Below are 144,179 nucleotides of genomic sequence, written 5' to 3'. Positions count from 1 at the left end.
CCAAACTATGAAACTTTTAGGGGGAAAAAAAGAAGAATATTTTCAAGACCTAGAGCGGGCAGAGTTCAGGCACAGAACTGACACCAAAAACAAGATCCATAAAAGGAGAAACTGGTACATTTGACCTCATCAAAATTTAAATTTTACTCTGAAAACATTTCTTTTATGACAACAAAAATATTTCATTGCAAGTAATTCTTTGGTTCAGTACAAATAAGAAATATCTGTAAAATGGAATTTTGGAGCAAAGAGTCATTAGAATTTTCTTTCACATCTATGCAAAGATGTGGTGGTCATGGAGTTCTAACCCCTGTATACATGAAGACCTTCCACCCATCAGGGGTCCAGGGTGTTGTGTTTATTTTTGCACTTACAAATCACTTCAAAGTCCTTGTGATAACGTTTGGAAGAGAAAGTCCTTGGGATGACAATTGGTCCCTGATGAGGGAAAACGGGTTGTCAAGAGACATGGTAATTTATTCTCAGGGCCAAGAAGATCAATTCTCAGCCTGCTAGATTCCCCCATTGATGTTTTCCACATTACTAGGCTAATAACTAATAAAATGTAAATAGAAATATAGAGAATGTGATTCACAGTTCTCAGTGTGTAGTTCTGCTATATGAAATCCAAAGATCATATTAAATATTTAATATAATTTCCTTAAAAACTACAAAAAAGGAACCCAATTTAAAGTTCTTGATCAGTCAATTAAAATTAATTTTCTATGTATCATTGTCATAAATGTAAAAGCTTGAATAATAAAACTTCTATCAGGGGATGCCTGGATGGCTCAGAAGTTGAGCACCTGCTTTCAGCCCAGGGCTTGTTCCTGGAGTCCCAGGATCGAGTCCCGCACCAGGCTCCCTGCGAGGAGCCTGCTTCTCCCTCTGCCTATGTCTCTGCCTCCCTCTCTGTGTGTGTCTCTCATGAATAAATAAATCAATATTTTTAAAAAATAAAATAAAGCTTCTATCAGGAAGCATAGAAAAAGATCTTTGCACACCTACTTTAGGCAAGGATTTCTTATAAAATAAGAAGCCCTAGTCATAAAAAACGTTATAAATTGGATTATACAAAATTAAAAAGATATAATTAAGACAATAAAAAGGCAAAACACAAACTCTGAAAATATTCCTAATGCGTATACCTAATAAAACACTTTTATTCAAAACATACTTTTTAAATCGCTCTAAACCAGTAATTAAAGGAACAAAGAGCTCAATTCTTAAAATAGCAGACAAAATCTCTAAAAGACCCTACAGAAAAGAAGCTATATCAATGGCCAATAAATACAAGAAAAAAAGTGCTTAAAAACTATTGGAGGGGAATTTAAATTAAATTATAATGAACTACCATTTGCATACACCAGGATGGCTAAAATAGAAACAGACTGGTAATACTAAATGTTGGCAAAGTTGTGGAACACGTGAACTCTTATACAATGTTGGAGGGGTGTAAATATTATTGCCCAGCCACCCCAGAGAACTGTTTAGCATAGATAAAGTTAAATATACATCTACTCTATGACAGAGAAATTCCATGCTTAGGTGTTTGCCTCAAATAAGTGAAAACATATACCCACAAAACAGCTTTATACAGAACAGCTCCAAACTGGAAATAACCCAGTGTCTGTCAATAAGAAAACAGCTAAAGATATTGTAATATATTCATACTCAGAAATAAAAAATCTCCTACTAATATATGCAACAATATATTTCAAAAATATCATATTGAATGAGAGCAGGCAAATGAAAAGGAGAGGAAGAGGATGTCATAATACTTGATGGATATGACATTCAAGGCAGGTGAGAGTAAGTGATGCTAACATAGTTCTGAAGGTGGGGAAACTTAGCAGAGAGAGGCATAGGAAACATTCCGGGGGGGATCCCTGGGTGGCGCAGCGGTTTAGCGCCTGCCTTTGGCCCAGGGCGTGATCCTGGAGACCGGGGATCGAATCCCATGTCGGGCTCCTGGTGCATGGAGCCTGCTTCTCCCTCTGCCTATGTCTCTGCCTCTCTCTCTCTGTGTGATTATCATAAATAAAAAAATTTAAAAAAATTTTTTTAAAAAATAAAAAAGAGAAACATTCCGGGGTTGATAGACTCATTATCTGGTTTACACAGTGGTTACAAGGTTATACACAAGTGACAGACCTCACCAATCTGCATATCTGTGTGTTTTACTCTATGTAAACTATCCCATGAGTCATAAACTGAGGAAATTAACAAATATGTTGTGAAGAGCAAAGTGCACACAGGTAGTCATGGCCTCTATCTATATGCCAAGCATTGTTGCGTGACTTGAAAGCTAAGGGTTCCTCCAGGAAATCCTCATAGCAGTCCTCGGATTTAAATATGGTTACCAGATTACAAATGGCAAAATGCAAATTTATTATGTTGATACCAGTTAACATTTTTAAAAAATAGGAGTCCTAAGACTCAAAACATTTCTCAACTTATCCAAGGTAGTACAAATGACAAATAGTGACATTGGTATTTAAATCTGAGACTTAAGACATCGAAATGGCCAACAGACACACGAAAAAATGCTCAATATCACTCATCACCAGGGAAAACAAATCAAAACCACAATGAGATACCACCTCACACCAGTCATAATGGCTAAAATTAATAAGTCAGGAAATGTTAGATGTTGGTGAGGGTTTAGAGAAAGGGGAAACCTCTTACACTGTTGGTGGGAATGCAAGCTGCAGCAGCCATTCTGGGAAAGAGTATGGAGGTTCCCCAAAAAGTTGAAAATAGGCTACCCTCTGACCCAGCAATGCACTACTGTGTATTTACCCTAAAGATACAAATGTAGTGATCCAGCGGGGCAGCTGCACCCCAATGTTTAGAGCAGCAAAGTCCACGATAGCCAAACTATGGAAAGAGCTCATCTGTCCATTGACAGATGAATGGATAAAGAAGATATGGTATATATAGACAATGGACTAGTACTCTACCATCAAAAAGAATGAAATCTTGCCATTTGCAATGACATGCATAGAATTAGAGTGTATTATGCTAAGTGAAATAAATCAGAGAAAGACAATTATCATATGATCTCACTCATATGTGGAATTTAAGACACAAAACAGAGGATCATAGGGGAAAAGAGGAAAAAATAAAACAAGATAAAATCAGAGAGGGAGACAAACCATAAGAGACTCTTAATTATAGGAAACAAACTGAGGGTTGCTGGGGGAAGGGGTAACTGGGTGATGAATATTAAGGAGGGCATGCAATGTAATGAACACTGGATGTTACATAAGACTGATGAATCACTGGCCTCTACCTCTGAAACCAATAATACATTATATGTTAATTAATTGAATTTAAATAAAATCTTTAAATGTTAAATTGTATAAAATAAAAAGATTAAATTAAAAAAATAAAGTTTTCTGTTCCTCTAAGGGTGTAACTGAAAAAAAAAATCAATCAATCTGAGATTTATGTCTATAAAACAGAGTAGTTCTTTCTCTTCCACTCCCATGTCTAGCCATCTCTCAACTTCATTACCACAGTTTGGCCCAGCCAAAATGTTTTCTACACTGCAAATATTTCTACCAGCTCTCAGTTGTCTCTGTCTTCTGTGATATTTTATTTCCTTTTGAATTTGTATTATTAATACTTTGAGAGAGTGGGGGATGGGGGAGGGCAGGGGAAGAGGGAGGAGAATCCTAAAACAGACTCCCGGTTGAGCGCTGAGTCCAACAGGAGCTCCATCTCTTAACCCTGAGATCATGACCTGAGCCAAAATTATGAGTCAGACAGTGAACTGAGTCACCCAGGTGCCCCAAATTTTTATTATTAAAAGATAGTTGGCATACAATGTTGTATTAGTTTCAGGTGTATAGTGTATTGATTCAACAATTCTATACATTACTCAGTGTTTACCACATTAAGTGTAGTCGCCATCTATCACCATAAAACTTATTACAATATTACTGGCTATAAACCCTAATGCTATACACTTCACCTCTGTGACTTATTTTATGACTGAAAGTTCGTACCCTTTTTAATCCCCCTCACCTATTTTGCCCATCCTCCCATCCACCTCCCCTCTGGTGACCAACAGTTTGTTCTCTGTGCTACAATATCATTAACTGTATTCCCTATGTTGTACCCTCCATCCCCATGACTTATTCACTCCATAACTGGAAACCTGTGCGTCCCACTCTTCTTCATCCATTTTGTCCATATCCCCACCCCTTTCCCCCTCTGGCAACTAGTTTGTTCTCTGTATTTATGAGTCCATTTGAGCTTTTGGGGTTTTTGTTTGTTTCTTTGCTTTGTTTTGTTTTTTAAGATTTTATTTATTTATTCATGAGAGACACAGAAAGAGAGAGAGAGGCAGAGACACAGGCAGAGGGAGAAGCAGGCTCCATGCAGGGAGCCTGATGTGGGACTTGATCCCAGGTCTCCAGGATCAGGCCCTGGGCTGAAGGCAGCGCTAAACCGCTGAGCCACCTGGGCTGCCCCTATTTGTTTGGTTTTTTAGATTCCACATATAAGTGAAATTATGTGGTATTTGTCTTTCTCTGTCTGACTTATTTCACTTAGTATAATACCCTCCAGGTCCATCTATGTTGTTGCAAATGGCATTCTGTGTGTGGTGTGTGTGTGTGTGTGTGTGTGTGTGTGTATCATATCTTCTTTATCCATTCATTCATCGGTGGGCACTTAGATTTTTTTCTGTGATATTTTACAAGATATACTTTGCACCCTCCATTCTTAAAATTCGATAATCAGTTCTCTTATAAGCTCAGCCTCTTGCCCTGGGTTAGGAGCATCATTCCATATGCTGGGTTCTTCTACAGATGAACAGGGCAGGTTCTTTGTTGAAATCCACATTTTTTTAAAAATTTATTTTTAAGTAACCTATACACCCAAGATGGGCTTGAATGTACTACCCTGGGATCAAGAGTTTGCATGCTCTCCTGACTGAGCCAGCCAGGATTCCCCGAAATCTGCATCTTAAACACCAAAAGGATTGCTACTGTTTCATCTCATTCTCTTTGGTGTTTCACCTTTGATGACAAGGCCAGGTTGGATGTTAAAGCTTTTTGGAAGAAGGAAATGTTGCCTTACTGAATATAAAGCAAAGTGAATGCCATAAAGAGGACCCCCTGATGGGAATGGCCAGCTGGACTCCAACTATTCACCCAAGACTCATTCTCTAAGTCATATTGCTGACACTGCATTCAAGCAATGACAGCACCTTTAACATTGCCCCCATCACTATGCTGAAACCATGATGCCAGGAGAGACCTTTTGTTCCTGTATAATTCCACTCACTGACCTGAGTGTCTGTTCTTGTTCCAGAACCACGTCTTTATTACTGTCACTTTCTAATGCTTTCATACCTGATGAGAAAGCTGCTGACGCTTGAGTGGATTATATTCTGCATGACTGCCTGATCTTTCTACCCGTTGTTAATGAAAAAACATGACCCTTTTCAATTCTTTAATTCAATTAATGCCCTCTATTTTCATGTCACAAAATCAGGTCAGTTAATCAGTTGCCAGCTTGCTGTGCTTAAAAGTTCAGGAATACAGAAAATAGACAATATAGTTCAAAGAGATGAATGATCTATTGTTTTATATGGCACCCAGATGGGTATGACAGAGGCAAATGCACAGAAAAAAACATCACATTAGTACAAAATCTGACCAGCACTTTTATAATACTAAGCACAAGGTATGAAGTGAGGGGTGGAGATGGCTAGAGAACTGGAAAAGTGGTTTTTTGAAAGACAGCCACTGCCCTGGCCCTCAAACTTCAGAATATCCTGTGCTGGTCCCCCTTGGGTCACCTTTTATCCCATGTGGAGGAAATCTGCAGGACCAAGGACACATGCCCACCTGAAACCCATTGTCTTTCCTTCTGTACCAAGATCTGTATACCTAGAACCACCGAATTCCTTGCCCAATGGCCCTGAGTCTACTTCCATGGCTTGGATGGCTTCTTCCCTGGATCCATGTCCAAGGTCAGACCATCCCAGCAGCATGTATTTGTGGGCATGATAGGTAACCTAGGGATGGCTATTGGCAGAGGATTTCGGTGGAGTTAGAAGTTGGGATTAACATGGTCCCTCATGGTATAAGAGACAAGCAAAACTAAAGGGAGAAGAGGATAAGAAACAGGACAGGGACTTGGGCCTGGGTACCAGCTCTCTGCATACAGACATGTTCTGGCCCAAACATCCAAGCATTCTCAGTTGAAATCTGGATTTCTAAAGCAGAAGAATATAACATATTCTGTTTACCTGTTTGATAAGTTGATTTATGACATCTACACATGGTTTATGTGAGCCTTTGGTATCATTCTTGGCTCTGCTATTTAGAGACAAGCCTACAGAAGAGGGCTCTGTATGGAGCATGGCCCCTGCCATCCATAGACCCCATAGATGCCTATGGACAGTGGGCATCTCTGGAGGCATTTATCTAGGACATAAGTATAGAAAGACGCCCTTCTAACACATGGAGCTTGGTTGTAAGTGAGCAAGCTGAAAGCAGGCTGAACTGAATAGCCCAATTCAAGGGCTATTGAAAGAGTTTAAGGAAAAGATGACACAAGCTTAAAGTAAGATGGTGACAGGGAATAGAGAAGAAGAAACACAGTAAAGCAGTATTTCTGAGCTTGCAGGAGACAGTCTTGGGGAGCTGATGTGTGGTCCTTCACAGAACAGCATTTCAGGCACAGTGGTTCCTGTGTAGAACCATTTGCTCCAACATCCCACCTGGAGTCATCTGCTGTTGCTGCTGTAACAAATTACCACAAATTTAAAGCCTCAAAACAATACAAATGTATTATCCTACAGTTCTGAAGGTTAGAGGTCTGACATGGGTCTCACTAGGCAAAAATCAAGCTGTTGGCAAAACTACATTCCTTTTTGGATGCCATTTAGGAAGATCCATTTATTTGCCTTTTCCAGCTGCTGGAAGTTACCCACATCTGGTGGCCAAAAATCCCTTCCTCCATTGTCAAAGCCAATGATGTGATGGCAGGCTGTGTCAGTTTCATGGCACATCACTTGGATCTCTCTGCCTCCTTCTTCCAGTTTTAAGGACCCTTGTGATTATGTAGGCCCCACCTGGGTAACCTAAGATCCATAGGCCTAATTTAAAGCCAGCTGTTTAGCAAACTTAACTCTCCCTTGTCCTGTAAGATAACAAACTCCAAGATTCTGGGGACTGGGACGTGGACATCCGTGGCTTTGGTTTTCTACCTGCCATATCATCTTAGCGCTTGCTTCTCACCATTGTGGGTCCTGTGGCTGGGATCACTCATCAGGAGCGAATTGGTGAAACTTGCCTAACACAAGACATTTTACCACTTCCTAAAATTGAAAACAAAACACATTTAATTGTGTTTTAGAACTCAGTATGGTATTACCTATGACCCTCAAGTGTTCCAAGTAATCTGGAGCTGTGGAACCCCCAGGCCTCGTCTGCCTATGGCTGGGTAGATGACACTCTTTGTAGGTTTCAAAGGTGCCTCTTTTCTCTAAATCCTTTTTCCTAACAGACCATAGTTACAAGGTCCTTTCTGTGGGCTAGAATCCTGCTACTCCAGAGATAACCTGTTAAAATCTAGTCCTCTGTACTTGGTTAACAGATTATCTTACATGCAGTGCAAAGAATGTGGCCCTTACAGACACTGTCTTTTGACATAAGGGGGACAAGTAAAGAGGAATGTCTACGGTGTGTGGTGGGGTGCTCTGAGGGTTGTGGTGGATGATTCTAGGGTGCACATGGATATATGAACATAGGAAGAGAGGACAAAGAATGGGAAGCCCTACAGGCAAAACTGGGTGACAGAGTTCTGGAACTGGCCTTACTGGGAACCAAAGTCTCCTGCTCCCATGTCATTTTTCCTACAGGCTCTTTTTGCCTATCCCCTAGGCATAGGAATGAGGTGCATTGTTTTCATAGTTTTTCTGCTTTCCCTACTTGGGAATTTAGCTCTGGAACTAAGGTAGAATCCTGTGGAGCTGCGGACTGCATGCTCAGAGAAGCAGACATGCACAATGGGAGTGCCCAAAACACAGCCAGCCTTCACACTGTTCTCAGATGCAGCCCCCCAGCCTGACGGCAGAGCTGGGAGTGCTTCACAGGATCCTATGTAATAGTTCACATGGAAGCTTTTCAGACAGACCAGTAACGGGGTACGATGGAGAGAGAGTCTTGGATTTTTCCAATGCTTTCTGTGCATGAATATTTTCAGAGATTGCTTTGTTTCTGGCTCTGTAATGAGGAGGCTGTAGAACATCTGAGATTTACTGAGGAGTTATTAGTATTTATGATACAGTTTATATCAATTCCCTCTTCCACATCTTTCTCCCAAAACTGAGAAATACAATTTTGAAAAATATATTGAATGTGTTAAGGGGATTGCAAATTGAAACTTGCTAGGAACACAGAGAATAAAGGAAACCTCACATGGCTTCTTTTTATGATGAAAATCACTCACCCAAATTGTGCATGCAAAGTACAATACTTCAGATTACAAGGTAAATAGCTAAATATCAAATTTATTATCTCATATAACAGTGGCGAGAACTATAACAAAAGAAACTTTACTTTTTCATTATATGCTAATTTCACTTAACATTTTAAAATTCCAAATGGATCAGCTGGACTTTTTGGCTAAATAACCTATTTTTGTTGAATTACAGTAATTTCGAGGACTATTCTTTCACCTAATATCTCAATTAGTTTTCCATATTAACCTCCAAAGACACAGCTCACAATGGTTGTGATGTCATAGTTGCCATTGGCCTAGTTACCAGAGTGGAGCTGGGGCTGTGGGAAGGGCATCGCTATGATCAATGCTGCTACAGAAGTGAGGCAAATCTTTGCCTTGATTGCAGAAAGGAACACCAAAGAGCTCAGTGTCTATTTCATGTCCTCCAGATTTTATCTTATTCCTTTCACCCTTTTTTCCCCTTTGCTTTATTTCATTGCTATTACAAATACACACTATTTGACTTTATTCATATAAAGTTCTAGAACAAGTGAAACTAAACTATGTTGAAACTAATCATGATAGTAGTTGCCTCTGTGTGTGTGTGCTGATGACTGTGAAGGGTGATGGGAAGATCTTATACCTTGTTTCCATGGTGGTTGCATTTGTCAAAGTTATCAAAATGGACACTTACATATGTATTTAGTTGTGCATAAATCTGTCTAAACACTGGGTTAATGTAGTGCTTTCTGATAAACGAAATGTAGTGATGGAGCCTACTAACCACATTCTTCCCTTTTCTCCTCCTCTTACCTTCTTCATCTGAACTGAATAGTCTACCATCTCTTGACAACTTTGGCATACCAAATAGAGGGCAATTTCCAGCAGATACCATAAGTTGCCTAATAAGAATAATGAAGAGGAGTTTGGGATTTGTAGTTGGTCATTGGCTTAAGATTTCTGAAGCAAGAGGAAGGACCCAGGCAATTGTGGCTCTTTGCTGCATTGTCTTGGGTGAGAATCTCACCCTAATGCATGCTCACCCTAATGGTCGGAAGAGTTCGATTCTGTCAAGATTAACTGACTAAGGGACACTCCTTTTGGAGTGTGAGACTATGTATTCCCAGGGCCTATCTCACATGTTCTTAAAGAGAAGACACAACAATCACACCTTAGCAGAAGTCGAACCACAGCCAAGATTCTATGAGTCGCTCATTTTATTTTGCCAGGTGGAAGTACTATTTGGGGTCCCAGGCATTTAACTGAATGGTAATCAGGATCAAAGGCTGTTTCCCTAGTGTGGCAATTATTACCCTTCTAAGTTCCTGGGGAGGACACAGTAATAATCATATATCTTATCCTCGCCAGAACCAACAAAGAGATCTGACCCAATATCAGGTCATGTTTGCCAAGCGTGTCGGCATTGGTGAATGTGGCTTAGATCTGCAGGGAAGTTGACTTCCTAATACTTAGCTGCAGAACTGAATATTAACTTTCCATCCAGTGCTGGCCACCACTGCCCTCCACCACAGAGGCAAGGCTTCTGTAGCCTAGCTTCCCTCAGGATTGACAGAAAGTAGGAGAGTTCTCTAAAGTCAGGTTCTCATCCAAGGGGGAAAGAAGAGGAGGATGAAAATAATGCTCAGTTTTCTCAAAGTCCCAGTGGATAAGCCCCTTCTTTTCCCTGGGTGAGGATAGGAGTGTTATGTTAATGGAGATATATGTATATTGATTGGGCCTTTGATTTTCTGTAGTTCTGATGCTTTGACACCTGGGCCTTGCTAACACTGGACAGACCAGTCCTCCCAGAGTTAGACAATTCTCACAGGTAGCAAACTAGCCCCCCGCCCCAGCTCACCTTTAAAATCCAACCAACCAACTCCTCGAGCCCATCCCTCCACTTCCTCTATGGGACTCTCATTCTGGACTATGTCTCCCTGCCCTAATCACCCGGGGCCAGGTATCTGACAACTGGGGACAGCCTCTCTGCCTCAGAGCCTTGAAATTATTCAAACTAGCCAATCCTGAGCCTGCTTTTATCCTGCCTCTTCTGTTCCTTCCCAAAGAGACCATATTCAAGGCTCTTGCTCACAGTGTCCCTCTCCCTCTGCTTTGTGACTAACCCTGAGGCTTCCCCCTGGCCCCCATGGTCTGGTGTGCCCCCAACTCTTGGGAACTGTAACAAAGTATCATTTTAATGGCAATGTCTCCCAAACTGCTGGAATGACCTCCCAAACTGCTGGACTGACTTACCTCAATAATAATAAGACCTGTATTTGAAAATAAGTTCTGTCCACATGAAGGTAGGGAGGAAGCACCCCTCAGAGTAACATCACTATGGGCCCCTGATTGTCCATGCTAGGATTCGTTTCACTGCTGGAAGCTGTTCCTGTCTTCCTGCTCCAAATTCTGTTCCAGTTAATAAACCTGGTTCCATCGCCTTGGTGGAAGTGGGAAGCAGAGTCATGGGACGTTTGAGGCTCTGGCATCAGAGTAGACCTGGGTCTCATCCCAGCACACCCTATCACTGTGCACTGGGGTGACTAACTCACCTCCACTCTTCCTGCTCTCTGGGTGATGGGAGTACTTCCTCCATGGGGTTGTTCTGGGACAGAAACGCTCAGTGAGTTTGGTCCTCCCAAAATAAGTTCGTCCCATGTAAGGAAAACAGTATCCGACAGAATTAGTTGGACCCTTCTAGCAACTGCTTCCTTGTTTCTGCTTCTTTCTGTCCCCATCCCCTCATAACTCCTTGGTCACTTTGGCTTCCCTGTGTGTTTGTCTTTCTGGGGACGGTGGCTTTGAGCACCTCACCTCTGGTCTTGGCATCACCCAGCAGCAGTCTGTGCCTGGCTGTTGGACCACAGACTCAGACCTGGCTGCTGCTTGTTTATTTTCAGGACAGACCTTGTATGCCTGTGGGTCTTATTTCTGTTCTTGTCTGCTCAGCAAACTATTAGTCCATTTCTAAGGAAGAGGTGCTGCTGACATCAGAGGCTCTGTGTCGTGAGGGCATGGGGGATTAGTGAGTCTTCAGGGCCTTGTTGGGTCCCCATAGTCAAAGATCCATGAACATGGTAAGAATTTGTGGCTGTCATTAAGCTCATATATATAGCATTTGTTGTATCTAAGTCATCCACTTAGATTAAACTTTTAAAATAAGGAGTAATTTTGGAGAGAATTGTTTAAGAAGGGATAAAAAGGGGAGTTAGTCATTTCTTGTAATGGAGCATGATATTATCATGTGGCTGTGATGTTAATAGGTGCCTAATGCTGTGTAATCCAGTGCATTCTTGTGCCTGGGAGGCTGAAATCTGTACTCGCTTTGTAATTTTAGGCAAATGAGGTAATGGCATTTATTGATCTATTGATCTGTTCCCTCCAAATATGAAGCAATAAGAAGAAAGCGAAAATGGAATATATTGTCCTAGAGAACAAATAAGAGAAAGATGGGCTGTCTTATTTTTCTCACTTAAGTTGAAAATGATGCCATATTTTTCTAATCCAGCTCATATGTGAATCAATATTGCTGACAATGAATCACCAGAAAATCACCCATGGTTCTTAGTGATAATCACACATCACACTTGGGTTTAGGAACTGCAGGCTGTACATATTTCCTACATGACATAGAGCAGTAAGGATTTCGGTTTTATACAACTGTTTATTTTCTCTTTATCCCCACTCCTTACCCAGGGACACCCAGGGACCTGGGGGCTGATGTAAGCACAGTGGACATTTCCTGTAGATTTTCTGCTTCACAGCCAGTCCTCCTGAGAAATCTTCCCTGTAAAAGACTTCAGAAATGCTGAATTGTATATACCGTGTTCACTGCATTTTGTTGTTTGATTGATATAGGCAATCATCCACATGAGTGAAGTTTTGTTCTTTTTTTGTGGATTGTTGATTTAAGCTTTTAAAAACAAGATTAAAACTGAATGCGATCACATTGTTTAACAAAGAAGTCAAGTAACCATAGAGAGCATGGCAAGTGGAAAGGTCCGTCTGTATTTGACTTGGCCAGCTCCCACTCCTGTCCAGTTTGAGGTGCTGCAGAGTGTGATTTGAGAACGTAGTGAATGGTCCCCCCACCCACTCCCAAATATCTTCCCCTGGCCTTGCCATACTGAACAGAACTATTTGCTGAGCTAGAAAGGTAGCACACAAAGAGGCGATAATTTATTAACAACATGGCATAAAACGTTTCATCCATGTACCTTTTGCTTCAGTCTGTTTCTCCAGTCTAGAATGACTTCCCCATCTTATTTATCTATCCTTCAAATTTTAATTCAAACCTTTCCAGACACTCCCTCTTCCCACCATGAAGATTAATCCTGTCTGCTTCCTTGAATGATGTCTGATATCTTAGTGAGCATGAACTGTGTCTCTGTTGCCCCTACTGTGCCCATTATGGCACAGTCTTTCAAACACACTACAAGCTCAGCCACGTTCTTGAACTGGATTTATTTTATTTTATTTTATTTTATTTTATTTATTTTGTTTTATTTATTTTTTTAATTTATTTTTTATTGGTGTTCAATTTACTAACATACAGAATAACCCCCAGTGCCCGTCACCCATTCACTCCCACCCCCCGCCCTTCTCCCCTTCTACCACCCCTAGTTCGTTTCCCAGAGTTAGCAGTCTTTACGTTCTGTCTCCCTTTCTGATATTTCCCACACATTTCTTCTCCCTTCCCTTATATTCCCTTTCACTATTATTTATATTCCCCAAATGAACTGGATTTAATTAAGATAAAGACAAAGACAGCACCCTCTAGGGTGCTGGCTACCAGGACAGAGTACTCCTGCAATGCAGCAATTAGCAAAGTCAACAATAAATTGCCTATAGAGAAATCATTGAGAAATAAAGGTTATATTATGCAGAATAAACTCAGAAGGAAACAAAGATAAAATACAATGTGTTGGGGGCTAGTGCATTGTTTGCTACGTGAAGTGCTCATGTTGGGTTATTTAGAGATGCATTTTCTATACCAGCTGCCACCCAAATGGCTCCCACCTCCTTCAGGTTAGCTTGGCCTCTAAGGAGAAAACAATGACAAAATCTTAATTTCCAGCCTCTCCACTTTCTGCATCCACACAGAAGCTGATCATCTCCTACACTCCCAATTCTCTTTTCCAGGCAACTGTGGAACCAACAAAACAAGATCTTTCTTCAAAGAAATCACAGTGTGATTGGTGATTAGCTTATAGCTTTTTTCTCTGTTGACAACAACCAAAGAGCTAATTAACTGTCCATTACTTCAGAATTTTTAAAAGATTTTCATTCTATTTCTCTCATGGGCAAGAGCAGGGGGAGGGGCAGAGGGAAATACTAACTTCACATGACATAACTGTGCCATTTTGAGTGCTGATCATTTATAATGGAGAAAGATAAGCCCACAGTCCCCTCTGCTACTCAGATCTATAACTGTATCCCATTGCAGCCTATAGCTACTTTTCCCTCCTCCATCCTGTGAACTTCCCATTTGCTTCCCTTTCTTATGCTGTAAGTAGAATTAGCTCTGGGAGGATAGGCAGGTGGAAGAGAAAGTAGGAAAAGAAGGAGGACTGTGAGTAGTCCCACCAAAGCCCCCCTTCTCACGAGTAGAAAACATGTCCTGCAGATTGCTTGCCTTCCTACACTTTTTCTTTTTCTATCCATACTCATGACTAATTCTCCACACAAGCTCCCCATTAATTCATGTGTTAAGTCACGGAGCAGACACCAAAGTGCATTTTTGATTGATGGCATTTTGTTGAGTCAGATTGTCACATGCTATAATTACTATGAAGATCTTTGTGTGATTTACAGCTGCCTGTGGAAGAAAAAAATCTCAATAGCATTGTTTTCCCATTCATCATTGCTCTGATGCTGGCAAATCAATTCAAGTACAATCTGCTATCAAAATGAGAAAAAATTTAAAAAATAAGAAAAATCTCTTCGGACATGTAAGTTTCATATTAATCATGTTAGAACTGGACATTTTTCCTTGCTACATAAGGGTTTACTAAGGGCTTTAACTCAAAAGATTTCTAATTTCCTCTAAATTTATTTAGAGTCTACATGTGTGGGATTTTATTCTTCGTTAATGGATACAGAAAGACAAAGTGAAGAAGAAAACAATCTAAGTGATTGTTTTTCCAGTAAAAGCCATCCCCTCAAGTCAGAAGGAAACCTCTTTAAAATTGAGTGGGAATACTTCTGAGGCTTCTGCTTGCAGATGCTTTCTCCCTCACTACTGTCTACTGTAGGAATGTCTTATAGGCAGGCTTCCCCTAGGTGCTGCTGCTGTTGTCATAGACAACTTTACCATGTATTATGTGTTGAATTGTGCCCCCGCCCCAGTTCATATGTTGAAGTCCTAACTGCCAACACCAGAATATGACATTATTGGACTTAGGGTTTTTCTCTTATTTGGAGATCAGTAATCACTTTCAAGTGTGGTCATTAGCGTGGGCTCTCATTCAAGGCTGCTTTGGGGAAATATGGACACAGAGCCTCATGGGAGAAACCCCTTGTGAATGTGAAGATTTACAAGCCAAGAAGAGAAGCCTGGAACAGATCCTATCCTCACAACCCTCAGAAGAAAACAGCCTTGCCAATACCTTGATTTTTGACTTCTGGCCTTCAGATGCAACACAATAAATGTCTATTGTTGAAGCCCCCATTTTGTGGGACTTTGTTATGGCACCTGAGCAACAAATACACTGTGTACTTTAATACCATATCGCTGTGAGTAATTAACAATGACCGAACTGAAGCTCAGATAATGGGATGAACAGATTCACAGAGTAAGTACCATTCCTCCATTCATAATGTTAATGTCAAAAAGAGTCCTTACTGGTCTAACAGCACCTTCTGCAGAAGAAAAGAAATAGCCTCATATTAAGCATATTTATCACCAATGAGATCATTATAATTGTATTAACTAGCATTTCTTCAAGTATGTATGGGTATCAGGCATAGTTCTAAACTCTATGCGTATTACCTAATTTAATCCTTACCATAATCCTATGAGGGAATTATATGATCACCTCCATTTTATAGCTGAGAAAATTGAAGCACAAAAAGGCAGAGAATTTGCCCAATTTCACACAAATATGACAGAGCCAAGTTTGTCCATGTGCTTATAAAGAAGTTAGAGGAGGCAAAGAAATGACACACATTGGGGAGTTGTTGTCTGAGCTGAGCTGAAAGCCTATGTCTTCTGCTTGGATGTCACTTTATTTCCGCATCATCACATCAGATAACCATAATCCTCACAGATACAATCTTCACAATGAAGAAGTTAAATATGTGTCTGATAATTGGTAATAGATTTGGGGTTTGGGGAGTGTGATATTACATATACTTTACACCATATACCAAAGTGAATTCTTAATGACTTAGAGTGTTTAACCTAAAAACTTAAAACCATAAAGGACAAAGGAAAAATGAAGGACATGTATTTGTTCTCAGGATAGGAAGGATTTTATGAGAGTAAAAGCATAGAAAGGAACCATAAGAAAAAAAAAGATTGGTAGATCCAAATATAGCACATCTGCCCATCAATAAACACATAAAACACAAAGAAATAAACACAATGCAAAATCCGTTTGGAATATATATCATGACTGTTGGGGGGCGGAATTAAAATAAAATTTCTGGTCCATCCTGAGAAATACTCTCCACACACGTACAAAATAAAGATAACAGTTTTATTACTGAATTCACATCAGAACAGACTGCCACACACATCCCAGAGAATATGCTAATGGGATTATGAAGACAGAAAGAACACCATCTTGTCTATAAGCTAGCAGGAAACCCTTTATTCACAGGTTCTCAGGATTTATGGTCATGGGTTCTCTTTGAAGGAAGACCTTACGACACCATTTGTTAAATATTCACCTGGTAATTGGAGTAGACAGCTGTTCCTTTATCTGAAGGAAAAGGAAACTTCTCCTTGTATTCCTCTGACAAGCAGGTTTAGAGGCCAGTAGCCAGGTTAACTTCCCCAAGTGATGAAGTTAGAGGCACACTCTTCCTTGATGTTTACATTTCAAAAAGAGGGCTCTAAGCCCTTAAGAGAAACATTCCTGAGTGGTGAGGCTGGCAAGAGGTTTATTTAGCCTCTAAAAAGATTTGCATACATAGCAAAAGAACAGGGGGAGGAAGTTGTTTCAGTTTTTGTTTTTTACCTTTACATAAACCAATGATAGCATCCATATATAGAGAGCTCTTAAAATCAACCAGAAAAAGATAAGCATACCAATAGAAAAATAGGCAGATGATTCATGAAAGAATAAATTTATTTTTTAAAAGATTTCTTTATTTATTTATGAGAGACACAGGCAGAGGGAGAAGCAGGCTCCTCGCGGGGACCTGCTGATGTAGGACTCCATTCCAGGATCTTGACCAGAGCCAAAGGCAGATGTTCAACCGCTGAGCCACCCAGGTGTCCCGAAAGAGGAAATTTTTTTTTAAGATTTTATTTATTTATTCATGAGAGACACAGAGAGAGGGAGGCAGAGACACAGGCAGAAGGAGAAGCAGGCTCCATGCAGGGAGCCTGACGTGGGACTGGATCCAGGGTCTCCAGGGGGTCTCCAGGATCGCGCCCTGGACTGAAGGTGGCACTAAACCGCTGAGCCACCAGGGCTGCCCCTGAAAGAAGAAATTTAAATGGCCTTTAAGTATCTGAAGATGGATTCCTGTTATTAATTACCAAAGAAATGCAAATTATAATGAGATTTCATATTTGACAAAAATCTGGCAATTTGACAAAAATTAGGGGAAAATAGATAATACTTGTGACCTAAGTGTAAGGAAATAAGGTGCCTTTATAGTCCTCCTGGAAGGGGCATACATCAGCACAACTGTTCTGGGATACAGTTTAGCGGTGGGTGTCAAATGCCTTACAAATGTCCAGAATCTGTTTTCAGGCTCATCCAATAAAAAAGAAAAAAAAAAAGAATTAGAGATGGACATAAAGATTTATATATGAATGTATTGAAAAATAAGAGAAATTTTAATAACAGAATTAGTACACTTTCAGTATAGCACATAATACTGTGTATCTATGAAAATCTAATTTTCATAAAACATTTAATGACAGGAAAACATTCATGATGCAAGGTTGGTTGAAAAGAGCGTGAAGAGGAGAAAAATACTTGAATCTATTAATAAGGGCTATCTCAAAGTAATGGGAGTGATTGTCCTATTATTTTCTTCCTCTTATGTTTTCTTCTGATAAATATGTATTTCTAATTGGAAAATAACCCACATTTTTAGAAAGGATTGTTTATACAGTTACAGTAATACAAAAGGATTGCGCTAGCGAACATCCACTGTTCACTCTGAGCTTCTGTAAAATGCAGGATCAGATAGATGTCTTGGCAACACTTTTATGCCATGACCTCCCCACCGAGCTGGGAAGGACAATGCCAGACTGCGGTGACCTCTCTTCTTTTATATTCTTGGAGTATTGCTGTGCAAACTATCCACCTTGTCCCAATACTACCTAGTGGTAAAATAAAAATCATGGCTGAAGAGAATTTAAAGATGATTTGGCTCAGTCCCAGAATGCCGCAGCTGGGAAAAGTGAGCCCGGAGAGATTGATGAAGTCAGCATTCATTCCTCTATTCGGCTTTTTTTAGGATGCTAGGGAACAGTGAGGCACTTAGGTTATTTCAAGGTAGCAATCCATGGGGCAGCTCAAGGGAAGGATGATGGCAAGTAAGAAACACAGTGGACACAGGATATACTTAGGTCACTTACAAGGCAATTTGGTGACCAGCTTATCTTGAAGTGTCTTCAATGGCCAACAGCCTCCACTCAGAACTTTACTACTTAATATCCCAGTGACTCAGCCAATCTACCATTTCTAGTCCTTTTTCTCTACTGTTCCTCATGATTTCTACTTATCTTTTCTGTTGCTCTTTGCTTTCCCTTATCTTTCTAGGTATCATTCAGAATCTGTCCACATTATTAATGGTATGTTCTTTATTTTTTATTTTATTTTTTAAAATTTATTTATTTATTTATTTATTTATTTATTTATTTATTTTTTACAGAAGGTGCAAGAGTGGGGTTGGGGCAGAGAGAAACAGTGAGACCGAATCCTCAATCAGACTCTGCATTGAGCACCGAGCCCACTGTAGGGCTGGATCTCACGACACAGATCATGACCTGACCTGAAACCAAGAGTCAGATGCTAACTGACTGACTCACCCAGGAGGCCCCAGGTTATGTTCTTTCTACAGAACATTCGACTCTTCACCCACTTTAAAAAAGATCTGATTGATTCAGGAAGTTACCAGACCTGGCAAAACCACTTTTTCAGGACAGTCAGGCATTTGGTATACTGAATGTTAACCAACGCACCGGAAATTCCTCAGAAAGGAGCTGAGGCCCACAAGCACTGAAGTTCTCCAAAGAGGGCAATACAAGGTGTAGATCCCTTGTTTGACTTTTCCAATACTAGATCCAACCTTTTTCCAGTGTACATTCCCAGGGGTGCTCCAAACAAGCCATTGTCCCATTCAATCGTATTCCTTTTCTCTCCCATTACGTTGTTTCAGGAATGCAAAGCTGAGAGGGGTGAACACATCTTCTCATTTACCTATAAGAGCAACATATTTGCAAAGTTTGATGACTCAAGTATTACTGGAGTGGTGGTGAATTGGCTTGGCTGGGCTAAGGTACACAGATAATTTGGTTTATATGTTGCCTTGAAGATATTTTTTTTTTCAGATAAGATTAACATTTAAATCAGTAGACTCTTTACCATAGTATGGGTAAAGCCTCAGCCAATCAGTTGGACGACTTCAGAGAGACAGACTGAGGTCCTTCAAAGGATTCTGATGGCAGATTCCTTGGGACTCTAGTTGCAGCAGCTACTCTTCCCTGAGTAGATGCCATCCCTCCTTCCAGGATGTGACCTGCCAGTCCGCATAATCATGTAAGCCAATTCCTATGAGCCAATTCCCTACAATGAGTCTCTCTCTCTCTCTCTAAATATATATATTTATACATATAATTAATGTATAATATATAATATACAATTATATATTTGCATAATATGCATTTATATATAATTCATATATATACATATAACATGTATATCTGCATTAATTATATATATTCTATGTTTCTGGAGAACCTTCACTACAATTGATAACAAATTAGGTGGGACTCAGTCAAAAATAACTTTTTGACCCCATGATTATGAATCAAAGAATAGCTTTCCCCGAAGTTATCTAACTTGTTATGGTAGTATCAGAACCAGATCTCCTGGGGATCCCTGGGTGGCGCAGCGGTTTAGCGCCTGCCTTTGGCCCAGGGCGCGATCCTGGAGACCCAGGATCGAATCCCACGTCGGGCTCCTGGTGCATGGAGCCTGCTTCTCCCTCTGCCTCTCTCTCTCTCTCTCTCTCTGTGATATGACTATCATAAATAAATAAAAATTTTTAAAAAAACAGATCTCCTGATCCCCAGCTCAGAGTTCTTTCTCATGCATCATAATCAACTCAATCAGTAATTCCATTTATAGACCAGCTCTGTGCCATCCATTATTGAACTGTGAGCTAAGATTATCATCTGAGCAGGTCACTATCTTTAGGGTCTTAAAAATCTGGAGTAAAAAAAAAATCTGGAGTGACAAGGCAGACACAAGTGAAATAATTAGAGAAGGATAAAATCAAATTCTGGAAGCAAGAGCTATGCTTTCCAACTCAGGATATATTAATCATACGTGGCTATTAAATTCATTAAAATTACATAAAATTAAAAGTTCTGTTCCTTAGTTTCATTAATCACATTTTAAGTGCTCAATAGTCACATGTGGCTAGGGACGACCATATTGGGCAGCACAGATAAAGAATATTTTCATTACCTCAGGTAGCTCTGTTGGACTGCCTTTGGCTGGAAGCTGGGAATCCAATGTGAATTCAGAGACAAAGGAAACCAAACCATATATTAAAAGTGTCTGAGGCAGGGATGTCTGGGTGGCTCACCTGCCTTCAGCTGAAGTCATGATCCCAGGGTCCTGGGATTGAGCCCTGCTTTGAGTTCCCTGCTCATCAGGGAGTCTGCTTCTCCCTCTCCCTTTGCCTACTGTTCCCCCGCTTGTGTGTACTCTCTCTGTCAAGTAAATAAAATGTTTTTAAAAATAAAATAAAATAGAAGTGTCTGAGGCATAAGCCTCCATGCTCCTTAAATTTCTACGGAAGCTCTACATCACTTTCTGAATTTAGTGTAAAACCCTCATCAAGGTAAAAGAATCCCTTAAAAATCTCATCCCCTGCCAAGGAGACTCCACAGCCATACCACCTTCTCCTGGATAGACCACTCTCAGGGCTAAAGTATACTTTCTTCATAAAGGCACAGAGAGATAGTTAAATGTGATGGGTTGAAAATAAATATTTGTCTCCTATCTTTCCCCAACTCCTGCTAAGTTGACAGCAAAGGAGTTTTTAAAACATAAATGACTGAATGAATAAATTAAAGGCATACATAGATAATAGGAAAAGGTTAGTTAGCTGAAACCTCAACCTATAGAGGTAGCATATGGAAGTCAACAGGAAGCAAGCTGGTGGCAGATCTAGAACCTTGGAAAAGTCCAGCACAGGAGCACTAGGTAGGCACAGAGGCATGAGTGCCTGCTGGCTGTGAGAACTGGGAGATATGACTTATGCCTTTGGAAGGAACATTCCCCAGATGCCTATCTCCCATCTGAAGAATAATATCTCCCTCATATCATATAGTTTACGAACAAACCAAGACATTTTTAGAAGAGGTGTGACTGTTCATCATTAATGCAGAAACAACAGCACGGTCCCCTGACAATGTCCTGAACATTGTGTTGGCACCAGAGTCATAAAAGAAATATAAAATGCAGTTCTCCCTCTCAAAGAACTTTCAACCAAGAACAACTAACATGTAATGACACAGCATTCAACCAATTATACCAATCATTTATGAACTCCATCCATTGGGGATGCAAACCCTGTGAATTTTGGAGGCATTCAGAAACAAACACAAAACCCTGGAACTGAAGTACCTGGGAAAGTTTGGGGAAAAAAGTGTGATCAAACTTTGAAGATGGTAAGATTTGGACAAAACAGTCACTTCTATTAATTATTTCTAAGAAATCAGAATTCTTTCTTTTTTTAAAAGATTTTATTTATTTATTTATTTATTCATTCATTCATTCATTCATTCATTCATTCGAGACACACAGAGAGAGGCAGAGACACAGGCAGAGGGAGAAGCAGGCTCCATGCAGGGAGCCTGATATTGGACTCTATCCTGGGACTCTGGGATCACGCTCTGAGCCAAAGGCAGATGCTTAACCGCTGAACCACCCAGGTGTCCCCAAATCAGAATTCTTTAGCAAAGCTCAACAGGTGTTTACTTGCTTGTTCAAGTGGTCAAAATGAGCAGCCTATGTTCTGTGACACTCCACGAGGACTGAATTTTTTAAAGATTAAAAGCCTGCTTCAAATCTGGCACTCCATTTGGAGAATTTTACAAATCAATACAATCTTAACATTTTGTGACGTTTTCTTTATTGCTAATAATTATTTTGCTTTGAATGTAGTCATTTCCTCTTTTCTAAGCAATCCACATAGTTAGCTATCTGGTAGCTCAGCCAGGGCAAGATGAGGAACAGAAATGGAACTATTTGCACTCAAAGGGGCACCAAGAGGTGCGTCAGCACAGAAAACGAAAACAACTTCTAACCGCTTAAGACCAATTACCTTACCTGTGAATTCAATTTCAGGAAAAATACTCTAATACCAAATAATCTTATGTCATGGCAAAATACATCTGAAAATTTTTCTTTATAATTTTTTGTCTGTTTGGGGCTGTTTTTTTATTGTTACTTTTAATTGTAGTAAAAAAATTACTGTATTTACCAATTTAGCATCTTAACCATTTCTAGGTGTCAGTAGTGCTAAGTATATTCACAGTGTAATACAACAGATTGCCGATACCTTTTCATTTTGCAAAACTGAAACTCTATACCCAATAAAACAATAGCTTCCCATTCCTCCTTTCCCCAACTCCTCCAGCAACCCACCACTGTACTTTCAGTTTCTATGAATTTGATTACTCTAGATGCCTCATAGAAATGGAATCATCAAGTATTTGTAGGAGTGTAAGGTGATAATCTCATGGTGGTTTCCATTTGCATCTTTAAAGAATAATGGTGTTGAGCATCTTTTCATATGTTTATTGGCCATCTGCTTATCAACTTTGGAGAAAGGACTAAGGTCCTTTGTCCATTTTAAAAATTGGGACATTGTTTTTTGTTGTTATTGAATTATAGCTCTTTATATATTGTGGATGTTAATTCCCTTATTAGGTACATGATTTGCAAATATTTTCTCCAATTCCAAGGATTGCCTTTTCACTTTGTTAACTGTATCCTTTAAGGTATAGAAGCTTTTCAATTTGATATACTCACATTTACGTATCTTTGCTTCTTTTGCTTGTGTTTTGGGTGTCAAGTCCCAGAAATTCAGGTCAAATCTAATGTCATGAAAATTTCCCCTATGTTTTCTTTTAGGACTTCTAGATTTTATGTCTTATGGTTAAGTTTCTAATCTAGTTTGAGTTAATTTATATCTGGTGTAAGGATCCAGCTTTATTCTTTTGCCTGTGGATTTCCAATTTTCCCAGCACCATTTGTAGAAGAAACTATCTTTTCCTTATGGAGTGGTCTTGGCACCTTTGTTTAAGTTCATTTGACCCTGAACATGAGAATTTGTTTTTTTTCATGTGCCTAACCTGCTGAAAATTATTTTTTGAGATTGCCTAATGCCTAGGTACTTAGAATTTTTTTTTAATTATTCAAAGTGGTTCAATGGATGCCATTTTCTTTGGCAGTTTTCTTTCTTTTCTTTAAGCTTGTAGAAATATAAAAGATATATCAGGATGATTTACGCCATTTAAAAGTTCATTGAGATAGAAATGTAATTCTCTTTAATCAGACTCAATACAAATTTAAATTTCCATAGATGGCAAATCATGAGTGATCATTTGTCTTACTGAATGAATTACATAAATTCCTTTTATTTTATTTTAAAGATTTTATTTATTTATTTATAGAGATGCAGAGAGAGAGAGAGAGAGAGAGAGGCAGAGACACAGGCAGAGGGAGAAGCAGGCTCCATGCAGGGAGCCTGATGTGGGACTCGATCCAGGGTCTCCAGGATCACGCCCTGGGCTGCAGGCGGCGCTAAACCGCTGCACCACCGGGGCTGCCCATAAATTCCTTTTAAATACCAAAGGTATAGCCATGAAGAAAACATTGTTGAAGTTACACTACATTCTAAGGACATTTAATCTTACTTCAATGTAAAGCAGTGACAACATGTCTTTTTTCTTCAAATAGTGAGGGCATATTTGGCTTATGTTTCTGCAAACAAAGAACCTGTCATTTAAAAATGTTTCAAACTAATAAGCATTTGAAACAAAGAAAATGGCAGAACCTCAAATGATCAGTGATCCTACATTGGTTAGGATTATATTTGACTACACAAGATAGTACAAAGTAATTGTGGCTTAAACAAGATGAAGTTTACTTTTCCTTTACATAAAAGAGGTCCAGAAATAGGTATTCTAGAGGAGGGCCTGGGTGGCTTAGTCAGTTAAGCATCCGACTTTGGCTCTGGGGAGTCTGCTTGTGCCTCTCCCTCTGCCCTTCTGCTACTAGTGCTCTCTCTGCCTCTCTCAAAAAAAAAAAAAAAATCTTAAAAAAAAAGAAAAAGAAGTAGATATCCTAGACATGACATTGTACCTGCACAGGGGTGGGAATGCAGACTTCTTTTGGTGTTTGCTATATACCTTCCAGCAAGCAGCAAAGAAAGGGAAAGACAACCCCTTCCCCCCACACTGTTGTTCCTTACATCCTTTTGTCCAGAGTTTAGTCACCTGACCCTGTGTAGTTAAACAGTGGTGCATGTCAGTAGTTAGAAAAGGTTTCAACAAAATGATAAATACTTCATATTTTACTACACAAATGCTGACTAGTCTAGGTAAATTATTAAAATCTCTTCCAAACAGTCTTTTTTGAAGTTGGGTCACTTTTCCCTTCACTGCTAGTACAAGGAATTCTATCCTCTTATACCTGCTGAGTACAGGAACTTCTTTTCCTGCTGATCACAAGGCAATTCTTAGACTAATTCTTAAATTGAACTTGTATACTTAATGGACTTTGAAAAGTTTATTTTATTTGTTTATCTTTTAAAGATTTTATTTATTTATTCATGACAGACACAGAGAGAGAGGCAGAGACGCAGGCAGAGGGAGAAGCAGGCTCCACACAAGGAGCCGGATGCAGGACTCAGTCCCAGGACTGGGATCATGACCGAAGGCAAACGAAGGCAGACACTCAACTGCTGAGCCACCCAAGCGTCCCAAAAAATTTATTTTAAAATCTATGGAAGGAAATTAAGGAAGAAAGGGAAGACAAACATTAGAGGATAATCAATCATCTCTTTTAAACCCCTCAACTAGCCTGTCTCTTGCTAAAGTTAAAACAAGGACACTAATAATAAAGTCCCTTCTTGTGATGCATCTAATGCACATCCTCAATGATACAACAAAGGATTTTCAAAATGACACAAATCTCAGCATGTTCTCCTACTTAAAACTTGTCAATGACTCCCCAACACTCTCTGGGATAAAGGATTGTGTTATATGACAGCCAAGGCCACCTTCTCTACATCGCCCACCCTTTCTACTGCCCTGACCTCATGTCCACTGTTGATCCTGCCCTGTGCTCACATTCATCCTTAGTCTACTCCTGGCCTTCCATCTGTCCTTTGTCCAGACCTGTCCGTACACCCATCCTTTCCTCCAGTGCCGTAGAACTATTTGCAGTGACTCTGTGGATCAAAAATACTCTGTGGGTTTTTTGGTTTTGGTTTCTTAGATTTTATTACTTTTTTGGGGGGGGGAGAGGGAGAGAATAAGCAAGTGGCAGCACAATTGCAGAGAGAGGGAGAAGCAGGCTCTTCACTGAGCATGGAGCCTGATGTGGGACTCTATCTCAGGATCATGGGACTATGACCTAGGATCATGAAGTGAGCCACCCAGCTGCCCCAAAACACCATGCTTTTACCCCTGGACCTTGACATATGTTGGCGCCTCTGCCCTATCCATTAGCCAATGAGTAACCACTACCTCATTTTGTTATTGAGCTCACTGGGATGCTTGAGGAAATCACACCTCTTACTTGTATGGGAGGGAAATGGTACCTCCCCCCAAATGCTGACCCAGAAGAACTAAATCTCAAATAGGATTTCCTGGATCTGGCAAAAGATACTGTGGCCTCTTTGCCATTCTGGTAAATTCCCCAGGTCAAGCAGGCATAAGACCAAAGACTGTGCTTTAGAATATTATGAACCATTACCTGAGCAGGGGCAGGATGGAGTGAGGGAGGTGGGAAATGAGGATCATATGAAAGGTGAGGAGTGGCTGAGTGCTTTATAATACTTCACTTGCAATTCCAAAGTCAAAAAATGATCTGAAAACAAAGTTTTTCACAATTCACTTGGCAACAAAATCTAACTCAAAATAGCATGAGGCTACTTTAAACTTCATTCCATTTAATGCAAATATTCATGCATGGTATGGAAGAAATGTTAATGTATTTGATTTCTGGGTTCTGCCTCAGGCCTTGTTGGGATATTATACAATATAAAACCCAAAAAATAGTAAGCTAATTTATAGCCTCAAGGACTTTAGCTAAGGGATTGTGGGACTCTGTTACATTTCTCCACAGTTAATACCATCCTAGCCCCCAGTATCGTGTCTATATTTGAGACAAGTACATGTATGCCTTTCAAAGGAAGCAGAAGGAAGGGAACTGACCCAGAGGGAATATAAAATAAGAAACTTGACAGGAGAATTCATATCCAACCCTATGTGATCTGATGTCAGTGTCCCCCTGGGTATACCTTTGTCCTTCTCCCTCAGAGTGGGTTTACTACCCAGAGCAACTTGTTGAGAGGTGAATCTTATTTCCTGGGTGTTTCAGTCCCTAGGGATCAGTCATCAGCTCCAACTCAATCATCAGCTCCAGCTCATTAAGCCTTTGGCTTACAGCAGAATGTGCTCAGGAATAAGCAGGTCGACATGTGGGTTTGCAACTCCTATAAAGCTTTGCTTGTCTTCTGAGACATGGTCCATATCTTCAAGAAGAAAAAATCCAACAACGCACACTTCTAGATATTTACTTGGCTAGAGACTTAATTCAGGTAATGCATGTTCCATTAATAGTGCTCCATTAGGGGATCCCTGGGTGGCTCAGGGATCCCTGGGTGGCCCAGCGGTTTGGCGCCTGCCTTTGGCCGGGGGCATGATCTGGAGACCCAGGATCGAGTCCCACGTTGGGCTCCCTGCATGGAGCCTGCTTCTCTGCCGGTGTCTGCCTCTGTGTGTGTGTGTGTGTGTGTGTGTGTGTGTGTGTGTCTTATGAATAAATAAATAAAATTAAAAAAATAGTGCTCCATTAAATTCATGGAATAAATTGATTGATAACTGTATCACAGGTAACATTTGTGCATTTAAAAAATCAATATGATTTCTGTACAGGAGCTAAAGGCAAAAAAATAATTTTTTATAGGTTTAACCATGTTCGCAGAAGCGTAGTGTATATTTTCTTGAACCTGGCAACACCTGACCACGGCAAAGCTGATTAACACATTATTAAGCTATCATAGAAGAACAATTATGAGATTAAATTGGAGTTGTAATTCTATTTCTTCTGGTTTCTATGACTTCCAGATTTAATAATAACTGTTCCAAAGAAAATGAGATATTTCAGATAATAAATAAATGATGATCACAGTCAAAAATTTGCTGATATTTGACAATACTTACTCCAATTTATTAAGAGTGTTACTTAAAAAGCCAGAGAACACTTTCAATTTTGTATAGTACTAGCATAGTGACTGAAAAATGAGATGTTTGCTCCGAGGTAGCCTTGATCTTTTGGAGAAATGAGTTCGTTCCTTCAATACACTTTGCTGAATCTTTAGTATGTGTCAGGCACAGTGTTAGGCATTGGAAATATAAAGATAAATGAGGCAATGGCACCTCCAAGGTGGTGAGGCTGGATGGATTTGAGAATGCTGAAAACAAGACTAGAACAAGAAACGTCTCAAACTGTTTTTGTTTCCTGTCACAGGTAAAGATTGTCTTACTTCTGTTCTCTTAGTATCCAGCAGAATAGAGTTGGGCTCATTAACTGAAATGGAAAACTGCAAAGAAATTAATAAATCCATCATTAAGTGAACTAGAAGGTAAGTCCCTAAGGACAGGGAGCCTTTCTCTTTTTATCCTTTCTAACTCATTACCTCACTTCTGATCTTTACCCTCACCCCAGGGAGCTCTCAAAAAAGTACTGAGTGAGTGAATGGAATGAGTTTGAGTTGTTCTGTTATTCTTCCTGGAGCTAGGTCACTGAAGCCTGTTTAGCATGACTTTTTGCAGGTTGCTGGGTTCCCATGGTGACTACAACCAATCACTCCCTTCCAGTTATGTATTTTTCTTCTAGTTGCACTATAACTGCTTCGGTGTTCCATTTGTGGGAGAAGAGCTGGGAATATGACAGTTGACAGGTCACCCCTCAAACCCAGTACCATTTCAAAACCAAAAAATAACATCCTAAATGGAATCTTCATGTCTTTATAATGAGTCTTACACAGTAATTTTCATTGCCAATGCTGCATCTATAGCTGCAAGTATACAGCAATATACTGAAGTCCAAGGGTGCCTGGGTGGCTCAGTCAGTTGAGAGCCCAACTCTGGATTTTGGCTCAGGTCATGATCTCAGGGTTGTGACATCAAGCCCCATGACAGGCTCCATGCTGGGCATGGAGTCGGCTTGGGAATCTCTCTCCCTCCCTCTCCGTCTGTTCCCCACCCTGCTCATGCTCCCTCTCTCAAAAAGGAAAGAAAGAAAGAAAAAGAAAAAAAAGAAAGAAAGAAGGAAACTGAAGTCTAGAAAGTAATACAAAGTATACTATTGACATACGAAGAAAATCTCCCCTATGGCACCTCTGATCATTAGATTGATTTCAAAAACCCAGAAGGAGAGCAACTTGGGATGATAGTATGAGAGGAACAGAATTTGATCATAAAAGAGAGCCAGCACAGTATGCGTTCTGTTTGAATTGCAGCCTGTAGAAAATCTGGATGGGATGATGAACTTTAATATAAGTGCATCCAAATCTGCAAATCTCAGAATGAAAAGCAATTTCCTCTGTAGTCAAATGTGGCCATGTTTAAAGCAGATTGCTCATTTTCCACAGTTAAGAATCAGGAAAAATAATTTCAAGGCAGAATAACAATTTCAAAGTTTAATTTCCTGGTTATAACATCAGGCTAAATGTGCTTTTAATATTACCTTTTTGAGGGGCTCCCAATTTCCCAGCTTCACTATAGAAAGCAATTTCTCACAGATTTCAGAGATAATAATCAAAGAAATGTAAAAGGATGGAAGAAAACAGTAAGGGGAAGGGGGGCAAGGGGACATGGAGGTAAGGTCAGGAGAAGGAATAAAAGAATGAGGGATGAAAACATGTGTAGGTTACATCTCTCAGTTTAATGCTTTCCATGAATAGTGTACTTGGATTATATTTGCTGTTCTGCTCTTTCAACCCAACCAGGAATCAACTTAAGTTATAAGATGTAAATAGCCTGCCAGACCTTCCCGTGGCCCCTCTGCCTTGCCCAGGAGCATAAAGCTACATGGTAAATAGTTCAGTTCCTTGGGGCACAGATTTCCAAATTGTTCCATTACGTGTTAACAGATTCCAGAAATGATCATAAATAATAGCTAAAAACTTATATAACTCCTATTGTGTGCAGATGCTTCCCTAAGTGCTTTACCTTGTGTCAGTTAATCTCCAAAACAACCCTAAGAGATAGTTATACCATTATTGCCCCCATAAGAAAAAGAAGGCACAGAGCAAGTAAGCTGAAAAGTTGGTAAGTAGACCTGGAGTCTTGCTCTGGTATCCTGGCTGTGAACCACTATGCTGTGCTGCCCCTCAAGAAGGCTTGTCCCTGGACATCCCCTAGGTTCCAGAATGTAAATATAATGAAGAAACATAAAAGAAATCATTAAGTTCTAAAAATTACAATAGGTAGTGGGAAATGTGGTTTATAATCATTTAAAATTTCCCATAGTGAGTTGCCTTTGTGCAGTTTTTTTGCTCTGACCCCAGGTCTCTCCTTGACTGTGAAGGAAGTGTGGGGGCTGTGCCAGAACATAAATATTTGGGGAGCAAGGCGGTAGAAAACATTCTGAGATCTAATCAAAATTATGTTCTCTGAAGGATCCTATTTTCTTCAGGATCCCCAGAGTATTTATATCTTGACTATTCTAAGTAAATACAGCTAAATATAACTTGTAGTATTCACAGAACATAACAGTTTTCAAAGCAGAGAAACACAATCTTCAGCAATTTGGTGAAGGAGCTCATTGGGATGCTAAACATCTAGAGTTGATAATGAGTAAAGCTTAGGCCTGGGTTTTATTATTCATGACCAAATAACCAGAGTATCAGGGACTTACTACATGTAAAGCACTACTAGAAACTAGAGAGCACAAAGATCAGACCTCAAGGACTTCATATCCAAATATACAGGGAGAGTAAAATATTTTCTCAAATTTTGTACACGTTGTGAACATATATTCCTTTTTTGAAAAATTAAACTCAGACTTTGGTTTTATGTTAATATTTGGCAAGTTGATTGGAATTTAGTAGGGATTGGTGAGTCAGCCACTACTACAACTGAGATTTCTGCATGTCCCTTGGATTCCCACAAATATACAAAACTCATTATAGTAGGTGAACTGATTCCAACCATCCTCTTTGATCTTTCTCTCCAAGGTTCTACAGATTTATTGTTTAAATCCTGCATGGTAGCACTCAACTAGGTGTCATATTGTATAACTTGTTTGTTCATTTTTCTCCCACAAAATAAATGTTACATATCTTGATTTGATTGCAGAGACTATTTATTCTACTTCTGCAATGTTCATAAAAACATGGCTGCTGGGTTTCAGTCTCAGAAGGTGGAAAGGTCCACACATCAAAGAGTATTTTCTTTTTTTTTTTAAGCTTTTATTTACTTATCATGAGAGACACAGAGACAGAGGCAGAGACAGAGGCAGAGGGAGAAGCAGGTTCCCTGCGGGGAGCCTGATGGCAACTCGATCCCAGGACCCCAGGATCATACCCTGAACCAAATGCAGATGCTCAACCACTGAGACACCCAGGTGCTCTCCAAAAAAGTATTTTCAAACTGCTTGAGTCTTTTACCTCTTTTGATTAAATGTGATGAAAGAAACAGTTTCTTAACACTTTCTCTTCTCTTTCCCTGCTCACATCCACAGCCATCCCGCATTGCTGTTGCTTCAGTCTCTTATGTAAAAACAAAAACACCCCAAAAATGCTCATTGCTAACAATTCTCTTACATCTATCAAAAAACTCTCCTTGTCTTCCTTTTTTCCCCTTTCTCTTTGAATTGAAGTATAATACACATCCCATGAAATTCACGCTTTAAAAAAAGAGCACAATTCAGGTACTAAAAAGTACATTCACAGAATTGTACAGCTACCACCATTTCCTCTTTCCAGAATGTTTTCATCACTCCAAAAAGCAATCTGTACCTATTAGCAGCCACTCCCATTCCCCCTCCTCCAGCCCCTGGCAACCACTAGTCTACTTTCTGCTTCCATGACTTTGCCTGTTCAGGACATTTCATGTAAATGGAACTGTACAGTAGGGAGTGTTTTACATCTCGTTTCTTTCATTCAGCGCATTTTCAACATTGGGCTATAGTGCAGCATACACACTGTCTCATTCCTTTGTATGACAGAATAATATTCCCTCATACAGGTATACCACATCTGTTTACTCATTCATAACTGATGGGCATTTGGTTTGTTCCTGCATTTTTTAAAATAAATTTATTTTAAAAATAAAATTATTAAATGATGATATCAGTTATCTGTTGCTGCATGGTAAATTGCCCTCAAATTTAAGCATCCTAAAATAACAAATATTCATTATTTCACAGAGTTTCTGAGGTTCAGACATTTGGGAGCAGCTTGGTGATGCGGTTCTGGTTCAGGGTCTCTCATGAGGGTTTAGTCAGGTCTTGGCCAGAGTGATGTCATCTGAGGAGTTCATCATTAATAGCCACTGCCAAGCCCACTCATGCGGTTGGCAAGACTCAGTTCCTTGCTGGCAGTTGGACAGAAACTTCAGTTCCATACCACAGAGGCCTACCACAGTCCACATCTGATCCTTAAAGATGCACACCTGTCCCATATGCCAAATATGTTCACCCCATACCATCATCCCCCAACATAGCCCATTCAAGCAGTAACCTAAAGCCCAAAGTCTTATCTACATTATCTAAATTAGACACAGGTGAGACTCTGGTTATGATCCATTCTGGGCAAACTTCCTCTCCATTTTTTAGATCTGTGAAACTAGAAAGTGTTCTGTTTTCCCCAAAGGTAAGATGGCATAGGCATGGATACCATGGATAATAGTTATTGACATTCCTGTTAAACTAGGGCGAAGGTAAGGGGAGGAAGGAAAAATGGGATCCTCAGTCCCAAGCAATTTCAAAATCCAGCTGGGAAAACATTAGGTTTCAGTCCTGGCAATAATACTTTGTGGTTCACAGCTCTGCCCTCTGGGCTCAGGTTTTACTCTCTGGGCTTTCAGCCCTGCCCTCTGAGTTTTGTTTTTGTTTTTAAATAAAGGTAGCATGTGTTAGAATCTGGGTAGTTTTACCAGCCTGTTTCCTGTCTGTAGAATTTTAAGAGTCCAATAGCCTTCTTTCATTTCACTTCGTATCCCTTTCGGTCCAAGGCAGCAGTGTTTCTGGTGGTATAAAAATTTCAAAAACCTGTGGGTCTCCCGCATAGGTCACAGAGAGCCACTCCATTAGACAAGAGACTCATCCATCCATCTTTTCTAGATGATACCACTTCTATATTTGGCTTCTGCTGAGAAGGCTGAGGAGATCCTTGAGTCACATACCCAATCCCTTCAAAGAATTCTCTGTGTGACTGATTACTGAGACCTTTTGTTCCTTCCAGGCACTAGCAAAATGTTGTCCTCCGACTCCCTTGGCTTCCATTCCAGAGCATGATTTCCTCCAAGTCTCCAAATTCTAGCATTTTTTGCAATCTGGAACAACTTTGAATTTCCCAAATCATCAGGTGTTAGAAGGTGGAGGAAGAACAGTAAAGTATCCTCCAGACTGGGAAGATGGCAAAACCGTGCAAGCCACTCTGTATCATTTAGAGTGCTTTATTCAGGGTCACTTACTGATGGGGGTGCGCAGGTAAGATCAGGTGAACAGTGATCCAGGCAATAGGCAGCTCTTCTCTGCTCCCATCTGGACCTTCATCCACAGGTTTTATGGAGCGAGGGGCACTGTGGTGAGGTCAAAATGGAGCTACCCATGTTTCAGTCATTTCTACTAGTTATCTAAAGTGGCACCACCTGTATGTCAGGTTAGGGAGGCTCAGAACAAGCCTTTCTGAATTCCATTCAGGGCATACATTAACCTCCAAAAGGCCTGGAACATGAAGCCCCAAGGAAGGTCATTGTGTGTGAACAAGATAGCGGTTCGAAGATGGAGTCAGTGTAGTCAGCACGCCTGTAGTCAGGCACTGATTTAGTTTTTCTTAATAGTTCGTCCCTCTCTTTTCCTGTGAGAAGCAAGCAGAGACCAGGCTGCGCCTTCCATACTTTCCTTGGAAAGTTGCTCCGTTAATATCCAAGCTCATCACTTACAAGTTCTCCTTCCACATAACTTTAGGTCACACTTCAGCTTAGCATTCTACCACTGTCTGGCAAGGTTCCCTCTTCTTCCCATTTCTAAAAATATGTTCTTCATTTATTTCTGCCCTCAGCAGCAGCACCATTAACATCCATATGTCTACCAGCAGTCTATTTATGATGATTTACATACTCTATAAGATATTCTAGGATTTCTCTGTGATGCTCCTTCCTTCTTTCTGCGTGCCCACCAGCAGAGTCATTTACATCCATATTTCTACTAACAATCTATTCAGGGCAGTCTAGGCGTTTTCTGCCACAGTCCTCAATTCTTCCAGGCTCCACCCACTGCCCCATGCCCCAGCCCCTTCCATATTCTTAGGTGTTTTTTACAGCAGCACTCCAATAATGGTAACATTATATTGCATTTGTTTCCTATTGCTGCTCTAACAAATTATCATAAATATAATAGCTTATTTGCTTATAACAACAGAGTATCTTACAGTTCCCAGCGTCAGAAGTCCAAAATGGGTCTTACAGAGTTAAAATCAAGGTGTCAGCAGAGACACGTGCTTTCTGGAGGTTCAAGGAGGCAATTCATTCAGGTGCCTTCTCTGGAATCCAGAATGTGTTGGCTCATGGCCTCCTCCTCCTCCATCTTCAAAGCCAGCAACGTAGCTTCTCTCTGATCCTGCTTCCATCCTCATATCTCTTTCTCTAACCACAGCCAGGAAACCTTCTCTAATTTTAAGGACCCATGTGATTATATTGAACTCACCTGGATAATCCAGCATACCCTCTCCACCTCAAAGTCCTTCATCACCTCTACAAAGTCCCGTCAGCCATATAAGGTACTATAGTCATAGGTTCCAGGGATTAGGACATAGACATCATTACAGGGGTATTATTCTGCCTATCGTAACATGTTTCATTAAATTTATTGCTAGGCATTTAGTGGCTTTTGATACTACTGGAAATGTTTTTATAATTTCAGTCTTCAAATGTTTCTAGTAAGTAGAAATTCAGTTGATGTTTGCATATTAACCTTGTATATAATGACCTTCCTGAGTTCATTTACTACTTAATGTGAACCATGGGTTCTTTTGTATAATCTGTATACATAATGACATTATCTATGAATAATAATACTTTTAAAGTTCATGTTGTTTACAGTTTAGTATACATTTTTTTTCTCTTAATGCACTAACTAGGAACTTTAGCATGATGTTAAATAGCAGTGATTAATGGTGGATACCCATGTTTCTCAACTCATGGGAAAAGCATTCAATGCTTGCTATTACTTATGTTGTTAGTGATGGGTATTTTTTTTAAAGATTTTATTTATTTATTCATGAGACACACACACACACAGAGAGAGAGAGAGAGAGAGGCACAGACACAGGCAGAGGGAGAAGCAGGCTCCGTGCAGGGAGCCCAACATGGGACTCAATCCCAAGTCTCCAGGATCACACCCTGGGCTGAAGGTGGCGCTAAACCGCTGAGCCACCAGGGCTGCCCAGTGATGGGTATTTTTTTTAAAAAAAGATTTTATCTATTTGACAGAGAGAGAGAGAGTGAGAGAGCACAAGCAGGGGAAAAGGCAGAAGGAGAGGGAGAAGCAGGCTCCTCACTGAGCACGGAGCCCCACATAGGGCTCAATCTCAGGACTCTAAGATCATGACCTGAGTCAAAGGCAGACACTTAACCAACAGAGCCACCCAGGTACCCCAGTGATGGGTGTTTTGTGGATAAGCTCCCCTGGAACACCTTTCTGGCTATTTCCTGCTATTCCTAATTGCTCTGAGATTTCATCATAAGATGGTATTGGATTTTATGAAATAGCTTTCTGCATTTATTGAAATGAGCATATGAATTTTTCCTTTATCTTATTAATATGCTCAACACACCGATTGATTTCCTATATTATAAATTCATAGAATAAACCTATCTCAGTCATGAGAAATTATTCTTTTTATGCAATGCTGGATTTGATTTGTTGTCATTTTGCATCTGTGTTCCTGAGGAACACTGGCATAATAATTTTTCTTTATTGTAATATCCTTATCTGGTTTTGTGTCAGAGTTATATTGACCATATAACGGGAGTTGGAAAGTGTTCCTTTGTTCTCAATTCCCACCTAGGGAGGCTGAGAATACCACGTCATTATAATCACAGCCTGGCAGGCTCAGGGCTGGCCTCCAGGCTTGATGAAGCTTAGCCCATATCAGGTTCACTCCATCCACTTGCGATAAAATGCAAAAAGAGAGAGATAAATTGAGGAAAGAACTATTTAACAAAAAAGGAAGAAGGACCAGGAGACTTTTCAAAATTCTTGGCCTCTCCAGATGGCACCAGATGCTATGGCGGCTGCCAAAAGCGTGTCACAGTGAAAAGGTTGAGTGTGTGACTAACAGAACAACTTCTGCTAAACCATGGGAAGGTCAAGAAAGGCCCTTTCAAGGCACAAAAGGCCTTTTCAAGAGATCAAGGGTGTGCCTCACAGATCCTCTCAAAGCAGAGGTCCTCTAGGAAGCTTGCGGGGCTCTCAGCCATCTGAGCAGAAGCTAAAGACAGAGAGGAGCTTATCTTAACAACATCTGTGGGCGTGGATTTTGTCAATTGGAGTAAATCTCCATGAAATCAATGCAAAGTCTACAAAGTTTTTGACAGAAATTGTTTCAGCAAAAATAGTGTCAAAAATTTTGTTTTTTGGTGCAAAAAGGGACAGAGAGAATATAATGAAAGAAAGGATGTTGGACCCCCAAAAATCCTACTGGTAGGAAATAGGCTGATAATATTATTCAACAATACATAGCAACTTACTACATTTCATGAGTAAGGATGACTCAGAGGGAGGGGCCATGAACCCAGAAGGAAGAGCCAAAAGCCCAGAGGGTGGAGCCATGAGGCCAGGGGGTGGGGCCAAGAGCCTAGCCGGTCAAGCCAAAGTGCTGCAAAGGATCATTCCTGGGCCTGGAGACCTAATCAAGAAAAACTCGGGATCCCTGGGTGGCGCAGCGGTTTGGCGCCTGCCTTTGGCCCAGGGCGCGATCCTGGAGACCCGGGATCGAATCCCACATCGGGCTCCCGGTGCATGGAGCCTGCTTCTCCCTCTGCCTGCGTCTCTTTCTCTCCCTCTCTCTGTGACTATCATAAATAAATAAAAAATTCAAAAAATAAAAAAAAAAAAAAAAAAAAAAACTCAACTTTTGCCCTTCTCTATTTCAGAGCTCAATGGTGTAGGGCCTCCATATTACCTTCCATTCTCTTACCACTTGGGCTGAAATGTCTATACCCATTATCCTATGCTGGTCCCACATATGCTTCTTAGCTTTTCAGTGTATTGGGGTCACTTGCCTCTAGTTCCCACAGGCCCACAGATGGATTGCACCAGGGATCTCATCCACCCTGAATTAGATGATTTGAATGAATTTTTGGGGTTTGAGCAAGTGCTTTAGCAGGATAAGACCCTAGGGAATCTTGGGAGACCATGGATGTATTTTGCATGTGGGAGGGACTTGAATCACAGTGTGAGCAGGGATTTGAGAAGGGACATCCAAGAAAGTGGTAATGGTTCTAATTGTTAAGTTTGGGTGCTGAATGTATCAGTTTCCATTCTACTGTTTTGCCTTATACCTTACACATAATATAAACATTTTCTCATGCAAAGTTTAATAAAACAACTTACTTTTAAAATTGGAAAAATTTAAGACTTTCAGCTTAGCAACAGTCTCTAGACAGTGGAGGCTTCCAGGTAGCTACAAAAATACAGTCTTTTCTTTCTCCATAGTAGACTGATAGCTGGGCCTGTGGAAATCTCCATCCCCTGTGCCTCTGGGAGTGCATTTATTACTATGAGTTCTCCAATGACAAAAGAGTAGAAGTGAAGAGTGCCACTTTCAGGTCTGGACCTGAAAACATTGCATATGCACTTTTCTCACTCCCTCCACTTTTTCTTGTGCTGGGATACAGGAAAGAGAGTTTTATTTCAAAGAATTGGGGAGGCTGGCAACTCCAAAATCTATAAGGCAGGTGACAGGCTGGAGACCCTGGAAAGAGTTTATGTAGCACTTTGAGTCTGAAGTCTCTCTGCTGGTAGATTTCCAATTTCTCCAGGGTTCTCCAGGGTTCTCCAGTCTTTTATCTTGTAAGACTTCAGCTGATAGGATGAGGCCCACCATATTATGAAGGTGAAGAATAATCTACTTTACACAGTCTACTGATTTATTTTTTTTAAGATTTATTTGAGAGAGAGAGAGAGAGAGTGAGCACACAAGTGGGAAGGAGGTAGAGGGGGAGAGAATCTTCAAGGAGACTTCAAACTGAGTGTGGAACCCAATGTGGGGCTCAGTTCCACAACCCATGAGACCATGATCTAAGCTAAAACCAGGAATTGGATGTTTAACCATCTAACCAGGCGAAACCCCTCAAGTCTACTGATTTAAATGTTAATATTATCTTAAAAATATATTCACAAAAAATAAAATAAAATAAAATAAATAAAAATATATTCACAGAAGCATTTAGACTACTGCTTAACCAAATAATCTGGGTAAAATGGCCTACTCAAGTAAAATTAAACATTTCTCCAAAGTAATTAAGAGATTCTCCTGTTTTCCTTTATAAGCTTTATGATTATGGTTTTTATATTTAGACATAAGGTTTATCTCAATTCAATGTTTGTGTATGGTGAGAGATCAGTTGAGGTTCATTTTTTAAAAAATGGACATCTAGATATTTCAGTGTCATTTATTAAAGATATTTATCCTTTTCCATTGTATTATTTTGGCTCCTTTGTTATAAAGCTATTGACTATACAAGTCAGTCTTTATCAGTTCTCTGGCAATTCTTTATCAGTTCTTTGAACTAGTTGAAATATCATGTGTTTTGTTTTTAATATTTTATTTATTTATTTGAGAGAGAAAGGGAGTGTGTACATGAGCAGGGGAGAGTAGCAGAGGGAGAGGGAGAAGCAGACTCCCCACTGAGCATGGAGCCTGATGTAGGACCCGAACCTGTGTCCTGGGACCCGAGATCATGACCTGAGCTGAAGGCAGATGCTTCACTGACTGAGCTACCCAGGCACCTTGAAATATTTTTATACTTAATGTGTTCTGTGCCTTTGTGTGTGTGTATGTGTGTGTGTGTGTGCATGTGTATCTTGAAGTATAGCTGACACATAATATTACATTAGTTTCAGGTATACAGAGTAGTGATTCACAACTCTATACTTTATGCCATGTTCACCACAAGTGCGGCTACCATGTCTCACTACTATGACAATATCATTGATTATATTCCCTATGTTATACCTTTCATCCAGTGACTTATTCACTCCATAACTGAAAACCTGTATCTCCTACTCCCTTCACCCATTTTACCTGTCCCCCACTCTCCCTCCCCTCCGGCAACCATCAGTTTGTTGTCTGTATCGATGGGTCTATTTGTGCTTTTTGTTTATTTAGTCATTGGTTTGTTTTTTTAGATTCCATGTATAAGTGAAGTCATATGATATTTGTCTTTGTCTGATTTATTTTGCTTAGCATAATACCCTCTAGATCCATCCATGTTGCCACACGTGGCAAGATCTCATCCTTTTATGGCTAAGTAATATTCCATTCTTTATCCATTTATCTATAAATGGACACTTAGGTTGCTTCCATATCTTGGCTGTGCAGGAGCTTTTTATTTCAGTGTTGTCTGAATTTTTTATTTCTGCTTTTTTAATTTTCCTTCCCTGAGGAATCAAATCTGGAAAAATTTCACTTAGTGCTGATGTCTGAGCGATTACTGCCTGTTTTCTTTTAGAACTTTTATGGTTTCAGATTTCACATTTAGGTCTTTAGTCCATTTTGAGTTTATTTTTGTGTATGCTGTAAATATGCTTTATGGTTCAGATGCTCGTTCTACAAGGAACTGCAGGGAAGGGGGACAGAATCTAGGCTGAAAGTGGAAATTGAACAGATATTAACATGCTTCTTAGCTATGACTATCTTTTTAATGTAAATGTATATAGTATTCAAAAAACATTTAATTGAATTGAAAAGGACAGCAAGAGGACAGTAAGAAAAAATGGACTAAGTTCAATAAAGTGCCTGGTTGAAATCCAATCAGTTTGGTAATGATCTAATGATCATTTCATGCTTATTCACAGTTTATATATTGGATTTCCATAGCAGAACTTTTTAATACAATGCTCACGGGTTGTCTAAACCCAATTCCTAAATGACATTCGTTTCAAAATCTCTGTCCACTTGACAAATTCAGACAGGAATTTATAGATAATAGTGGTATAATTATTATTGCAGAATTAATTAAAATTTTATTTAGGCCAGATGCACTTTAGTGAAGTAGGTTTCAGTTGGTTGGAACAGAATATTTAGGAAAAGCAATAATCTCTCTGTCAGTATAATTGAAGGACACACACACATATACATATATATGTAAGTGTACACGTAATATCCTATACAATTTATATAGAAAGACTTCTTACCCCTCTATAGATAATAACTAACTTACTAAACAAATAAATAAAATGTATAACCTTGCATAAAAGGACTATAAGTTCTTTTAGCCATATTTCTGTTCTTTGTAAATATTTCTAATGCATGTGGGAAAAATGATGTCACTCTTACAATGCATTCTATTTCAATTTCTCATGACAGATGTAATCTCTGCCAATTGGTTGGTTTGAAAGCATGTCTCAGTTGAATGTCTGTATTAGATCAGATTTTGCTTCAGATCTCCCATCCTTATTTCCCTACCTTACCAGTGAACCTCTTCTAGAGAAAATCCCTAATCCATTGTTAATGCCAAAATCTGCTAGAAATCTTGAATGTTAATTATTCAGAGATGAAGGAGAATGGATAAATATAACAAACACTATATAAACTACAGACATGCACTGAGGTGATGATGATTGGCCAAATATTCATATTTTTGTATAAATTATCTCTGTAAACTTTGTAGAGAAATGTAGATGTGAGGATGATTGCCATTATCTATTTAGCAATTAAAAATAATATGCTGAACTTGTTATACTGAACTAAAAGCAAAATGTTTTCCAGGATTCACTGCTTTTAACTTATTTTCCTGGAAAATCTCTTGTAAGTAAAGCCAATACACTCAACAACATGAATTTTAAGTATTTTCAATGGTGCTTTGATTAGAAAATGCCCAGTTTGGTAGAGCTGGCATAAAAAAAAGAGGCAAAAAAAAAAAAAAAAGAGGCAAATCTCACTCACAGTTTAGAATAAAATTCAATGCAGTTGATTAGTAAAATGGGAAAGTAATTCCTTGCTTCTGATGAAGGGTACCAACTTCCTACACAAAATGTTTTGCAACTGTAATTTCACAAATGAGAAATTTACACTTAAAAACTAAGTATCAAGGTCCCTGGATGCCTCAGTAGGTTAAGTGTGTGCCTTTGGCTCAGGTCATGATCCTGGGGTCCTGGGATGAAGCCCTGCGTCAGGCTCCCTGCTCAGCTGGGAGCCTACTTCTCCTCTGCCCCTCCCCCCTGCTCATGCTGGCTCTCTCTCAAATAAATAAATAAAATCTTTAAAACAAACAAGCAAAACCCCAAATCAAAGTTTCCATGGCAATATTTCCTTAGTCTCCTGGGGCATACACATGTGAAATCACTTTTAATGACATAGTCTAGCTGACCATGGGTCATATTTTTTTTTAAATTTTTATTTATTTATGATAGTCACAGAGAGAGAGAGAGGCAGAGACATAGGCAGAGGGAGAAGCAGGCTCCATGCACCTGGAGCCCGACGTGGGATTCGATCCAGGGTCTCCAGGATCGCGCCCTGGGCCAAAGGCAGGCGCTAAACCGCTGCGCCACCCAGGGATCCCCATATTTTTATATATTTTGAAATGCTATGACCTATTTCCCAAACTGAGTATAATATACACCTGGGGGGGAAAAGATTACTTTATTCTTATTCACTTTTGACTCTAAAAAAAGCAATGAAAGGAGAGGACATAACTTAATGTTTATTTACCACTTAAATCAATGGGTGCTTAATTCATAAAGAGTAATAATGTATTAATTAATTATAGCTGGATTAAGAATTTCTTGGGGAGGGACTTTAGGGGCCTTAGGTCTTTTGTGGCAGGTTCCAGTCTCTTCCCTCTTGGAAATGACTCGAAGAACAAGATTTGGGCCTGAAGGATCAAGAGTGGAAGTGCAGATTTGGTTCGAGTTACCTGTTTCAAGGAAAGAAGAAAAGACTGACCAAGAAGATAAATAGAAGCTTTTGTTTTTTAAGCTCCCACAGAGAAGTGTGTGTGTCAAGCACAGGGTCGATTCTAATTATCTTGTATTTTAGGTAAATATTTTTTTGAGCCATATGAAATTTCTTGTATTTGACCATCATTTTACTGACAAACAGCAATGTCATATGATTCAACTGAATTTTTTAAAAGATTTATTTATTTGGGCAGCCCCAGTGGCTCAGTGGTTTAGAACCTACCTTGGCCCAGGGTGTGATCCTGGAGACCCGTGATCGAGTCCCACATCGGGCTCCCTGCATGGAGCCTGCTTCTCCTTCTGCCTGCATCTCTACCTCTCTCTCTTTCTGTGTGTGTGTCTCTCATGAATAAATAAATATAATCTTTAAAACAAAAAATTTATTTATTTATCTATCTATTTATTTGAGAGAGAGAGAGAGAGAGAGAGAGAGGGAGACAGAGAGAGGGAGATGAGGGGAAGGGGTTCAAAGGGAGAGAATCTCAAACAGACCTCCCACTGAGTGTGGAGCCTGACACAGGGCTCGATCTCATGAGCCTGAGACCATGACTGGACCCAAAAGCAAGAGTCAGAAGCTCAAGCAACTGAAAGCCATCCAGGTGCCCCTCTACTGAATCTTTTAAAGTATATAAAAAAATACTTACTAGAAAGCCCAAGTAAAAATGTGGGGTCATTACAAGTCTATAATAATTTATAGGCCAAATCCCTAACCTTTATCTGTTTCACTTAAAGGGATGGACACTTTGGACATTTTTTACTTCTTATTCTGACCAAATCTATTTTGATAAGATTGAAAACCACTACAAACACCTCCCATTCCCTAATCTCCAAACACACAAGTGCACATTCAGGGAGGTTTCTGCCATTTTAAAATCTGGATTGAAAAGGCAGTCTTTTAAAACTATGAAAATCTTAAGGCCACAGACTTAGGTCTATCAACTTATTTTTGAGTGCCTACTCTACTGTTGTCTTAAATAAACACCAAACATGCTCCTTGTTTCAGATGCAGCCACCTCTATGAATCATTCTCATTAGTGATTATCTGTCACTTGCATCTGCATTTATGTGGTTTTCAGCAAAGAATAAATATATTTCTCAGCGATTTAAAAGTCCTTGAAAGATGACAAAGTAATAGTGACAGGAAGCTATTATTACCAAGCTCTTAGGTTTCATTTTTAAATAGATCACCAAGTACATCATAATTATTTTGTAGGCATGTTTCAGAGCCGCCTTATAAGTATGCTCTGTGACTTTGCATTCAAAGGACAGACCCCTTAAAAACACTGAAGAAGCATTGAACTTTAAAGATGCCCTTTAAAAAGGAGTTTACAAATTCTTAATTTACTCATCTGGAGAAAGTGGATAGTAATGGCTTGCCTGCTTCCATAGTTACTGTAAGGAAGTTACTCCAATGAATGATTTCTGTGGAAATGATCTACAAAATTTAAAACACCAGTAAAAGTTGGGGGGGGGGAGCAATTTGGAAAAAAAAGTAAAGAGTATTTAAAAGAAAAAACAGTGCTCTGAAATAGGTTAATAGCCATTCTAGAATGAAAACCTCTAGCACGCAACCTACATTCAGGGATCAGTAACAAAGGTGGGGGAAGGCTGGTGTTTGATTTACCGTGACAATATTTCTTAGGTTGAAGGTGACCACGCTCTTGCATCCAGGGAGCAGTGGGGAGGTGAGCAGAAGCAGAAGGCATTGCCCAGTGGCCAGGTTGACTGCAAGCCAGGGTGATACAGTTTTGAGCTTCAGCTGCACCTGCACCTGCACCTGCTCTGGACTATAGTGTGCTTTGAAACCTTGAGACCAGTTAATTCTGCTCCACTGCATTTCTCCATCTTTTTTGGCCACCTTGCAAAATGTAGGCTCTTTTGTATAGTCCATCCTCTTGTGCTCTCATCTGCACTTTGTTCTGCACTTCTCCTCTACCTGTCATTTCCACAGTTCTTTTCTGTGCAAAGTTTCTCATTTACCATTTATGACCTTTACCAAAGCCATGTCACCTACTTCTTTATTCCAATCACAGAATACCTTCTGCCTTCTTAAAGTCTGGTCATCCGTATATACCCGGCAGCCGTATATACCCGGCAGCCCTTGGTGGATGCCATTCATTTTACCACATGTCGGGGCTGGAGAAGCAGTCAGCATGCTTCTCAAGTTCCTAAATCAATTTCCAATCCATCTCTCTCCTCAGTAAAAGGATCCTCAATTGGGAGTCAGCACTAAAAGCAGTACTTCTTCCTTTGACCACCATCTTTGTTAGCCACCAACTTTTTTTAAAAAAAGATTTTAATTATTTATTAAGGAGAGACAGAGAGAGAGAGAGAGAGAGAGAGGCAGAGACATAGGCAGAGGGAGAAGAAGGCTCCGTGCAGGGAGGCTGATGCAGGACTCGATCTCCAGACCCAGGGATCACACCCCGAGCCGAAGGCAAACACTCAACTGCTGAGCCACCCAGGTGTCCCAGCCACTAACTTTCCATGCATTCTTAAAACCCTGGAGATTTCTGCTCTTGGCATGTAGTTTCTTTCTCTACCCTGGTCCTGGCACTGTCTTGCATGTCTTCAATGTCAAAATACATAATCCTCAACTCATAGCTCATCCAGTGACTTTCTTCCCTCCACTTTGGCAATGGCTAAATCCTAGAAATTGTCATCACCCAGAACTCACTCCATACTTCTGAAATAAATCTCTATTGTGTCTACAACTTGCTCTGTTTTTATTCCTTCACTGCCATATTCTAACCATTCCTGGTCTCCCACCTCATGGAGACCACTAGTTGCTTAATACTTTGTTTTCCTTCTGAGTTCTTAGCTTCTAACTCCTTTCCTTCTCTATGCTATTGTGTAGATACCACCACCCATCATTGTAACTCATCTCCTTGTAAGGAAACCCTGTCCTCTTGTTCCCTCACCCTTCCAGACCCCTAGCAAACTCTAGTCTATTTTATGCCAAAAACCTGAAGACTGCTCCAGAAAATCCAAACTGAACAGATTACAGCCATTACAAGCCTACAGTCTCCAGCCTCAATGGTATTCTCAGTATGTCTCAATGTGCTCCTCTGCTCCTTCTATCCATTTGCTCTCCTATTTTTCTTTCCTCAGATCCCATGCACATCATTCTTTTAATCACACTTAGCAGATTATCTCACCCCTACTTCCCAGATAAAATAGAAGTCACATAAACTCATTCCACTTCTCACCTGCTTTCTGTAGAAGACAGCACGTGTTTTGTTGCCTGAAATTCCTTCTTATCCTTCTCATGAAAGTGTCTTGTCAGAGATCTTCAGCTAAGGGGAAGGGACCAAGAGGTGAAATGGTACCTTACAAGGCAACAATCACAATACCAAATGAATGATTTCCCATGGTGCTAGAGGAGTTCAGGTCAGAAATTTCAGTCCCTTCAGGAAGCCTTTTTGTAGGGGATAGGCCTTAAACTGGGGGATTACAGAGACAACAATCATTTCAGGCAGAGAGATGGATCTGCACCAAAAGAGAAGGAGTAGAAATGTACATGATGTTTCTGAAGATAAAGAAATTATCTCTAAGAAGAGCTGGGCCAGGGGAAGAAAGATGCCCCAAAGGGGAAGACAAAGCAAGCCAACAGACCCCCTGAGAAATCCTTCCACACCCTGAGCCCCATTTCTCCCTTCCCTATCCTTGGCTCCCTCCTGGTTCCTCCATTTATTCATCTCACAAATATTTCTTTCACATCTACTCCATGACAGGCACCATAAAAGATTCTACAGCCTCCACATGAGCAAAACAGATGCAATGCCTGCCCCGTGGAATTTTACAATAAGTGGAAAGATTTATAGAGCACTTATTCTGTGTCCCACGCTGTGGGTGAAAGCATTTTACATGCAATGTCTTGCTTATCTTCCCAGCCCTGAGTGGTTGGTACATTTATTAATCTAATTTTTACATTAAAATAAGAAACCAAAGCTTAGATAGGTTCTATTACTCTACAAAGTTTGCATTAGCAGTAAGGGGTAGAAATGATATTTGAATCTAGGTCACCTGACAGAAGTCCAAACTCTTGTTCCTCACACCAGTGTGTTGTGATCTCTGATCACCCTACAATCTATGCGTTTGTTGAGGACAACATTTTTAAGGACCCAGAATATTGCCTTATTTCTGAAACAGAGTATATATTTAATACATCTTTTTCCTTTCACTTTTAAAAACATTACCATGGTATAATTTATATATAATAACATCCATACATTTAAGCACACAGGTGATAACTTTTGCAAGCATATACACCCGTCTAATCACCATTCCAGGCAACATTACAAATATTTTCCTCTCCCCAGAAAGTTCCTCTTGCCCCTTTGCAGTCAATATCTCCCCCACTGCAGGCAACCACCAATCTGATCGCTTTCCACCCTAGATTGCTTTCATATTTACAAAACCATATAGTACATATTATTTCATGCCTGACTTCTTCACACAACATACTGTCTTTAGATTCATGCATGTTGTCATTTTATCAGGAGTTCATTCCTTCATTACTGGGGACAACTCCATTGTATAAATTCATATAATTTAGACAAATTGTATTATAAATAAAGCTACTACAAATGTTTGAAAACAAGCCTTTTGGTGACTTTTTCTTTCTTTGTTTTTAAGAGCTCTTCCTCATTTATTTATTTAGTTAGTTTTGTTGAGGTATAATTGACAAATAAAATTGTAAGATTTAAAGTGCACAGAGTGATGATTTGATAAATGTATACATTGTAAAAGTTAATGAAAACATCCCCCATCTGACAGATTTAGTTTTGTTGTTTCTGTTTTTTTGTTGTTGTTGTTGTTGTTGTTGTTGTTGTTGGGAATACCAAGGTCTCCTCTGTTAGCCAATTTCAATTATACAATACAGTGTTTTCAACTATGGACAATGACTGTGTTCATCTTTCTGGAATAGAACTGCTGGGTCACAGGATAATTTGCATGATTTACTTTATGAGAAAGTACTAAAATGTTTCCCAAACTAATTGCAGCATTTCCTACTCCCACCAAAAATGCTATGGGACTCCTAGTTATTCTACATATTTGATAACACTTGATATTGCTAGTCTTTTTCTCTTTTCACTTTGCATTTTGAAGTAATTTTAGGCTTACATAAAAAGTGCAAAATAGTACAAAGAGTCCCTCTATGTTCCTCACTCTACTTACCCTAATGTTACTAGCTTGTATAGCCACATTATTAAAAATAGAGAAGTAAACATTGGTACAATACCATTAGCTAAATTATAGACTCTGTGAGAGGAGCTTGGGAAGATGGTGAAATAGGAAAACCCTGAGCTCAGCCCATCCTACATTTCAACTGGATAACATCCACATCCAAGTCAATAAACCCGAGAGTGATCCAAGGACTGGAAGAACAAATGCTACAACTCAATATAGAGGTGGAGAGAGGCCGGTGCAAATTTGGCTAAAATTGCCACCTTGCTCCCAAGTTCCCCAACAGGCACACTCTCCTCTCCCAAAGCTGTCTTGCCTGGCTCACACTAATGCCAGAGAGCAAGCACAGCCCACAGCAGGTAAAAAGTCTGTGCAGATGGCATCACTGAAAGGAAAAGTGACTCAGACACAACAGCAGGGTATGAGAAACACACACAGGATACTCTCCTGAAGTGCCAGGTTCTGGGAGCAAGGGACATGGCACTGCAGGGCACTTCAGGACTGCTTCTTCATAAAATCACTACTTTAAAGAGAAGACACAGGTGGCTTTCTTAATGCAGACAAACAGACAGAGAGGCAGAAAACATGATGAGACAGAGAAATTTATCCCAAATGAAAGAACAAGCCAAGGTCATAGCCAGAGGTCTACATGAAACAGATAGAAGGAATAAGCCTGATAGAGAATCTAAAAGCAGTGATCATAAAGATATTCACTGGACTTGAGAAAAAAGGTGAGAGATATGAATGAGACCCTTAACACAAAAATAAGGAATAACAGCAGAGATAAAGGGCTCAATAAATGAAATGAGAAGCACATTGATAGAATGAACAATAAACACACTTGATGGAATGAAGGAAGAAGCAAAGGGATGAATTAGTGACCTAGAAGAAAGAGTAATGGAAAGTAATGAAGCTGAACAAAAGACAGAGGGAAAAAATTATGCAAAACAAAAATAGATTTAGGGAACTCAGTGACTCCATCAAACATAATAATATTCATATTATAGGGATCCCGGAAGAAGAAGAAAGAGGGGCAGAAAATTTATTTCAAGAAATAATAACTGAAAACTTCTGTAATCTGGGGAAGGAAATGAAGACCAGGTCCAAGAGGCACAGAAAAACCCCCAAAAGAATCAACAAAAGCAGACCAACACCAAGACACATTGTAATTAAGTTTGCAAAATATTGTGATAAAGAAAAACTTTTAAAGTCAGCGAGATAAAAGATGTCATTAACTTATAAGAAAAAAACATAAGGCTAGCAGGAGATTTTTCAATAAAACTTTATAAGCCAGAAGGGAGTAGCAGGATATATTCAAAATACTAAATGGGAAAAATCTCCAGCCAAGGATACTCTATCCTGCAAGGCTATCGTTCAGAATAGAAAGAGAGATAGTTTCCCAGACAAACAAAAACTAAAAGAGTTCATGACCACTAAACCAGTCCTGCAAGAAATATTGAAAGTGAGTCTTTGAGTGGAAAGGAGAGACCAAAAGTGACAGTATAGAGGTAGGAAACACAAAAGTAGTAAAAATGAATTTTTCTGTAAAAAAAATCAGTAAAGGAGGGGTGCCAAAGTGGCTTAGTCAGTTAAGCATCTGCCTTCAGCTCAGGTCATGATCTTGGGGTCTTGGAATCCAGCCCTGCATAGACTCCCTGTTCAGCAGGAAGTCTACTTCTCCCTCTCCTCCTGCCCCTCCCCCCACTCATTCTCCTCTCTCTCTCTCTCTCAAATGAATAAATAAAATCTTTAAAAGCAAATAACTAAAGATTGAAAGTAAAAGGATAGAGAAACATCTATCATGAACCTGGATGTCAAAAGAAAGCTGGAGTAGCAATACTTATATTGGACAAAATAGACTAAAACAAAGACTGTAGGGTGCCTGGATGGCACAGTTGGTTAAACATCCAGCTCTTGATTCCAGCACAGGTCATGATCTCAGAGTCATGGATTGAGCCCCACATTAGCCTCCACACTTAGCACAGAGTTTGCTTAAAAATTCTCTCTCTCTCTCCCTCTGCCTCTTTCTGCTTCTCTCTCTCAAATAAAGACATATAATAATCTTTATTATAAAGATTATAATAAAAGACAAAAAAGGACACTATGTAATAATAAAGGAGACAATCCAACAGGGAGGTCTAACAATTATTTTTATGCACCCAGCACAGGTACACCCAAATACATTAAACAGTTAATAACATGGGCAGCCCAGGTGGTTCAGCAGTTTAGCACCGCCTCAGTCCAGGGCGTGATCCTGGAGACCTGGGATCGAGGCCCATGTCGGGCTCCCTGCATGGAGCCTGCTTCTCCCTCGGCCTGTGTCTCTGTCTCTGTCTCTGTCTCTCTCTCTCTCTCTGTGTCTCTCATGGGTAAATAAATAAAATCTTTAAAAAAAACACAGTTAATAACAAACATAAAATCAATAATAATAATACGATAATCATAGGGGACCATAACACCCTATTTACATCAATAAACAGATCACCTAAACAGAAAACAAGGAAGCAATGGCTTTCAATGACACACTGAATCAGATGGATTTAACAAAGATGATCAGAATATTCCATCCTAAAACAGCAGAATGCACATTCTTTTCAAGTGCACATGGAATATCCTCCAGAATAGATTACATATTAGCACAGAAAACAAACCTCCACAAATTCAAGAAGATTGAAGTCATAACATGCATCTTTTCTGACCACAACGCTATACAACTAGAAGTCAGTCATAAGAAAAAAATCTGGAAAGAGCACAAACATCGGTGTTTTAAAAACTTGCTACTAACTAAACAATAAATGGGTCAACCAAGAAATCAAAAAAGAAATAAAAAATTATGTAGAAACAAATGAAAATGAAAACACAGTGCTCCAAAGCCTCTGGGATGCTGCAAAAGCAGTTCTGAAAGGGAAGTTTGTCACATACAGGCTGACCTCAAGAAGCAAGAAAAATCTCAAATTAATGACCTAACTTTATACCTAAAGGAGCTAGAAAAAAGAACAAATTAAACCTAAAACCACAGAAGGAAGGAAACAATAAAGATTAGAGCAGGAATAAATTATATAGAAACTAAAAAAACAATAGTATAGATCAATGAAACCAGGAGCTGGTTCTTTAAAAAGATCAACGTGATTGATTAACCTCTAGCCAGACTTATCAAGAAAAAAAGAGAAAGGACTCAAACAAAATCACAAATGAGAGAAATAATAACACCACAGAAATACAAAAAGTCATAAAAGAATATTATGAAAAAATACATGCCAACAAGTTGGATGACCTAGAAGAGATGGATAAATTCCTAGAAACATTTAAACTACCAAAACGGAAACAGGAAGAAATAGAAAATTTGAACAGACTGATAACCAGCAAAGAATTTGAGTCAGAAATCAAAATATTCCCAACAAACAAAAATTGAGAATCACATGGCTTCAAAGGTGAATTCTACCAAACATTTAAAGAAGCATTAATGCCTAATCTTCTCAAACTATCCCAAAATATAGAAAGGGAAGGAAAACTTGCAAATTAATTCTATAAGGCCAGCCTTACCCTGATACCAAAACCAGATAAAGACACCACTAAAAAAGAGACCTATAGGCCAATATTCCTGCTGAACATAGATACAAAAATTCTTAACAAGATACTAGCAAACCAAATTCAACAACACATTAAAAATATCATTCACCATGATCAAATGGGATTCATTCATGGGTTGCAAATGTGGCTCAGTATTCACATATCAATCAATGTGACAGCATCACCTCAAGACGTGAAAGAATAAGAACCATATGATCATTTCAATAGGTGCATAAAAAGCATTTGACAAAGGACAAAATTCATTCATGATAAAAACCCTCAATGAAATAGCTTTAGAGGGAACACAACTCAATATAATAAAGGTCATCTATGAAAAACCTATAGCTAACATCATGCTTAATGGAGAAAAACTAAGAGCTTTTCCTGTAACATCAGGAACAAGACAAGGATGTCCACTCTCACCACTTTTATTCAACACAGTACTGGAAATCCTAGCCATAGCAGTCAGACAACAACAACAACAACAAAAAGGAATCCAAATCCATAAGGAAGAATTAAAACATTCACTATTTGCAGATGACATGTTATAGGTAGAAAACCCAAAAAACCTCACCCCAAACCTGTTAGAATTGATAAAATAATTCAGTAATGCTGCAGGATACAAAATCAATGTACAGAAATCCATTGTATTTGTATACACCAATAATGAAGAAGCAGAAAGGGAAATTAAGAAAGTAATTCCATTTATAATTGCACCTAAAATAACAAGATATCACTAGCCAAAGAGGTAAAAGAGGTATATTCCGAAAACCTATAAAACACTGATGAAGGCAGCCCGGGTGGCTCAGTGGTTTAGAGCCGCCTTCGGCCCAGGTCGTGATCCTAGAGACCCAGGATTGAGTCCCACATCGGGCTCCCTGCATGGAGCCTGCTTCTCCTTCTGCCTATGCCTCTTTCTCTCTCTCTCTCTCTCTCTCTCTCTCTCATTAATAAATAAATAAAAATCTTTTTAAAAAAATAAAACACTGGGGATCCCTGGGTGGCGCAGTGGTTTGGCGCCTGCCTTTGGCCCAGGGTGCGATCCTGGAGACCCGGGATCGAGTCCCATATCGGGCTCCCAGTGCATGGAACCTGCTTCTCCCTCTGCCTGTGTCTCTGCCTCTTTCTCTCTCTCTCTGTGACTATCATAAATAAATAAAACTTAAAAAAATTAAAAAAAATAAAACACTGATGAAAGAAATTGAAGATGACACAAAGAAATGGAAGGACACTCCATGCTCATGGATTGGAAGAATAAATACTGTTAAAATGTCTATACTACCCAAAGCAATCTACACATTGAATGCAATCGCTATCAAAATGCCAGCAGCATTGTTCACAGAAAGAGAACAAATAATCCTAAAATTTGTATGGAACTGCTAATAGCCACAGCAACCTTGAAAAAGAAAAACAAAGCTGTTGGTACCACAATTCTGGACTGCAAGTTACATTACAGAGCTGTAGTAATCAAAACTGTATGGTTACTGGCACAAAAATAGACACACAGTCAACAGAACAGAATAGAAAATCCAGAAGTAAACCCACAATTATATGGTCAATTAACCTTCGACAAAGCAGGAACGAATATCCAATGGGAAAAAGACAGTTTCTTCAACAAATGGTGCTTCAACAAATGGTGCTTCAACTGGACTGCAATATGCAGAAGAATGAAATTGGACCACTTTCTTGCACCATGCACAAAAATAAATTCAAAATGGAAGATCTAATGTGAGACCTGAAACCATACAAACTGTAGAAGAGAACATGGGTAACTTTTTTGACATCAGCCTTAGCAGCTTCTTTCTAGACGTCTCCTGAGGCAAGAGAAACAAAAGCAAAAATAAACTATTGGGACTATAGCAAAATAAGAAGCTTCTGCACAGCAAAGGAAACAAGCAACAAAACTAAAAGGCAACCTAAAGAATGGAAGAAGATAATATGACAAACTAATGACAAACTAATGACATAACTAATAAAAGGCTGGCATCCAAAATATATAAAGAACTTATAAAACTCAACACTCAAAAACCAAATAATCCAATTTAAAATTGGGTAGAAAAAAGAAAAAATAAATAAAATTGGGTAGAATCCATGAACTGGTGTGTCTCCAAAGAAGACATCCAGATGGCCAACAGACATGTGAAAAGATGCTCAACATCACTGATCATCCGGGAAATGCAGATCACAACCACAATGAGATATCCCATAATACCTGTCAGAATGTATAAAATCAACAACTCAAGAAGCAACAAGTGTGGTGAAGATGTGCAGCAAAGGAACACTCATGAATTATTGGTGGGAGTGCAAACTGTTGCAGCCACTCTGGAAAATAGTATGAAGGTTCCTCAAAATATTAAAAATAGTATTACCTTATGATCCAGCAACTACACTACTAGGTATTTGCCCAAATAACAGAAGAACACTAGCTGAAAGATTTTATTTATTTTAGAGAGAGGAGAGAGAGAGAGATCATAAGTGGGGAAAGCAGTGGAGGGGGAGGGGAAGGGAAAGGAAGAGAATCTCAAGCAGACTCCACGCTGAGTGTAGAGCACGATGTGGGGCTCAATCTTATGATGCTGAGATCATGACCTGAGCCAGAATCAAGAGTCAGATAGGAACACTAAGGGATGCATGCACCCTTATGCTTATAGCGTCATTATTTACGATGGAAGAAGTCCAAGTGTCCACTGATGAATGGATAAAGAAGAGGTGGTGTATATACACAATGGAATATTAGCCATAAAAAGGATAAGATCTTGCCATTTGTGACATCATGGATGGCCCTAGAACATATTATGCTGACAGAAAAAGACAAATACCATAACATTTTACTTATGTGTGGAGTTTCGAAAACAAAACAAATGAATAAACAAATCCATAAATACAGGGAACAAGCTGAGGGGAGGGCAGAGAGAGAGGGAGGAGGGCGGAGAGAGAGGAGAGACGATGGATAAAATGGGTGAAGGAGAGTGGGAGACACAGGCTTCCAGTAAGGAGTGAATAAGTCACCAGGATGAAAGATACGACAAGGAATATAGTGAATGATATTGTAATAGCATTGTATGTTGATAAATATATATATACACAGACACACACGTATAATATAGAGTTGTTGCATCACTATGTTGCACACTTGAAACTAATGTAACATGGTGTGTAGGGATGCCTGGGTGGCTCAGTGGCTGAGCATCCACCTTTGGCTCAGGTCATGATCCCAGGGTCCTGGGATCCCTGTGGGGAGCCTGCTTCTTCCTCTGCTTCTCTCTGTCTCTCACGAATAAATAAATATATATATTTTTAAAGCATGGTGTGTCAACTATACTTCAGTTTAAAAAAAGGGATAATAGGGCAGCCCGGGTGGTTCAGCGGTTTAGTGCCGCCTTCAGCCCAGGGCCTGATCCTGGAGTCCCAGGATTGAGTCCCACATAGGGCTCCAAGCGTGGAACCTGCTTCTCCCTCTGCCTGTGTCTCTGACTCTCTTTCTCTCTGACTCTCGTGAATAAATAAATAAAATATTTTTTTTAAAAAAAAGGGATAATAGAATAATAAAGAATAAAAGAGAGGGGCACCTGGGTGGCTCAGTCAGTTGAGCATCTGACTCTGGATCTCAGCTTGGGCCTTGGTCTTGGGGTTGTGGTTCAGGACCTGTGTTGGTTAAAAAAGAAAAAGAATAAAAGAGAAAGATCAGGTAGGAAAAAGAGAAGAAAGAAAAAATATTGAAAAAGAATTAAATAGGATATGTGAATGAAAGAAACAATAAGAAAAAAATCCATGTATACAGCCACACAGGCTGTACACATAATTTTAAAATGAGGTTTTGTGAATGTACACCTTATGTATATGTATGCATAACATATTGTGTATATATAATAGGCTGTATACATATATATAAAATTATGTTGTGTTATACATATGAATTAGAAGTAACAAGAAATAAAAACCTACAAAGTCACCAACTTACAGAAATATAAATATTTTATATCATAACATTTCTGGTAAAGACTTGAATCTGTTACATTTTACAAGTAGAGGCATTTTTACAGATTTCTGCAATTATAGATACAAGGATGGGATAAAATGACAGAAAAGGGAAAGCCACTGTGTTCAGCAAACTTGTCTTATTCACAGTTGTTTCAGGTAGGAGTTGTTTGACCTCAGCAAGTTACTTAATTTCCCTAAACCTCAGTTTCGTCAACCTTATGGGGATGACTGCTCCTTCTTACGGACTTGTTGGAGCGCAAACGAAATAAAATAAAAATCATTTAGATTCCACATAAGCTTTCAAGTCTTGGTTTCTGCTCAGGTCGTGATCTCAGGGTGGTGAGATAGAGCCTGCACTGGGCTTCACACTCAGCGAGGAGTCGGCCTGAGGCTTTCCCCTCCTTTCTCTCTGCCCCTATTCTCCATGATCTCTCTTTCTTTCTTGCGCTCTCAAATAAATAAATAAATCTTAAAAAAAAAGAAATCATTTAGTCCAATGCCTATCTCTATATACATAATAGGTATCATTATCATTACAATTTGTTTATCTTAATCCTGCTATTTTCTTGCTGGGCAGTGAAGCAGGGATAGGGTCTCAGCCAGGAGGCCCTAGATTCCCTTCCGACTTGATAGAATGTACCATATATTAAAGTTTATGAGTTCTGGGTAAGTCTAAAAGAAATTACACTTCTTATTTCCTGGGGATTTATGTCTGCGGTGAGCTGAATACATCTGGGTACCATTCAGATCTACATGCCCTGAAAAGTCTCTGTGTTAAAAAGGTTTGCAGAGGCAGGGAAGATAAGATATAAAGGACTTCTCGGCTCCTCAACAGTGAAATAATGACAGAGGAGTGAGGTAGCAAACTTGTCCTTAGTAATAACCAGCACCTCAAACCACTTCTTGGTTTACAAAATACTTTCAAGTTACCTTAGGTAAGCCTTGCAGACCAATACCATCCCCTTCACACGTAAGATTCCCAACCCCAGGAGCTCACATTAACACTGTCTGTTTTCATCTGAGGGAACAGACTCACAGGGTCACACACTTCTTCTTCTTCTTCTTTTTTTTTTTATTCATGAGAGACATAAGGAGAGATAGAGGCAGAGACACAGGCAGAGGGAGAAGCAGGCTCCATGCAGGGAGCCCAACGCGGGACTGGATCCCTGGTCTCCAGCATCACGTCCCGGGCTGAAGGCGGCGCTAGACCGCTGAGCCACCAGGGCTGCCGGGTCACACAACTTAAGTACGTGTGGAGCTGCTTGGGACCTGGGTCAGCCTTCTCTGCCTGGTCTCACGGGGCCCCATCGAGGTGTCAGCAGGACTGTATCCCTTGCTGGAGGCTCTTGGGAAGAATGTGGGCAGAACCCAGTTCCTGGTTGACTGACATACCCTTTTCCTGACTGGCTGTCAGGTGGGAGTTGCTCTCAGCTTCTAGAAGCATCCACAGTTCCTAACTGGTGAATCTCTCCCATGCTTCAAATCCCCCTCACCTCTCCTTTGCCTCGTCATCCTCTCTCTAACAAAGTCTCTGACCTTCCTCTTCTGATTTTCAGGGCTCCAGTGATTCCACTGGGCCCTGCTCAATATTCCAGGTTAATTTCCTTGTTTTAAGGTCACCTGATTAGTAACCTTAATTCCATCTGCCTTTGCAGCAGTACCTAGATTAGTGTTTGATTGAATAGCCTGGGGAACCAAAACTCACAGGGGCTGTCCTTAGAGTCCCGATGCAGCACTGTAGGTGGCAACAGGTCAGTAAGAGGGTAGCCTCCAAGACAGCAGGTTTGCTTGAAAAGCAAGGACAGGGCAAGCATACAACATACTAGAGCAAAACTCCAAAGTCTTATAAGGACAAGAATGTACCACAGCAGTCCTACTAATTTCACATTCTGTGAAAACAGCCCAGTCACCACACGGAAGAAACACAAAGCCCTTTTATTTGGGGTGTCTTAGTGGATTCGAGTCTCAAGAGAGAGTCAACTATGGGCTATGGTTTCACCAAATACCAATGAGGCCGACCAGGAGGTGAGCTTTGGCCAAGGGGCTGGTCTGGGCACTGCATAGCTCTGATGTTAGCTCTTGATATGATCTATCTGCTGAGCCTTCAACACACACACCTGTGCTAGAAACTCTCTTCCTATTACTTTGACATCCGATGATTCCATTTATGTCCTCTCTTCCCAAATAAAATAGATGCTGATGGCACTTTATATTGAAAAGAGTAGACAAAAATTTTGTATTCTATGGAGAACAAAACCACGTTTGATCATTCCAAAAAAAAAAAAAAAAGCAGTGGCAGATCCATATACCTTTTATTTCTACTCTGTTTATTTGCCTTCAAGTAAATGCTTATTGTAGGGTCAATCTGTGGCTTGCTAATTCTTGTCTCAAATATTTTCTTTTTTTCTTTTTTAAATATACGTGTTTATCTAACACGTGGTATTTGAAGTCCTAGTTCAAGAATGACTTTTCTCAGGAAGACACTTTCGGTAGCTCAACACAGTTCACAATGTGTCTTTCATCTTCTGAATACGTGGGGCTCTTAGCACACAGCTCAGCTGTGAAAAGTCATTGCGACCATGCCTTACTTTTCCATAGTGCCCAATCATATATTTATAGGATAATTATTTTCCTTGATTCTCATTGTAGGTATAGATAGGTGATGAGTTATTATCAGTCCTCTTTGTTCTTTTTTTGTTTGTTTGTTAAGCCCATGAAGAAAAAGAAGCCAAGGGACGATAAATGACTTATTCAAGATGCATAGCTAGTTGGAGGTAGAAGCAGAGTCTCCTAAAACCTAGGCTAACACCCTTCTCTACCTGTACATCTTTGTAGCACTTGGGGACAATTTCTCAGCCTGTTCCTCTTGTTTTATCTCTCCCTCCACAGGTCTCTAAGGACTGTGGCTTTTGGCTTATGCTATGTCTTACATCTATTCCTGCCATCTTCCTGGGAAATATTTGACATCTGTGTGGGTGTCCCATCCAGCAACCAATATCTGTATGTTTTTGACTTTCTTTATGCCAATAATCTACCTCTACTAAACTTCAGTCACTCTCTTCCATTGTAAAGCCAAAACTGTCACTCTCTAGAATGTTCCATAGATGAATGTTAATTTGGATAACCCACGATTCTGACTTCCATCTCCCCCAGAATTTGCCAAGATCTAAACTTGTATAGACAACTGCCTAGCGGGACATGTTCCCTTGCATACCTGAGGAGTAACTTGGACTCAACTTGTCCTAAACTGAAATCATGAACTTCTCTTGCAAACCTTATCCTTCTCTCAACTTCAGTTAATGGTGCCACCACCATTTCTTCCCACAAGCCAGAAACCTGATGCCCTTGTTCCACCTACACCCATGTATCCACTCAGTCCAACCCCAAATCCTGGAGACTTCTCAAGTCTTTATGCCCATCTGCTCACATTCATTCATTCATTCATTCATTCATTTTCATTTCCATGAACTTCCACTATGTGCCAGATTCTGTTCTAGATGCTGAGGCTACAGAACAGGCAGTGATCCCTGCCCTTACTGCATTTACCCATGGAGGTAAATTGCCATCATTCATTTTCTGGAACATTCCTTCCCAATCCAGTGGTTCCATGGAATCTACTCCTGCTATACTCTGGACCATTCTTTACATTGCAAAGTGGATATTTTGAAATGCAAATTCTTATGCTGAAAACCCTTCCTTGGAGTCCATGAAAAAGACCTATATTCCTAATCTGCCCTGCAAGGTCCTGTGTAATCTGGGCCCACCACCTTTATAGTCTCTTTTCCCCCTAGTTCCAAACTCTCCCTCAGTCCCACTTCTTTCTTTTAGTTAATCCCAATCATCTTTCAGTTCAGCCTAAATAGCAGGGTTCAGGGAAGCCTTTCTGATTCCCATATTCAGACAGACTTCCCTGTTACTTGCCTCATATTCCCTGCATGTATATCTGCCATATAGTTCCTCTCTCTTCATATTTAGTTAATGTTTGGCTCTCTCATTTGAATATTTCTTTAAGACAAGAAACATTTTGTTCACTATTACATTCTCTGAGCCTAGCACAAGTCTTGTTTTTCAATCTCTATTTGTTAAATGAAGCAATAAATAAGTGAATGAACCATCCAACACTTGCTTTTCTCTCTTTCTTTGTCAACTTCTATGCTATGGATCACAGTCATACCTACTTCCTCTGGGACCATTCTTTTTTTTTATAATAAATTTATATTTATTGGTGTTCAATTTGCCAACATACAGAATAACACCCAGTGCTCATCCCATCAAGTGCCCCCCTCAGTGCCCGTCACCCATTCACCCCCACCCCCTGCCCTCCTACTCTTCCACCACTCCTAGTTCATTTCCCAGAGTTAGGAGTCTTCATGTTCTGTCTCCCTTTCTGATATTTCCCTCACATTTCTTCTCCCTTCCCTTATATTCCCTTTCACTATTATTTATATTCCCCAAATGAATGAGAACATACACTTTTTGTCCTTCTCCGATTGACTTACTTCACTCAGCATAATACCCTCCAGTTCCAACCACATTGAAGCAAATGGTGGGTATTTGTCGTTTCTAATGGCTGAGGAATATTCCATTGTATACATAAACCACATCTTCTTTATCCATTCATCTTTCGATGGACACTGAGGCTCCTTCCACAGTTTGGCTATTGTGGACATTGCTGCTATAAACATCGGGGTGCAGGTGTCCTGGCGTTTCATTGCATCTGTATCTTTGGGGTAAATCCCCAGCAGTGCAATTGCTGGGTCATAGGGCAGGTCTATTTTTAACTCTTTGAGGAACCTCCACACAGTTTTCCAGAGTGGCTGCACCGGTTCACATTTCTGGGACCATTCTTTATCAAGTGTCTTCTTTCTTCTCCTGCTTTATACCCCACTTTTCTACTGGCTCCTTCCCGGCAGTACACAATCATGCTCAAGTCTCTGTTGTCTTAAGCACACAACATGTCCACACAACAACCGTCCCCAGCCCCATCCCATATCCCCATTAATCACTCCCTTTCCATCCCTCAGTCTAGCTGGAGCTAATGTTCTGGGCTTATGGTCTTCACTTCTCACCTCACTCTTCTTAACAGCAGCTAGTATCTGCCAGGCCCTCTAGAACTTCACTGGATGGGGTTTCCCACAGCTCCTTGATGGTCACATTTCACCCTTCACCTGTGTATCCCCTTGCAGCCTCCAACCTCTAGAGTATTTTCCTGGTTAATTTCTCTCCTCCTTGGCTTACAGATTACCACTCCCCCCTGGTTTTCTTCCTGCTCTACTCCCCACATCCTTTCTTGATTGTTTCCAATGTCTTTTGGTCAAAGTTTCTCTCGTCTTAAAATAATAGATAACATTCTATATGTTTCTCTAACTCTGTTCTTTCTCGTCCCTTTACATCGTCAAACATTTTGGGGGCACTGTCTTATCTGGCTACTTTTGCTTGCACATTCTCTACTTACTGCTCAATTTACACAATCTCCCTCTGCCTCTCTCTTTTCACTGAAGTCTTGCTCTTCTGTCTTCTCCTTTCTTATTTTTCACACAGGCAGTTTTCTTCTCTTGTACCTGATCCCTTTAGCCCCAGCACCCACTGCTGCCTGAGAAACCCTACCGGGTTCTCAGATAATTGCAATGAATCTGGTTGGTAGACAGACAATCATTGGTTTGACCAGCTTTGGTTCAAGCTCTATGCTTAGTCCAATCAGTCATGTTAGGGGTAGGGTCATGGCCATAGTCCTGCTCCTAGGATCTGTAAGTGTGTTGTGTTGTGTCGTATTTCAAAGGTGATATGCAGGGCAAATATTCAAAGATGAACTAGTGGGACATGTTTTTTATTCAGTGAATTGAATTGAAGTTGGAAAACCCTAGAATGGAAAACCCTAGAATCCAATAGGACAAAATTATCCCCCAAATAAATCACTTCCCTGTCTGGGGCCCCTCAAGCAGTTCCTTGTGCTAAGAATAGCTTCCTCGCATTGAAAGCAATGACAAATACTTAGTACATAAGCACAGGGTGGTTGACCATGGTTCTAAAAACATTTTTCACTAAACAAATTTTTCATGCCTGGGAAAAATGTAATCATTGTGATTATTTATTAATCAAACAATCAAAAGTATTTATGGTACATTCATCATATGAAAAAATTGTACCAAGTACTATCAAGGTTACAAAGAACTAAGAGATGCAGGGATTTTTCCTGAGAGTCTACACTGTCATAGGGAGACAAAGCATCTATGGTTGATACTTGAACAATGCTGGGGTTGGGGGCACCAATCTCCCATGCAGCTGCAAATCTGCAAATAACTTCTGACTCTCCCAAAATTTAACCACCAATAGCTGACTACTGACCAGAAGTCTTACTGATAACATAGTCAGTTAACATACATTTTATATGTCCTATGTGTCATACACTGTATTCTTATAATAAAGCTACAGAAAATATTAAGAAAATCATAAGGAAAATATATTTACAGTACTGCATTGTATAGAAAAAAAACATACATAAGTTGACCTAGGAAGTTCAAACCCATGTTGTTCAAGGGTCAACTGCACTCATAAAAATAATGACACTGGAAGGGGTATGTTAGGGACCTGGACACGCAAACAGATAATGTATGTAGATGAATTCAGAGGGAAGAGAGATAGGGTTTTGTGCATTTAGTTTTTTTTTAAAGATTTATTTATCTGAGAGAGAGAAAGAGAGAGGGAGAGGGAGAGAGAGAGAGAGAGAGAGAGAGAGAGAATGAGCAGGGGGGAGGAGCAGACAGAGAGGGAAAGAAAATCCCAAGCCAACTCTGCACTGAGCTGATGATGCTCTGCTCCACCTCATGACCTGAGCTGCAACCATGAGTCAGACACTTAAGGAACTACACTACCGGGCACCCCTAGTTTGGTAGTTTAAAAAGGTGGCCTAAATGGTAGCTCTGGATGAGGTCTTGCAATACAGGAAGGTTTAAGTGGAAGTGGCATGTGATACAGGAGGAATTAAACTATACTAGGATGGAGAGGAGGTACTTCTAAAGCAAACTCAGAAGTTTACAGACTTCATTTGGAGTCCTGGACCTAAAGTTTGGGGGGGTTTGGTGGGGGAATCTCAGTCTTTTTCTGTCTGAGTAGGTAGGTTCTTGAAAAGGTAAACCACTGACCTCAAGGATAAAGCCACTCTGCTGGAAAGCTTCCTGGAAGACACTTGGTGCCCCAGGTGCAAACACAATAGCTTATGAAGTGCATTGTGCCAAGCCATCAAAGAGCTTGCTGGCCAGGGGCTGTCACTTAGGGGGAGCACTGATGAGAGCCAACATCCAGGCTGGACCACTCCAGGAGGGAAAAAAAAATTGCCCAACACTTCTTTCTCTCTCTTTTCCAGTATTAGGGCCATAATCTCCCACACCATAACCATCTGAAATCATGGAATAACAAAGACTGGGGGAGCCCATTTCAGATTGCTGAGACACATGACGTGGTTTTGGAGAGCGTAATCGCTGAGTTAACTGTCAGGTGACCACAGCTCAGATCAGCAGGAGCTCAGAGGCAGGGGACAGTGGGGGAGGTAAGTGTGCTGCTGGGGGTCCTTTCCAACATGCATGGCAGGGTAGAGCAGTGGATGTCATCAGAATACTCTCTACAGTGGCTCTTCTTTTAACTAAAAAAAAAATTTTTTTTTTAAGTTTCAGCGTCTCCCCCTTCTATTCAATCTCTTGCTTCCATCTTTCTCCCCTTTCCTTCCTTATTTCTGGCACCCATAAATAAGAAGTGAGCAGGGATCGATTATGCTTTAGCACTCACAGGTAACGTGTGATCGGAGGCCTGCTTAAGAGACAGAGCTGAGAGCAGGGAAATTAGGAACATTGTTCAGGCCAGGGTGGACAGTGTGTCACAGGCGTGCGTAGGCAGGAGGACCTGAAGGGGAGTCATCTGCTGCTTGCTACTCCACCACCAGACCCACCCACGGGCTGAACCTGATCTGCGTTTCTCACATGGTGGACACCTCCCACCACAGTAAGTGGACGTGGCAACACACTTTGTCAAAGACAACAGAGAAGCCAGGGGGCTGGGCACCGCCAGGAGTTAGCGGTTCAAGGCTGGAGCAGGTTGGGATTCCTGGCTAGGAATCCACAATTTTCGGAGGCACCTCAGGGTAATTTTGTGTTTTACTTGTTCCACACCTGTCCTCCCCATACACCTGACCTTGTAGACGCTACAACTGCAAGATCTCAGATTTGTTAAGAACCTTAATAGGCTAAGTGCCCTCCATTGTATCTTTCTAATTTGCGATTGTTTGCCTTCTGCTTGAACCTCATGGCTGGAGCTCATTGTTTCTAGAGGCAGCTCATTCCGTTGGCAGTCCAGTCATAATTAGAACGTTCTCTCTTACAGGAATTTCTAAATCCTATACCTTGTATCTTTTACCCGTTAGTCCTAGCTTTGCCCTTGGAAGACACACAAAATAAATTTGCTTATTTTTTCTCTGCATGTAGCCATCACATCATCCTAAATTTTCTTCTTCAAGGCAAATGCCTGGAATACCCCTGCCATTTCTCTAAGCTGAGTTTCCAGACCCATCATCAGCCAGGTATATCTCATGGGGGTATGGGCCATGTCACTGAGATTCCTTGTACTGAGCACCCTCACCCCACAGACTGTCCAACACCCTCCAGAAGTTAAAGATGTCAACTTCAAAAACCCACATTAGGGATACAGTTTGTTGGCTGGTGGGATAGCTTCAGCTCACTCTTAAGGACTGCATTCCTACTGCCAACCCAAATGCCAACATTTTAAAAAATTATGATAAAATATACATAACACAAAATTTACTATCATGGCTATTTTTAAGTTTGCGTTCAGTTGCACCAAAAGCACATTCATATTATTTTGTACAACCACCACCATCCATCTCCAGTATTTTTTATCTTGCAAAATTGAAACTCTGTCCATCCCTATTAGACACTAACTCCCCACTTCCCTTTCTTCTCAGCCCCTGGCAACCACAATTCATTCAAACTTGAGTTTGACTACTCTAAATATCTTATGTAAGTGGAATCATACAGGTTTTACCCTTTGCAATTGGCTTATTTTGCTTAAGACAATATCCTCAAGTTCATAGTATAACATGCGTCAGAATTGCATTATTTTTTAAGGCTGAAAAATACTCCATTGTATTTTTGTAAGGTGTAAGATTTTTGTAAGATGCAAACTTCCATCATTGTAAGTTTATACTACATTTTGCTTACCCATTCAGCTATTGGTGGACACTTGGGTGCTTCCTCCCCTTGACTATTGTCAATAATGCTGTGAACATGGGTGCACAAATGCCTCTTAGAGTTCCTGCTTTCAACTCTTTGGGGGTATAAAGCCAGAAAAGGAATTACAAACGCTAATATTTTGTCCTTGCTGCTGATTGGCTGGGTTTCCCTAACACTGTGTTTGTGAATTTCACTTTTAGAAAGTGAACGACTTTCCTATAGAGCTACAATCTCTACAAATTGTTCTCATCATCTCAACCTGTTGAGAGAATTAAGCCTAGTCACATAAACTGTGTGTCATTGATGTCTTATTATCATACAGCACAATAGTGATCATTTACATCATTATCTCTCTGTCTGATTAACTTGCAAGGCTCTGTGCCAGTGCAAGATTTGTTTTTCACAAAGCTTGATCACTTGTCTCCAAATTATGTCAATTAACGTGAACACCAATGCAGAAAACAGCCCCACTGCCTCTCACACCCACTGCATCCCCTCCCATCCCACCCTTGCTCCCTTCTTGTGAATCTCCACCCTTTCCTCTGAGTTTTCTTCCATATTCCTTTTTTTTTTTTTTCTGAGAAATACATGGGATGATCTCTGTCATGCTGAGGCAGGTATAGGGTGGCAGAGATGTCAGTTCCAGTTTGCATGGTCACAAGAGGGAAGTAGCCAGCCCACAGAAGTCCTAGACCTGACATTGCTGAGATTGCTAACTTCCCTGAAGACAGGTGAGCGACATGTCCAGAGCAGTGGGCTGAGAAGAGGAAGGGAGGCAGCCAACCTCTATTCTCAAGATTCAGGTCAACTATGAGAGCCAAAACCACAGAAATACTTGTGCTCTTTAGCCCACCCACCTCCAGGCTCCACTCAACAGATCTCACCTTGCTGGGCAACACCTACGTCTGGTCCCTACCAGACCACTCCTATCATATTTCCAATTTCTACCATAGTCTGATGGTAACATATGATTTAAAAGTATTTGGGAGAAGAAACCATACCTATTCTCCTAAAGCTGTTTGGAAAGATAGAAAGAGATGGAGTACTTCCAAATTCGTTCTATGAGGCCAGCATCACCTTAATTCCAAAACCAGACAAAGACCCCACCAAAAAGGAGAATTACAGACCAATATCCCTGATGAACATGGATGCAAAAATTCTCAACAAGATACTGGCCAATAGGATCCAACAGTACATTAAAAAAATTATTCACCATGACCAAGTAGGATTTATCCCTGGGACACAAGGCTGGTTCAACACCTGTAAAACAATCAATGTGATTCATCATATCAGCAAGAGAAAAACCAAGAACCATATGATCCTCTCATTGGATGCAGAGAAAGCATTTGACAAAATACAGCATCCATTCCTGATCAAAACTCTTCAGAGTGTAGGGATAGAGGGAACATTCCTCGACATCTTAAAAGCCATCTATGAAAAGCCCACAGCAAATATCATTCTCAATGGGGAAGCACTGGGAGCCTTTCCCCTAAGATCAGGAACAAGACAGGGATGTCCACTCTCACCACTGCTGTTCAACATAGTACTAGAAGTCCTAGCCTCAGCAATCAGACAACAAAAAGACATTAAAGGCATTCAAATTGGCAAAGAAGTCAAACTCTCCCTCTTCGCCGATGACATGATACTCTACATAGAAAACCCAAAAGTCTCCACCCCAAGATTGCTAGAACTCATACAGCAATTCGGTAGTGTGGCAGGATACAAAATCAATGCCCAGAAGTCAGTGGCATTTCTACACACTAACAATGAGACTGAAGAAAGAGAAATTAAGGAGTCAATCCCATTTACAATTGCACCCAAAAGCATAAGATACCTAGGAATAAACCTAACCAAAGATGTAAAGGATCTATACCCTCAAAACTATAGAACACTTCTGAAAGAAATTGAGGAAGACACAAAGAGATGGAAAAATATTCCATGCTCATGGATTGGCAGAATTAATATTGTGAAAATGTCAATGTTACCCAGGGAAATATACACGTTTAATGCAATCCCTATCAAAATACCATGGACTTTCTTCAGAGAGTTAGAACAAATTATTTTAAGATTTGTGTGGAATCAGAAAAGACCCCGAATAGCCAGGGGAATTTTAAAAAAGAAAACCATATCTGGGGGCATCTCAATGCCAGATTTCAGGTTGTACTACAAAGCTGTGGTCATCAAGACAGTGTGGTACTGGCACAAAAACAGACACATAGATCAGTGGAACAGAATAGAGAATCCAGAAGTGGACCCTGAACTTTATGGGCAACTAATATTCGATAAAGGAGGAAAGACTATCCACTGGAAGAAAGACAGTCTCTTCAATAAATGGTGCTGGGAAAATTGGACATCCACATGCAGAAGAATGAAACTAGACCACTCTCTTTCACCATACACAAAGATAAACTCAAAATGGATGAAAGATCTAAATGTGAGACAAGATTCCATCAAAATCCTAGAGAAGAACACAGGCAACACCCTTTTTGAACTCGGCCATAGTAACTTCTTGCAAGATACATCCACGAAGGCAAAAGAAACAAAAGCAAAAATGAACTATTGGGACTTAATCAAGATAAGAAGCTTTTGCACAGCAAAGGATACAGTCAACAAAACTCAAAGACAACCTACAGAATGGGAGAAGGTATTTGCAAATGACATATCAGATAAAGGGCTAGTTTCCAAGATCTATAAAGAACTTATTAAACTCAACACCAAAGAAACAAACAATCCAATCATGAAATGGGCAAAAGACATGAAGAGAAATCTCACAGAGGAAGACATAGACATGGCCAACATGCACATGAGAAAATGCTCCGCATCACTTGCCATCAGGGAAATACAAATCCAAACCACAATGAGATACCACCTCACACCAGTGAGAATGGGGAAAATTAACAAGGCAGGAAACAACAAATGTTGGAGAGGATGTGGAGAAAAGGGAACCCTCTTACACTGTTGGTGGGAATGTGAACTGGTGCAGCCACTCTGGAAAACTGTGTGGAGGTTCCTCAAACAGTTAAAAATATACCTGCCCTACGACCCAGCAATTGCACTGTTGGGGATTTACCCCAAAGATACAGATGCAGTGAAACGCCGGGACACCTGCACCCCGATGTTTATAGCAGCAATGGCCACGATAGCCAAACTGTGGAAGGAGCCTCGGTGTCCAACGAAAGATGAATGGATAAAGAAGATGTGGTTTATGTATACAATGGAATATTACTCAGCTATTAGAAATGACAAATACCCACCATTTGCTTCAACGTGGATGGAACTGGAGGGTATTATGCTGAGTGAAGTAAGCCAGTCGGAGAAGGACAAACATTGTATGTTCTCATTCATTTGGGGAATATAAATAATAGTGAAAGGGAATATAAGGGAAGGGGGAAGAAATGTGTGGGAAATATCAGAAAGGGAGACAGAACGTAAAGACTGCTAACTCTGGGAAACGAACTAGGGGTGTTGGAAGGGGAGGAGGGCGGGGGGTGGGAGTGAATGGGTGACAGGCACTGGGGGTTATTCTGTATGTTAGTAAATTGAACACCAATAAAAAATAAAAAAATAAAAAAAAAGTATTTGGGATCCCTGGCCTAGTTGTAATATGGACCTAGGGCAGAGGTCTAAGTCAGAGAAGTGAAATTCGGGAGACAATGACAAATTCATCTGAAGAAACCTTGTAATGATGATTTGTAAAGTTCAGCATAATCTAGATGCATGCTGCTCTGGGTATCTGTCAGTGTACAAACAGCTATCTGAAAACCTGATGGTTGAAAATAGCAACTGTGTTATATCTCATGAGTCAGGTCAGGCTCAGCTGGGAGAAAATATTTGTATTTTGTATTGTAAAATAGAACTGTATCTGCCTAATCTACTGCATAGGAAAAAAACATTTCTGCAGAAAATTATAAAATTATAAAAATGTACTAGAAATAAAAGTCACCTATGTACTCCACTATCACTCAAAGACAACTGTTGGGAGCCAGTTTATGTATTTGAGATTCTAGACGTAAGACTGTGTATCTTCAATAAGTAAGATCAAGTATGCTTCAGCAGGCTTCAAATACATCTTTAATAGCTACATGATATCCACGCTGTAGAGATAACATAATTTATCAAACCATTCCCCTACTTGGAGCATTTTGATTGTTCCTGACTCTTATCTTCATAATACGTGCACACATATGTGTCGCCTGTATATAATATACGTGTACTATTTATGAATAGCCTTGTCTATAAATCTTTGCCTGATGATTTTTTCTTAGGACACATCATGGAGTCAGAGTACAGAAACACCTCAAGGTTCTGGAAATGTATTGCCAAATTGCCTTTCCAAAAGGGTGCACTGGTTTTTACTCTCACCCACAGTCAAGTGGTGACACTGACGCTGTCACCTTAAAAAGAACACTCGGGAAAGCTCAGTTTCTCCTGTTAACTTTGCTTCCCTCTTCATTTTAAAAAGCGAGAGTTCAGAAATGTGACTTTTCTCAAACTCTCCTTTGCTCTCAGATTCTTGAGTGGGAGGAGGCTTCTATGCCCCAACCCCGAGGTTTTGATATTTTCACCATCATCATTGGCACCAGATGGCTCGAGCCTTGGCCAACAAGGCAGACGAAGGAAAGCATCCTAGCGCTCGCTATTTTGCCATACAGGCTGTGGAGGTTAAGAAGAAATAGGTGGGACCTAGGTGGGCAGCAGGTGTAGCGGGCACCGGGCGGAGGCTTGGACAGGCAGCGCACCGCCCCCCGGGCCGGGCCGTCACACCCCGCCCGCGGCCCGCCGGGCCGGGCTGCAGCTCCCGGGAGGGCAGCGCGTGTCTGCGGCGGCGGGCGGGGGTCCGGGCACCCGCGCGCCGCGCCCACCCCGCGGGCCCCGCGCCCAGCCCCGGCGCTCGGGCCAAGTTTGCCACGCGGTCTCGGCCGACTCCCGGGTTACCTGAGCCGCCGACCACGTCAGCGCCACATCACCGGGGCCGTTTCTATTGCGGGGAAACAGGAAAAGAAGGAAGGAAAACCTCCTCCGGGCGAGCCAATCGCAGGCAGACGGCGCCGCCGGGGAGCGTCGAGGGCGCGCGTGGGGGCGGGGGCGGGGCCGGGGCGGGACCGAGGGCCGGAGGGGCGGGGCCGGGGCGGGGCCGAGGGCCGGGCGGGGCGGGGCGGGGCCGGGCCGTGGGCGGGGCCGGGGCGGGGCCGAGGGCCGGCGGGGCGGCGGGCCGCGCTCGGGCCGGTCTGCGGCGTGGGCCTGGGCTGTGGCGGCGGCGGCGGCGGCGGCGGCGGCGGGGGAAGATGCTGCAGTCCCTGGCCGGCAGCTCGTGCGTGCGCCTGGTGGAGCGGCACCGCTCGGCCTGGTGCTTCGGCTTCCTGGTGCTCGGCTACCTGCTCTACCTGGTGTTCGGCGCCGTAGTCTTCTCGTCGGTGGAGCTGCCCTACGAGGACCTGCTGCGCCAGGAGCTGCGCAAGCTGAAGCGGCGCTTCCTGGAGGAGCACGAGTGCCTGTCGGAGCAGCAGCTCGAGCAGTTCTTGGGCCGCGTGCTGGAGGCCAGCAACTACGGCGTGTCGGTGCTCAGCAACGCCTCGGGCAACTGGAACTGGGACTTCACCTCCGCGCTCTTCTTCGCCAGCACCGTGCTGTCCACCACAGGTAGAGGCCCGCCGCCGAGGGCCACCCCGGCCGCTCTGCCCCGGCCCCGCCCCCGGCCCCCCCCCGCTCCGGCCGCCCGGGCCCCTCGGCCCCCCCAGCCTCCCCAGCCCCCCCCCCCGCGGCGCGCACAGCCCGCGGAGCCGGAAGCCGGCGGGGTGGCCACGGAGCGCGCCTTGGGTGTTGCGGCCGGTAACTCCCGGGAAGTGGTCCCTAAAGGCTCCGGCCTGGGTGGCCGCTCGGGCTCCACGGGCTGCGTCCCCGTTTCGCGGTACCCAGCGCCGACTGTCCGGTCGGCATCTGGGGCATCCCGGCCGCCCCGCGGTTGCTTCGGGTGCGCCCACCTTCCTCCCTGACCCCGTCCCGCAGGGCCGAGGCTGCGCCGAAGGGTCACCTTCCCGAGGGTGCCCTCCCTTTTGGTGATGCATAGATTTCTCGGCTCTTTGCTGTTTTGGGGGCGGTGGTAGGGGCAGCCGAGTGACATCACTCTGCTCTTGGCAGGTGACCTCTGTCCGAGCAGACCGGCGGATCTGGTTTCTTTTCAGAATTGGAGGAAGGCTGAGGGAAGGGAGCATCCGATTGCCTCTGATCTGGCAAAATGGGGGCACCCTGATTCAGCAGTTTTTTCAACTTCAGGTGTGCAAGGCCACCCTTAAACTTCGCAGGGACACTTCACCGCACTACTTAGCCCGCAGGAAGCTCACGAATAGGAGGAGCGTCCTCGGGTGAAAGCGCAGGCCGGCGAGTGCCCCAGGGCGCCCTTCCTTTGCCGGATTAGATGAATGAAGGCTGAATTTCCCCAGCGGCTAAGTGGGGCACTCACACTTGGTTGGAGATAGTTATAAGTTGATACTTGAACCCTGGAAAGTATCTCAAAGAACCTTCAGCGAAGTCCCCTTTTTATCCAGAAGATCAAATCTTTGAACAATCCATCTTGGCTTGAACAAGGTCACACACTTACTAGTTACCAGGGTAGTCCTGGAATTTGGGCCGCTGTGATCCCTGCCAGGAAGACTGTACCCGCCCCACCCCCACCTCCGTAGCAGGTGAATCAACTTTGTGTGACAACAGTTCTTTCTTCACTCCACCCCCTCTGCACCTCCCAGGGTTGTTTGCACTCCCTTTGGGCTAAACCCAGTGGATTGTTTTGGTTATAAGTGGTACTGAGTAATAGTCCACTTTCAGTATAGATCCTGTGAAAACAATGATTTAGAAGTCTGGGGTGCGGTACTAAATTGGAGTAAACAGAATATGAGCTTGCGTTATGATATTGTAGAAACTATGTTAAACTTGGCGCTAAACAAACAGGACTTGCTGGCTTTTCAATTCTGCCGACATCAGTCTTTAAGTTTTATTTTGACAAGTGCTACTTCCATGGTCTTTAGGGAGCTGGGATCCGGGGATCATTTAGAAGTCACCATGCTTTTCCTTTGAAGTACATTTGTCCTAAATTGAGAATCATTCATCCTCTGCGGAACTGAGTGTTTTCACCCAGCTACAGAAGCTCCACAATTGGGTCACAATGTTGAGGAAACCTTGTGAAGAGTAATTATCACTTTAGTGTTTTCATAGTGGTATTTTAAAGGCAACAGGATAAGAATATTGTGAGGAAAAGAATGTGTTTGCTTTTGCTGGGTGGGATTTTCCATGACTGACACTGCTCTGCCGAATCTTGTGATATGCAGCCAATTAAACCTCAAAAATATGAGTTTATATCATGACTAAAGAGTTACTTCCCAGGTTCTCTCTCCTACCTTTTTTTTAAGGTAGGAAAACTGCAGTTCCGGTTAAAAAAGAAAGAAGTGGGATTAGATGTCTTATTATTGGTATTCAGATTACATTTAGTTCCTAAGAAAGTCTGTATTCATGTAAAACAAGAGTTCATTTAGGAAATCGGTACAAGGGGCACTTAAGGATAAACTAGATAAAAAAAAATGTGCCGCTTGGTTTGTACAGTTAGCAAATCAATGAATTCTTGTCATGGATAGAATTGACTTTATCAGTTCAATTAGAGTTCCAGTAAGCTTCAGAATTCTCTAGATCAAAGATGCTCTTCTACTGGTTTTGTGTGGACCCACGATCTAATACATTGGGATGTTCCCTGTGGTATCAACGCACTGGTGTTGTGGCAGGGGGTCAGACAATTTGTCAATGAAGCTAGTCTGCTTCAGTACTAGAAACATAGTTTCTGGGAAAATATCAGACAACTTGAAGTGGAATTGTGGTTCATGCTTCTCTTTCAGGGAGATGTAAGACATGCTGTGGTTTGGTTGAATTCTTCTAGCACTGTGGATGGCAAATCACTGATCTAGTTGTTACCCTGGCTTGGTAACGGTGGGTGTTAAAGAGTTGCTGTTCTTGGTAGAAATCATGGTAATACAGTGAATGTGCTCATGGACGAATCTTCTCATCTCGGAAAGGACAAGTTCCCATTTCTGTGAGGAGCCAGGCAAAGTCTTCATGATCTCTTTGGAAGGAGACTTAGGTCAGTGATTCAGGGATGTTGTCTTCAATCTCTGCTCTGCCAAGGACTCTGAATTATTTCGAACAACCGACCATCTCTTTACTTCTCTTGGATTAAAAAAAAAAAAAAAGGTACAGGAACACCTACCTGGGGACTGTATGGGAGTGGAAGGGAAGAGTGTAGTACACTTTTACCTTTTCAGAGGGAAGGGCTGTATAAAGATAAAAGGCATTATAGACTGAGGTATTTCCCACATAACTTTTATACTGTGATTTTTTTTCAAAGATTAAGGAATGTCTAGGTGAGACTAAGGAAGTAAGAAATAATTAAAAACAATTTGTCATGTCTGTTTACTGTAAGTTTGCTTCTTTATTCAACCCCCTAACACACTAATGTTTGGTAAAAATACAGTTTCGTGGGCGGTTGACTATAAGGCTGCCATTTCCTTTTGCTGCATTGTAAATGCGGGTCCGAAAAATGGCTTGAGTCCGGTTGCTGTCAGCTGCAAGCCTGTTGCCTTGCATCAGGACACCGCCTGATCCCTTTTTACGCAGAGAGATTTTAAACCTTATTTGAAATGCTCAGAGGGGCACTTGGGTGGCTTCATTGGTTCAGTGTCCAACTGTTGATCTCAGCTCAGGTCTGGATCTCAAGGTCGTGAGTTCAAGCCCCACATTGGACTCTACTCTGGGTGTAGAACCAAATCAGTGAATGAATGAATGAATGAATGCTCAGAAAAGGAACTTGATTTGGTTTGTTTTACAGTGGCCTTTGATCTAGTCAGGCAGGGAGCTGCTACAGCATTGGCTGTTTACAGGAAGACAAGGTGGGAGAAGGCAATGGGGGTGCCAGGTTGAACTTTAGTTTTCAAACTGTAGGAGAAATGGGTTATTGTTAACAACAAATCCATATTGAGCTTTTGCAAGCTAAGAACGGTGGGCAAATGATGGCTTCTGGGCCAAATCTAACTCACCACCTGTTTTTGTGCAGCCCAAGCTAAGAACAGTATTCCTATTTTCAGATGGCTGAAAAGAAATCAAAAGAAAAGTAATATTTGTGGACACATGAGAGTTTCACAAAAACCAAATTTTAGTGTCCATAGAAAGTTTGTGTTGGTGGACACAGCCATTTGATCTTGTGTCACGTATGGCTACTTCCCCACTACCATGGCAAAGTTGAGTATTTGTGATAGAACCCATGCATGTCCACAAAACCTAAACGTTTAATGCTTGGCCTTTTGCAGAAAATAATTTGCCAAACCCTGCTCTAGAATGAGACTTAGAAGGAACTCTAAGTTTCTCTGAGGAGGGCTAAGGGCTGTGCTTCCTTTTGGAAAACTTTCTAGAAGTCCCATCAGCATCTGAGACTATCTGGTGCTGTTTTTTCAGTGGTATGCAGTATTTAAATTAGTTGCTACCACCCCAGCCACTTCCAAAGCAAATGATTGTTTATCAAAGAATGTCACTAGTTTCTGGTCAAATTTGTGACACTGCCTCTTTTTTTTTTTTTTTTTTTTTTTAATGCTGACAAAGCCACACCTCACATTAGAATTACCCCATCTCACATGTGTGGTAAATGCTGTATTATACCTGAAACAGAAATGCCAACGAGGAAAGAAATTCCTCCAGAAACAGACAAGCAGACTATCAGCTGGAAGAGATCTGAAATCCCACTGCGTGCTGAAGGTTACACTCTTTATTCACAGGAGAGCCTTTGGTCTTGACTTTGAGCCTTTATGTTTGGTTCTAACAAATTCAATAATCTGGGTTAGAAGCCTCTAGCAAATTGAAGAAGGAAAGGCACAGCTATGGGCAAGCCTAAGTGAAAGGTCATGAAAAGAGAAATAGTTTAAAAATCAGAAAAATAAAGTGGTATTTTTACAGGGAAACTTTTATTGAACTCGCTATGTATACCATCTCAAGTGTCATTATCCTCACTCTAGAGGCTAAAACTAAAATTTTGGTTGAGTGACCTTACCTAGGTCACAAAACTAGAAGTGTGGCCTTGATTTGAATCCAGACATGTCTGGGTTAAGAGCTTAAAATCTGCATAGGGTTGAGGCAGGGGAAGTGGTTATGGGCTGAATGTGGCTCCAGAGTTCATGTGATGAAGTCCTAACCCCTATACTTTTAAATGGGACTATTTATTTGGAGACAGGACCTTTAAAGAAGTGATAAAGTTTTAAATGAGGACACAATGAGAAGGTACCATGTGCAAGTCAAGGAAAGAGGCCTCAGAAGACAGCAGCCCTGCCAACACCTTGATCCTGAACTTCCAGCCTCCAGCTGTTATTCGAGTCACCCAGTCTGTGCTACTTTTTTTATGCAGCCCTAGCGAACTAACACAGAAGTACTGTTTTGTGTGGTTTGTGTGTGTGTGTGTTTTAGTTGCACTGACAGAACAAACAAAAAACAAACATAGGAGCACAAGAAACAGGACTTTTACATGTTGGCCATTGCAACCTACAACTTCATATGCATGAATAAGACGTCATTATTTTAGAGCACAGTAGAGTAATAGATATCCTAAAGAATCAAGAATAATACTTTCAATATGCCTCCATTTAAGAAGATGGAGAAATGTGTAATGGATCCTAGAAACATTTCCACCCAGTAATGGAAAAGGAGTATGTACTTGTGCTCACTGTGCAAACCCATCCCTGTCTATAAAACATCCGTTCTTTAGCATTTTGAAGGGTTTTTTTTTCAGATCTATAAATTTGCTGTTATCTATGCCTATTTTATGACCCTTGGAACATACTGTTGAGATTATAAATGACAATAACGTGAAAGAAATTACGTGTTTGCTTTTATGACTTAACTGTAAATCTTGTCAAGAATATCATTTTCTGTTGTACCAGTAACCTAGTGGAAAGTCTGGTGCCTTTCAGGACAAGTTGTTTTATGGCACCACTCCTTGGACTGCTGTTGGCGGGGAGAGCATCTGCCGTCTGTAGCACAGAAGAGGACTCTAAGCTTAGAGCGTGTGAAATTGCTGGTGCTTGATTGTTTTGACCCATACAGCGATTTCATGTGGTTCAACTTACTATGAGTCCATTTCAGGGACAGAGAGACTGTCTATATCATACCCCCCCTTTGGCATGGAATTGCACTGTGCTAGATTTCATTCTCAAGAGACATCATTTGATCCCAACTGTAGCCAAATCCATGGACTACTGAAGTGTTTAACTTCTCTGCTGACTCTGCCATGATCACCGGATCTGTTACCAGTGGGAGATAAGGGTTGTCTCTATCAAAAAGCAGGCAACTGTGGGGGTGTCCTCTAGACTTCCATGATGCTTCTGTCTCCCACACCCAGTTTGTGCTCTGACTTCTTTATTCATTCATTCTAGGTGGACTCCTTGTCCTCAGAGGTGGTGGCAGTTCTCTGTGGGTACAGGACTATGCCCCTGACCCAAGATCAAAGTGAAGGACAAGATGAAGGGGGATTTAGAGCCAGAGGAGGTACAGCTGAAAGGACTGTGATCCTGTCCCTGGGCATGAATCAGACCAGCAGTCTTGCATTTTGTGGTTGTATCCATGTTTCTATTCCTTAATCTGTAAAACAGAATCAGTTCTTATATCAGAGAGATTAATTGGGCTGTGTTTGACATCAGCAGTGTTTCCTCACTGGCTATCCATTGGGTCCCCTGGCTAAGGTTGACTTACTTTGTGAAGTGAAAGCCAGCATTCTGAATCCTGCTTAGATTCACATATCGGTACCTGGTGATGAGCTTTAGGCAGAAAGCTCCTCAGTAACTCAGTGACCCAGGTAATGCGAAGTCAACATGAGCATGGTTGGTGGGTGCAGAGCAGAGCCAGCAAAAACATGCAATAAAAACTAGTTCTTATTTCTCTGCTGGTGGTCAGTGGATTGCATGTCAGAAATAAGAAGTGAAGCTTAGACTTGTCAAATTGGTGTGTTTTACACCTGAAAGTCATGTAATGTATTTCAACTAGAAGGAAGGAAGGAAGGAAGGAAGGTAGGTTGGTTGAAGCCTATTATGATGTTTGTCCCTTGTTACTGCTGCAGTGGTACAGGGACCCAAGTTAAGCTGTTTACTCAAAGTGACACCTTAGCCCCCTCTCCACTCAGCATTATGGAAGCCTCTTGTTGTTTATTCAGGCTCTGGTCAGAGTCTGCAACACAGTCTGAAGGAGACCTTCCATCCACGGTGCAGGGAGGATGTGAGGAGGGGAGGTTGGAGAGGTGCCCATATCCTGGGGAAAGAGCGCTGCCTTGGCCAGATGACCTGGGTACCTATGGGCCTGGGCCTCTGCTCCTGTCTTCCCACACCCATGTGCCCTTTGTTCCTGCCCTTTCTCCTCTGCCTGCTGGTTCCCAGGACATGTTGTGTACCACTTTCTATTGGAATATTCCATTCTTCTGTTGCAGCACTTACCACCTTGGGCGGAAATGATGTGTTTTCATGTGTGTTTCCCCAAAAACGTGGTCTGGAGAATGAGCACTGTCTCAGCCTCATGTTGCATTCCTGGCGCTCAGTAGGTCCTCCCTGAGTGCAAAGGAAGGCACGTTTCTTCCCATGTCTGAGTCTATCTCCTCCTCTGTAAAAGGAGGAGATTTCTAAAGATGTTACCCATTTTCAAGAGGCCTAAGATATCATTTCATTGTCTTAAGGAAATAGACCCATGTTACTTAAATGAGTTCTGTAGTCATTTACTTACAGACAATTCTGAGCGTCTCACATACACTCAGTATACTGTGGAAGGCCCTAAGTGACCCAAAGAGAGGAGAGAGGCTTGCATTCTCGAGCAAGTATTTATTGAGCACTTAGGCTCACCAGGTACTGTTCCAGGCACTTAGGGATCTTGCCTTCCTGGATGTCTACCTGATAGGAGGAAGGAGATACTGTGAAATAAGATGATTAAGTGGGAGATAACCCAAAATACACATGGGTCTCTGTCTGGTGGTTCCTGGCACAGAGCTCCTAAAACCTTTCTAAGTTCCTGAGTCTTGTTCTACCAGCAACTCTGCCTGTGGTCCGGGATGGTGGCTAGTCACCAGATGAGAAGCCTGGAACTTTGACCCCTACCCTCATCATCCAGAGAGGGGACAGGGGCTGGAAAGGCAGTTAACTGTCTGTTACATCATCATGAGGAAGCCTCCGTAGATATCCCAATAGCACAGGATCCCAATGGCACGGGGTTCAGGGAGCTTCTAGGTTGGTGAACACATCCATACCCCAACTCCACAGGGACAGAAGCTTGTGCTCTGAGGACCCTCCCAGCCTCACCATCTATTACATCCTTTCCTGATGAACAGTGAGCTAGCAGACAGACTGTTTTCCTGAGCTCTGTGAGCTGCTGTAGCAAATTAGTTGATCCTGAGGCAGGGATCTTGGGAACTCGGATTTATGGCTGCGAAGTTAGAAGTACAGCTGATGGCCTGGCCTGGTGTCTGCAGCAGGGGAGTCTTGTGGGATTGAGCCCTTCCCCTGCGGGATCTAACGCCATCTCCAAGTAGGTAGTGTCAGAACGGGGTTGCATTGCAGGACACCAGCTGCTGTTGCAGAAAAGTGCTCGTTTGAGGAGAAAAACCTCTGCATGTTTGGGGACTGGAAGTGTCAGAAGTGTTGTGTTTTGTGTGAGGAGTGAAAGAGACCCAGGAAGAGCACAGGAGGTACACAGAGCTGAGGAAAAGGCACAGCACTTGGGGCAGGATGGATGGCTAAGGAGACCTGCCATCTGCAGCAGGGGGAGCCATGGAAGTGAGAGTGTGTGTCAGTGTGGACTTGGGCATGGGGTGGGGGCTAGGACTGTGGTCTTTGCTAAGCAAGTCACAAAAGGCCTTACTGACAAAATGGCATTGGCGTCCGGCTCCCGAGGAGGTGGGAGTGCATCATCCAGCTATCGGGGAGGGCGGGGGGAGCTGTTCTAGAATCAAGTCCCCACATTGGAGATGCTGCTAGAAGGCCACTGGCTGGTGCTGAGTAAGACAGCACATGATGAGGGCAAGGAGGAGGGAAGGGGGCAGGTGGGGTGGGATGTCTGAGGCCACTGCAAAGCTTTGGGCTTTTCTCTGCATGAAGTAGAGAGCCCTGGGAGAGTTTGAGCAGAAAGGTAGTGTGATCCGGCTGACTGGTCTACCAGGTTCACTCAGGCTGCTGTTGCAGGGCAAGGGTGGAAGCCCACGGCCCAAATTGGGACGTTTTCGAGAACCGGATGAGGCCGTGGGTAGCTTCTAGAGCAGGTGGTGGAAGTAGGTGGTGAGAGGTGGTTAGATTTCTGATACAAATGGATGGTGGACCCAACAGAAGTTGCTGATGGATTGGATATGAGGTGTTGGAAAAACATAATCAAGAATGACTCCAGCTTTTTTGATCTGAGCCCCACCTGGAGGCAGAGAAGGCAGGGGAAGTGTCGGGTTTTGGGTGGAGCGTCTGGAGCTTAGTGATGGGCCTGTCAGACTTGAGGTTCTACTGAGTGTTTGAGGTCCACAGGAGGCTGCACTGCATTCACCCCGTGTGGCATTACCAGGGCCCGTCTTGCCCTGTAACAGCGTGCTGTGATTTCAAGTTACATCCCATGCATCATTATACGACTGCAGAGATGAAGAAAGCTTTTGAGGGGTGATATCTGAACTTGGCCTTGAAAGAGAAATAGTGTGGCCATAGGTAGAGAAGGAAAAGGTGTTCCAGGGGGAGCGTATGAATCCTCTGGGCTAAGTTACCATTTGATAAATACATTTAACAGTAGTATTTTACTTCAACTTCTAGGCTAAGAAAGAGTATCTAAACTGTAATATTGTTTTCTAAATTAATACTATGTGAGTCTGTATAGAAAACTGGGGGGTGAGGAAGAAGGATTTGCTTTTTTTTTTTTTAATTTAACAGTAGGGGGGCACCTGGGTGGCTCAGTCGGCTAAACACCTGCCTTCAGCTCAGGTCATGATCTCGGGGTCCTGGGACCGAGCCCCAAGTCGGGCTCCCTGCTTGGCTAAGAGTCTGCTTCTCCCTCTGCCCCTAACCCTGCTCCTGCTCTCTCTCCCTCTGTCTCTCAAATAAAAATAAATAAAATCTTTGAAAAAAATTTGACAACAAGATATTTAGTATTTGACATAAATGGTCAATTTAGAAGTTATGTTGCATGTATAGTCCAAAGAACAATAATAGATAAACATCTTCAGTGCATTTTTTAGAAGCAGCTAACATTAAATAATTTGCCAAGGAATCAACGTGGGTCTTTTCTGTTTTTAGGAAGTAAATAAGAAAAATAAATTCTTTCTCTCCCATGAGGGATCCATCTAACCACTTTAAAAGGTTGATAGATCAGCTTCAAATAAATGCATTTACAGGTTGTAACATATGGTGAAATTATCATGTGACTCTCCAAACCACCGGAGTAATTTTCATTTCTCCTGCTTGTTTTTAAGTTACTGTTTGAAATGGTAATAAGAATTACTATTTGAAATGATCCCATTTGAATAACATGGCTCCCAGCTAATCATTGATGATCTGAGGTGTGCCTTTTTGTTTCCAAATACCGTATTTTTGATGTCTCCCGAGCTTGTGATCAACAGGAGGGAAAGCCGAATGTTTGAAACCAGAACTGAAAGGTTAAAACACTCTTGTAGCTAAAATTCTTTAAATGTTTGAACACTGGTTACCAAGGCATTCAATTATTTAAACACTGTGGTTAGGGGGATTAAGTTAATTCAAGGCTCTGGGGAGGCTGCCCTGCCTCTGCCTCCCTGTCACAGGGCCTCACCTAGTTCTCAGCTGGGCAAGGAGAGACCCATGTCAGGACCTACCTGCCACCCAGGCCCTGGGACATGAGCCCCGCCCACGGGCAGCCTGCACAGATGCACCGCTCGGCAGGAGGGTGCGGATGCGACCCACGCTTTCACACCCCAAACAGCAGGGAGGAGCGCTGCTGTGTGGACAAGCAATCTGTCATCTGCTAGGTTGGGCCCATCATGTGCTTCCCCGCCTCTGCAACCCTGCAATGCATCTTAGGTTTAAAAATTGAACCAACAAAGGTGGAAAGAAAGAGAGCAAAACTAAAATTACCAAAACAACCACGATGACAACAACAACAACAACAAAAACTCTGCTATTGGTAGTTTCTGGACCGGGAGCTAAATCCACATTTATTCTTCGAGCATCTCTGGCTGAACACCTGTTATTTGTGAAGGTAATCAGAAGGAGGCTGAAAAGACACATTTGTACCTGAACCTGCTCATCCAGGTTGCCTCCTTCATGTCACTCCTGGCTTCATCTTGTGTGTTGATGTGTGCTGGTCATCATCTCTTGCCTGGCGAGGCTGTGTCCCCTTACCCAGGGTTAGCGGGGCAGTATATGTATGGGAAGTTGCTTCTGCCCACTGGCTTCCCCTCCTCAGTGTCCCAGCACCCCCACCCCCCACCCATAACTGGGCACAGGGATGGATTTTCCCTCAGGAGCCAGGGAGTGCAGTTGTCAAGTACAACTGCCATGATATCAGACTGAATTAATGATTAGTATTCAAAAGTACAGCCTGATTGAGGGAAAAGTGAGAAAAACCGTGAATTCTTTTTGGGAGGAACGTTTACTTTCCGATATACTGAGCAACCCTACATAGATCACTGAGAAATGTTTGTCAGGGAACTTTAAGAAATTAGGCCTAAGGGGTGAGTGAAGGGTGGTGGACATAAGAGGCTCAATAGCATTGATCTATAGACTTCAGTGGGGGGTTCTGGGTTCTCTTCTGGCAAGTCATTAGCAACAAAAATTCACTGATAAGGTCGCCAGAGCGACCTTGAGTTGTTGCATCTCAATTCGATGAAAGGACCAAGAAAGATTCTCCTCCAGCTCTGAGCTTCTATGGCCCTAGTCTCTGGAAGGTTGACTGAGTGAGTACTTGTCTATCCTGTCCCCAAAGTGTGGGGACATATAAGAAATGCTTAAGCCCTGACCTTGAGAAGTCTGTGGTCCAGCGGGAGAGACTGAAGTATAAAACTGTGGAGAGGGCAGCCCGGGTAGTTCGGTGGTTTAGTGCCTGCCTTTGGTCCAGGGCCTGATCCTGGAGACCTGGGATCAAGTCCCACATCGGGCTCCCGGTGCATGGAGCCTGCTTCTCCTTCTGCCTGTGTCTCTGCCTCTCTCTCTCTCTCTGTGTCTCTCATGAATAAATAAATAAAAAAAAATCTTTAAAAAAAAATAAAACTGTGGAGAGCTGCCTGCTGAATTGAGTGGGGCCCTGAATCCAGCCGTAGGATTTTGAGGGGGTGACCAGGATGGGCTGACATGTGGAGGTGACTAGAGGTGAACAAACAGCATGGGCGCACAGTTTGGGTGGCGAGAAGGAAGGAGGACAGTTGAGGCAAGGGACATAATGCTCAGCATGGACAGAGTGAGAGTCTAGCCTGACCACAGAGTGTGAGGATCCCAGCCTCACCAGGTCCAGAACTGCTTGGCCAGGGGCAGACAAGAGGCTTAGAGGTGGGGGCTGACGGTGGTGTCAACTGTGGGAAGCAGAGTTTGCACTTAACTCTGTGGGCAGTAGGGAGCCATGGATGTTCCTGAAGGGCACCATGACACATGGTCTGGCTTGTAGCCTGACTAAAAACAGGAAAAGCTGGAGTCTGGCAACATGGCTCTGAGGCTTTGGCTGTCACTCAGACACAAGGTGCCTTGTGCCAAACTCCCAAAAGGGCCACTAGCATGAGAAGACAGAGTTGCAGGGATGAGGTGGGGAGAGCCATGGGAAGACCTCACACGGCGTGCCTAGATGGACATAAGTGGGACCTCCTCAGCCCTGGGGCACCGTGGGATAAGGGAGGTTATCCTGGGTCCTCGAGGATACCAAGAGTTTCCCAGCCTGTACGCCAAACCCCACCCCAAGGCCTTGCTGAGAAGCCAAGTTGGTGCCGTAAACAGGAATGTGAGGTCTTTCCGGATGTGTATGTGGCAGGGAGCAAGCTACAGTTCTGTGCTCCTTCACCTGCTCACACGCGCAGTTAGCCAGACCCAGACTTCAAGTGTGCTTCTAGGGGACATGGGGAGCTGGGCCCCCCACCCCAGATTCTCACAGATTCAGCCATAAGATGATGAAGAAGCTCTTGAGACTGTGGCTGTAAATGGTTTTTGTAATTAGGATCTCAGTTACAAATGGGCATTTTTAAATAGTTTGAGAAAGTTCTAAGTAGAATAGCCATTCCCTATATCATGTTATTTTTCTTTTTGTAAAAATTTTATTTATTCATGAGGGACACACACAGAGAGAGGCAGACTCCCTGTAGGGATCTCAACGCAGGACTAGATCTCAGGACCCCAGGATCACAACCTGAGCCAAAGGCAGACGCTAAACTGCTGAGCTCAGGCGTCCCTGGGTCAGACATGCCCCCAGTCCCCCAGTGCTCCTCGGTCATGTGCACCCTCAGAGCAATTAAGAGCCCCATAGAAGACTGATATGTAGCCGCTTGCAGCAAGTGCGCTTTGGTATTTCCAAAAGACTTACTTGAAACAGAGCAGATTGACTATTATCCCTATAGTAATGTTACCTTTACTTCCATTCTAACATGCTTTCTTGAAAAGTAAGAGACCTGGCCCTGAGAATCATGTATCCACAGTCTGATTAGTAATCAGTGATTCTAATAAGCATGATGGTTATTGATTATCAGACTGCTTCCCATTGCCACCAAATGGTGGGGTTCTGACAACATTGGGGCATACCCACGAGAGTGAGCCCCTCACCAGATAGCTAGGGTTTGTGTAGCTGTTGTGGGGAGGGGGGGAGGCTGAGAACCAGGGCTCTCGGGCACACAGTTCAATTAGATCTGCCTGATTTTATTTCCTCTTAATGATAGGACTTCAAGCTCCATAGTTATCAGCTTAGAAGCTAAAATAAAATAAGTCTGGCTGTGCCCTACACCTTGAGAAGGTACTTGAGCTCAGCATTGAATTTAATTGATTGATTGTTTGCAGGGTGGTTTTGAAAGCCGTTCTGTACGAGTATGATAAAGTCACCCACCATCATCTGGCTGCTCTGTGTGTTTTAAGAGGTGGCACGTATTGGGGTATATGTGAGACTATTTATTTGTTTTCAGGTGTTTCCAGCCCCTATCATTTCCTTATCTGTGAAATGAGGCTGGGCTAGAATCTGTGTGTTCCTAAAGAAACATCCTTGATGTTCTTATACATTGGGCTTATTCCTGTGCTCGTTCTCATTAGGTGCCTGGAGGGTCCACCTTCTCCCCAGCAGGTTGTCCCCAATTTCCCATTAAATGTAGAGGTAGAGAGAGTTGTGCATTCCAGAAACTTTGGCAACTGAAACTGTCTTCTGGTTTGGCCCCCTTTTCTTTGGCTGGAGGAACGGTGGCTCTGGTCCCTGGTCCTAAAAGCCAACGGTGACTTCCAGCAGCACCAACCAGGCAGTGTCTGCCCAAGACGCCGTGACAGAAAGTAGTCCCCCTCGGACTCTGCGTCTGCGTGTATGCTGTGGGTTTGTTCCAGAAGGAAAACACTGCTTTGTGTTCTGCACAGTGCGAAAATGGCATTTGGCTGAAGAGCTTCTTGTCATGGTGTTGCTTTGTGCTCTGCCCTCTCAGTTCAGGGAGTGTCCTCTTTATTCCCCCAAAGCTGCTGCCCAAGGGAATGATTCCTTCCATGACATGTTCCGTACAGACTCACTTCTACATGGACAGGGTTGCCCTGTTTTCTCTCTTTTTTCTCCCTAAAAATATCTTTAATATGAAGCTAATACATTTGGACATGCAGACAACCATTGCCTTGTGATCTCACAGAGAATGTTTCATTAGTCATTTTGACCAGGTAGGATGGTAAGGCCAGTGAATAGACAAGACCCCTCAAGGATGCATTTTTTTTTTTTCATAATCTTACCAGTACTAAATTTTTATCCTTTTTTTTTTTTTTTTTTTTTTTTTTTAGATCAGTGCAGATGCTCTGCTGGCTCTCCTGGCAGTGGGGCTGTTCCCTGCTTGCTGCTGGGGCTTCACAAGAGGTCTGGCCCGTGATTCCAGTAATTGCTACCGCTAGCTGACCGTGTGCTGTGGGCCAACCGCCACACATGCTTCTTTGTCCACTTAATTGGGGTCCTCTGTTGTCCATGTACTGATCTCAAGGTCACAGTCCCTCTTTTCTGATCACCCTAGGTCTATGCCCCTTCCCAGAAGGGTCCCCAGGTGCACTTCCTGGCCCACATCTCTGCCTGATTTGCCTCCAGCTTTTCTTCCTCCTCAGGTTCCCTTGCAATTCAGCTCTCAGAACGTAGTTTGGGGGAGCTTCTCATCTCTAAAACAGCCCTTTCCTCTAAAGACTGGAGCCAGGAGACTGTACTTTCTATTCTCAGAAATGTTAAGAAACCTGGCTTCCCAGGATCTAGCATCCACCTGCCCTGCAGCAGAGTTTCCTTATTGGCTCCTGCAGGGGCAAGGGTAGTCATAGTTAACTTTGGTTTGATTCCATGTGTCATTTCAGTGAAAATTATACTGATTACTAATGAGTAAATTGTTGTATTTTTTAAAATTTATTTATTTATTTGAGAGAGACAGAGAACACAAGGGGGGAGTGGGAGAGGGAGAAGTAGACTCCCTGCTGAGCAGGGAGCCCAACATAGGGCTCAGTCCAAGGATCCTGAGATCATGGCCCTCATTGAAGGGAGACACCTGAGCCACCCAGGCTCCCTAATGAGTGATTGGTATGACAATAGCAGCGCGATCTGCTTGAGAAACAGGGCTGGAGAGGACAATGGACAATATTGGCTCATTTTGTAACCCTTAGAAATCTACCCTATATTAGACGGACTTATCACTTGCATTGTTCTGGCAAGTGTGAAAACAGTGAAAGTATATTAAAAAGAAAATTGACTTCTTAAGAAGAAAACTTCATTAGTGTATGTATTTTAGGACTGTTCCCCAGGGTATTTCCCTATAGGTCAGTACGTTTAAAAAGCCAGATTAACATAATTATACTTGGAAAACATTGCTAGCCCATTTATGTTTGCTTTTCTGAGGAATTCAGGAAATATTCTTGAATCTAAATATTTGTCTTTACCGTGTTCCTTAAACTGCCAGTTTTGTAAGACATATTTGGAGTCCTATTTGGTCTTCCTTAAGAGAAGAATAAAATGTGGTGTCAATTTGTCCAAAATCTTCAATAATACCCTGTAAAATAGTAAATTTACTTAGTGTTTGGAGACCATCTGAAAAGGAGATGAGTTTTGATAGTTTCAGTGTCTAAAATTCCATTTTTTTTTAAAGGGAATTTTTTGTTGGTGAAGTTTGGGGCAATGCTTAGAAAGGAGGGGAATAAAAAGCACATGATTTAATCGTTAGTGGTAGGCGCCAAGGGAAAACCATCGTGGCTTCTAGGAGGGGTTGGTAGGGTGGGGTGTTAGAATACTCATTTGTCCACAGCAAAACAGTAGTTCCATTTATTCACTTACGGAGTATTTTCTGGGTAAAAGAAATTGTGACAACAGATGTTTGGCAGTGACAATGAATAATACAAGGAGGAGACAAGAAGAAATACACACTCCATAAGAATATTTACATTTTGATACCACTTTTAAATTTTTCTCTTTTTTTCCTCATTGGGTCTCTCTCTCTTTTTTTTTTTTTTTTACATTTTTAAAAAATTTAAATTCAATTTGCCAACATATAGTATAACACTCAGTGCTCATCTCATCAAGTATCCTCCTCAGTGCCTGTCACCCAGTTACCCCAACCCCCTACCCACCTCCCCTTCTGCAACCCTTTGTTCGTTTCCCAGAGTTAGGAGTCTCTCATGGTTTGTCTCCCTCTCTAATTTTTCCCACTCAGTTCCCCTCCTTTCCCTTATAATCCCTTTCACTATTTTTTATATTCCCCGTATGAGTGAAACCATATGATGATTGTCCTTCTCCAATTGAATTACTTCACTCAGCATAATATCCTCCAGTTTCATCCAAGTCAAAGCAAATGGTGGGTATTTGTCCTTTCTGATGGCTGAGGAATATTCCATTGTATACATAGACCACATCTTCTTTATCCATTCATCTGTCGGACATTGAGGCTCCTTCCTCAGTTTGACTCTTGTGGACATTGCTGCTGTGCACATCAGGGTGCAGGTGTCCCGGCGTTTCACTGCATCTGTATCTTTGGGGTAAATCCCCAGCAGTGCAATTGCTGGGTCATAGGGTAGCTCTATTTTTAACTCTGAGGAACCTCCACACTGTTTTCCAGAGTGGCTGCACCAGTTCACATTCCCACCAACAGTGCAAGAGGGTTCCTCTTTCTCCACATCCTTTGCAACATCTGTTGTTTCCTGTCTTGTTAATTTTCACCATTCTCACTGGTGTGAGGTGGTATTTCATTGTGGTTTTGATTTGTATTTCCCTGATGGCCAGTGATGTGGAGCATTTTCTCTTGTGCTTTTTGGCCATGTGTATGTCTTCTTTGGAGAAATTTCTGTTCATGTCTTCTGCCCATTTCATAATGGGATTTTTTGTTTCTTGAGTGTTGAGTTTGATAAGTTCTTTACAGATCTTGGATACTAGCCCTTTATCTGATATGTCATTTGCAAATATCTTCTCCCACTCTGTAGGTTGTCTTTTAGTTTTGTTGACTGTTTCTTTTGCTGTGCAGAAGCCACTTTTAAATTTTTCAAACTGCCCTCACTAACATTACTTTCTTTGGCTATTGGAATATTCACATATGGATAGCAGAGCAGACCTTAATCAACTCAGTTTTACAGATGTGAAATTGAGGCCAGAGAATTTAGGTGTCTTGTTTAACCAGAAGCAGTTAGGAAGTAGCAGTATGGGGACTCAAGTCCAAATGCTCTGACAATCCTGGGAGGACTTTGAGAGACTCTGATGGATTTTGAGAGTTGATGAGTTTGGTGGCAGGGTATTAAGTAGAAGCAGAGCTCATGGCGTTGTTATATCCACTGCTGCCTGACATATGGTGACCTGCACTCTGAAATGTCTTGAGTTCCCCTTTGGCAAAAGGATCACCAGAAATCTCTACTGGGGCTGATGATCCTGTACTTATACTTCCTTCAAATAATTAATCAAAAGCTGAAGGAAAATCATGATCATCATCTGGGAGTAGACAGATGCGTAATTATGTTTTTTAGTGTGCCAGTGTGTCCCACTCAGGCATCTGAATATGAAGTGGTTATTTCATCCAGATGGGACCCGTTAAATTGGAAGAAACAATTATTTCCTTCCAATGTTAAGTTGATATTATTATTACCCTCATTGCTACTCAAGGCTTCTACCCCTTAGCCCAACTCCAAAAGAAGAAGGTTTAAGTGTAGGTAATCCTCTGGTCTAACCTGCCCGTTGTATAGGCCAATGCTTTAAGATTGAATTATCTTAAAAAAAGAAAGGTAGAATTATCTTGAGGTGGGGGGAAGGATAAATAGGCAAAACAAAGAGAATTTTTAGGACAGGGAAGTTTCTCTGTATGTAATGATGGATGCATGCAATTGTACATTTGCCCAGACCATAGATGGTACAGCACCAAGAGTGAGCCCTAATAGAAACTATAGACTCTGTGTGACAATGATACATCACAGTAGGTCCATCAGTTATAACAGATGGACCAGAGTGGAGGGGGATGTTGATGAAGGGGGAGGCTATGGATGGGGGAGGGGTGTATATGGGAACTCTCTGTACCTTCTGCGCAGTTTTGCTGTGAACCTAAAACTGCTCTAAAAAATAAAATCTTTTTCAAAACTGTAATTCTCATAGTAGCTGACAGGTAAATACCCATTTTTTCTTCTCTTGCAGGAACCATTTTAATATTGTTGATGGCAATTGCTAGCCTTTGAATGGAAAAAAAAATATTTTCCATAGAAATGTTTTACATGTATACCCGCAGAGTTCCCCTGCGTACCCCTGAGAGTATGTTCACCCTAGTATACTCAATAACTAATGACATCTAACCAAAACAAAAGCCACATTTAGTGTTCATTCAAGCCACAAATATCTTTTGAGTTCTCACTGTGAGCTGGCCTCTGCTAAGCTTGAAATATGGGAATAAACAGAGCAAATATACTCCTTGCCCAAAGGGAACCTGGCTTCAAGACCATCACATTTTTGTTGCTTTTCATACTTGTAAATGGTTGAATAAAGTGGAGAGTTTAAGCCAGTAGTACATTGCAGCTATGTATATTTTATTTGAAATTTTGATACTTCTTTCCATGCGATCTATTTAATAATATGTTAATGAGGCACCAAACCCAGTAATTTGGGTTTTTGTTAAAGATTAAACTATGGATTTGATTCTGCCAAGTGGAATTCATTTACTCTCTCATTCACTCATGCATTCTTTAATACTTGCATAAAAAGCCTTTTGGGCACTGATTTTGTGCCAGGCATATTTTTAGGTGCTTAAGGAATGTCAGGGGTACAGTGTAGATCAGACTTCCCACTGTGGAATATATGTTCTAAAAGGGAAGAATGACAATATTACCAATATAAGTAAATAAAATACATGCTTAGGAAAAATAAAATAAAGAAGGGAAGGGTGAAATAGGTTTGAATTGAGGGGATCATTGATATTTTACATAAGGAGGTTTATGCAGGCTTCTGTGAGTTAGACAGCTTTTGAATAAAGACCTAAAGTCAGTGAGTAAGCCAGCAAAATGGATAGTTGAGGAAAGACCATCCCAGGCAGCGGGGACAGCATATGCAAAGGCCCGGAGTCAGTAGCATGCCTGTCATGGAGCTTGGAGGCCAGTATGACTGGAGCTGGGTAAACAGCAAGGTAGAGTAGCAAACGAAATTCAAGGGATGTGTTGTGGGGTCATATCATGTAAGACCATAACGGCCATAATGAAGACTTTGAGTCTCATTGTGAGGGAGAGACTGAGCACCACTGGAGGATTTGAAGTGGAAGAGTAACACAACCTGACTTGTTTCCTAGGGTCATTGTGCTGCTCTTTGGACAACAGAGTATAGGAGGCTGGACAGATCAGGGAGACCCGTTGGTAGGCCACTAGAGTGGTCATCAGAGAGATTTTCATAGGTTAGACCATAAGAGTAGAGTGGGGGGTGGTAAGAATTGGTCAGATTCTAGACATTCTTCAATGGTGGAGCCAATAGCATTGGCTGAGGGATTAGACATAGGTGAAAGTGATGGAACAAGAAGAGAGAGCATCACCATAGGGTTTTTGGTATGAGCCACAGCAAGACAAAAGTGCCATAGACTGAGAGGAGACAAACCCAGAGAAGCAGGTTGGAGGTGGTGGGGGAGACCCAGGAGCTCAACTGGGGACATGGTAAGATTAGATGCCTGGGGGTGCCCAGCCAAGTGGAGAACTGAGGACATTGTTGGATGTGTGGGTCTAGGCCATGCAACCTCACAGATCAGAAAGAGGAGGGATCAAATAAGAAGCCAGAGAGGTATCGATCGGTGATGTCATGGGAAAGCCAGGTGACTGCCATGGCCTGGAGGCTGATCAACCAATGATGGAGACATTGTTAGTAGGCATGAGTGGTGGTATCAGATGCTACTGGTGGGTCAGTAGGTAAAGGTGGAGATCGCCATGGGATTTAGCAATGGCAAGGTCCTGGATTGGTGGGGGTAAAAGCTCAATCTGAGTTAAACTCAAAAGAAAATGAAAGTGTCCTTAGGTGGGTGAGTAAATAAGCTGTGGTCTAATGAATGGAGTATTATTCATTGCTAAAAAGAAATGTGCTATGAAGCCATGAAAAGACTTGGAGAAATCTTAAATGCATATTGCTAAGTGAAAGAAGGCAAGGTGAAAAAGCAGCGTACTGTATGTTTCCAACTATAACATCCTGGAAAAAGCAAAACTGATGGGGACAGTACAAAGATCTGCAGTCGCCAGGGGTTGGGGCGGGGGTGCTGTGAATGAGCCTCAGAGGAGTTTTAGGGCAGTAAAACTGGTCCTTATGACACTCTGCGGGTGTATAGCATGTCATTATACATTTGTCTAAATCCATAGAATGCACCAGGAATAGACTGTGGACATTCTGGGAGATAATAATGTGTCAGGGTGGGTTCGTCCATTGTCACAAATGTACTCCTCTGGTGGGGAGTGCTCCTGACGGGGGAGGCTGTGCGTGAGTGGGCAAGAAGTGTACGGAAACTCTCTGTACCTTCTGCTCAATTCTTCTGTGAAACTAAAACTGCTCTAAAAAGTAGTCTATTAAAAAAAAAGGGGAGAGAGACAGAGGTGATGAACTGGAGGCGGAGGTTGATCCTGGTTTCTAAGAGTCCTGCTGTGCAGAGGAACAGAAAGATGGGTGTTAGCTGGCGGGGAAGTGGTGGATCAGAGAAGGATCAGTGTGTTTCTGTAAGATAGAGTTAACAACGTTTATGGAAAGCTTGCCGACTCGCTGGCCCGTGTCCTGGGGTGAGTGAGTGGGTCCGGGACCTCATGCTGGGGTGGGGGGCAGAGCTGGCTTCCTAAACCCAAGAGAAAGGCAAGGGGGGCGATCATTGTCACGGGTGCAGAGATGGGCCAGTGCATTCTTACGCGAGCTCTATTTTGTTGGCTTCTGTTTTCTCAGTAAGAGGAAAGTGTTAGGAGAAGTGGAAACAAAAGGACTTTGAAAAATTCACCCATCCACTTCACCGATTTCTCTGCCCATCTCTCGATTTTTCACCATAATTCCTCTCAAGCTAGCCTCTAAGCTCTTTCAAATCAAAATTTCCATTTGGCGGTGGGTGTTCATCTTTTCTTAGACACAGAATTACCACGCTTCCAGTAGGATCTTCCTGACTGTGGCATGTTTCCCAGGGCCTGGCCAGTGATGAGGTTTTCGTCCGTATGAAACCTCTACCACAGGAATTCTGTTTTTTGGTACACCGGAATGGTTAGAATGTAGTGTCCTTTTGGGAGCCTCTGGATTAAAAATAAATTCAGTTCAGATGTTTGAGGTGCAAGAAATTCATTTTACATTTTAAGTGGTTCTATTTATTGGGCTGATTAGACTCAACATTTAAGGCCTCTAAGAGCAGAGATTCTTAGCAGCTATGGGGGAGACGAGAGATATGTAGTGTGAATACTGAGGATTATATTTTATATTTACTGTGCAAATTACAGAAATTAATGCTTGATGGAATGTTCAGGGCTGTGGAGAAACAAAACACATAAAGCGTTATCCGCCCTCCCCTGCTGGACGAGCCAGACTCTCTCCCATGATGGGTTTACTTTTCTTTGTGTTGTTTAGCCGAAGGGAGCATTGATTTTAAAAGTTAGTAAAATACCAGTTTGGCTATCCACCCGTGTTAGCTTACATGGTGTCAGTAAAACAAAGCCTTTGGAGTGTCGGATTGAAATGGTTTAAAGTGAGGGAGACCCCACATGCCTCCACTTCCCCTGCCTGCAGTGTGCCTGCCCTGAACAGGGAGCTCACGACAGCTGTTTCCTGATGTCACACAAAGCTGTGGGTTAGGAAGAGAAGAAAAAGTGATTCTTTTCTCTCTCTGGGGTGTGTGTGTGTATGTGTGTGTTTCATGATCAATTTAAAAAAAAAAAAAAAGGAAAGAAAGAAAAGAAGTGACCAGCTCTAGGAATGATGGTTTAGCACGCATAAGAGTGTTTCCCTTTCCTTAGATGGGACCAAAGCACTGCAGAATAAACTGTCTTGTGCAGCAACTTCGTGAAGATTCTGGAGGCTGCCAGCCTTTGAGGAGGGTCTTCTGACGGCCTTTCTGGCTGGGCTGCCCGATGGCACAGGTGCGGGGCTGTGGGGACCCAGCTGGTGCAGCGCGGGAAGTGATGCATATACCAGCTCTGCAGCCATGGGCGCGATGACTAAGTTGAACCAGGCTCAGTCGCGTTTTATGCCAGAAAGTAATATTTTTAGAAAGAGAGGAATTCACGTGACTCCTCCAAGCAACTTGTGCTTCCTACGTTTGGCTCGAAGGGGGGAGTGTGTGTGTCCACAGAAGTGACAGATTAGGTTTTTCCTGCTACCCCAGGGTAATTGGCCATAACAAATGAGACCACTCACTGTTTAGGAGGGTAAACCATAAGCCCGATGACAATTAGTTGCCTCTGATCAAGTCTTCAGAAGTCCTGTCCCCACAGCTTTGCACCTACATGTGTATTTGTGCATGGCTCTTGGCTCCACAATTGGGCTCAGATCCTGATGTACCAAGAGAAGAAATGAATATATAGGATTTGGGTTTTTCATTCATGTGACCCTGAATCTGGACCAGATCAAAAACAGGGCTAGCACTGGCCTCATGTTGTACATATCGGCCTCTTTCTTTCTTATGTAGAACGTTTTTTACCACAAAGTTAACCCCCAATAATACACTGTTTTGCATTTTTTAAGATGCTCTCTTGTTTCCATATCTTTATTTTTCATTAAGATAAGAGGAGCGTGGCTACGCTCCTGTGTCTGTGAAGACAGCATCTAAATCATCTAAAAACCTTTCATGCATTATGGGTTTGTCCTAGAGACCTGAACATCACAAACTATTCCTGTTTTTTGGGCTTAGACCGAGAGGGATTAATCTTCCAACTTTATTGCCTAGTGGCATCTCTCCACAGGAGATACCCTCCTTTTCACCACCAAACTTCTGCTCACTTATCTGCCAAGAATCTTTAAAGTTAGAAGAATCTAACGTCTGGCAAAGCATTGAACATTCTCTGTGTGTTTGGGTCAAATACGATCCTCCCCTCAAGCCATCCATTTTTTAAAAAGCAACAGGCTGTCAATCATCCCATGAATTTGACATTGTGGTTTGTTCACGTTTGCTTGGTTTTAGTTTTGGTTTTCATTTTGTACTCCTGAATTTTATCCTGAAAACTCCTTTCTGCAATGCAATCCTGAATGCTGATTCCTTTCTACACAAGTGCCAGATTGGAACTCACCTGATAGAGATCCTTAGTGGGGCTCTTCCTGCCTCATTCTTGCTTTATGCTCTTGCTAACCTCACGTTTTGGGGATAAATGGAAAAGAGAGTTTACAAATTAAGCATTTGTTGAGGGGTACGGCCATTACTTCAGTATTCTCATTTTTCCAGTGAGGATCTGCAAAGGGGACTTTGCAAATGTATCCAAAGAGAGGCCTGAGATGAGAATTCTCTTTCCCAAACAGAAAGACTGTAATCCCCCAAGTATGTGGGAAGCAATAGGGAGAGAAAGCCCTACAATACTTGTTTGAGGCAGTAACATTTAAATAAATTGGAAACTAGTCCTTTGATAACTTTTTTGCACCATGGGTAGATTTGAAAAGGCATGCAAACACTTATAAGAAATAGCAATTGCACAATATTGGTATCTATGTAGGCTTAATTCAGACTGGTTTATTGTGGGCTGGCCAGTTAAGGAAGAGTAATTGGCATTCTTTTTGCTGAGCTCTTAGGGACTTTTGGGAAGCCCAACCTTGCTTTTGACCTGGTGATTAGCTTGAATTCAGTAGACTCATTATATTGCTAATTTCATCTCCATTGAAAGATAAAACAGACATGGAAGTAATTAATTATAGTTAGATGTTAATGGTAAAATGAGTTGACCTCAAAAGTTATTTTCTGATCATGTGAGCTAATTTCCCCATGATGGAAATGTGGTTACATTTTACATATGTATTTTTAATCTCTTAATTTACAGGAGGTACCCCTGTAAATTGCTCCAGAGGTGGCTTTGTGGAAAAATGTTGAGAATAAAGGCCAGGTCTGTCTCATGTCTGCCCATAACAGCCTTTTAGGACCGCTTTCCTCCTGAGGGATGCTCGTCACCTGCAAGGCTCTGTGCTGGGTTCCAGAGTTAGAGAAATAAGCGAAGAGCCCCAGCCAAGGGTCAAGCATATCTTAAACATGTAAACTGATCATTGTAATACAAGTAACTATACCAATGAAAATTGCTTTCAGCTGCGGTCAATGAAAGTTCCAGTTTGTAGTGGCTTAAATTAATGGGGAGGAGGTGCAGTTTTTCTCTGGTGATAAGGTCTGGCAGTGAGCAGTTGCTGGCGTTGGTCTAGCTGCTCCACCTGCCTGGTCCCTTCCCCCCACGTGGCTTGGACCCTCAGACCAGAGTCACAGGATGGGTACTCCGCTCCAGACATGCTGTCTGGAATAAAGGCAGGAAGCAGCGAAGCTTTCCCCGATCCAGCTCCCATTCATATCTGCTTAGGCAGAGCTGGGTCAGGCAGCCAGCTCTTGGCTTCTAGGGTGGCAGGGACAGGAAATGTGTGGCTCTGCCGGCCTCCGGGTCCTGCATGTCAATTGCTGGGGGAGCCCATGCAGGGACCAATGCCTGAGGGACTTGGGGACAGGTCAGAGAGAGGTGAGGGACAGCAGGTGCAAAATTGTGTAAGTGTTGGGGGGCGTCCTGAGAATTTCTCTGGATTCACTCTGATCCAGAATGAGGCTGGACACGTGGGTATGAAGCATTACACCTGAGGGATCTGAATCCCTTTTGTGGTGAGAATTGGCAGTGTGGGGGAGGGGCAGAGTAGGAGAAAAGCAAGCAGAGGTTCTACATACAGGGGACTGATGATCACGGCCTCATCTAAGACATCACAGAATAAATTAGGGATGTTTTTTTCCAAAATCAGTGGCCCTTGGTGTCCAATCGAATGCTAGGGGTGAGGCTGTGAGAGCTGGGGATTGCTCCAAGGCTGGTGGGTGGACAGTGGAGTTGCTCTCTAACCTGGAGAATGCAGTTGGGGGCGGGGAGAGCCAGTCTGTCTGTATGCTGGCTTAAAGGTAGCTGTGGTCCATGGCTAGGTGGGTGGGAATGGAGGGCTGGGTTTGAGGAGAGAGGTGCAGACTCGGAATATGTATGGATTAGGGACTTTGGAGGGGGGGCAGGGGTACGTGTAAGTATTAGTTGAAATTAAATGGCTTGGACTGGAGTTCTGGGTGAGAGAATGGACCACTCTGCACACTCATTGGAATTCGTGTCTTTTTATTTTTTAAAGATTTTTAAAAATTTTATTCATGAGAGACACAGAGGCAGAGACATAGGCAGAGGGAGAAGCAGACTCCCTGTGGGGAGCCCAACGTGGGCCTCGATCACAGGACCCCAGGATCATGACCCGAGCAAACGCTCAACCACTGGCATCCCTGGAATTCGTGTCTATATGAAGTCAGTTTACTTTTCCTTCCATCGGGCACCATTTCCTCTGCTGAGCTCCTATTTTTAGTACCGCACTTTTCCCAGAGTAAGTTCCCTTTAAACACTGTACTTTCCTCCCTTGTTCTGCTTTGCTTTCCTTGTCTTCTCCTCAGACAGTGATGCCATTTGAGGGGTAAATGGAGACGTGGATTTCTTAAATGGGTGTGGGCTGCCCACTGGGCCTCAGATCTGGCGGGTGGGCAGGAGTAGCTAAAGTCACCTCACCCCTGCACCCCCTTTGCATGGGTATGAGGTGGCTGAGTCTATATATGGGCACTGCTTCTAGCATCATCTCCAGACAGGGCATTGTTTAAAATCACCTGACACCTCCCCCCCACCACCACCAATTATGCTCAGTGTAGAATATTTAGAGTGTGCAGGGAAAGTACAAGGCAAAATCACGTGTGATGCCACAGGACTAAAAGAGCTGTTGCATTTTACTTTTCTTTACGATAAAACTGTCACCCATCTCAGGGGGCTCTATTGTGCTCCTCAAGCAGGTACCCTCCTGATTCACAGTCAACAAATATGTAGGAAGTGCACCTTACTGGCAAAGCAGCTCTTCCAGGCACTTAGGCATACAGCAGTAAACGAGACGAACAAGACCCTGGTCTCCATCGTGGTTGGGGAGGCAGTCAGCACATACCCGAGTAAGATGATGTTTGGTGCCACGGGAAACTGCAACAGGATAATGGGTTTCAGTGACCGAGGAATGGAGTTACTTTAGAGAGGGTGACCTGGGAGCCTTCTCTTGACTTAGTGATGCTGAGTCTGAGTCCAGAATGAAGAGGAGGTACCAGCCCTGGAAGACCAAGGGAACAGCACGTGCAAAGGCTCTAGGGTTAGGACTCGGACTTTATGAAGAGTAGACACAAGGCTGGTGTATGCATAGGGTGGTTGGTGTGTGAGGGAAATAGCAGTGGGAAAATTTGGTCACAGAATTAGTCAGGATCCCAGCTGCTTCACTGGCAAACATAAATGGTCTTGTCAAAGCCCTTGCCTGGGTGCAGTTTCAACATTGGTTGAAATTTAGGGCTAAAACGACCCTATAGCAGACAAAGCTGCTTGGTGGAGGGCCAGGTGAGCGTCGTGAGGCCCCTTGGGAGGAGGGTGTCCGTGTCCAGGTGGATGGGAGAGTTTCTGCCCTGCACAGCACCCCCCATCCTCCCTACTTCGCCCCCCCCCCCAGTGATCCCATTCAGGGCCGATAAACACAAGTGCCCCGATGCCAAATGGGGAGGGCCCCTTTGCCTTTTCGGTGTTGGTTATCGGTTCTCCATTTCGCTCTGGCACCATGCTCTCAAGGAATCCTTGTGCACCGTGGTAGCTTCATAGGATGATGAAAGTCCAGCTCAGCATATGTGTGGGGAGCTGTGTTGTTGCTGATTGCAGTTCCTACAGCCTTTAGGAAATAGCATTTTCTGGAGCACTGCATATCGATGGCAGGTTGCTAAGCCCAGGAGGTGCTTCCTGGGCTGCACCCCTCCAGCCTGGCAGGTGGACCTGGGCTCCTCTAGGAATTCTGTCCCACATACAGGAGCAGGTGGCTCATTTGCTTTAAACCCCTGGAAAAGCTGTGAGGAAACCCGAGACTGTCTCCAGTGCTTGTGGGTACAGTACAAGGCCCATGGCTCAGGAGTGTGTGCCGTTAAAGAACAACCTGAGGTTTCAGCTCCTCTAGCTAAGGAGATTATAGGATTGTTATGGGTTTGAATGGCATTAAATTAAGAAATCAGATTTGGCTGTGCCAGACCTAAGTGCCACACCTCTGAGCTCTGGTTTACCTTCTTTCTATTTCTAGTACTGTCTGTAAGTAAGAATTAGGATTTTAAGGAGTAAAGAAAGTCCTGAACTTCCTCAGAGGTTGTCTAGATGAAAAATTGCTCTTACGTCCACATTTCAAAGCCTCAACTTTTTTTTTATTATAGGTGATTACGAAATATATACAAAATTAGAGAACTATATAATGAGTACTCCACATACCCACAGGCCAGCTGTCCACACCCAGTTTTGCCATCCTGTATCATCCGTCCCACATACCTCCCCCTCCTTCTTTTTATTTTTTCCTGGTGTATTGGGAAATTTCTGCAAGGTGGTGCTGGGGTGACATGGTCCCCAGGTCTCAGCGGCTTACAGTAACAAGGGTCCGTGTCCTTGGTGGGTACAGGCGGCCCTGCCCCCCACATTCCTTACTCTGGGGCCAAGGCAGAAAGGTGAGCCTCTACCTGTGGAAATCTGTGAAGAGAAAATGGGGATTTTGAGTTGCTGCCCGGGCATTTGATAGTAGGACCACCCTGCTTGTACCCAGAGTCTGGACATTTAAGTAAGAACCTGAGCTGAGAACTCCTACCCCATGTTCCCACTTTGCTTTTCCTGGGGCACCTTTTAAAGTAACCACTTAGAGGAACACCTGGGTGGCTCTTGATTTCAACTCAGGTCATGATGTCAGAGTTGTGAGATCAAGCCCCGCATCAGTCTCTATGCTGGGCATGGAGCCTGCTTGAGAGTCTCTCTCCCTCTGCCCCACCCCTCGCTCCCCAAATAAATACATAAACACATAAATAAAAAGATAAAGTAACCAGTTTGAGTCAAGCCCATGAACAAAATGAAAAGTTAGGGACCTCTTCCCCAACCACTTTATAAGTAACAGGTGTTTGCTACCCTGCTCTCTATCACTTGCTCCCTCAAGAGCTAGGATGAAGGACTGTCCTTCCTCTGGCTTAGTCCCCCTGTCTGTTTCTGGGATCTATAAGTAATAAATCTGTGACTTTTCTGTAAATGTATGAAAACTGCTCCTTTCAATCAAAACCACCCTGTGGTTTTTCACTTTCCCAAGTAGGAGCTTGGATGCTGGGGGAGCCACCTGCTGACCCTGAATGGGTGGCTTGTGCCACCTCAGTCAGCAAATCATAATCTGTATATTCTTTTTTTTTTAAAGATTTTATTTATTTATTCATGAGAGACACCCAGAGAGAGGCAGAGACATGGAGAAGCAGGCTCCATGCAGGGAGCCTGATTCGGGACTCGATCCCGGAACCGGGATCACGCCCTGAGCCAAAGGCAGATACTCAACCGCTGAGCCACCCAGGCATCCCTAATCTGTATATTATTTATTTAACACACCAACTACAGGCCTCCAAGCACAAAGACCCCACTCATGGTTGTTTCTGAAGGAGATCCTTACCCCTTGGGGTAAGGGTTGGGCCATTACCCAGAGCAGCAAGATCCCCTAGTAGGAAAGGTCTGTCACTTGTCAGACACTTAGAATGAAGAAAGTGTTTTTTAGCACCTAGAGAATACAATTAGCACTCTTGTTGATGAATCTGCACTGCAGGGACAGGGGGTAGCAGGTGAAGTTCCTAATTAGGAATAGTGGAGCAAAAGTTATCATTTGAAAGTAATTAGACATCTCCGTTCCCAAGTCTGTCTCAGCAAGTACCTAAATAGCTAGACCGGGGAGTCCATTAATTAGCATAAAGAATACTAGGGGTGTTTTTCATGGGTAAGATTGGTGGTGAAGTTATGTAGATTGACTAGAGATGTTGTTCATCTACTCTTACATGAAGTGGGTATAAAATCTTTGTGCACCCAGCCAACAGGGATCCCTCATAATGGTATTTAAGGCATAGGACTCTGTCCTGTTCTGTGCTCTGCCACTCAAGGAAGGACCTGTGGATTTTGTCACCTGATTTGATCAGAAGGTAGTTGAATCTAGCTTCAAGAATAGTGTTGTTCAAGAAAAGTGACTCTGGCAAACCACTTGTTCAAGGACCTAAGAGAGTTCAAAGTGCCCTGAGTTTACAACTATTTCGTGCCTCTTTTTGTTGTAATGTGGCACACCTGGTAGAGGAGTTTTGTAGAAGGGACCTGAAGTTTCCACTACCTTTGGTCATTGGAATCTACTGGTATCTCCTCATGAAAAAGTGACTGTGGTGAATGGCCACCATATTGGGTCAGTTTACAATGGAGGGAATGAGAACCTGAGGTGGAGTCTTTGGATGTTTCTATGGGGGGGGGGGGGAGTCATTACTAGCCTCCCAAATTGCAGAGCAGCCACAAAGTTCCTATGCCAGATTGTTTCCTGAGTGGCGGTGGTAGGTCTTCAGTCATTATCAGGGACTGCTTCAAGCATCAGTGTGGAAGAAGAGGTTTTGAAGGATGTTAGGAGAATTTTTTTTAAAAGATTTTATTTACTTATTTATGAGAGACACAGAGAGGCAGAGACATAGACAGAGGGAGAAGCAGGCTCTATGCAGGGAGCCCAATATGGGACTCGATCCCAGGACTCTGGGATCACACCCTGAGCCAAAGGCAGACTGATGCTCAACCACTGAGCCACCCAGGTGTCCCTGTTAGGAGAATTCAAATGTGTACAGAGAACAGAGATGAGAGTACAGACAACTTCTAACTAGTGTGCCTAGGAACATTATGGCCCCGTCTGAAAAAGCATACATATTGTCGAGATGATTCCATTAGTTATTTATTTTCAGCATCAAAAGAGGAGTTTACCTTCGTTGGACTTTGTACATACAGGCACCTGTGCTAATTGCTTTATGTGGATAATTTTATGTAATCCTCATAACCCCTCCATGAGGGTAGGATGTATTACTCATATTTGACAAATGAGGAAATGAAGTCATAAAGCTTCTGAGGGCCTCACAGCTAGTAAGAAGCAGAGCCAGGATTCAGTTTTAGAAATCCGATTCCTCAGCCTGTTCCTCTAAGCCCCACTTAGCTTACAAGCATAGTATTGCAAAGGGCTTTTTTTGTTTGCATCTTCCTCTCCATGTTCTCAGAGTTCAAGAGCCTTAAAGGCTTTACAGTCTGATGGAAAGGAAAAGGAAAATGTTTACTTTATTTCAGGAACCTGGGACGCCTGGGTGGCTCAGTGGTTGAATGTCTGCCTTCAACTCAGGTCTTGATCCCAGGGTCCTGGGATTGAGTCCTGCATCAGGTTCCCTGCATGGAGCCTGCTTCTCCCTTTGCCTATGTGTCTGCCTCTCTCTGTGTGTCTCTCATGAATAAATAAATTCTATTTCAGGAACCTCTCCCTTTAAAGGTGTAGAGATTTTCCCATTCCACCAGAGCTTCTAGAACCCTTGGGACATCACTGTTTTGAGACTCTATAATGGGAGCAGTGGAAATGTGGTTTGATTCGGCAGGTGTCTAGGTACCCCTCCCTTTACACCATGTGAGAGTTTGGGACCACTTTGGCTTCTTCTAGTCTGGAGTTAAGCTTTGGGCCAGGCAAGATCCACATTGATTATGTGCAGGGGTAGGAAGTAGAAACTTAGCATCAAGTAAATGGTGTATCTTCTCTCTCCTTGTCATGCAGCATCTTTTCTATTACCTTTTGAGTCCATCTTCCACTGGGCAAGGTGCCCAACTGTTCCCAAGGGAAAAGAAATTGAAATCCTGAGTTGTCTGCACAGCATCCATGCTGAGGGAGAAATGCCTACAGCATGAATTTTAAAACCCTGTTCTAAAAGTGCATCACTGGGAAGCCTTTCCAATATAGTAACTTTTAAACCTCATGGTAGTCATGGCTGCAGGATCATTATGTCAAACCCAAAGGCAAACCTGAGGGAAGTGGCAGGTAGAGGAAATATTTGCTTTAGTTAATAGATCAGGAAGCCTCATCTAAAAATTGAGGCCTTAGGAAAAACTAGACCCATTGTTCTGTTCTTTTCTTTAGCCTCACTTTGTTGTCCTGCTGCCAAAATTCCTAAGAAATGGTCAGGAATGAGTGAGGAGAAAATAAAAATGAATAAAAAACACAGGAATATGTGAGTCTTCAGCTGTGCCATTTTCTGCAGTGCTCAGACTTTGAGTCAGTTTTAACTATTTTTTTTAAAGATTTTATTTATTTATTCATGAGACACAGAGAGAGAGGCAGAGACACAGGCAGAGGGAGAAGCAGGCTCCATTCAGGGAGCCCGATGTAGGACTCAATCCCAGGACCCCGGGATCATGACCCGAGCCAGAGGCAGACACTTAACCACTGAGCCACCCAGGTGCCCACTCTTCCTTCAAGTGTTCCAGCAATGGAAGGATGATGGGTCTGTGTGTGACAGGCAGGCAGGTGGGAGCATGGGCATGAGCAGGTATGCTGAGCCGTCTACTAGGGGTGCAGAGGGGATGCCGTGCCGTCAAGGGCATGCATGTCAAGCAGTAGCTGGTAATGGGAATGCCGGGGCACATCCATGGCAGTGCCTTCTCTGCAACAGGTGATCATGCCTGTCAGAGATTATGTGGGTTGCATTCACTGTGAGGATGTATAAGCCCCGACTCCTGTTCTCCTGGAATTGGGGTCAGGTAGATTAGAGAGGATTTCACTTAGGTGAGATCAAAAGTGGAAAGAAATCTTCGAAGGAACCCCAAGGCTAAGGCAATAGTGAATCAGAAAACTAGAATTCTCAAGTCCAGTGGAGGATGAGGATGGGGAAGAGTGAGTGCTCTGCCCCGGTAGCCTGGCTCTGGCCTGGGGCCACTGGGGAGTTTCTGCAAGCCCAGGCGTGGGGTAGCCAAGCCCTGCGGTCATTGTGCTGGATCTCATCTGTCTCAGAGGATTCCTTTCTTTGGAAATATCCAGGATTTCTCCAGTTATTTCCCATGGAATTGGGTAATTGCCCACAGCTCCCTTTCTATTTTTCCCTTATTTCTCCTCACCACAGCCCTAGGGCCAGATTGAAAATATTGGGAAACACATGGTTCAGATCTGCCTCCTTCACATGCTTGCTGTTAGAACTTTGGTAAACTAATTACATCGTCTCCTTTTCTGTAAAAGAGGGACTGGCATGCTTATCTCAGAGGGTTGGTATGAAGAAGAAAGGAGATGGTGCTTATGCACACCTGGCACACTGCCTGGGGCATTGCACACCAAGCACCTTCCTTTTCTCTCGGGAACACTCTTCCCAGGTCTGCAGGAAAGACCAGAGTTAACAAGTAACAAGTGTGGGGAGAATGTAAAGGTTCTAGGAGTCCAGAGTATAGAAGGGACCACATTCTGTGACTTTTTTTGAAATGCTGTCCGGCACGTCTCCCTGTGCCTGTACCCAGGTCACTGGATTCTTCCTGGTGTGGTTATATGCCTGTCCAGACTGGGCTCCTGCTTTGCTCTCCTGTATCACGTCTTTTTTATTTTGATGCTTTGACCTCTTGCAGCCTTGCTGATGCTGAAGGAACCACCCTTCCCAGGGTTGGCCAGTCCTAGATAATGAAGGGCTTACCTGTGAGCACACCTTTCATATACAACCCAGCCAATCCGGAGCCCACACCCCCAAGCACTGCTTTCTCGGACTCTCAGCCTCTGCCCTGCTGCTGCCCTGGTGACCCCCAAGGCCAGATGCTAGATGATGAGGGACAACTGCTGTGCCCAAAATCCACTGAAATTTTTCAACCCAGTTTGTGTTCCCGGCTTTGCCTGTTCCTTCCTGTGGAAACCACAAGAAATGTGACTGCTCAGAATTCTGGGAAAGCTGTACTAAAAATATGACATAATTTGGTTATAACCTCATATCGGGTAGTGGGTCATGTGCAACCTTTTCCTGCCTCCAGTAACCTAATAAAGACCTTAAATAACAGTGCTCAATAGATGGTACAATGGAAAAAGCTGGAGTTTGGGAAGGTAGAGATGATTAGCTATCTTTTTCCGTAGGGAAAAAATGCCCTTGACCAACTATTCCCTGTGCTGTACTACTGTAACCTATAGTATCTTCCTGTGCGTGTTACCAGATTATCACTGAAAGACATGATTGGCCCTGTTAGTACCTTGACAGAGTTAGGCTTGCACAGGAGGACAAGGCAGATCGGAAAGCCAGGCTGTCACCCTGGTGCTTGCTTGCCTGCTCATCAGGAACGGCAGAAGGGAGAATAGTTTGAAAAAGTTATTCAGCACACTCCCTTCTCTCCTAATTTCAGTTTTATGAAGCAGGGCTTCACAGGTGATCTTGGCTTACAAGAATCACTAGAGGCTAGTGTGAGAGAAGACATTGCAGGGATATATGTCTTTTAAAAAAGACGGAGGGGGAGCCTGGGTAGCAAGTCAATTAAGCATCTGACTCTTGGTTTGGTTCAGCTTGTGATCCTAGGGTGGTGAGATCGAGCCCTGCATCAGGCTCCACACTCAGCCTGGAGTCTGCTTGGGTCTCTCTCTCTCCCTCCCTCCCTCCCTCCCTCTCTCCCTCCCTCTTCTCCTCCTGTTCATGTTGTCTCTTTCTCTTTCTAAAATAAATAAGTAAATCTTTAAAAACAACTTAAAAAGATGGAAAAAGAGTTCTAAAAATATGAAAAAATAAAAAAGAATCATAATCTGAAATCTAGAGCTAAAAAGTGGTTATTCAAAAAATCTTAAAACTAAATAGGAAAACAGTGCTAGGGAAGATGCACCATGAGCAAGAGGAGGCTTCTTTTTTGGTTGTTTTGAGCTCACCTTCATCCTTTCCAGAACCAGAGTGATGGATGTGTGGCAGGCGCTCCTTGCCAAAGTTAACACTTCTGATTGTTCTTTTACAGTACTGCTGTTTTGGGGTGAAACTCTCATTGCAAAAAGTGCAAGGTGCTCCCATGTATGACATCCAGGCCATTTGCTGGGATCTCCTAGTTTTTAAATGCAGGGTGTTAATATGGGCCATCTGTCAGAATGGCCACTTTCAGTTTTTGCCAATATTTCTATTCAGCCTCTTTAGACTCCCCTTGAGTCTTTGCTCCATTGTAAATAACTTCTATAATAAGCAAAATAAGAGAAGCTGTACGTTCCCCATCCTCTAGTTGATCCGGATGGAGGGGATGAACAGAGTTTATCCCATGTGTGAGTCTTTGAAAAGTATTGCTGTAAAACAAGGAGCTATGAAGACTTGTTGCAGGGTGTCTATAGAAGCTGATCACACACTGAAGCTGTGAAAAAAATTTATTCCAAGCAAATGATAAGATTCAAGTAGCAAAGTCAATGTGACCGGAAGCCTATTCATTGCCAATCAGTGAATTTCTGGCCCTCCCAGATTTGAAGTCACAACCCCAGCATTCTTGCTCTCTGTGGATTGGATAGCACCATGGATGGGAGCCCTTCATAGCAGAGGACATGATTTTCCCATCAGGGGCTCATGGCCTAATGGGAAAGAGATAACAAATAAGCGAAAGCTCAGGATTGCAGATTAAGGTCTGTTTTATTTTATTTTATTTTTAAAGATTTTATTTATTTATTCATGAAAGACACACACAAAGAGAGAGAGAGGCAGAGACACAGGCAGAGGGAGAAGCAGGCTCCATGCAGGGAGCCTGACGTGGGCCTTGATCCCGGGTCTCCAGGATCATGCCCTGGGCCGAAGGTGGTGCTAAACCGCTGAGCCACCCAGGCTGCCCAAAAGTCTGTTTTATAGGAGAGGAAACACTGTAATTTATTTCAGTATCTCTACTGGTGTTGATTTCAGAGATTGAGATTCTTTTATAGATGGTTTTTAAGCAGGCATCAAGCTAACTTAATTCAAAGTGTATATGCTGTACTCTATCATACTAAATAATGTAAATAAATGACAATATTTATTATATGTGCAAAGTCACAGTAAGAGGACACAATAAGCAGTAGGCTACCCCTCTCTCAAAAACATCTGATACATGGGAGGAAGTTGCCTGTGGGTGACTTGCTCTAATGATCTGAAGAGGAGCCCACAAAGGTTCCCTGTCTTGGACTTCAAGAGGGCTTAAATACCAGAAAAACAAGAAGGCCCAGATCCACCATGGCATAGCCCCAGACTAGATGTTAGCTAGCACAGCGTCGGGACTGTTGCTGTCAGAGCCAACTGGGAAGCAGTATTTCTTATTTCCGAGGACACTATCCTTAGTACAACCCCCCACCCCTATTATACCTATGCTCTTACAATGTCCCAAAATTGTATGAATAGCCTTAGAAAAATGAATGAACACCAAATATGTAAGAAATGAAAGAACACCAAATATGTAAGGCTTATTACTATTTTGCTACATTCTTCATGTTTTGTAATGGATTTTAATATAAGATTTTAAAATATGAGCTTTTCTTGGTGATTTATCTAGGGGTTCAGTTGACTGAACTTGAGTAAATTATTCACCACTTCATTAAAATTCAATATCACTGAAAGTTTCCATCTGATGCATTAAGGGCTATCTGCAAAAGAATTGCTGTGCACTCTGCATAGAGGGTAGTATTCCCAATAAGGCCTGCACCGAAAGTACGGTCAATACCAAAGGAATGTAAATTTAACACTTTACATTAGCAGAAATTATTTATGTAACATCAGGAGAAGAAACAGGCTTTCAGTGAATAATCTACACGTTGGTGATTTTAAATCTCTTAGTGGGAACATATTACTGGCATAAAAATGCATTACTGCAGGGGGAGGTTTAGAGTCTTGTAATGATTATTTTCATTGCTCAGAGATAACATTTTAGTCAATGGAAAGTCAGTTTACATTCTAATGGAAAGAGCTGTTGTCATTTGATAGTAGAAGTTAATCCTAAAATATTTTAAAATTAGATGGTTATTTACTTTTTTTCCTACTAGAACTGAAATCGTGTGATTTATTGGAACAGATGGTACAGAAGAGGTGGGCCGCAGGAAATTGGTGTGTTCTACTTTTAGAAAAGATAATTTATAAAAATACTACCAAAAACCATAATAAAGGGATAGACTTACAGGCTTTTGCGGAGTCCATCTGATTCCTCCCATCCTACATCTTCTCTCCAAAATTCCTGCCATGGTGGAAGTCACCCTTGGCACCTCCGCCTGAGCTCTCTCAGACTTTCACACAGGCACAGAACCAAAACTGTGGTCATTTCCCAGTGGCTTTTTTATGGTTAAGTGAAATGTCCTTTCCAGAGATCTCTGGCCACAAGAACATCTCTCCTGAGGCCTCGCTTCTCCTCTGGCTGGGATTGGCCCCGATCTCCTGTGAGGTGGCTGCTTTACTCAGGCTTCACCAGCAACAGTGGACTCTCTCTTGCTTCCTTCTGTGGCGGGAACATCATTCACCATCCCCATCATTCCTGTTCTCCAGATGCTCTGACTTGCCCACTTCCCCCTTAGCCGTGCCCAGAGCCCAACATGGCACACCAAGAGCAGCAGGGGTGTGCGAGGGCCCCATGGATTTAGGCACTTGATGCTCAGAACAACTGTTCGTAACTCTTTTGAGAATCCAAGATTCCGGAATCTTGCACGTGTGGATGTACATGCTGCAAACAATTTCTGTAAATTTCTGGGACTCCCCATACCTCGTTCATGACCCGAGTGCCCCTGGGCTGGCTGATCGCCACCTGACTGTCGTATTGATGCTGTGCGTGGGGATCACAAGGAAGCTTTCATTGACCACCTGGCCCTGGGCCCTACCCCAGTAACTGCCATCAAGCTGAGAGTCTGGGGGTCTGGAGCAGAAGGATTGTCAGAGTTGTTTATTTTTCAGGAAGATATGTAGGAGAAATCGGGTTTTGAAATCATCATCACATATGTGAGGCTTCTTCAGGATCTAGTTTCACCAAAAAAAAAAAAAAGCATTTTGTTGGCTTTTTCCTGAACTGACTTGTTCAAACGGAGGATGAAGTCAAGTCCTCCTGAAATTTTAAAAACAGTACGTGGACGTGAAGTTTTAAAAACAGTATGTGGAGCCTCTGCCGGCTGGCTTCCCTCTTACCAGCATTTGTTGGATAGTCTGTTGAATGGCTTAATTGGGGAAGGACTCGAACCTCATGGAAAGTCGATAAACATGTTTTGACCATGGCCCTAATGTCTTTTTTTTAATGTGCGGCATCTTAGAGCCTTTGGAAATAATAAGGGGGGAAGAGTTATAGTTTCTCAATATGCCATTTAGCCAGGTAGCCAAGCACAATATTTTTAAAAGAAATGCTCACTCCTGAGACTTGGTATGCCTTAACCTTCATGTTCTTTTGCCATGTCTGTATCTTCCTGGAGTCTCCTTCGCGTGCCCACAGTTCAGCCATCCCTCTTAGAACATGCTATGAGTAGTTTGTTTTGGACTCAAGTGTAGACTGATGTCTGGGTACTAACGAGGATCCCCAGGGTGGGGGGAATGAGGGTGGGGTACATCAGCCTAGGGAAGTAGGTGCCCTCTGATGGGTTTGCCCTGCTGGCCTCAGACAATGGGTGCCAGCCCCTTGGCACCCAGAGCTTCTATTTCAGCCTGACAGTGAATTCAAAACCAGGCCTGGGTGTGGTGGGAAGAGCTAATTAGATTTCATCAAGGGCAATGACATCCTCTGTTGAATTATTGCAGTAAATACTCTTTAAAAATTATTTATTTGAGACAGAGAGAGAGCGTGCGCATGCACAAACCAGTGGGGAGGGGCGGGAGAGGGAGAAGCAGACTCCCCCCTGAGCACGGAGCCCAAAGTGGAGCTCCATCCCAGGACCCTGAGATCACGATCTGAGCTGAAGGCAGATGTTTAACCGGCTGAGCCACCCAGGTACTTGCAGTAAATATTCTGATCGAGCCTTTAAAGTATCAGACCCGAGGTATGACTGCCCTCCTCTTACTCTTCACCTCCTCCATGCAGGTTATGGCCACACCGTGCCCTTGTCAGATGGAGGTAAGGCCTTCTGCATCATCTACTCGGTCATCGGGATTCCATTCACCCTCCTATTCCTGACAGCAGTGGTCCAGCGTGTCACCATCCACGTCACCCGCAGGCCTGTCCTCTACTTCCACGTGCGCTGGGGCTTCTCCAAACAGATGGTGGCCATCGTCCATGCCGTTCTCCTTGGGTTTGTCACTGTGTCCTGCTTCTTCTTCATCCCAGCCGCTGTGTTCTCCATCCTGGAGGATGACTGGAACTTCCTCGAGTCATTTTATTTTTGTTTTATTTCCCTGAGCACCATTGGCCTAGGGGATTACGTTCCTGGAGAAGGCTACAATCAAAAATTCAGAGAGCTCTATAAGATTGGGATCACATGTGAGTATCCAGACCCCACCCCCTTGGCTTGCTTTACTGTTCACACCCCACCTTACCTACCAATGAATAGTCATTCATTAAAGCCCTGATCACCTTTTCACTGATAGATTTTCAAGCTCCTTAATGCAAAAATCTTATTTTTTCAGGCACCTTAAAACTGCTGATCAATTTCTTACTAATAACGAATAACATAACTGATCAATTTCTTACTAATAACATAGGAAGCATTATAAATTACAGTGTAAAAATGTACCACATAGAATATTACTGAATCACTAACTTTTAATTTTTAAAAAGTTGCTGTTTTTATTAAATATTTTAAGTTCCAGAAAACTAGGGCTAGAATTTAGCCTGTTGCTATCGATTATGTTCTTTAATATGCCAGGAAAATCTTAAAAGAGTTGCTGATCTCATTGGTTCATCTGGTTCTTTTTCAAAGAAGTTAGAATATATGTGAACCATTTTCAGAGTTTTGTATGTGAAGTTAGGCATTCAGATTCAGATGGCCAGTGGTTTATAATTTTTAACATGTTTTTAAAATTCAAAAAGATGTGGGGAACTTAGAAATCTGTTTTCAAGAGACTCTTAGTTTTGGTGTGCCCTTTCTTTTGTATCATAATAAGTATACAGTATTCATTTCTGTCATCTCAAGAATTATTCAAAACTCGGCTCATGTCACGTCTCCTCGCAGATCATAGTAGATACTCAGGCAGTCAGATGCGTGTCCTAGCCCTTCTTGTAGTTTTAACCTGATAACATGATTAGTTGAATTGTGTATATGTCAACATTTTCATTAAACCTGGGGCTTACCGAGGTCAGAGACTTCAGTTGTAAACCCCAATGCTTTGAACAGTGCCTCACAACCATACACATTCCATAAATGTTGACCAAAGAGTTACAAGCAAGAGTTCATATTTCCTTCAGTTACCATAATTATTTTTAATGTCCACATAATATTTCAGCAGTGGCTATATTGTAATCGAACAACGCCTCTACTGACTGTTTAGATTGCTTCCAAGCTGGGAGCGTTATAAACAACACTATAGTAAATCTTTGTATATGTTTATACTTTTTCTACTTGGATATCTTTCCAAGAAGTAGGATTGCTGGCCAAAGTGAATATACCTTTCTTGTGACGCACAGAACATACTGACCTGGTGCTTTCCAAATGGCATTACAAGCTTAAATGATCTGAGCATAATGGTTTCAACCTTCATGGGGTAGCGTGGGCCAGTAGAATTAGGGGCATTCTGTTGCAAATTTGGTAGCTCCAATAAACATTATCTTAATTTTTTTTCATCTGTTAGGTAAACTATTACCTCCTCTTTTTAATTTAGTTTTTTTAGAACTTAGAGAAGTTGAATGTTTCTGTGATTGTATTTGCTAGCTCTACTTCCCTCTTGTGTTCACTGTCTTCTCAAATTCTGCCCAACTGTTGAACTCCCTCAATTTTTTCAATAATGCTAAAGCCTTGAAGATGATCTTAGCACTTGTTACATATGAACCAGGTTTTCTTAGGTGGCCATGTACCATACATGCTGAGCGGAGCAAATATTTCAAAGATATATTAAGTTGTGCATAGGATAAAATCCCACAGCTTTTGCCTGAAACCCCATGGGTATTTTTGTCAGCACTCAAGGGCTTGACTAAACACTGGATGAAGGAAAAGAAGGGGAATTGTCAACTAGTCCAACAATGTCATTGCTATTTCTTTTTTTTTTTTTATGGATTGATTGATTTTAGAGCGAGAGAGTGCACACAGACATGCACACAGCAGGGAGGGGCAGAGGGAGAGGGAGAGGGAGAGGGAGAGAAAGAATCCCAAGTAGACTCCCCACTGAGCACAGAGCTGACATGGAGCTGGATCTCACCACCCTGAGATCATGACCTGAGCTGAAATCAAGAGTTGGTTGCTTGACCAACTGAGGCACCCAGGCACCCCTGTCATCGCTCTTTCTACGGTATACCATGTTAACATCAAAACATAATAGCCAAATTCTACAGATGCTAGAATGGTGTTTCTCTGTATTCTTGAGATAATCAGCCCCCTCGTTCCTATTATGCTACTCCTTCTAGCTGGTTCATTTATTTCCTGAAAATCCTCTGCAAACATCTTACCACTGGGCCATGAAATTGGGATTTTGTTATTTTTAATTTTCATTTTCACTTCCCTGTTCCCTTCCATGATGAATTTTTATTTCCCAGGAACTGATTTTAAATGTGTTGGAACTGCCTTAAAATCACCACTGTCCCATCACCAAATTCAGGGAATAGGCGTGTAACCTGAATCAACAGGTTATCTTTTATTTTGGTGTAAGAAGCTGATAGAGTTAATCAGTGAGTGGTCCACATGCCCCCAAAATGACTGTCCCATCATGGACGCTCAGTGTGCAGTTAGATCCTGGTCAAGGGCGAATCCCTACACAAAGGCCTGATCCATGTTGGCATTGATTCTTAGAGGGGTTTTCATCTAAACTATAATTCCTACTGCTGTCCTTCTTACTCCCTGGTGGAAATACTGACAAAAGTATTGAGTCCTGAATAAGGTGGCAAGCTCTGTGCTGAGCCTTCAATCAAAAACTCTAGGGACGTGTCACTGGGATTTTGGGAGCCATTGATGATGAAGCAGAGGTGAAGAGCCCTCTCCCTGCAGGTCTCCCTTTGGGGCAGGTGAGTGCAGGATGGCATTCTCTTTAATGATGCCATGTCAGCCCCAGCTTATTGTTTTCTCAGAAATTACTCCCTGATTCTGAATAATCAAAGTTTGTAGAAAGTTAAGTCATTCTTCATTTTTCTCTGGGTAATCCCTCTTGGAGCCACGGACCTCAGAACATCCCTAGAAATTCAAAAAGTGGCACACTCTTGTGTCGCTGCTTGAGTCATCCATGACTTGATCCCACTGACATGCTTTTCTCTCACTCAGGTTACCTGCTACTTGGCCTCATTGCCATGTTGGTAGTTCTAGAAACCTTCTGTGAACTCCACGAGCTGAAAAAATTCAGAAAAATGTTCTATGTGAAGAAGGACAAGGATGAAGACCGAGTACACATCATAGAACACGACCAGTTGTCCTTCTCATCCATCGCAGACCAGGCAGGGGGCCCCAAGGAGGATCGGAAGCAGAACGAGCCTTTCGTGAGCCTGCAGTCTTCTGCCCACCCTGATGGCTCGGCGGGCAACTGATGGCTTTGTGGCATTGTCCCCAGAGCACCAGGGTCAGGGCCAGGAGAAAAAGCCTTTGTCTTGTTTATTTGAATGAGCATTGTAGAAGCCAAGATGATCTTTTAACAGATATCTACTGTTTGAAATATTTACAAACACACACACACACACACACACACAACAAAGTCATGAAACAAAGGAAGCTTTTACTCTGGAGGACTGTCTCCTGAGGAAATAGGATATGTACCTATAATTGTACCTATAATTCATATGTGACAAAATTACCTAGACTTTACAAAGAGGTAAAGAATACTTGAAGAAGTGTGCTGCTGTGGATAGAAGCAGATTTTATACTTTTGATTGGGGACTTTGGGATTTAAATCATTTTAGCTGATGGCTAAATAGTAACATTTATATTTAAGAACAAAAAAAAGAGAGAAGCATAGAGATGTGTTTTATAAATAAGTTTATGTGTACCGGTTTGCATGTGCCCATCCCAAATCATTATTTTTGTAGAATCTAACTTAAACCTACTATTTATAATGAATAGGCAACCATTAACTGTGTACATACAAGTATAAATATGTTTATATCTTGTACATATGGTTTAGTCACCAGATCCCAGCATACTTCTTAACCCAAGATTGTAGATGTTTTTTCCTTTTGATTTCTCTTTGTACTAAAGAATCGAGAGTTGCTACAATAAAATAAGAGAAACAATACATTTAGGAGTGAGTTACTATAGTATTCTGCTACAATAAATGTTTCTACCCCTTGTAATAGTATGATATCAAGTGTCTAAAATATTTGTAAGTATTTCTCTGGAAGAGAACAGCTAATGACTAATATGATTTGTAAAAGAAGTTATTTTGTTTTGAAAGTGCGCTGTGATTTGTAGTCACCTGGTACTAAAGCCCAGAACACGAATAGAGAAGCCCCAAATGAACAGATTCTGTTAAATTAATCAGAGAGCTTTTAAATTTACAAGATGAAATCAATAAAAATCATAGCTGGTTGCAATCCTATGCTTTAATATATCAAGACAAGCTTTCCTCCATGTAGGTAATATATATATACTCCTTTATAGGAGCCACTAAGGCAACATTTAACTGGTATACACAGGACACTATTAAGAGCTTTAGAAGAGAAAATGAAAAAGACCCTGTGTGATAGCTGATCCTCAGTGACCTGCTAACCGAGTCTCCTCTCCCCTAGGTAGCTGCCTGGGAGGCGCTGCTTGAGTTGTTGATGGGAATCCATGCCCTGATGAGCTGATGAGCCAACTAAGCAGAGTGTCCTCGCCTTAGGGGGCTTGCTCAGAAACATCTCCATGATGTGCCACCCTGGGCACACACCATTACTAGATCTTTCCTGCTGCCTGCTGACCTTCCATAAGCAGGGCCCTTCCTTATTGTAGGAGATCTCATCTGGCCTCAGAATAACAAAACCATAAGAAGGTTCCATTCTGGAGCCTCCATGCCACTCCAGAGCTCCTGTGATGCCATCAGTAGACACTCCCCTCCCCGCCTTCCAGTGTTCGATTCCTCTAGATCTGGGTGATGCTGCCCTGTAAGCACATTTCTTCTATATCCCGTGCTGTGTCTCCATGGTGGAGGCTGCTCTTAGGCTGGGGGTTGGTGGTTGGTTAAGGAGTGGAATAGAGACTCCTCAGCCAATAGGGCCATGCATCAAGGACACGACTGGGTTTGGAAAATTCACAGATGGTACAGGGGTGTTGCAGGATACAAGCCACAGGAATGGTGGCTTTTACACAGAGACAGTGTCTTTATATTCCTTGCAGGAAAAGAGAACTGACGTGCCACCATTCTTGACTAAGAGGGGAGTGCAAAATACAGAGAAGGAGAAATAGCAGAAAGGGAAAATTCTGAATCATGATGTTATTGAGTCACAGAAATAGTTGATTTTCAAAGCATAATTTTATGATTCTGCAGAGAAGGCACTAACTTAGTGCCCTTCAAATTGCTTTTGTTGTTTTGAATGTGAAGGGGGAGGTGCAAAATTGGGAGCAAGTGTTGCCTCCTGTGCTCTGTTGGATGCATATTGTAAGGCAGAGTATCTTCCTGTGCTTGCTTTTGGTCCTTGGCCAATGAGCAGATGCCCACCTGTGGTCCTGAAGGAGGAGCCTGCTGTCAATCAGAGAACAGACAGTGGACCTGCTGGGGCACAAGGAGCAGCAGGCAGCGAGCAGTGGGCAGCAGGGAGGTGACCTTGGAACTTTCTGGTTGAAGGGGAGCATGGGTGAAGGTGAAGGTGGGAGTGAATACTAGCAAAGAGGATTTGGAGTCAAATATAAGCTCAGTGATCTCTTTGGCAGGAGTGTTCTAGATTGAGTTCTTAAGAATCCCAGGAAATACCCTCAGGATAGAGAAGCAGCAGAAACCCATGTCTTTCAAGGAGAGTACTCCTGTGTATGAATTTCAGGTTACATAAGCAAAACAACAGGACACACTCAGGCCAGCACAATTGTGAAAGTATGAATACTGGATTGAGAAAATGGATTTTCCACATTGGTAAAACTTTGCCAGCCGCCTGTGTGTGGTTTGTGGATCCTAGTGCCCTCTGCCACCTGCTTTGAGAACCATTTGCTAACTGCTAGTAGGTGCACTGAGAGGAGTTGCCAGGGCTGTTGAAAGCCTGACATGAAAGGCAGACTCAGAAGAAAAGAACTGCCTTCTATAGCCCTCCCAGTGGGAGCAAACAGCCCCCAGGACAGCGTTTTTTTTTTTTTTTTTTTAAGTTATTTCAATGTTGTGATTTTCATAACAATGTTAAACTACACTTTAATATACTCTAAGGAAATAGAGTAAGTGGGGATGCATTTCCATACAAAATGATTAAAATTCAGGGTTATTTTAAAGATTTTATTTATTTGACAGAGTACGGATGAGCAAGGGGATGGAGGAGCAAAAGGAGAGGGAGAAGCAGACTCCCCATTGAGCAGGGAACCCAATGCTGGGCTCAATCCTGGGACCCTGGGATCATGACCTGAGCCAAAGGCAGATTTTTAACCTACTGAGCCATCCAGGTCCCCCTAAATGAGTTTAGGTAAATGCTACACCTGATGTGGGGCTTGAACTCACAGCCCTGAGGTCAGTCACATACTCCACTGACTAAGCCAGCCAGGTGCCCCATTAAGAGGCTTGCTTTTTAAATATAACTTCCATTGTCTGAAAAATTCTCTTAGGCTAAATATCTTCTTTTTCAAGATGAGGTAGTAAGTTCATGAGTGTATAGCTTTGCTGTCATTTATCTGACTACCAGAGTCTTCTGTAAGTAAATCAGACATTTATTTTTAGTTGGACAAATTGAGTCTTGAGGGTTTTTTTTCATCTTTGTCCATTAGTATATAAGTTGTGACCATTTTATATATATATGTATAATATATATATACATATATATTATATATATATGCGTATATATGCATGCATGCATATAAGTCAGCAATTCTTTCTAAGCAGTGGCTAGACACCCAGAGCCCATTGGCAGTGAGATATTTAACTTACCAATGAGTCTGTAGGTGCTCAGAAACATTAGCATAATTTACCTGAAACTCCTGCATTACTTTATTCTTGCTCTGTATAAATGTTATTGCTTTAAATTGCTGCATTAGGGATGCCTGGGTGGCTCTGTTGATTAAATATCTGCCTTGGATTCAGGTCATGATCTCCAGGTCCTGGGATCGAGCCCCATGTTGGGCTCCCTGCTCAGTGGGGAGTCTGCTTCTCCCTCTCTATCTGCCCCTGCTCATGTTCTCCTTCTCACTCTCGCTCACACACTCTCTCTCAAATAAATAAAATCTTTAAAAAAAAATAAATTGCTGCATTAATGTGACAGGAGTGCCCTTTTTTGATAGGCTAACTTGTATAATGAAAGCCTTCCTCTGCCCTTGTTACCAACTTGCTACACCACGTGATGGTCGAAGTTTAGGACAATATGACCTTAACATTGGGACTAAGCGTCTTGCCACCCATTTGGCAGTGACCAAGCCAGATTTTAAAGGTCACTGCATCATTTAGGGCACACGAACTAGCGGAATTCTGTGACAAAATAGTAGACTTTTTTTTTTTTTTTTTCAATCATGGTCTTATTTTCTCTGGGATGCTCCCCCTGAGTTTTGGGAGCTGAGAAAGAAATCAGGCTGCCTCAGGCACCCTATCTTGGGGCAGAGAGCAGCAGAGCCCAGGGCCATGCCAGGCGCAGACTTCACGTGTCAGTGTTAGTGATGTGCTCCGAGGAAGGGGCAGTGGCTGGAGGACAGGCCTCATACATCAGTCTGCAGAAACCTGGCTGTTGCCATCAAGAATGTATTTCAGATCATTGTGGAGGGGCTTTACGAGAAGAACCAAATGGGGGCGCCTGGATGGTTCAGTCAGTTAAGTGTCTGCCTTGAACTCAGGTCATGTTCCTGGGGTCCTGGGATGGAGCCTTCCCCTGCGTGGCCCTGCTGCTCAGCGAGGAGCCTGCTTCTCTCTCCTGCTCTGCTCCTCCCTACCTACTCCTTCTGCCCCTCCCTCTCCTCTCCTCCCCATTGCTCATTGTCTCTTTCAAATAAATAAAATCTTAAAAAAAAAAGAAAAGGAAAAGAAATCACCCTGCATTTGAAGTTGTTTCTGGCTGATGTGTGAATCTCAAGTCTTCATGGCTTATCTAAGGCAGAAAGAAAAGAGGCATTTTATGCACATTAGGCAGAGTATCAGGTCAAGTGTGAATAGCTTTGTACCCAGGTCATAAAATGGTAAAATCATGGGCGCTTACTTCCCTGCATACATAATGTGTGAGAATCCATGTCGGTGAATCCCACGTGGAGCATCAGACTTGCAGAAAAGAGGTGCATGTGAATCTCATCCCCATGACAGCTGCCTGTGAGCTAAGGAGAAAGAAAGATGCTATACCGGGGAGTAGAGAAAGAATGAAGAGTTTGCAGCGTGAGTTACACACTCTTTACAAAAAAGAAAAAAAAATCAATGTAAGCTACCAAAATCACCTGAAAGCATAGACTTGTTTTAAAAAAATTTATTATAAGCAGTAGCTAAAAATCAGTATAATGACAAAGCTATAAATAACTAAATATAACAGTGAATCATTACCCTTATAGGTTAATAGATGAGCTGAGTGTGGTGAAAAATTCAAGGTAGCTTGACATCATTTGCACACTTAAGTTTTGGACTCTCCCTACCAGTTTTTTGCACCATGCCTCACATCCTCAAACCCCCCCCCAGCCCCCTCCAGATCACCCATGGGGCCCCAGTCCATGTGAAGAGGTAAAGGTGTGTGAAGGGGTCACAGGAGCTCCCCTCTGATCTGGTTCTAAAAGGAACTGGTTCTTGGGGAACAGGTGAACCTAAGGGCTGTCTGCAGGTGTTACAGCTCAAGGATTACAGGAGGGTGTTTCCAGGGGCTGAAGGAGATGATGAATGCAAAGCAAGGAGCCAGCATCTGGTGCTTAGTAGGAAACGCTTTCATGCCTGTTAGCTGCTACCATTAAAACCAATTTTAGGGGCACCTGGGTGGCTCAATCGGTTAAGTGTCTGACTCTTGGTTTCAGCTCAGGTCATGATCTTGGCCCCTTGTGGGGCTCCATGCTTAGGGGAGAGTCTGCATGAGGATTCTTTCCCTCTGCCCCTTCCCCCTCTCACATGCACTCTCTATATCTCTAAAATAAATCTTTAAACAAAAACAATTTTAGGCATTTCCCTGAAGGACAAGTTGATTCCTAGTGCTGTGTAAGTGACATATGGTGCAGGTTCTCAAGGAACTCACCTGTTTTCTATGTGGAGAATAAACAATACACTAATTAGCAACATGAGGTCATGAAATTCCAATACTCTGTGGTGTCTTGCAGATGGAAAATGATCATGAACTCAAAGGAGGAAGAGGTATCTGGCATTGGGGTAGGTGGTGTCAAAAATCCAGAAATAGGGAAAATTGAAACCAGATAAGTAAAATCATGTTTAGTAAGAGCTTATTGTGTATATAATAGCAGTTCACAAACTGGGAACCTTGAAACCCAGAACCAATATGAAGTGCAGAATGGCTAGAAAGTGAAGAGGAGGGAGAGTTTTAGCCTTGACAATGGTCACCAACGGCAGGGATTGGTTAAAAGTGGTTATCTCATACCAATTAAGCAAGTTAAGACTTAAGTTTCTTTTGTGATTATTAGAGGCATTTACAGGAAATAACCTAAGTTTCACCCACATTCTTGAAATAAGCAAGCGTTAGTTTGGTGTATATGGTTTAAGTGTTCAGATGACACCTATGTGGCTCAGTCGGTTAAGCCTTCGTTCAGACTCTTGGTTTCGGCTCAGGTCATGATCTCAGGGTCATGAGATCGAGCCCTGTATGAGGCTCAGCACTGGGCGTGGAGCCTGTTTTGAGCTCTGCCCCTCCTCTGAGCTCTCACATGTGAGTGCCCACATATGTGCATGCATGCTCACTCTCAATAAATGAATGAATAAATAAATGAATGTTCCTGTCTGCTCAGGGAGTTTTCAAGCCTGGCCTCCATTTTGTATTTCACTTTAATAGTAGGAAAGGTTTTGTGGGGCCACTGGATCTTAGAAACACAGGGTAGTGGCATTTAGGAGAGCAGCATAAGCCAAAGTGACGAGCACAGCTGGGTGGCTATAGAATAGGGACTTGTGATACGAATTATAAGGCACCAGTCCTGCTCCTAGGCCCACTTGAGCCGTTCTCTGGTCGTGGGGTGATGGGCAAACTATGGCTGACCTCAGCTCATCTCTCAGGTGGGGAGAATTGTATCTTCTTTGGGTATGTAAGGGTCCCAGCAATTTCTTGAAAAGCTCTTAGCACAGCACCCTGGCATATCATCTGTCATAACAAAATTTAGGTGCCAGAATTACTTTTTTTTTTTCAGAATTACTTTTTTAAAGATTTTATTTATTTGAGAGAGAGAAAGAACACAAGAGCACAAGCTGCGGGGTTGGGGGGTTAGAAGGAGAGTAAGCAGACTCCCCACTGAGCAGGGAGCCCGTTGTGGGGTTCGATCCCAGGACCCTAGGATCATAACCTGAGCTGAGGCAGATGCTTAACCCACTGGCCACCCAGGTGCCCCAAGTGCCAGAATTATTTAATAACCATTCTGAACCTCAAAATGTTTCTACATCCGGCTTGCTTCTTATATAACAGTAATATTGGTAACTAAGTAGATGAAGGAATAGTGAGAAATACAGTAGGAAGAGTGTTTTGAAAACTTAGTCAAAGTACCGGAGTGTTCTGAGAATTGGAACATAGATACCAAAGGCAGAAGAAGGTTAACCCAGGCTAGGAGTGGGAAGGAAGCTGGGTCCCTGTCACGGTCATGAGACATGCGCTGGTAAACGTGGACTAGAAGAGAAACAAAGGAGGAAAGAAAGAAGTGGTGAGGGAACACTCCCACAGAGCTTCAAGGGGTATCACCATGATTTCCTACTGATAAAAATTATAATGAAGAAGAGACAAAAGCTTCTAATCTAAACCTAAAGTAGTAGTACTCAAAAAAAAGTTGAAACCACAATGAGATATCACCCCACACCAGTCAGAGTGGCTGTTATCAAAAGACAAGAAATAACTAGTGTTGGTGAGGACATGGAGGAAAGGGAACCCTTGTATACTATTGGTGGGAGTGTAAATTGGTGCAGCCACTGTGGAGGACAGCATGGAGGCTCTTCATAAAGTTTTTAAAAAATTTAAAAGGAATTATCATGTGATCCTCAGCTCTCTGACTGGGTATCTGAAGAAAATGAAAATACTAATTTGAAAAGATATATGCACCCCTGTGTTCACTGTAGCATTATTTACAATAGCCAAGACATGGAAACAATATATATGGAATATTACTCAGCCATGAAAAAAGAATGAAATCTTGCTATTTACAACAACATGGGTGGACCTAGAGTGTGTTATGCTCAGTGAAATAAGGCAGTGGGAGACAAATCTCAAGATGATTTTGCTTATATGTGGAATCTAAAAAAACAAAACAGTCAAACCAAACAAAACTTAGACTCATAGATACAGAGGATGGATTGGTGATTGCCAGAGGGGAAGTGGTTTGGAGGTAGGCGAGAGTCAAGAAATGCAAATCTCCACTTATAAAGAAGTCACAGGGATGACTTATTAATAATAATAAGCATGGAGAATATAGTCAATAACAATTGCATTCACTTTGTATGGTGACAGACATTAACTAGACTTCTTGTAATGAGCATTTCACAATGGATATGAATCTCCAACCACGTTGTACACCTAAAACTAATAAGATATTGCATGTCAATTGTAATAAAAACAACTAATAAGAATAAAAGTACAGGTTGAGAAGAGATGAGTTTGGTTGGTGATAATGTTGGTTTGGTGTAATGCAGACCTTCACAGAGAGTAAATGAGATGATGTGTGCAAAAAACCCAGTATGGTGCCTGACATTTGGAAGGAAGGTAACAAGACACAGAATGTGGGCAAAGTGTCGACTGCTAGAAAATTCCAAATGTGCTAAAGGAAATGACATTGGATTTAGCTACAAGGTGGACATGGCAGTTTTATGAAAGCAGAAGTGGGATAAAGAGACCAGGAAAGGCTCTCAGCATAGATACCCAGAGTGGAGAGGGGGGTGACCTTAATGCGTATAACACAGTGGGTCTGATAAATATTTTATTTTTTGTAAAGATTTTTAAAATTTATTCATGAGAGACACACAGGGAGAGGCAGAGACACAGGCAGAGGGAGAAGCAGGCTCCATGTAGGGAGCCTGATGTGGGACTTGATCCTGGGACTGGAATCATGCCCTGAGCCAAAGGCAGACGCTCAACCATTGAGCCATCCAGGCATCCCAATATCTTATTTTTTAAAAGATTTTATTTATTTATTTGAGAAAGGAAAAATGAGCTGGGAAGAAGGGCAGAGGAAGAGGGAGAAGCAGACTCCCTGCTCAGCAATAAGGGGCTCGATCCCAAGACCTGGTATCAAGATCTGAGCCAAAAGCAGATGGTTAACCAATGAAGTCACTCAGGCACTCCAAACATTTTAAATAGTATACATGAATAGTCGGAAACAAAGGACATATTCCTACCTGTACCTTCTGAAATACTTAGCCATAATCTAAATATGTTTTTGTATCCTGCATAGAATTCCAGTTGTACACACATGTGACATCTAATGCCAACTTATTTTATTCTTATGTGGCTCGAGCCTTAAATTTAGGAAGCTAATTTGGTAGAATGATGGATAATTACAGAATTGCATCTACAGCTGTTTTATAGTAATATATTACACATTTTATTTTTATTCCATTCCATGTAACTAGTGAAAGTTCTTTGTCAAAGATACCAATTCCAAAACTATTTCTCTGTCCATGAGACCCCATGGACTAAGTGCTAGTCCTGTGACCACCTGGGTTAACCCAGATTTAGAAGTTGCCACCGGGTCGTGAGGTAAGCACTGATTCTTCAGTGGGGGGTGAGATGAGACCTGTTCCCAGTGAAGAAGATCATTTTCATATCAGTTACCACGGGGAAAGAGTTTCCCACATAATTCTGAAACAACATTATCTTGTGCCTATTTACACATGGCAGTTTATGACTTCCTGTGTCCAGGTAATAGCAAACAAGCTATCAACTAGGAATTGGTTTTTAACTGGCCCTGCTCCACAATGATGATCAACGCTCACACCAGTTACACTGGAACTATGTAGAAGATTTTAGTGCCTTCAAAGAAAGATGAAATCATATCCAGTAGAGTAGTTTTGCATGAATCTCACTGCACACTGATGCTTTGATAGTGACTAGTCCTAGTTATCCCATTAAATTTATACACCATTTCCCAACTGTATCTTCATAAAATAATAGTACAAATATGTTCTGTGGTGAACATTCCTTAAAGTGGGTCAGTATTGTGTGAACTGCAACGTTACTGATTTTTTTTTCTTTTTAGTGGGTATCTGTAGATGAACATCCCTGAAAGGAAGACAGTGTATTTTCATCTGCAGATGTGCCAAGACATCAGGAGATTTCTTCTTGCTCCTCTCAAAATTGTAGGTCTAGATGTTGGGTGATGCCGGACTGGCTACTCATCTCTTTAGCATTTTAACACATTCCTCCTTAGAATGGGACAGGTACCAATGGTCTCCCCATTCATCAGACATGTCACCAGTCAAAATTGATTAAATTCCCAATAGATATGTTCATAAAGAGTGGGAATTGGACTTAAAATTTAGTGTGAAAAGGAAGTGTACCAATGGAGTCAGATATCCTAGTTGGTAAGAAACCCAAGACCTTTGAGCTTCAGATTTTATCCTAGAAGCCTGCATTGGAAATGATTACAGAGATCAGATAGCCTAACAGGGGACTGAATGTAGAGAGCCCAATGCTGTTCTTTTGAATTTTTTTCCAAGAAAATTCCCAAACTGTTCTATGTCTCTTAAGTTCTCTAAGTGGATCAGTTTGAACCAGGTGACACGGACCACACCATCCTCTCCATGGTGTTGGCCTGATTATTCTTTCCTTGATCCAGGCCAGCCCGTGATTCCCACTGAGCCTATAGTTTCAAAAGGACACAGTCATTCCTTTGTGAAGCAGCACCTTACGTGAGACAACATATCACACCATCCCCTAGTTTTCAAGTGATTGGAGAGAGTGGAAAGAGAATGAGAGATGGTCAAGTGGCAACAGGATGAGGTAGACCAGAGCGTCCTGAGATTAGGAATCTAGACGGACCTGCTGGGTTACAGGAATGGCCAATGCCTTACAAATGTAGGTCAGAAACCAGAGGCTCAATGTAGAAAAGGGATAGTAAGACTTAAGTCTTAGAAGCAGAAGATGTAAACCAAAGTCAAGGTCTATCTCCTCATTTAAGAGCAAGGAGGGTAGTCCCTGCCAGACTATCTGCAAGGTGAACCATAAGTTACAGTGAACTCCATTCAGGGTTAGTAGGAGTATTTAGGAATGGTAGGGGTAGGGTGACCAGTTGCCCCAGTTTTCCTGGGACTGATGGTTTTCCTGAAATGTAGGGCTTTCGCTGCTAAAACCAGGACAGTCTTGGGCAAACCTGGAAGGTTGATCGCATAGATTGGATTCATTTATCCTTTGACAAACATCTACCGAGATCCCGAACTGTGCTCAATGCTACACTAAACACTTGCACAACAAAACTGACGCTATTCTCAAGAAGCTTGCACCAAGGGGCCCAGAGAGGCATTGGCCAAACAACACAACTACTGTAGTGGATGCTATCATGGGCTTCCCAGAACCCCTTCCGGGACTGAGGCACTACCTCCCCAGTGCTCTGCCTGCACTGTTGCTGGCTAATGGCTCACTGCTGAGTCTTTCACTTGTCCTCTGCTGAAGAAAGCTGCCTTGTTCAGGGTGACATCTCCTCCATGGAGTCTATCCAATGACAGCCAATGCCAGGTTCAAAGGCCCAGCCCTGTGGCTCCACTGTGGACCAATTCTCAGAGCCATCCTCAATGCAGCACACCCCGTTTGAGTACCCACCAACATACCACTCATCATGGGACTTTAAGGGGTCAGAGCCAGTCTCCCAGGGAAGCCAGCCTGGGACCAACAACTAAAGTAGCACCTGTGCAGGGATCCAGAGCAGAGGTAGAGTGCTCCAGGAGGCTGTTAGATTTGATCTAGTCAGTGTTCGAAAATGAGTAGAAGTTTAGTAGGTGAATAAGGAGAGAGGATGGTCCAGCCATGGAAGGGACAATAAAGCTCATCATGGGGCATAAGTGTGGCCACAGCAGAGAAAGCAGCAGTGGGGGTGAGGAGGTGGGGGCAGGGTCTGATGGGAGCTAAAGCTGGAGGGGCAGACCCATGGGGAAGGAGTAGTGTCTGTGGCCTACGAGCAGTAAGACATCACCGAAGGGCTCTAGGCTGACGAGTAACAGGATCCTGTCCAAGTACAGGAGATCAGATTCACTTAGATGAGAGCTGGTGGCAGGCAAGAATGGCAGATGAGAGATGCTGCCCTCATTCTAGCTTGGTCTTGCTGCCCAGGTCAGCAGCAGGCCCAGGTTGGAATGTGGCCGAACCCACATGCAGGGGATCCAAGAGCTTCAGCTGAGCCAGACAGGGCCTGAAACCAAAGAACCAGCTCAACAGTCATGGGAAGGTAGGAGGTTTATATTATTATACCAGTGTACCCAAATTATGTAAGTTTTGTGTTTCAGGGGAAAAAAAAGGCAGTGGAGAGAGGCTTTGATTAGGGATATCTTCTATTTATTCTAGACATAAATTTAAACCTCCAGTTGCTCTTTACTTGCCTCCTCTCTCCTGCTTTACTATTCCCCTCTGTTTCTGTAATGTAAGTACCTGACTGAGCTATTTCACTGGGAAGGCATCCATGTCTAAAGACACCCGTCTTGAATAAATACGTTGCCAGCTAGCTGTATGGACATAGCTACTAGCAAAACAACCAGGGAAGGAATGGGACCATCTCACCCATGGAGTTCCCTCTTTCAGAAAGCCCTGGGCAATAGTTGGCTAACCTCTTGAGTGACCCTGCTGCTCCCTCCCGGGCCTTAACTCCCACTCTTATGCTTTAAATGAACCAATAAAGAGTGAACCAGTTTTTCACTCATTTGTGGAATCTAAAAAACAAAACAAATGAGTGAACAAACAGAAAGGAGAAAAAGACGTGTAACTACTGGTGATTCAGCTGTTGTTGTCAGAGGGGGTGGGGTGGAGGGATGGGCAAAATGGGTGAAGGGGAGTGGGAGATAGAAGCTTCTAGTTATGGAATGAGTAAGTCACCAGGATGAAAGGTACAACATAGGGAACATAGTCAATGATGTTGTAATGGTGCCGTGTGGTGACAGATGGTGGCTACACAGTGAGCACAGTGTAACATAAAAACTTGTCAAATCACTATGATGTACACTTGAAACTCATATAACATTGTGTGTCAACTATATTCCAATACATTTTTTTTAAAGAATGAACCCACTTAACCCAAATAGCCTACCCTTAGACCCTAATAATGGCAGAGTTCTTTCTCTCTTTCTCCTGGTGACCTTGCTGTGTGGCCCTCCGGTGTGCCCTGTACCTTCCAGCCTCAACATTGACCCCTAGTCTGTGGAGGCTTGCTACCCAGGCAAGGGTCCAAGGCATTCCTTGTCAGTGGCATCACTTTTAATAGGCTGAGACCAACACAGTGACTTCATTTATTTGACTCATCTTCAATTTATGAACTTTTTGTGCCAATAACTACTGTATGATAAAAGCACACTGGGAACCAGACATGGTCACCATGAGAGGCCCCATCAGTCATGGTAAGAAACCATTTTGCCTTTTCACCTGCCAACCCATATGGTGTCATCATAGAGCTCGAGAGAGGCCCTTGATGGTTTTCCCACAGCTTCATTGCTCCAAGCTTCCCAAACCCCCTTCCTCTCCAGGACAGCACTCAGGCCCCAGCCTGAGTGTATTATCACCACTGGTTCTGGTAAATATTGAATAAAAAAGGGAGTTACTGGTTGCTGAGTGCACCTAGGGCAGATTAAAGGGCTGTTAAATAACTGGAGCTTGAAAACTAACACAGTGTGAGAGACCTTGCCTCTAGAGTCAACCACTTTGCCGGCTCACAGAGCTGTTTGGAACATTCCCCCAACACTGTTTCTAAAAATGCACTAAGATCGCCTAACCAAGGAAGCAGAAAGCCCTGCTGGAAGAGCTATACCCGTAGCTTTTAAGTCATGTCTGAAATTGAACATCCTGGTAAGAGTCATTTTCATGAACATAAGTGGATTTAGCTTTCTATTTATAAAGGGAAAGATCTAGGAGGTTTTACCCTTCGAGATCTGGAAAGATCTTAATCCTTGCGGAGAAGTGTGTGTGGTTGGGATATATAGGTAAAGATGCAAGTACAAGAAGAAATGAGGGAGGAAGAAAGGATGAGATTACAAATAAAGTAGGATTATTTTGGGGGGCCCATACACAGTCAAGAGGTAATTGTACTCATTCTAATATTGCATTTTTTCTATGATTGTTTTCCAGGCATTATCTCAAAGCAACCCACAAGTATTATTAGCCTTTTAGGTATAAAATAGTTATAATTAGGAAGCAAAAGCACAAAGGTATGTGCTGTGAGAAGCACAATTAATGACATCAGGAAACAGAGTCAAGTTTTCTGATTGATATCCTCCATATAGAACTGGACTTGCTCCTGGCTGATGAAAAGCCAAACAAGAATTCTTTGTTTATTGCCAAATCACAACTGAAAGTCAAGTCAGATCGTGTTACATAGTAGAACATAATGTTCATTGTATGAAAACATGAAAAATGACTTAAGATCTAAGTCTTTTTATAGGTGGTAAGCACTTCACATGCACTGTATTATAATTAATGCCTATGGTATTTCCATGAGATAGCTCACTGTCACTTTCATGGTAGAAGATATTCCAAAAAATACAAGATAATTTTATCCATAGAAGTAGATATTTGTGTGACATGTCTAGAGTAAGTGATGTTCTGCCTAAAGGCTTCTTTCTTTCAATGTTGATGATGAATGGGAATTTACCTTAGATCTGTAGATCTGATCATTAGATCTTCCAACTCAACTACTTCCTGGAAAATTAATGAAAGAACTGTCACCTTCTCATCAAGTGAAGCATTATTCAATTTTCTGAACAACTCTCTGACCTCTGTACCATTCATACTTCTCTTTACAATAAGTTTCTTGCCAAGAGAAAGCAATAGAAAGATCATTGAATACCACTAGAGCATGTTTATTTACCTATTGAAATGTAAGCCCTGGGGTGCCAGTTAAGCAACTGACTCTTGGGTTCGGCTCAGGCCATGATCTCAAGGTTGTCAGATTGAGACCCATGTTAGTCTCCATGCTCACTGCAGAGTCTGCTTGGGTTTCTCTCTCCCTCTGCCCCTCCCCCTCTCTAAATAAATAAACACATCTTTAAAAATAAATAAATGTAAGCCTTCCTTCAATAAAGCATAGATATGGGTTTTTTTGGGGGGGGGAGAACTCAAAGCTCAAAATACATTACCAGGTCTAAAGATTTGTAGCTGCAATGGAGCAGAGTGTGCTGGCTTCCCAGAGGTCTGCATGATCCCAATAACATGTCATGGAGAGGAGTGTTCCCCTCATCACCACCCTCTGCCTCCCCCTCCAGAATGCGGAGACACTCTTCTGTGAGGCATTCAAAGAATTGTCACCATTCTTTGTTTCAGAAGGGAGCTCCAGTGTGGCAGAAAGGAAGGCTGAGGTTTCTACCTGTCAGCTCTTAAAACCACACCATTTCCACTCTAGGCCAAGATTTGGAATGGCTGTGGCATCTGCTGGAGGGTGTTTGATAAGGTGAGACTATAACCTCTCCTCCTCATTTTTCTGGGAACCTGAAGGCCCTAGAAGCTGTGAGCTCACTTTGTTGACTAATGGAGGAGACTCTAAACACTGCCTGGTCACTGTGCAGCCCAGAGATGCAGGGTTGAGGCTGTCACACCCCCTTTCTTTGACTCAGTGTCTGACTTGAGCTAAAGGGGGAAATCTCATCAATAAATTATTATCAAAATCTAGAGAGGCCTTTTAGGAATAATGTATAGGCAATATGTGGGCAAGACATATGCTTGTATTATAGATATAAGCAAGCCAAAGGGGTAAGCATAGGGGGGATGCTAAGTGCATTTGGAGTCCTTTGAAAGGCTGGGGTGACCCCTCAAAACTTCTGCCCACAGTCCCTCAGTGCTATCCTCTGCTTAAATAGATCATTGACTATAGATTTGATTTATTTCCTTTTTTTAATTAAGATTTATTTATTCTTTGAAAGAGAGGGAGCGTGGGGGTAAGGGACAGAGGGAACGGGAGAGACAATCTGTTACTCCATGCTGAGCACAGAGCCCAATGCAGGGCTCCATCTCACAACCTGCAAATCACGACATGCACCAAAACCAAGAGTTAGATGCTTGACTGACTGCACCACCCTGGTGCCCCCACAAATTTGATTCTTAAACATAGATGAAATTCACTTAGCAGCTTCCTTCCTCAAAATCTTCAACATGACTTTCTTTTCTCAAGTTTAGACTGTTTCACAACCTACTGAGAAGGTCTGATGCTTTCACAGTTACAACAATGATATAATTTAAAATGAGGCAGAGTCTTAAGACAAGGTGACTTTGTAGGCTTTGCCACAGGGTCTGTGGGGGTCTGAAGCTTTAGTCTAACCATTAAAGTTTCATTTTCCTCATCCCCAGCTTTGCCTTCCCTTATCTTTTTTTAACTAAAATATATTTACATATATAATATTGTATAAGTTTAAGAGGCACAACATGTTGATTTGTTGTATTCATATATTACAATATAATTGCCATCATAGAATTAGCTAGCACCTTTATCACATCACATAATTATCATGTCTTTTTTTCTGGTGGGAATAATTAAGATCGAGTGTCTTAGCAAGCAAAAGTAAACTTAGAATTCTGTGTCCAGGAAGATACGGTGCTCCTGGGTGACTCAGTCAGTTAAGTGTCTGCCTTTGGCTCAGGTCATGATCCCAGAGTCCTGGGATCGAACTGTCTGTCAGACTCCCTGCTGAGTGGGAAGTCTGCTTTTCCCTCTCCCTCTGCCCCTAACCCCTGCTCTTGCTTTCTCTCTTTCTCTCTCAAATAAATAAGTAAAAACTAAAAAGAAAAAAAAGAATTCTGTATCCAAGAAGACAGAATAGAGGTATTTTTCCTTATTTTTCTCACTAATTACAACTTTGGACATTATATACAGAATAAACACAAGAAAATTCTGAATAGTGGAGCCAGGAAGACACAGCAAGCAAACATCACAGGAGAAAAAAAAAAAATGTCCCATGACATCCAGGCCAGCAAAGGCATATTAGGAAGCCTAGACTTCAAACCTCACCAGGCTATAGTGAGGCACTCCATTGCTGTCACCCAGGTAGTGCAAGAAGAGGCCAAGCAGGGGCTAGGGACTGCATATCAGGCAGTAAAGAGCCTCCTCTCCTACTCACTTCCCTCCACTCCAACAGTATCAGTAGAGCTGGACTTTGACCTGACAGATGCCTCTCCCCCTACTGCTCCTTCAGAGTCAGAGGAGGCCTAGTAGAAGGGCTTTAATCACCACCCATGGTAAGAGACCAGCCACACAATGGTATCAATGGAGACCACGTGGAAAGCCAAAACTTCCACCCCTATCTAGAAGTAACATTGAACCCCTTTCCTCTCAGGAGTCAGTGAAGCTAAATAGCAAACCTGGACTTTTACCTCCTCCTGTTGGTAATGAGGCAGTGACCTTCACCTTCTGCCTAAGCTGTATAAGAGAAAGCTATTAAAATAGAAGGTTTAAATAAGAGTCACATTATATAATAAAAAAATGTTCAGGTTTCAATTGAAAAACACTCAAACCAAGAACTCAGAAGATCTCAAACTGAATGAAAAAACACTCAGCAGATTCCAATGACATGACACAGATGTTAGAATTTCTGACAAAGATGTTACAGCAGCCATCATAAAACACAATTATGAACACACTTAAAACAAGTGAAAAAAAAGAAAGTCTCGACCAAGAGAAGAACTTCCTCTACTTGATAGAAAGTATATGCAGACAAAACAAAACAAAACAAAAAACACCTACAGTTAACAATATGCTTAATGATAAAAAACTGAATACTTCCCTCCTAAGACTGGGAACAATGCCAGGATGTTTGCTATCACCATTTTTTTTTCAAGATTTTATTTATTTATTCATGAGAGACACACAGAGAGAGAGGCAGAGACAAAGGCAGAGCGCAAAGCAGGCTCCCCACAAGGAGCCTGATGTGGGGACTCAATCCCAGACCCCAGGATCACGCCCTAAGCTGAAGGCAGACACTCAACCACTGGGCCACCCAAGTGTCCCAACTATCACCATTTTTATTCATCATAATTCTGGACACTGTAACAGTATTCAGTGCACCAAGGCAAGAAAAGGAAATAAAACACATAAATATTTAAAATAAAGAAATATAACTGTCTCTATTTGAAGATGATGTGATGGTCTATATAGAAAATCCCAAAGAAAAAAAAAATTGGGCGCACCTGTGGCTCAGCGGTTTAGGGCCTGCCTTCAGCCCAGGGTGTGATCCTGGAGTCCCAGGATCCAGTCCCACATCAGGCTCCCTGCATGGAGCCTGCTTCTCCCTCTGCCTGTGTCTCTGCCTCTCTCTCTCTGTGTGTGTCTCTCATGAATAAATAAAAAAAAAAATCTTAAAAAAATAAATAAAATCCCAAAGAATCTACAAATACTTTCTAGAACTCACTAGTAAAAGAAGGAAGTTGGACCCTTGCCCTAACACCATATATTAAAATTATCTCAAAATGGATCAAAACCTACATATAAGAGCTAAAACTATAAAACTCTTAGAAGAAAACATAGAGGAAAAGCTTCATGACATTGGACTCGGCAATTATTTCTTGGATATGACACCAAAAACATAGGCAACAAAAGAAAAAAAATAGATAAATCAGACTTCTTCAAATTAAAGGCTTCTGTGCATCAAAAGACATGATCAAGAGAGTGAAAAGGCAACACAGAGAATGGAGAAAATACCTGCATATGGCATATCTGATAAGAGATTAATATCCAAAATGTACAAAGAACTACAACTCAACAACAAAAAGCAAACAATCCAATTTTAAAAAAATGGGTAAAGGACTTGACTAGATATTTCTCCAAGAAGATATAAAATGAACATAAGTACATGCAAAGATGATAACTAAGCATGAGGAAGATGCAAGAAAAATGACAATAAGATGCCACTTTACACCTATTAGGATCAATTATTTAAAAAGAAGAAGGAAACAACAGAGTTGGTGAGGATGTGGAAAAACTGCAGCCCTTGTTAATTGCAGGTGGGAATGTAAAACGGCACAGCTGATGTAAAATATAGTATGATAGTTCCTCAAAAAAATATGCATGGAATTATCATATGATCTAGTGATTCTACTTTTATACCAAAAGAATTGAAAGCAGGGTCTCAAAGAGATACTTCTACACCCACGTTCATAGCAGCATTGTTCACAATAGCCAAAAGTGAAAACAATCCTAATGTCTATTGATGGATGAATAGATAAACAAAACATGGTATAAACATATAATAAAATATTATCCCATCTTTGAAAGGAAGGAAATTCTTCATTCCAGTAAGATGACAGTTTTAGTTTTAGCTGTGTCTATACAGTATCTATTCTACTTTAAGAAATTTGAATTTAAGGGGTGCCTGAGTGGCTCAGTTGGTTGAGTGTCTGACTCTTGATTTCAGCTCAGGTTATGATCTCTGGGTCACGAGGTGGAAACCCATGTTGGACTCCACACTAGTCCAGAGTCTGCTTAAGATTCTGTCTCTCTCTTTCTACCCCTCCCCCTGCTCATGTATGCTCAAGCATGCATGTGTGCTCTCTCTCCCTAAGATAATAAATAAATAATATCTTTAAAAAAAAGAAAAGAAAATTGAATTTAAAAAATTAAGCAATGGGTTGTTTGCCTCCAAAATACTAGGCAATGAGATAGATCAATCTGAGGACAGAATTAAAATGTCTGTGTGTTTTGGTATTATAGAGGACTTGTCTTTGTATAATAAAGTAATACAGACATTTAGATTGGTTAAAGAAGGACATATACTCATATTACAACATGGATGCAACTTGAAGACATGAAGTCTGAAGTGAAATACTTCAGACACAAAAGGACAAATAGTATATGATTCCACTTATATGATGTACCTGGAATAACCAAATTTATAGAGTTAGTGACTGTCTGTATCTGGGGAGGAGGCAGAGAATGGGGAGTTATATTTAACTGCTACAGAGTTTCAATTTGGTGTGATGAAAAAGTTCTAGAGATAGTGGTGATGGTGAATGTACTTACTGCCACTGAACTATACACATAAATATGGCTTAAGTGGTAAATTTTATTTTTTTTAAGATTTCATTTATTTATTTGAGAGAGAGAGCACGAGTTGGGGGGAGGAACACATAGAGAGGGAGGATCAGACTCCCCACTGAGCAGGGAGCCCAGACGTGGGGCTAGATCCCAGGATCTTGAGATCATGACATGTGCCAAAGGCAGACACTCAACCAACTGAGCCACCCAGGTGCCCTGGTAAATTTTATGTTATGCATATTTTATCACAGTAAAAAAAAAAAAAAAAAAAAAAAAAAAAAAACCTTCTAGAACAATGAGTGCAGTAAAGTCACAGTGTAAAAGATAAACATACAAAAAAACAATTATATTTCTATATATCAACAATGAAAACAAACAAAAATTTAAAATACAATTCCATTTATAATCAACTCAAAATAAAAATGAAGTAATTAGATATAAATCTAACAAAATATGTAGAGAACTTGTATTTTGAAAACTGCAAAAGCTAATGAAAGATATTAAAGATGATATAACTAGATGGAGAGATATGTCATGTTCATGGATTGGGAGATTAACATAGTAAAGGTATCAGCTTTCCTCAAACTGATACCCAAGTTTAGTACAAATTTTTATCAAACTCCAGAATAATATTTTGTAGATATAGACAAAATTATTCTAAAATTTATATGGAGAGGCATCTGGGTGACTCAGTCAGTTAAGAGTTGGACTCTTGGTTTCAGCTCAGGTCATGTTCTCAGGGTGGTGGGATAGAGTCCTGCATTGGCATCTACACGAGTGTGGAATCTGCTTGCCCCTCCTTCCCCGCTCCCGCTGCTTCCCCCACTTGCTTGAACATGCTTTTTTACTGTCTCTCTCTTTCTAAAATCAATAAATCAATAAAATCTTTAAAAATATATAAAATAAAATGTATATGGAAATGAAAAGGAACTTGAAGAGCTAAGCAATTTTGAAAAATAATGAAATGGGAAGAGTCAGTTTACTGGATTCTTTAAGATTTATTACGTAGCCAGTCAAATTGGGTGGTGCTGATAGGATAGACACATCAATCAATGAAACAGAGTAGAGAATCTAAGAATAAACCTACACTAATATGACAAGCTAACTTTTGACAAAGGTATAGAAACAATTTAGTTGAGGAAATCCAGGTTTTTCAACAAATACAAACAGGGTGATTGGTATTCAGAGGCCAAAAGAACTATCTTGAGGTAAGTTTCATTAAGTATACAGTTATACAAAGGCTAACTCAAAATAGACCATGGGCTTAAGGATAAAACACAAAACTATGAGACACGTATAAAAAAAGAAAATACTCAGAGTCTAGAGCTAGGCAAAAAGTTTTTAAACTTGACATACAAAGCATGATCCATAAGAGGAAAATTTGATACATTGGATTTGATCAAAATTAAAATTTTGCCCTATAAAAGGGTCTGCTATGAGGAGTCCCTTTCTTCATATAAAATGCATTTTTATTTTTTATTTTTTTAAAAGATTTTATTTATTTATCTGAGAAACAGAGAGAGAGAGAGCACAAGAAGGAGCAGCAGAGAGAGAGAGGGAAGCAGACCCTCCAATGAGCAGGGAGCCTGACCTGGGGCTGGATCTCAGGACCCCAAGATCATGGCCTGAGCCAATGGCAACCACTTAATGACTGAGCCCCCCAAGCACCTCCATAAAAAACTTATTTTTTAAATGTGGAAACACCATATAAATAGAACAAGTAAATAGAACAAGAGCTACAGATGTTTGGGTATTGAAATGGCAGAATTCAAAGAAAGAGATCCTTCCTTTACTATACATCCCAGCTTCCCTAGAGTTCCCTCGGGATCATTACAGAAACTAGGGCTCTAGGAAAACCAGGTAGAGAATCATGCTGTAGGGAAGGAGCAAAGTAAATAAAAGGTATGAAGGCAGGGTTGTACAGACACAGTAGAAATGGAAATATTTGGAAAATAGGTGTGATCATAGAAGATCAATACAATGTATTCAAGCATCAAGGCACACCAGTTCTTTAGTGCTGGGAAATAACTCTCCATGAACATTTTCATATTTATCCATAGTCAGAGACTTCTGAGCAAAATTACTGGCCACGTGGGTTAAAGGATGATTGAATGACCAACATGCCTCGGAAGTTAGAGATTGTGTACTGCTCTGGAGAATTTAAAGTTTTATCTCCCATGGAGTCATTTGCTTACATTCAAGTGGATAATAAAAGTAGGAACATCCCCCCCCCCTTCCCAGAGAATATTTGCTTACATTCCAGAGCAAAGGTCTCTCTCTCTTATTTTCTCCTTCAATCTCGCCCTGCCTACCTACCGTCACCCATCCTGTCAGAAGAGGAAAGGAAGAGCAGATGCGTCAGCCGCCTTCGTAAGCTCAGAGTTTCTTAGTTTCAAGGTTCCTCTCTTATAGCTCATGCAGGGACATCAGGCCTTCGTCATGTCATCTCATGAGAAATCGGGCCATGGGAACTGAAAACACTAGGATGACTCTATGAGCAACTATCTGATGTGTTTCCTGTCTTGATACATAAATACATAGACATATAAAAACTACATAAATACATAGAGATGTAAAAACTTGACAGGTTCTCTTGCAAAGAAGAGAGTATTTCACTTCTGAGAGTATTTTTGTATTCTCTTTCAAAGTTGAGGGTTAATAATAAAATGTTTACTGGGTTGCACATTCTCACTTTCCATGCACTGATTGAACACTCACTACCTCATGCAGATCTTTTTCTACCATCCTCTTATTTCTTTGGAGCACTACTACACTAATTTGTGATTCATCCACTGAACAGATTGAAACCTATAGAGTCCTATTGTTGCTACAGAACCATCTTCATCTTGCTGGTGTTCCTATAGAAGCTGCTTCGCATTAGGCATCCCAAGAGACCCACACTCTGTAATTTCTTCTTCCATTTATTCCTTTTAGATGCTTAGGGGAAATACAAACATGCTGTGGAGGGGGAAAGAACATGGCCCTCGAACCCTTCAATTGTATGTCTTATCAACAAAGTCCCGGATGCCATGCTTAGCCCAGGACATACTGCACAGTGAGGCCTAACCATATTACTACTGAAATGGCCTGTGTGTGAATGAATGGGTCTTAGACTATGTTCAAGCCTAACTTCAATTTATTGCCACTTCGGTTTCCATTTCCTCCCTCTTTTATATGCTGTCATTGTTGGCACTAACTCAGGTCCTGTTTCTCCTGACTGCCATCAGCTGGTGTTCTAATAACCTAATGCTGTTCCAGTGCCAGCTTTCACCTTCATGTCTCTGCTGATGCCAGTTATAGCTCTGTCCCTGCTGTTTCCAATTTTCTCTTCCTCCCTCCCCTTATCCGCCCCACCACCTGCTATGCACCCACGTGACATTCATCTCTAGATTCTTCTGTTGTCATTTCATTTTTTTAAAGTTCTTTTTTTTAAAATTTTTTTATATATTTATGATAGTCACACAGAGAGAGAGAGAGAGAGAGAGAGAGAGAGAGGGAGGCAGAGACATAGGCAGAGGGAGAAGCAGGCTCCAGGCAGCTGGTGCCCGATGTGGGATTCGGTCCTGGGTCTCTAGGATCGCGCCCTGGGCCAAAGGCAGGCGCTAAACCGCTGCGCCACCCAGGGATCCCTCTGTTGTCATTTCAAAACAGATCCCTTGAGTAATGCTGTTCAATCTCAACATTTTCTCCTAATCCCTTCCCCTACGTGGTTTGGCTACATCTCCCACTATAGTTTTCTCTTTCTCCCAGATGGATTTTTATATTTTGCTATTAAATGATTTTGTCAGGCCATTGAACAGGAGTCATGTCTAATGCTGCCTCATTTCTTGTATCTGGCAAAAGTGGCCTGAATATATGCCCAAGATAGGCAAGTTACATGGGGAACAGAAACTTCTTAATGTTGTGTTCACACATAAGAACCGTGGAAATGAGGATAGTGAACTAACATTTATTTTAGTAACAAATAAGTCTTGAGTTTACATTCAGGAGGACACTTACCATGTACCAGGACCCATTTAGATAATTTACACATGTTAACTGATTCCCAGATGGCATTGAGAATGTTACTTTAACTGAGTCTTCCTTCTTCGTTATGTGACAGGTGGTTACTGTCTGCCTCATAAGGTAAATGTTAGGAGAGGACGCTAATAATTACTGGGCACCTACTACGTGCCTGGCATCTTTAATGGGTTCTTTGTAAGCTCTTGTCTCAATTTCAAGGTTGAAAAACTCAATTATCGGAACAATAGAATACCTTGCCTAAAGTCACATAGCTCCTAAGTGGGAGACATTAGCTAAAAGCAGCTCCTGCCTGATTCCTTATGCTAACTCAGAAATGGTTCTGGTGGAAGTTGCTGTTTATTGAGTATCTTTTATGTGAAAAGTAATGACAGTACCAAGATAGATTAAAACTGCAGAAATGAAGTTCCTGCCATAAATAACTTCATGATCTCATGGGGGAGATAAGTTTCATCGCAATTGTTACAATTAAAGCAATTTATTAGGCTATGGAAAGGTAGAATAGAGTCCAGATGAATTGACGTAAGACACATGGAGGTTTGCTTTCTGTCCTGGGCCTGATACATACTGGTTTTGAGATACCCCGGGACATTGCCAGTTATCAGCCGAAAGGCAATTAGGCATATGGTCTCAGACAGGAGATCCAGGCAAATCTGAGGCTGTGTGAGCTGGAGCTCTGGAGTGGATGGATTTGCTCTGGACTAGTCCATACAGCAGTAGGGAAAGAAGCTGATCCAGACGGGAGAACCCAAGGGCACCAACATTTAAGGCAGTGGTCCTTAAACTTGACTGTGCATAAAGCCTATGGCAATACTTCCTGAACTTTCTCACCTCTTGGCATCCACAGAAATGATCCCATTGGTAAGACACCTGGGATAAACAAATGGAGCTGTTCATGCAGGAGGACAACCAGCCAGGACCTGTGGCCTTTGTCACCAGCCACTAGAAAGCTGCGGGCAGGCACTATCTGTATCTTATTTAATTCATTTGTGGCAGGCTGTTTGGGAAGTTCTGACCTAAAAAATGTATGCTAACAATTCAGATTCTCAGGCCATGTCCCTAAATCTGCTTTAGTAAGTCTAGGATTCTAGATTTTTTCATTAGTACCTGCAAAGATCCTGATCCAGGTAAGCTAAAGATCTTCCTTTAAGAAACACAATTCTAGGGACACCTGGGTGGCTAAGTCAGTTAAGTGGCCAACTCTTGATTTTGTCTCAGGTCATAACCTCGGGTTGTGGAATCGAGTCCGACATTGGGCTCTGTGTTCTGTGCTCAGCACAGAGTAAACTTGAGATTCTCTCTCCCTCTGCCTCTTCCTGATCTCTCTAAAATAAATAAATAAAACTTAAAAAAAGAAACACAATTCTAAGGTTCCTATGGCAGAAGAATGTTCAATTCTCTGAGAAGCGGTGTTCAGAACAACAACCACAAAAACAGAACAGGGATGTGGTTTCATGAAAGCCAAGCAAATGGTGTTCCAGAACAGACACAGAGGCTAACAGTCATGAATACTAAGAAGTCAGGAAAAATGCAAACTGAAAAGTGTATATCCAGTTACCAGAAAAAGTTAGTGACTGTGACTTTGTGGAGCTCAGGGGGCAGCGAGCAGAACGCAGGAGGTAGAGCAATGGAGACAGTGGGTCATAAAGCAAACCTTGTCTGGTTCAAACAAGAGCTTACCTGGAGAAAAGTATGGGATCGAGAAAAGATTTTTTGTTGTTTCTAAAGATGAAAGACTGGAACATGTAAAGGTGAAGATGTTATAATTTATGAGAAGGATGGGATAATGTGCTCTTTAGAAGTCTCCTAGAGGGTAAGAGATGGAGGAGGGTCAAGGGGCTTAATCCAGAGAACAGCTATAATCATTTTAGGAGAGCTCTTCAAGGCTGCATATCCCAAATGCATAAACATCAGAATTACTAGGGAACTTAGAAAAAAATCAAATGTCTCCCCTTCTTCCCCCTCCTGGAGGATCTAATTTAATAAATATGGAGATTTCAACATAATAAAAAGGCAGTAACAGATATTATTTTAAAACCCTCCAAGGAAGTCTGATAATTATCCAAGCTTTAAAACTATTGGCTGAATGTTCATTAACTGATGAAAAAGCACTTTCTCTCAGTCTTTCCCAGGAAATTAACACTGTAACACTTCCTTGGGGTGAAAACAATATATTCTGAGTCTGAGTACATGGAAGCAGAGAGCAAGATCAGTTAACCTCTGTTCAAACCATGTTCAAAGAGCAAGACTGATCAATTTCTAAAACATGGTAGAATGTTCATTACCTTGGGGCACCAATGACCTTGAGCATGGTTGCATTTTGTCGTTTGTGGTGGTGGGAGCAAACAAGATGAGAATAATCTATTTAAGAAAGTATAGCACAGGGAAGGACTTATCCTAGATTTCACTGTAGAAACACAAAACGGGCTGGGCAGTGGCATAATGGCAATAGGAGATTAAGAACCAAGGACTCCAGCATCTGAGGCAAAAGAACAGGCTGCTATTGCAGAGGCCTGGTTCAGATTCCAGCCTTTCCAGTATCTGCATGTGTTGTCAGGAGCCAGACATCAGTTTTCTGATCTATATAATTTTAGGGAGTAGTTTCAGTCGCTGACTGCCTTTTGGGAAGGTCATGGCATTAAAATGATATATGAGATGCCATGGCATTTGTTATAAACAGCCATATAGACACAATGATTTGCTGGCCAATGGCCTCAATGAAAAATTTATTGCTTTGAATAGTTTGTCTGAGAAACTGGACTGTAAATCTTGAAGGAACTTGGCTTTCTATATGACATGCCAATTGCATCTACCTCCTATCAGAAGGAAAGTAGCGTAGAAGCATTTTCTGGCAGTTTACCAGTTTACTGATTATGGTGGCATGCTATGCAGCTGACATAAAAATACATCATATAAAAAAGCGACGTCTACCTTACTCAATTTCTTCAGCTAACAATTTCATGGATCCCTGGTTTCCTGATAGAGATGGAACAAAAGCCTCCTTATAAGCCTTAGGTTTTAAATGAGTATTAAATCTCCTTTTAACCTGCCTTGTCTTAATTGCCACTTAAAAATTATAAGATCAGTCTAAAATGTACGTCTTGGCAAGTTCAAAGTCTCTCCTATCTCAGCAGAGGCCAACAGCATCATGCCTTTATGCTTAAGCCAAAAGCCCAAGATTTGTCCTTTTACCTCCTGAAACCTCATACCTTTGTCTCCTTCAATTCACTAGCTACAAACATATCAGATCATTTTCAGTTGCTCAAGCAAGCCAAGCCTTTTTTCATTTCTAAGCTTTTGCTTTGGTGTATCACACTGATGTGAAGACATAAATTTTAACACATTTTAATATGTCTGAAATCAAAATGTGTTTTGCAATCAATCATGATTTGCAATGATAACATGGCTTTTTTTTTTTTTTTTCCTTCTTAGAGGTATAATAATGAGGTCTTAAATCCGACAGGGGGCGGAAAAAGACCAAACCAAAACCAGGAGTGCCCTCTTCACCGCCCTCCCCCCAATCTTTGTATGGCTGGCTTGGTCCTGGCCTCCTTGTTCCAGCTCCAGCCAATGGGCCACCTGCTCAGGTAGATGCTCTGGCACCATTTCCCTCAAGGTTTCCTCTCACTCCCATCTCATCATACTGTTTGTTTCTTTTAATTGCTTTTTTGCAATTTTTTAAAAAATCTAGTTATTTACTTGTTTGTTGTCTGTCTTTCCTACAGTATGTAAGCTTCACAAAGCAGAGGTTTTGGCTTGTTCTCTGCTTCATCCCTGGATCTGGTGGGCGATTAATGAGTGTTTCTCGAAAGAATCCCAAAGCAAAGGCATCTCTTCTATAGGAGACTATGTGGCCCATTCCCACTATCTCAGTATCTGAGATGAGCAAATCCTTCCTCTTCCCCATTGGACCCTATCCCTCCACCACAAGCAATTGTTGTTTAAAATCTCCACCATCAAAAAAGTAGCAGAACTTTTGGTTTAGTAGACAGTATCATGAATAGAATTCCTACAGGGAAAGACATTTGGCAGAAAATGTACTATCTGAAATAACTCTATCCTTAAATCCATCACTGGGGTGAAGGAGTAAGGGAGTCTTAATTCTGAGGTTTGGGTAGCAATGGGTGAGAAGAAATCTCCTCCTCTAACTTTGTGATCTGCAAACCTGAGGGTGGCTGGTTTTATAAATCAGATGTAAGAAAGATATCCACAGTGTACAAATTACTCTAAGACAGTTCTGTTTCTTGGAGGTTGATGGATGGAGAACCAAGTGGGTGCTTGAGGATTGAGATTCAGTTGCCAGGAGTTGTGTCTCCCTGCCCCCCTCACCTTCTGACCCCAGCTAAACACATCCAGAATTCCTGACATTGCAGGGACTGGCCGCAATACAAAATCATGTCTGGAAACTGGAAAGTGGGACCAGCATTCAATGAGCAGACCGGGGCTAGAGGCAGAAGATCAGAAAGGAGAAGACTCTTCCTTGCTGTCTCTACTGAGGTAGAGAAGCCAAGACAAGTGGAAATTACGCTTCTTTATAAACCAGCAAACTGCCACTGTTTCTTTGCTTCTTATGCACCAAAAAGGTGAAGATAAGATGGTACAAGTACTCTTCCTTCAAGATGCTTAAGAGGGGCGCCTGGGGTGCTCAGCGGGTTAAACATCTGTCTTCAGCTTAGGTCCTGACCTCAGTGTCCTGGAATCAATCCCCTAGTAAAAGGCTCCCTGCTTTAGCAGGGAGTCTGCTTCTCCCTCTTCCTCTCCCCTCTCTCCACTCATTCTCTCTCTCTCTCTCAAATAAATAAAATCTTTTTAAAAATGCATAAGAAATCTTCCTCAAAAGAAAAGTCCGTTTCTAGATTCTTCAGAATGCATGCTCCATGGAGACAGGATTGCATTTCTAGCATTCCCTGATGCTTTTACAGGTTAGTATGAAGTTGACCCTCAGCCTTCTGCATGCATCTGTTCATGGTGAACCTCACAGACAACTTGGAGCATTCCAGGCCCCCCAAACAGGCTATAGTGGCTGCTCCAGGCACAGGGCCACATGCCTCACGGGCCGCTGATGTGCTGTTCCATTGCATCCTTGGATGGCCTGTTTTTCCCTGAGTCACTCTTGAGTCCTAAGCAATGTGAACATATGCCACATTGGAAACAAAAATGAGAGTCTTGTGACAGGTAAGGACAAGCAGATGGTACCCAGCTTGATGAGCAACCGGGAAAGATAGGGAGTCTGGCATGTTACAATCTGAGGCTTGCTTGCCATCTATTGGTACCCCGACCCAGCAGGGTCTGGAGGTGAGAAGTGCTGATTCTCACGCCTCTGGGTCCCTTGCTTCAGACCTTCCAGCTCTCAGAGGTCTTCCTGACAACCACATGCCAGCCCTGCTCTATCTGGGTGGAGGGAAACAGCTCAGGTCCTGGATTATTTTGTTTGTAGGTGATGACATTTTCTCCCACCCCACGAGCTATTCTGATTCAGTCCCCCACTCTCCTGTTTTGTTTTGACATTTAAACCTGCTGCTAAACCCAAGTGAGCCCCAGAATGGAAAACTAAAGCAGTCACCTTCATCCAAAACTTTCCCTAAGGATTAGCAGTGATGTGACAGCTACTCTTTAAGCCCTGGCTCCCGAAGCTGGGCTTTTTCTATAAAATTGAATGAAGGACCCATTCCTTGAAGCTGAATCCCAGTGCTGCTGATGGAAAGAAGTCAGAATTCCCCAAGGCTGGGAGGAGGTACTGGCTCACTGGCTCCCATGCAACTTTTCCCTTTGCCCCTGGCTCTACTTGTACGCATCCCAAACTGACTCTCCTACGGGTCGCTGTGGCTCCATATTCCTTAGAAGGGGCCATCACTACCGTAGGCCCCCTGATAGATCTTTCAGGTACATCAAATATAAAAACCTTCTGTACCAGGGTCCTTTGTCATGGCTCTCCCAGAACCCCAGCAGCCAGAGAGCAGATGGTTGTAAAGCACTCCTATGGCGATGCTCCCAGGGACAAGGGGGCTCTCGGGACACAGGCCCACAGGAATGGGTCCTGGTGCATTAATGCATCATACACTCCCGGTTTAGATTAAGTCATATCTGAATGAGTCATTTCTCTGCAAAACTCACCACTCCCCTGTGTCAGCAAGGCAGGCAGCCAGAGGGGTTGGGCATGGGCACCAGGTGCTATCTGGGAAAGTGCTATTTGTTTAGTGACGAAGGGAGCCTACTTATAAGAACCAGTCCCCCAGCTCCGCTGGCCTGGCTATGTCACTGAAGCGCCTGCACATCCCTGTGGCCCATGGCCCATCAGATGTCCTGCTAAGTGCACTGCCCTTGGGACAACCACTTGGCAGCAGTGGGTCAAGGTCACCTGCACCAACAATAGATATCCTGTGTAATTGGGAAAAGGCAGCACTAACCCCGAGCAAATGAATCTGCCTACTTCACCTTGTTTGCTTTCCATTTTAAGATAGTCTCTGAGGTCAGGAGATGGAAGATGTTGGTGGACTGTAAAGAGGAAGTCTTGCACCTGATGGAGTGGTAGAGATGATGAGAGGCAGAGAGCTGCAAGGTCAGACAGAGACAGTGCAGGCAGCTCACAGACATCCTGCATGAGAGAGAAAAAAGCAGGGCTGATGTCGAGGGACTGGTCACAGGCTGGCACACCTGCCCTGTGGATGGCAGATCTCACATCCTCACAGGTGTGCCCACCTGGCATCCTGCTGAGCGGGGAGACCCACATCCACATGCAGGACAGCTGCCCCTCTGGCAGTTGTCCCTTCTTCAGCCCAGGTAAAGACACCCTGAGCTGGCCTTGGAACCGTCCACAGTTGCCAGCTACTCTGGCCCCTGCACCTTAGATGCAGCAGAGCATCCTTAACTGGACTTCTATTTGAGCCCAGCCTCTCACCTCCACCTGTCTCCAAGCTGACCACCAGCTGACCTTTCTAAATGCACATTTTAAGATGTCACTTGTGGGCATCTGGGTGGTTCAGTGGTTGAGCATCTGCCTCTGGCTTAGGTCAAGATCCCAGGGTCCTGGGATTGAGTCCTACATCAGGTTCCCTGCATGGAGCCTGCTGCTCCCTCTGCCTATGTCTCTGCCTCTCTCTGTCTCTCATGAATAAACAAAATCTTAAAAAAAAAAAAAAAAAAAAGGTCACTCTTTGGCTTAGAAAACCCCTGGGACTCGGCAGTGCCTGTCTGATGAAATTTCCCCTCCACCCCCGCACCATCCTCCTTCTCTGCTCTGGCACGGGAGGCTTTGAGGGCTCCATCACCCTGGCCTTATCTGCACTGATTTTCTCCCAGGACCCTCCACTGCCCACTCTCCCCATGACCACTGCCACCTCGTGCAGCCATGTGACAGACAGGCCTGTCCTCCCTGTGGGGCTCTCGCCCCGGGATGCAGAGGCCACTGCCACCGGGGACACAACCTGGGTCTGTGCTCAGGCAGACTGGGAGCCCAACAGATGCCCAAAGAGCCAAAAAAGATGCTCAACCATCTTTTTTTTCCTCCTGGACACACAGGAAACTTTCCACGTGCCTCTGTCGTGGAAGGCTTTGCTTGAATAACAAATCCAGTCTCCCTCCTGAGCACCGAGTTCCTGAAAATTATTTCCCCACTGTCCAGAGAAGGGAAAAAAATCCTTTCAGGGATTTTCACATTAAATACAACACGAAGTGACTGCTTTCGTCAGTCCTAAAGAAATTACTTTCTGCTTCTTGGTAACAAATCACTAGAACTTCTCCAATAATGATGTATCAATGTAATAATACTATTTTTGGAAACAGTGGTTTGCTTGAACAATAGCACTCTGGCTCAAACCTGGCTCCAATGGAAAATTCTTTCTTAAAACTGATTACATAAGTACGGAAAAACTGTTTGATAAGGAATTGTAACATAATTTTAAATAAAAAATATGAAAATGGGTTTCAACCAAGCTGCTAAATAGGGAAACTTTCCTTATTCTGATTCTTTCTTTACAATTTTCAAAATTCTACATTTCAAGTTTCAATTTAATTTTAGTTTTAATAATACATTTAGATTTTTTCCCCCCAAAAAACCCCAAATGTGTTTTGTTTGGGTTTCTGTGCTTCCCAGTTTTATCATGTTTCAGAATTAACACTTTAAACATAATACGCTAAAGCTGAAAACCCCAAAATAGATGTGCCTTGATACTATAACACTGGCATCTCAAAGTTCATTAGGGATCTAGAAATTTCTTAGGACCTATGATCTGAAAAAGCAAACCCATTTACATGAAGCTTCAAGGGGCACCTGGATGGATCAATTGGTTAGCATTTGCCTTTGGCTCAGGTCATGACCTCAGGGTCCTGAGATGGAGCTGCCAGTTGTATGCCCTGCTCAGTGAGGGGTCTGCTTCTCCCTCCCCCCTGCCCCTCCCCCCTTGTACTCTTTTACACTCTCTCTCTCAATTAAATAGATAAAATCTTTAACAAAAAATAAATAAAGCCTTAAAAAACTGTACTTTCCTTATGAACATTAATAATTTCCTGCACAAGACATGAATTTGGAGCATAGTTCAGCAGAAGGAACATAGTCATGCCACTGTGACCCTGGGAGTCCTGTGTCATTTAGAGCCAACAGTCCTGGTACAGGTTTTCTGATCTGTCCCAAGATTGCAACCAATGTGGTGCAGTATTGCAGCTACCAATTAGAACTATCAGTGGCCAACTTAGCAGTTCCTTGTCCTGAGGGTCCTTCCAGAAATTCTATAAGCATCTGGTTCCCTGTATTAAACCCCTTTTGATGAAAATACCTGGAGTGGTTTCTGGTATCTCATTCAGACTAATACAAAACCAATCCTTCCCATGATATGATAAAGCAGATGTTATGTCTGCCATTTTAGAGATGAGGAATTTGAGGTATCCTGGTGATTCATTTCAGAGTTATTCCTGCTTTTCCTACCCTCCCTCCTCATGAAAAAATACTTATGGATGTGAGAGAAATTGTGTACTTTTCATGCTTATGTGAGAAGCATGAAAAGCACTTAATCAGAAGTAAGACAATATGTGAGAAGCTTATTAAATAAATTGAGGAAATCAACCTTGGACTTAAAAAAAGACTGGCATCAGAACGTCAAACTACTCGACAGAAGATGAATTCGAGGCACTCTAAGGCTGGGCTCAAAGCAGTTAAAACAGCAGGAGTAGAGTGTGTATTTAAATAGTACCAATCTTCCTGAGAATCTGTCTCTTTTATTATCCTTCATATATTTATAGTCATATAAGAGAATCCTACCTGGCAAAGCCATGCTACAGGAATTGTTGGTGCTACCCGATGAGGCAGAGGGATTATGTAGACTATGAGTCATGAGAATACATCTCACAGATCTCCAACCATGGAGGGGGAGGGGGCTTAACTAATCAAAGCTTCCAGCTGCTTCTGTCCTGAAATCTACAACTAACTGCATTTGCCCCGAAGCCGCCGATTCAGCCAGTAAATGGAGCCACAAGAACAGTCAAGCAGACCCATTCCCAGGAG

The 144,179-nt window shown here is 42.2% G+C and overlaps 1 protein-coding gene across 1 annotated transcript; it reads left to right on the top strand.

Moving 5' to 3' along the window:
* The first annotated feature begins 68,744 nt into the window (after positions 1–68,744).
* Positions 68,745–111,494, top strand: KCNK1 (potassium two pore domain channel subfamily K member 1). The gene is made up of 3 exons (XM_025448535.3): positions 68,745–69,163; positions 107,215–107,610; positions 110,534–111,494. The coding sequence occupies exons 1-3, from the start codon at positions 68,809–68,811 to the stop codon at positions 110,791–110,793; spliced, it is 1,011 nt and encodes a 336-aa protein (XP_025304320.1). The 5' UTR covers positions 68,745–68,808; the 3' UTR covers positions 110,794–111,494.
* Positions 111,495–144,179: the final 32,685 nt, after the last annotated feature.

Source organism: Canis lupus, chromosome 4, assembly GCF_003254725.2.
Source record: "Canis lupus dingo isolate Sandy chromosome 4, ASM325472v2, whole genome shotgun sequence".
NCBI lineage: Eukaryota > Metazoa > Chordata > Mammalia > Carnivora > Canidae > Canis > Canis lupus.
The sequence above is the reverse complement of the archived record's forward strand: the minus strand, read 5'-3'. Positions and strand labels throughout refer to the sequence as shown.

What these genes read in the sequence shown, in the direction of transcription:
- KCNK1 (XM_025448535.3), top strand. Translation starts at nt 68,809, where the DNA reads ATGCTGCAGTCCCTGGCCGGCAGCTCGTGCGTGCGCCTGGTGGAGCGG. An exon ending in CACCGTGCTGTCCACCACAG is followed by an intron (nt 69,164 to 107,214) that starts GTAGAGGCCCGC and finishes TCCTCCATGCAG; the next exon opens with GTTATGGCCACACCGTGCCC. An exon ending in CTATAAGATTGGGATCACAT is followed by an intron (nt 107,611 to 110,533) that starts GTGAGTATCCAG and finishes TCTCTCACTCAG; the next exon opens with GTTACCTGCTACTTGGCCTC.